At 44.6% G+C, this 142,751-nt stretch overlaps 5 protein-coding genes and 1 long non-coding RNA gene across 16 annotated transcripts in view; 3 read left to right on the top strand and 3 right to left on the bottom strand.

Annotated features, from left to right (window-relative positions):
- The window catches only part of LOC309360392, a 12,286-nt gene extending 6,827 nt beyond the window's left edge, over nt 1-5,459 (top strand). Inside the window, exons 2-3 of one of the 2 annotated variants that reach the window (XR_014164093.1) lie at nt 2,816-2,905; nt 4,832-5,459. This is a non-coding gene — a long non-coding RNA (uncharacterized lncRNA). Of the gene's footprint in view, nt 1-2,815; nt 2,906-4,738 lie in introns of both variants that reach the window. The other variant, XR_014164094.1, reaches the window with a different exon arrangement.
- A 37,090-nt stretch (nt 5,460-42,549) lies between these two features.
- GNE (glucosamine (UDP-N-acetyl)-2-epimerase/N-acetylmannosamine kinase) lies at nt 42,550-74,905 on the top strand. 5 transcript variants are annotated; one of them, XM_081894032.1, is made up of 12 exons: nt 42,550-42,723; nt 60,297-60,505; nt 62,307-62,758; nt 64,196-64,348; nt 64,594-64,806; nt 65,114-65,201; nt 66,822-67,032; nt 69,330-69,459; nt 70,213-70,434; nt 71,576-71,758; nt 72,894-73,010; nt 73,776-74,905. In XM_081894032.1, the coding sequence occupies exons 1-12, from the start codon at nt 42,670-42,672 to the stop codon at nt 74,009-74,011; spliced, it is 2,268 nt and encodes a 755-aa protein (XP_081750158.1). In that variant the 5' UTR covers nt 42,550-42,669; the 3' UTR covers nt 74,012-74,905. The 5 variants fall into 5 exon arrangements, with proteins under 5 accessions (XP_081750158.1, XP_081750159.1, XP_081750161.1 ...); XM_081894033.1 differs by lacking the exon at nt 42,550-42,723 and adding an exon at nt 53,760-53,933; XM_081894035.1 differs by lacking the exon at nt 42,550-42,723 and adding an exon at nt 54,948-55,267.
- A 5,032-nt stretch (nt 74,906-79,937) lies between these two features.
- CLTA (clathrin light chain A) lies at nt 79,938-106,428 on the bottom strand. 4 transcript variants are annotated; one of them, XM_081894833.1, is made up of 7 exons: nt 106,050-106,428; nt 91,452-91,489; nt 89,575-89,692; nt 88,119-88,230; nt 84,116-84,169; nt 81,576-81,611; nt 79,938-80,424 (listed from the first exon to the last, which is right to left on the bottom strand). In XM_081894833.1, exons 1-7 carry the CDS (start codon nt 106,252-106,254, stop codon nt 80,253-80,255), a joined length of 735 nt encoding a protein of 244 aa, XP_081750959.1. In that variant the 5' UTR covers nt 106,255-106,428; the 3' UTR covers nt 79,938-80,252. The 4 variants fall into 4 exon arrangements, 3 of the variants coding, with proteins under 3 accessions (XP_081750959.1, XP_081750960.1, XP_081750961.1); XM_081894834.1 differs by lacking the exon at nt 84,116-84,169 and having other exon boundaries at nt 106,050-106,427; XR_014163947.1 differs by lacking the exons at nt 79,938-80,424; nt 81,576-81,611; nt 84,116-84,169 and adding exons at nt 87,088-87,538; nt 87,757-87,948 and having other exon boundaries at nt 87,988-88,230; nt 106,050-106,425.
- A 1,837-nt stretch (nt 106,429-108,265) lies between these two features.
- NANS (N-acetylneuraminate synthase) lies at nt 108,266-131,733 on the top strand. Of its 3 annotated transcripts, none has more exons than XM_081894624.1 (7): nt 108,266-108,299; nt 121,066-121,169; nt 124,066-124,281; nt 126,188-126,287; nt 127,969-128,123; nt 128,390-128,656; nt 129,994-131,733. In XM_081894624.1, exons 1-7 carry the CDS (start codon nt 108,281-108,283, stop codon nt 130,201-130,203), a joined length of 1,071 nt encoding a protein of 356 aa, XP_081750750.1. In that variant the 5' UTR covers nt 108,266-108,280; the 3' UTR covers nt 130,204-131,733. The 3 variants fall into 3 exon arrangements, with proteins under 3 accessions (XP_081750750.1, XP_081750751.1, XP_081750749.1); XM_081894625.1 differs by lacking the exon at nt 108,266-108,299 and adding an exon at nt 118,066-118,126; XM_081894623.1 differs by lacking the exons at nt 108,266-108,299; nt 121,066-121,169 and adding an exon at nt 122,142-122,335.
- On the bottom strand, nt 116,041-117,964 carry CCIN (calicin). The gene has a single exon (XM_081894284.1). It carries the CDS (start codon nt 117,880-117,882, stop codon nt 116,110-116,112), a length of 1,773 nt encoding a protein of 590 aa, XP_081750410.1. The 5' UTR covers nt 117,883-117,964; the 3' UTR covers nt 116,041-116,109.
- Nucleotides 131,734-132,694: 961 nt separating the features above from the next.
- TRIM14 (tripartite motif containing 14) overlaps nt 132,695-142,751 on the bottom strand; it is a 10,239-nt gene continuing 182 nt past the window's right edge. The window contains exons 1-6 of the mRNA XM_081894355.1: nt 142,527-142,751; nt 139,103-139,198; nt 137,095-137,328; nt 135,780-135,942; nt 134,942-135,034; nt 132,695-133,824 (exon numbers count right to left, since the gene is read on the bottom strand). The exon at nt 142,527-142,751 is cut by the window's right edge and continues 182 nt beyond it. Of these exons, the coding sequence (XP_081750481.1) occupies nt 133,289-133,824; nt 134,942-135,034; nt 135,780-135,942; nt 137,095-137,328; nt 139,103-139,198; nt 142,527-142,751 (1,347 nt within the window). The 3' untranslated portion in view covers nt 132,695-133,288. The remainder of the gene's footprint in view (nt 133,825-134,941; nt 135,035-135,779; nt 135,943-137,094; nt 137,329-139,102; nt 139,199-142,526) is intronic.

Genomic DNA, 142,751 nt, shown 5'->3' with positions numbered 1-142,751 from the left:
GTGGGTGGAAGTCTCGAGATTCAGAGTAATCTCTGTATAAAGGTAAAGGGACCCCTGACCATTAGGTCCAGTTATGGCCGACTCTGGGGTTGCGGCACTCATCTCGCTTTATTGGCCGAGGGAGCCGGCGTACAGCTTCCCGGTCATGTGGCCAGCATGACTAAGCCCTTTATGGCAAACCAGAGCAGTGCACAGAAATGCCATTTACCTTCCCGTCGGAGCAGTACCTATTTATCTACTTGCACTTTGACGTGCTTTCGAACTGCTAGGTTGGCAGGAGCAGGGACTGAGAAACGGGAGCTCACCCCGTCGTGGGGATTTGAACCGCCAACCTTCTGATCGGCAAGCCCTAGGCTCTGTGGTTTAACCCACAGTGCCGCCCGTGTCCCACTAATCTCTGTATAGGGATATGTCTTTGGAATGTTATAAATTCATATTTGTAAAACCAAATTGTAATGGTTATAGGGATTGCTCGTGCGTAAGTTGCCACCACTCCTGGCCAGGTTACCTGGTTGAACCCTTTCTGTCTGGACAGCCCTTCACTTCGTGGCTGTCTCAGTCACTGGCAGAATCCGTCAGTGGGCGTTTCTTGAGCTTCTTCCAGCAAAGAAGTTCTTTGACGCCAAGTCTCCTCCTACTCTCCCTGCGCAGAATTCTTCTGCGCAGGGAGGGTGTGGGCAGCGGAGCACCCATGCTCTCTCCTCTGGTCTCCGGTGAAGAGTCCTGGAGCCTCCTCTCTGATTCCCCCATCTGCCCCCCTTCTCCACTGGTGTTACGCTGATTTCCTTCCCCAGCAGATGGGCTGCCTCTCTCCCTACTGGGACCCTCTCCGGCATCCCTCTGGAGCCTTCCCTCTGCCTCTGGCTCCGATGGCAGTTCCCTGACACAAATAAATATGATTTTTTAAAAGAAGATCTGCCTGCCTTCTGGGGTAACACTACCAGCCCCACTCCAAGACCAGCCCTGTTCTGTGTTCCTGGCACACGCTACACCCCAGAACTGCCACTGCAGGGTAAAACTGCTCACCTTCCCACAATTCCTTTTCAGCCACACACAAACACACACCCAGGAAAGGAAGCGATTTCAACAGGAAGTTTGATAATAAAGGCTGTGGCGGTTTTAGGCAGCAATTTAAAGTGCATTACTGTGACAAGGGAGATTCAGTCATTATCCTGCTACTCTTTAAATATCTGTTTGTAAGGCTATTGTTTTATGGCTGGAAATAGATGTTTTATTTGTCCCCCCTCTGTCCCAAATGGGTGTTCAACGCCTTTCCGGTTCCAACTGATCAAGACGGCAAACGTGAAAACCGCAAAATGCTCTTGTTGCTGTTGAAGATATGAAAGGATGACACAGCTGACAAAGGACAGCTGAGCCAACGGGAGCAAGGAGAGGGATTTCTGTGTCAAGGCTAGCAGGCTAGAGACAGGGCTGCCTCCCATTTCAAACAAGCGGAAGGGGAGCTGTCACCAGAAAGAAAGGCAGACTGATGCAAAGCCAAGCCAGCACTGAGCAGGTGGACGTCTGCGTGCCGACAAGCAGGGCAAGAGATCTGGTAGCCGCTTAGTCCTCCTGGTTCAAGAAGCAAGACTTGGATTGAGAAATTAGCCCAAACACTGGGGCTTTATAAAATAAACCTCGTTGCCTTACCCGCTCTGTGTAAATCTCTTTTTTTAAAAAAATAAATTTTTATTAAGATTTTTTTTTAAAAAAAAAGGTTACAGAGAAAAAGAAAAAACAAATGAAGAAAAAATATAAGTAAAAAACAGACAATACAATAAAAAACAATACATAAAAGAAAACAGTACATAAAAACCCTTTACTTACTTTCATTCACTTACTTCCTTGACCTCCTCACACCTCCCATTTTTGTATTCTAGTTCAGTTAAATATTTCAGCAAATCCTTTCCAGCTTTATTTTTATATTAATCATAAACTTAATATACTGTAATTTAATTTCTCTTCTTTCATCTATTCATCTTAATCCTTTATATCTTTTCTGCTAAAACCACATAGTTTATTCCAACATCTTTCTAACATTCCTTAATTTTACAATATTTCTGTAAATAAACTTTAAATTTCTTCCACTCTTCTTCCACCGACTCTTCTCCTTGGTCTCGGATTCTGCCAGTCATCTCAGCCAGTTCCATGTAGTCCATCACCTTCATCTGCGTGTAAATCATTAATGTTGCCAATGGAAGTTCTCTCCCGGATCCGGCCTCTCATGTAGAAAACAAATTCTCATCACAAAACAATAAAATTTAAAGCTTTACTTGCACAAACATGGTTTAAAGGTAAAGGTAAAGGGACCCCTGACCATTAGGTCCAGTCATGGCTGACTTTGGGGTTGCGGCGCTCATCTCGCTTTATTGGCCGAGGGAGCCGGCGTACAGCTTCCCGGTCATGTGGTCAGCATGACTAAGCCACTTATGGCGAACCAGAGCAGCGCACAGAAACGGCGTTTACCTTCCCGCTAGAGCGGTACCTATTTATCTACATGCACTTTGATGTGCTTTCAAACTGCTAGGTTGGCAGGAGCAGGGACCGAGCAACGGAAGCTCACCTCGTCACGGGGATTCAAACCGCCGACCTTCTGACCAGCAAGTCCTAGACTCTGTGGTTTAACCCACAGCGCCACCCCCATACCTAAACTTGGTTTAAACATTACAAAAACAATAAACGATGCCTCGTCTCAGCTGCACCTTTCTATTCTTACATCTACTGATCCCAGTAAAAGGCTCAAGAACGTATCTTTGTCCAAAACCATTTTTTTCAGCTTAAAAATCAAAAGATCTCTGTCTCCCTCTTCTTCCAGCTTGCTGCATGTTGGTGAATGCCTAGGGAGATCTCTGCGTGCTTGCAAAACAAACTTGTGGCTCAGAGCAGTGTGGGCTACTTCATTAACGTAAGTAAACTCTCTGAAAGCCTGAGATTCAGTTGCAAAAACTTAGCTTACCCCACCTTTGCTGTGGAAAAATACTCGCATTGGTACATTTGTTCAAATACCCCATATCACTCACCTGTCCCGATTTGAGCGGCACATCACTGATTCACAGAAGCCGCCTTCTTCTGTTTGAATTCTGGGATGTTCCAGTTCCACCACCTCACCTTCGCTGCATCCTCCTGGGTGGCCGGGATGGCATTCGCCATGGCCACCCCCGCACAGCTGGAAGTGGGCGCAGCATATCTGGAGGTAGACACACCGCTTCTGCCAGCGAAGAGGAATAGGCCTTGAGAAGGCTATGAGGAGAACTACTGCTGAAACCAACCACCACCGAGGCAGCAGAGGACAGACAGACAGCAAAGGTTGTCAGGAGCTCGTCCTACACTCGAGTAGGACCCTGGCAAAGACACATGCCCGACTGGCATGTTCCCTCCCTCATGGTCAATTGTTTGGGAGCTTCAAAAGCTTTCTTATGCCCGAACATCACAGCGACTGATGACAACAGACATCGGCACACTTAGGGATCCGCAGAGTCTTCGCAGCTTGCGTGACAGACCTCAGCAACTCAGCACTTTGGCTAATCTACTTTATTTACATATCAACACACACAGAGCACTGCAACATGGCTCCCTCTTTTTCTAGCATCAGACAGCAAAGAGAAAAAAGAACAAAGGACAATAGTCCCACTTCACGGAACACAGTAACACAAATATCCTGTCTCCGTCACTTCCCACACTGTGGAGTCAAAACATATACCATCATGTGATAGACAACAATCCCATGACTGCAATCACGGAGCAGGAATTCTAACAAAGGTAAGGCAGGGGCAGCAGAGGTGGAGCTAGCCTCTCCAGCACCCAGAGCGGTGCACATGCTGTGCACCTGGAGGCAGGACCCATAGGGGGTGGAGCCGCCCATAGGGGGTGTGGCGAGCCGCCCATGGCAGGCTGCTTCCTGGGTGGGGGAGCCACGCCGCTTTGCCAGCAGCCTTCCTCCATTCCCTCTTCCTTTTGACTGCTCTGGGGAGGCTTCCCTCCCCAGGAAGCAGCCCAGGAGTGGGGGGCAACGGCGTGCTGCCTGCCCGTGACTCCCAAGCCTCCCCCAAGCTGTCAAAACGAAGGAGGAGGGGGGGAGACCTCCGGCAAGGCAGCGCAGCTCCACTCCTTTCCCTGACAGCTTGGGGTAGGCTTGGAAGTCACAGGCGTGTGGTGTGCCAAATGTCACCCCCCTCAGTGATGGCACCCAGGGCACACCGCTCCCACCGCCCCCTTCCTCCGCCCCTGAGTGGCAGGCAAGGTTGGCTGTGGCTTGAAAATTGGACAGGCGGGGGCAAGAAAGAGCACAGCTTTGAGCGGGTGGGAGAAAGAGCAAGGAATTTGTGCAGGTGGGGGGTCTAGAAAGAGCCTGTGCTCCCTGATTGGCTGGGATGGGCTATGTGACTAATCCAGGAAGGAGAAAGGGGTGCAATTCTTGAGGGGTTGTGCTGGTGCAGGAGTTGCAGCCAATAAGAGAAACAACAGAGGAGCAGGTGAAAAGGTGATTTAGTTTCACAATGAAGAATTTTGACAATATTCAAATTGTCAAATTCAATATTCAAATATTGAGGTTCTATATTTGGCCTGAAAAGCAAAACTAGAAAATATTCGGTGCAGTCCTAAAACTTCCTATAGCCTAGCAGAATACCAGGGGGTTGGTATTCATAAGAGGTACCACTTTCTAGCCAAGCATTGCAACACATATTAATTTTTTCCATGGTAATTCAAGTTAATTCAGTGTGTTTCTTTCTCCCTCTAGTGGCTAGGTTGTGCAAAAGTACTCAGAAGCCCCACAACCCTTGAGACTCCCTAGGCTTTTAACTTGAAACAATGTTCTTTGATGCCATTTCAGTTCCGTCTTCACCAAGCAGTGGGGCACTCAAGACAGGAGTCTTTTCCTTTAGGGAAGAAAGCAGGATTTGCCTACAAACAGGGAAGGGAGGAATTTACAAGTAAATACAATCAGCAGGGATGGTGCGATAATTGATCTTAACAAACAAAAAATTGTAGGGTGTGTGAAGAAATATTTATTTTGCCTTTCCTGAGTTTCCTACTAATCCATTTCATTGAGTGACCACAACTTCTGGTGCTATTAATGGGAGGAGGAGAAAAACCCTTCTTGGTCCACCGTGAATCCAATTGAAAGGCCAGTTGAATGGTTTTCCTGAGAGTTTGTGAGGGAGGTTTATCTGCACATGCCTGGAGACTGAAGAACGCATTCAGCTTCTCTGGTGCGAATACAGAGAAAGTTTTTCTAAAGAAGTAAAAAGTGAGAAAGAGTTCAGGAAGAAGCAGGAAGCACAGGCACTCTCAATGCGTCATCCAAGCTATCACGTAAACATCACCCAATCTGAATCAAGGTAAAGTGATATAGCCTGGAGTTGGGATGCCAGTGAATTGAAAACCTTGTAGCAGGGAATTCCACAGGCTAATTTCAACAAGCCTTCTTTTCCCCACTTGATATATGTCTTGGAACTGGATTGTAAGTATGTGCTGTTGTTTTAAACTTTTAAAGGCTGATTGCCAAAGAATGGATACTTTTGAATTCTGGTGCTGGAGGAGACTCTTGAGAGTCCCAAGGACTGCAAAAAGATCAAACCTCTCCATTCTGAGGGAAATCGGCCCTGAGTGCTCACTGGAAGGACAGATCCTGAAGCTGAGGCTCCAATACTTTGGCCACTTCATGAGAAGAGAAGACTCCCTGGAAAAGACCCTGATGCTGGGAAAGATGGAGGGCACAAGGAGAAGGGGACGACAGAGGACGAGATGGTGGGACAGTGTTCTCGAAGGCACCAGCATGAGTTTGACCAAACTGCGGGAGGCAGTGGAAGACAGGAGTGCCTGGCGTGCTCTGGTCCAGGGGGTCACGAAGAGGCGGACACGACTAAACGACTCAACAACAACAACAACATTTGTTTTTACCTTTTACATTTATATTCAAATCATAATCATACATGAAGAGGATTCATTGAATTCTTGGACTTCCCTCTGCCCCTCTACTGGTTCCATAAACATTCTTTTTTTTCAACTGCATCTTATAAAATTCTCCATTTTCCTAAAAATCCCTGTTTTCCCATAGTTCTTGTTACAAGTGTTGTTACAGTCCATTTTTAGTTGCTTACAGTGTTCTCCCAGATAAATTATAATTTTTTCCCTTTGCTTAGTAAAATTTCTATCTTCTTGATTCCTGATCTTCTTGGCATATGAAACTTTTTGAACTGTGACCAAGAGGAAAGTATTCTTATATGCAACAGCTGCTGCCAGAATACTTATAGCAAAAAAATTGGAAGGGAGAGAAAATCACAACTATTTGAGAGTGGCAGGTTAAATTTTGTGAATATATAGTTTTGGCTAGACTTACGGTGGCGATAAGAGGACAAACAGATCAAAAATGAATTGAAGAATGGGATTGTGTAAAGGAGTATATGAAAAAACATTGCTCTGGGACAAATATATCGATATGTAATGAATAAAGTTTACAGGGTAGAAATATTGAGGAAATAGATGGAAATGGAATAAAAACAATGTAATATTAATAACACAACGAATAAAAGAAGATTAAGGGAAAGAGGTCAAACATGGGTGGAGGGAAGTCTGTGTTTTTATGTATTTTTTGTGTGTTCTTTCTATTACGTTTTATTTTTTCTTTTGTGTAATTTGTTATTTTTCTTTTTTTGCTTGTGATATTGTTTGGTTTTTGTTACTGCAGTTCAATAAAGTATTTGTCAGGGAACGGCCATCAGCTCAGAGGCAAGAGGGGGATGGGCAGGTGGGTTACAGGGAGCCTCCAAAGATTGTGAGAAGCAGCACTTCCTCCACGGAGGAAGAAGAAGAGAAGAGTTTGGATTTGATATCCCGCCTTTCACCCCCCTTCAGGAGTCTCAAAGTGGCTAACATTCTCCTTTCCCTTCCTCCCCCACAACAAACACTCTGTGAGGTGAGTGGGGCTGAGAGACTTCAGAGAAGGGTGACTAGCCCAAGGTCACCCAGCAGCTGCATGGGGAGGAGCGGAGACACGAACCCGGTTCCCCAGATTACGAGACTACCGCTCTTAACCACTACACCACACTGGCAAGGGAAGCCCCATCTCTAGTGGGAAAGAACTGCAGGGCTCGGAGAATGCAAGAAAGAGCCAGGACACCGTGCCTGAGCAAAGCAGGGGAGAGGCAGGTCCCCCTTTACCCACGCCCTCTCTGCGCAGTAGGTTTACGCGCAGAGAGGGGAGGCGTCGGATGGGGGCCAAGAGACTACTCTGCTGGTGAATGTTTAAGGACCGCCCACTCTCAGATTCTGCTAGTGACTAAGCAAGACATGGAGTTCTGGACTGTAAATGTTTTTGCACCGTGTGCTGTTCCCGAGGGTTAACCGTGCGGCGAGGTCCGAGTCCAGTCCGAGGTTGAGGGTGCGGTGTGGAGGCTGTTCGTCAAAGCTGAAGCTGGGTCCAAGGCAGGGAGTCGGGTGAGGTCAGGAACTCCGGCAGAAGAGCAGGACAGGGTGCAGGCAGGAACAGGCTACCAACAATGTTGCTCCCACAACCTGGGACTGGGGCTGGCTGGCTTTTATCTGCCCCAAGGCATAGGGCGGCCCCGGTCCACAGGTGACTCGCCTCTCCTGGCCTGGAGGCGAGCACTCCTCCTTTGGGAACTTAGTTCCCTCCGCCTCTCTGCCCTGAGCCTCTGCAGCTCAGGAGAGGCTGGAGGGTTACCGGACCCACAGGCAACCTCAGCTTCCCCTGACGGGGCTGAGAGTGGAGCACCTGCAGGCAATGGGTCCTCCATCAGCTCAGGAGCCAGAGCAGACTCAGTTGGTGCCTGCACCTGAGGATCCAGCACAGTTGAGGACCCTTCTGGCTCAGGCCACAGCCCCGGCTCAGCTGGTTCTGGAGGCAGGGACTCCTGTGCAGGCTGGGATTCCTCAGGTTCAGCCTCCGAGTCTGAATCCCAGGCCATCACACCCCGATAATAAAGCCTTTGAAATCTGACACTGTGCTGATGGGGGAAGCTAAAGGAGAAAGAGCTGTGAAATGTATCAGGACAGAATATATGAACACCTCCTTTGTGTGTGACTACAGATCAGGGGCGGTGCAATGTTCGATTTGGCCTCGTCTTCCCAAGTAGGAATCTGCCTGGCATACTTTACCCTATGTTCTCATTTTCTTTTTATTTGAACTTTGGGACAGACAACATGTGTGGTGCAGGGGAAAGCAGGTTGCAACCGTTTAAAGGTTTACTTCTTTCTGAGAATACAATTAGACCTGCAAATCTAGCCCAGTCTACTCAGAGTGTCGGGAAAGAAGAGCTACCGCCAAGTTCTAATGGAGTGGAGTTCATCGTTACCGCTGCTGTTTTATATATAAAAGCACAATGGAGTGTGATGGTTGTCATAGCAAATTTCCATCATGCCAGGCACTTGCAAATCCTTGAGAAAATGGGTTGGAGGGAAAACTAAATAGTCTGAAAGGACGGGGGGGGGGGAGAAGCCATTTAAATAGCTTTCTCGAGTGGCATACATAGGTCTGGGTGGAACAAATTCATCACAGCAGCTTAAATAGCTACCTAGACCATCAATTGCCATCTCCAAACAAGAAAAGGCCCTCATTGTTATCCATCCATGAGATTTCCATCTCTGCAGAGCTGCTGCAAAAAAGAAACACACCAAAAAAAACCCCAATATGCCTTCATTGCAGAGCCTATTTCAGAATAATAACATTGGTAAACATTAGACACTTTCAGAAAACGGAAGGATAACAAAGTGTATTCTACAGCAAAGTGCTGGAATTTATTTGACCTGGGACAGAGAGACTAAAGAAAGTGGTCATTATCTCTCAAGAGAATATAGAAGCAGGAGTTTAAGAGCCCGCACGGGAGGAGTGTGGAAACTAGTCTTCTAGATGTTGTTCAGCTCCGACTCCCATCAACTCCCTCCAACTCCTAGGCACCATTGCTACTAGTCAGGTTATGTATATAAAATAAATTTTGATGATATGCAAAGTAGCAGAGTAGCTTACAGCTGGGAAGCTAAATAACTCCTCTAGGTGATTGATAGCTTCTTTGTAAAGACTATACATTGTCCAGACTCTTTATATTCAAAATAACTTTACAGTGGTACCTTGGGTTAAGAACTTAATTTGTTCTGGGGGTCCGTTCTTAACCTGAAATTGTTCTTAACCTGAGGTTCCACTTTAGCTAATGGGCCTCCTGCTGCTGCCGTGCGATTTCTGTTCTCATCCTGAAGCAAAGTTCTTAACCCGAGTCTCTATTTCTGGGTTAGTGGAGTCTGTAACCTGAAGCGTATGTAACCTGAAGCGTATGTAACCCGAGGTACCACTGTATAGAAAAAGTGCAGAGCGGTGCTGGGTGAAAAATAAATCTACTTGAGAATCGTAGCTCCCCCACCGTTTAAAAAACAACAACAAATCAAGTTTCCAGGCTTCAGCGTGAAGGTACGGTATTCTTGAGAGCGTGTGTGCACACCTTGTCTGGTGAGCTCTCAGAAGCCAAAGGCTGCAGAAGATGGATGGTGGCTAAGGGAGTTTTGTCCCATCCACTTCCTGATCACTAGAGGCAGAATATGCAGACCAAGAGCCTCATTTGTTTAACTTGAATAACTTATACACACCGCTGAATTCTGCTTTCCGTGGGGCTGAAACTGTTACGATATGGATGCAATGCTGCTGCAAAGTCCTAGCTTGAAAAGTAAACATGATGGGAATGTTGGGACTGCCCGTGGGAAACAGAGGGACAGTCAATTCACAGTGTGAAGCACCAGAATTAGCTCAGAGTGTAATATGAGCTCTTCCGTTTGTTCCTGTCCAGGAAGTACAGGAAGTGTTTGTCACTACACTGCTGGAGTTTGAAGAGAGCAGTCATGTTTTTTGTAATGCTGCAAAGACAGAAATAAGAGCATGTAAATACGTTTCTGTCTATCTCTTTCCCCTGCCAGGGGGCAGGAAAGAGGCGGTGTGTTCGTCTCATGTTTGAGAAGAATCGCCGATCGAGACCTAGCCTGCGCTTGCTGGGGAATGCAGCCAGGGAGGTCAACCGGGAATCAAGCCGGGTGCCTGGGATTGTTGCCAGTTTCTCCTGATATGGGCTTGAATTCCCGACAGAATCTGGGTTACTTTGGCAGATAATGTTGGGTTTTATTTTATTGAAGGGGAAAGTGTCATGAGCCCTGTGGAGACTTCTTGGCAGGGCTGGTCCAAGCAGGCAGGGTTGGGGGAGGAATGGGAAGAAAGTATAGAGCCTGTTGCTAAGGAGGGGCCAAGCAGTTGACAATGTTGCTCATTGGGGAGAGGCCAAGTGCTTAAGAGAGGAATGAATGACTTCTACTAATCCCTGTGTGAGTGCAATCGATTATCAGGAGTCCTCACATAAACTGACTATATTACAGTTACCAGAAGAATACAAATAGTCTCTTTAACCATAAAAATCTTCACATTTTATCACTTACAAATAATACTGTCAGGGCTGCCTCTAGGTCCCAGCTCACAGAGGACCAACGCTAGTCAGTAATAACATACAAAAGTCTTTATTGAAGATTAGTCTCCATTTCCAAACCGCAGCGTGCAGCTCTACGTCTAGAACTTAGACCGGCGAAGCTCCATCTGAGTCTCCGCCCCCTAGACACCAATTTAAGACTCTAGCCTTACTCCACCTCTTCCGTTGTTCTTTCCTCCTCTGGGTCCTTCTGCCCCCTGGGGTTTCATCCTTCCTGGACTCTTCTGACGCTGACCCCCCTGATTCTTGCCCCTCCTTCCAGCGGGCTTTAGGACCTGGTTCCCTATCCGGGCTACCTGCTGTGCCGCTCGCCTGTACATTTGAACTTGGCGCGTGCGCCCAGCCGGCAACCTTCCTCTCGACCATTCCCCCGCTCTCCGATGGAGGCGTGGTCAATCCTGACTCATCTCCTCTCGCTGGTGGTGGGAACACTGGTCCCGATGCCTGGGACTCCTCCCCCCCACTGCGCTCTGGTGGGGAAGCTGGTCCTGATTTCCAACTGCTGCTCTGGGAGTCCCCGCTGGCCCCTTCCTTCTGGGGTCTCCCCCTTGGCACCCCCCTTGCCCTGGCCATCGGCGCTCCCTTCTGTGAGTCTTCCGATTCGCTGGAGAGACTCAAGGAATCCCTCGGACCACTGTCACCCCCTACACTCCCCTCAGATTCCTCACCCTCGCTCTCCATTTCCTCCCCCTCCTGTGCCTCTGCTCCTGAGCCCCTGACAAATACTATTTTAAAATACACTATCTTCTACTTCTAACCCTACAGCCTAAATCCACTTCCAAAGCTATTCTAAGATTTTAATATTAAAATGTTTTTTCAAATATCCCTTAAACTTCTTCCAATCTTCTTCCACCATCTCTTCTCTCTGGTCTCGGAGTCTTCCGGTCAGTTCGGCAAGTTCCATATAGTCCATCATCTTCATCTGCCATTCTTCTATAGTTGGTAAAAGTAAGTGTGATTTTTAAAAAATGGTTAGAAACTATGATATATGTAAACTGCTAAAGATGAGGTAAAATGAAAATCAGATAGGTGGGGACTTGGGGAAGCCTACCTAACAATATTTAGAAAAAATAAGGTTAAGACAAGAATTTGTTTGTATTGTTTGTTTTCCTGTTTGTGTTGTTTACAGTGGTACCTCGGGATGTGAACGGGATCCGTTCCGAAGCCCCATTCGCATCCCGAAGCGAACGTAACCCGTGTCTGCGCATCTGCACATGCACGTATCACGTTTCGGCACTTCTGCACATGCGCATGATGTCATTTTGATGGTCTGCGCATGCGCGCACGAAGAAACCCGGAAGTAACGCGCTCCGTTACTTCTGGGTCGCCGCAGAGCGCAACCTAAATTTGCCTAACCCGAAGCGTATTCATCCTGAGGTATGACTGTATTTGTGTTATAAAATGAATTAAAAAAATGGAAAAAAGAAGAAGAAGAATACAAATATTCTCAGATGCTACAAAAAAAGAAGGTATCTGAAGAAGTGTGCATGCACACAAAAGCTCATACCAAGAACTAACTTAGTTGGTCTTTAAGGTGCTACTGGAAGGAATTTTTTTGTTTTGACTATGGCAGACCAACACGGCTACCTGTTACAAAAAAAGAGACTTGGATGAGAGTGAAACCCCAGCTGATGATACCTGCCTTGATTCTCTCTCTCTGTGTGTGTGTGTGTGTGTGTGTGTGTGTGTGTGTGTGATTGCCTGTCGAAGCAGAATTCAAAAAGACCCTGACAACAGTGGTCCCTGGAGGACCAAAGTTGTCTGTGGCCACAAAGCTGCCCCCATGACTTGAGGCACATCTTTAATAATGACACGCCATCTGCCCTGTCGCGGCTCCCATGATAAAGGTGCTGTCTGTCTGATGCTATCATTAATGAAGATGACATAAGGGACCAAAAGAGGTTCGATACGTGGGTCTGGCTGGTGACGCCTTGGGGCCTGTCATTTCTAATTCATCTTGTACGTGTTGGTCTCTATTACTAAAGGGGATTGAGGGGAGAACACAAGATGTCATTTCTTGAAGGAGACAAATTTGTAAGAGAGGGTCTCGTCAATGCAAGGAGCACACAGAGTAAAGAGAATGGATGTCTTCTGGCTAAAGGTGTCAGGCTACAAGCACATGGGGAAATAAACTACAGTGAACATCGGCAGAACAGCGCAACCTAAATGGAATCAAGAGACAATCCCAAGGAACACAAAATTGGGCTGTCTGTGTTCGTATAGTAAAAGCTATGGTTTTCCCTGTAGCAATGTATGGAAGTGAGAGCTGGACCATCAAGAAGGCTGATCGCCGAAGAATGGATGCTTTTGAATTCTGGTGCTGGAGGAGACTCTTGAGAGTCCCATGGACTGCAAGAAGATCAACCCTATCCATTCTGAAGGAAATCAGCCCTGAGTGCTCTCTAGAAGGGCAGATCCTGAAGCTGAGGCTCCAATACTTTGGCCATCTCATGAGAAGAGAAGACTCCCTGGAAAAGACCCTGATGTTTGGAAAGATGGAGGGCACAAGGAGAAGGGGACGACAGAGGACGAGATGGTTGGACAGTGTTCTCGAAGCTACCAGCATGAGTTTGACCAAACTGCGGGAGACGGTGGAGGACAGGTGTGCCTGGTGTGCTGTGGTCCATGGGGTCACGAAGAGTAAAACACGACTAAACCACTAAACAACAACAAACTGAAACACTTCTATGATGTGTCTAGATCCAGCCAAAGTTTGATGCTGCACACCAGGGGTGGCAGGGCAAGCCCCCAGCACCAGATCCTGGAAATGGCTTGCTAGCGAAGGGGAAAGCAGCAAAGCAGCATCACAGAGCCTAGAGCCTAGGACCAGGCCCCCAAAGTGATGGGTCTATGCTTTGGCTAGACCCCCCAGTGAACAGAGATGAGGTGTCTCTTTTCAAAAGTTAACTCAGGGCTCGGTCGGGGCTCTTTTCCTCCCTAACATGTGACATAGCTCTAATTAAAGAGAGTAAATTACTCTTAGGGATGATTGCCACCCCAGCCTACGCTGCGGAAGGTTCTTCATTGCTTTATAAATAACGAAGTGTGCTTTTGTCGCAAATAGCATAGTACAAAATTCATGCTTTATTAACTCATTTGCTATAACTGTTGCGCAGAAAACCCAAATTAGGAGCTCGGCGGAGGCTGCAGTGTATTTGCACGCATTTAAATCTCTTTTAGAGCAGCAATGGCATTAGGTATATATAAATTGGCCAAGCCAAAATTCTTTTTTTAAATAACATTTTATTAACTTTCCAAAAATATAAACAACAACAATACAAAAACAAAACAAAACAAATTGACTTCCCTCTTGTCCCTTCTTTGGTTCTATTATTTATCAACATACCGCATGCCAATTATTAAATTTAGAACCTATCTAAATTACACTGGTACCTCGGGTTAAGAACTTAATTCTTTCTGGAGGTCCGTTCTTAACCTGAGGTACCACTTTAGCTAATGGGGCCTGTTCTCATCCTGAAGCAAAGTTCTTAACCCGAGGTACTATTTCTGGGTTAGCGGAGTCTGTAACCTGAAGAGTCTGTAACCTGAAGCGTCTGTAACCTGAGGTACCAGAGCTTCTTTTCAGACTTCTGAGCTAGCCTTACCAGAAAGTTATCTAAAGAAGTCAACTTCTGGGGGCAGAATCTTATGGGGTCCCTCTCTGCAACCTCCCTCACCTGCCATTTGAAGTGGAATAGTCCAAACTGTATCGCGTGATTATTCTGAATGCATAGATTAGCTCTCCGATTGAAAGACCCAGATTCCAGGGTGGGACAGGATGTGTTTAAACTGGGCATTTGTGATTATTTGTGCTTATGATGCTGTTGGCAGTCACTTTGTCAGTACTATTTGTGCCTGCTAAAGTTTTGGGGTGTGGATACTGCTTCATGTCAAATCAGTGCATCTTCTGTAACTTCCAGCTGAACTCCTGTAACTTTTTCTACCACAAATGTTCTGGTTTATTTTTGTCCTGCTTTCATTGTGCTCTGGTCCCTCTGGACAGTAATAATATGGTAGCATTGGGGAAGCATCCCAGAACAGCTGATAAAGCAGAACTAATTCCACTACACAGGCACTGTTATGTCAAGAACATGCTGCAGAATACAGCTTCCATTATACACCAGCCTAGAGGGCCTTCTCAGTAGTGGCACCTGCCCTGTGCAATGCCCTCCCACCAGATGTCAAAGAAATAAACAACTATCTGACGTTTAGAAGACATCTGAAGGCAGCCCTGTTTAGGGAAGCTTTTAATATTTGATGAATTATTGTATTTTAATATTTTGCTGGAAGCCAAATATTTGGCTGGGGAAACCCCAGGGTATAAATTATTATTATATTATTATTATTATTATTATTATTATTATTATTATTATTATTATTATTAGGACCAGGAGATGGCGTAGCCTCTTGCATAGATTCTGTTCTACATTCCAGTAGAATGGGAATCCTTGTGAGCAAAATGGGTGTTAGCGAAGGCTGGGATAGTGTTTTTATTTTGTCAGAGACGAATGTGTCACTTTGCATGTTCTGAACTGATCCCTGGTGCAAAAAGCAATAATATGGTTCTATTATGATGTTATGAAAAAGGATCTATCTTTTCTGAGGCCAGCTCTGCACTACAGACTAAGGGACCAACTACATCTTGCGTGGAAGAATGATTCTTTCCCCCACACTCCCCAGGCATTCTTTTATTAAAATGTTGATGCTGGCGGGCTCCCAACTTGTGTGTTAACCTTTCCTCCCTATGCCACTTTCCCCATCAAAACAGTTGCATTGTGTGTGCACGTAATATAGGCACCTAGAATGACCATTCATTCTTTCTCCCCAGAGACCAATCTTAACTGCTAGCATTGCTAGGGATCTCTCAGCAGAATGATCAGTGCCCTCACCAGCCGACAATTCCTAGAATTCCTTGGGGGAAGCCACAACAAAAAAGCTTGCTTAAATTATTTTTACCCTGCCTCTCCTGCATGCAGGGTGGCTGGCCTAGCAGTAAAATACAAGGAGAAGGAAATGCAGCTAAAAATGAAACAATTCATCACCCTAAAGCCACAATAAAAATAATTAAACACCGGTGTGTGTTGTTATGAAGCCATTGCAGGTTGTTAGGATATAATTTTATATACCCTGTGTTTTTCTATAGCCTGGTACATGATGATAGGGTGAAGGCTGTAATTCAGCGGTAGGAGAGTATTTGCTTTGCAAAGTCCAAGGTTCAAATCCCCGGCATTTGCAACTGTGCCTGGGAAAGAGGTCTGTTGGGAAAATCCTGGTGAGTCATTGCCAGAGACCAGGCTTCCTCAACCTGGCTCCCTCCAGATGTTTTGAGCTTCTTCTTCCATCAGCCCTAGCCAACAGAGCCAATGACCAGGAGTGATGGAACTATAGTCTACAACATCTGGAACTACCAAGTTGGAGATGGCTGGTATAGTCCGTCAGGACAACGCCAGATGGACCAGTGTTCTGGCTTGGTGTAAGGCAACTTCCAACATCCAATAGCAACAAGTTATTGGGCGACAAGTTCCAGGAGGTTACTGGCTACAGCGAGGCATCCTGGGAGGTACCATGTGATCACATCCACCTATATGGGTGGATGGCATGGGCAGAAAGGCAATTTGTGCTGTCTGACGGCTTATCCACATTCCTCTTCTCCTACTGCTTTCCCACAGGGAAAATGGCTCTTTAGTATGCAATTCAGGTTTCCTCTGGATTGATGTTTGCTCTGCTTTAGCGCTAAAGAGAGGATTTTCCATTGGAAAGGAGCAGGCCAAAGGGGAACCAGACCCTCCAAGTGTCCCTATTTTCCAGGGACAGTCCCCAAATTTACAGAAGCCGTCTTGGTTTCTGATTTGATCCTGGAATGTCCTGCTTTTCCTGAGGACGTCCCTATTTTCATCGGAGGAATGTTGAAGGATACAGAGTCATGTGACCCTCCAAGCCAAGGAAATAAGTAACTATACAACCTATACAAGGAGACATCTGAAGGCAGCCATGCATAGGGAGGTTTCTCAGTGCTTAGTGTTTCATTATGCTTTTATATATGTTGGAAGCCACCTAGATGGCTGGGGCAACCAGTCAGATGGGCGGGGTATGAAGAAGAAGAAGAAGAAGAAGAAGAAGAAGAAGAAGAAGAAGAAGAAGAAGAAGAAGAAGAAGAGGTGGTCCCTATTTTCATCGGAGAAATGTTAGAGGGCATGAAACCACTCAGATCCATACATGAAAGTGTGGGTCAAGTGGAAAAATGCTTGGACCTGTGCTCTCTAGGTACAAGACAAGCAGAAATGTGAAGAAGCACTGAATTTGGTCAGTCCTCTATTTAAGAGCAATCCAAGGACAGTCCTCTATTTCCAGGGCTGTCATATATATATATATATATATATTTGCTTTCGTAGATTTTCACGGGTACAGGAATGCAGGTTTTGGTGTCCTCGGGTGTCTTCCCGTGTAAAAGTTGGGGTGTCTAGGCGACGTTTCGACGAGGTCTCACTCGTCATCTTCAGGCTGGTGCTTTCGGCTTCTTGTTACTGGTTCAGGCTGGTGCTTTCGGCTTCTTGTTACTGGTTCTTGTTCCAGTAACAAGAAGCCGAAAGCACCAGCCTGAAGATGACGAGTGAGACCTCGTCGAAACGTCGCCTAGACACCCCAACTTTTACACGGGAAGACACCCGAGGACACCAAAACCTGCATATATATATATATATATATATATATATATATATATATATGTATGTATATGTATATATATATGGAATGCAGGGCCCTTGAAGTTGCCCACCAACAGTTGTCACCAGGACAGCAGATTTAGACAGAAATGCAATGCATTCATCCTCCTCAATCATACGAATTATTTCTACATTTGTATCTCTACATATAAATTATTGTAAGCAGATATTATGCAAGTCAATGTCCTCTTTTGTAAGAGTGATACATTTCATCCTTTTTGGTGGTGCATAAGTGATCACCCTAGAATTTGGTCAAACATGTAAATCAGGCTAGAATATGTTGCTTGGCTATGTTTCTGGCTACCAGAAACCGCTTTTTAAGGCTTTGGAGCACTAGATTTTTGTGGGAGCTGGATGGTGCTACTTTGCAGCTATTACTGCTGATTTCTGTACTTGCTTTCTTCCTGCCTGCTCACCCTGTACATTCTCTCTCTCTCTCTCTCTCTCTCTCTCTCTCTCTCTCTCTCTCTCTCTCTCTCTCTCTCTCCATCCAGTGCACAAACAAATAAACGTGTATTAAGAGTACCACATCAACTCCATCATTCTCCCTACTCCATTAGAAATGGATTTTTTAATGCTGGCTCTGAAACTTCCTAATGTACAGAGCAGCAGAAGACCTGAAACAATCTGTTTCTGGGCCAGGTTTAAATTAGCCCTTGAGATTAATACAGCCAGAGACTCCTTATGCAGAATAATTGGGTCTTCGGCAGCATATCAAGTGAAACATCTTGCAAATTATCCTAATCACCACTTGGTGTCAGCACCGCTCTTCAAAAGTAGTAATGATTGTATTGATCCGAGTGAAAATATGAGAGAAACTGGAGGTAGTGGGCTGGAAGGATTTTGTCTGCCTACAACAGGAATGGCAACAGGAATGACTCCCAGTTCCCAGAATCTCTGGCCATTGACCAAGATACCTGGTCCTGGTGAGAGTTGAGGTCCAGTGCATGCCTGGGCAGGCCAGGTCATCCTCTTATATACCTGCTGGGATTGGCAAGGCATCTCACCCTCACCTGAATCTCATAGCTCTACTGTAGCTGCCTCTGATTAGTTATAATTTTTCCCAGTAGTGATGTATGGAAGTGAGAGCTGGACCATAAAGAAGGCTGATCGCCAAAGAATTGATGCTTTTGAATTATGGTGCTGGAGGAGACTCTTGAGAGTCCCATTGACTGCAAGAAGATCAAACCTATCCATTCTGAAGGAAATCAGCCCTGGGTGCTCACTGGAAGGACAGGTCCTGAAGCTGGGGCTCCAAAACTTTGGCCACCTCATGAGAAGAGAAGACACCCTGGAAAAGACACTGATGCTGGGAAAGATGGAGGGCACAAGGAGAAGGGGACGACAGAGGACGAGATGGTTGGACAGTGTTCTCAAAGCTACCTGGATGAGTTTGACCAAACTGTGGGAGGCAGTGGAAGACAGGAGTGCCTGGCGTGCTCTAGTCCATGGGGTCACGAAGAGTCGGAAATGACTAAACGACTAAACAACAACAACAACTCTTGGGGAAAATAATTAGCATCACATGTCATGTGCATGGAAGATGCTGAACCAATTAACCAACTAGAAGGATTACTGTTAATAGCACCAGTTTTCCTATACAGTGGTACCTCAGGCTACAGACGCTTCAAGTTACAGACGCTTCAGGTTACAGGCTCCACTAACCCAGAAATAGTACCTCGGGTTAAGAACTTTGCTTCAGGATGAGAACAGTGGCAGCGTGACAGCAGCAGGAGGCCCCATTAGCTAAAGTGGTACCTCAGGTTAAGAACAGTCTCAGGTTAAGAACAGACCTCCAGAACTAATTAAGTTCTTAACCTGAGGTACCACTGTAACTTGATATTGCTGTATAGTTTTGATGAACTGCAAAAGCATTTTTAGTTTGCTTTCTGTTGCCACCCTGGAACTTTTCTTTATTAGTGCCACTTTGTTTTGTACAATTCCTTGCAAATGAAGGAAAACAACTTTTCTGCTTGTATATGTTGATAATATAATTTTGGTTACTGAGGACAAACTAGATTGTACAGAAACAAGGTTGGGTACAGGCCTGGCCAGGACATAGGCATTCTGACTGTGACAAAGGTGACCTGTGGGCTGGCTTGCTTGCTTGCTGCTTGCTTGCTTGCTTGCTTGCTTGCTTGCTTGCTTAACAGCTGTTGTGAACTTCAAGGTCCCTGCTTTCCCTTCTTATGGTCTTTGTACTGGACCTGGAGACTCCAATAGAGAGCATTCCATGTCAAGAAGGAGGGCAAGTGGGCACCCTATCAAATGGCAGGGCAGGAGTTACACAGAGCAGGGCCTTTTCACGGGTGGTGCCCATTGTATGCCCCGCTCTTCCCAGACCTGCTCTCTTTTGGCCTGCATTTTGGAGCTTTATAATTTAGGAAGACTTTGGAAGAACTGGCTGACAAGTCTTATCAGTTGCTGATATCTGGATGCCGGAATATGAGAGGCACAGTAGTAACAAAGCCCATCGCTCTTTCACTCTTAATCACATGTCTCAACGATGGGTAGCATTTGGGAAAGGCCCAATTAAAGGCATTACCTGGTGGAATGAAAAGGCAATTAAAAAAATTATCATCCATCACTCCAAAATAGTGCATGGAATGTGGTTTGCAGTGGGCTCTCCTGGTAAATGGGGAAAGAAGAAAAGCAATGAAAGATGTATCGAAGGAATTAAACACACTCTTCGCGGCACCTTTTTTTGCCTGTGTTTTCCACACGCCCGCTGCTCGTTTCTCAACACAGTCAACCTTCCTCAACCTGGTGTCTTCTAGAGGTTGTCAAAGTAGAGCCCTTCCTCTTTGTTTCAGGACTAGACTCTTTTCAGACACCCACTGTTTCTATTTCAGTTCACATGCTAGGATGCGGCTTGGCACAGATTCTTACGGACCTAAGTAAATAAACACTCTCTTTGTACCTGCCACAGAATAAATGTTAAACTACTTGTGTGCTCTCGCTCTCTCAAATACACACACACACACTTTTTGAAAGGTCATTGGCAAAAGATGTCTCCTTGGCCCGGCATGATATAAGATAAGATAACAGCTTTATTGATTTTTATTATTGACGTCAGCAGCGCTTTCAAGTCCTCCCGGTTCCCAGCCAAGCCTAAAGGTGCAGCTATTCATGTATAACGTTTTGAAAGCTGGCTGTGGCCTTCCTCACACATTATGTTTTGTGGCAGCCAGGGTGGGAGGGAAATGGCTTTAGCAGCACCATTTGTGACATTGTTATTATCATTATTATTAGGATTAATTTGTGCAGAACTTAAAATTTTCTAAGCGCTTCATGGTGAATTAAGAACAAATGACAAATCCCTGCCCAAAGGCTTGCAATCCAAACAGAACCAGATGCAATACAGAGTGGAGGAGGGGGACTGGAGGAAAGGCATGCTGTGTATATTAAAAAGCACCATCCCAAGCTGTTTCCATGCTGCTCCCTCCTGGAATGCTCTAGAATGCCATGAGAAATAAACAAATGAATTAAGTTATTAAATGACCCTGTGGGTGTACCCCCCCCGCCATGAAGGATGCTGCCTACTGTACCTCTGTATGAGTCAGACATGTCAACTTATGGGGCTGAGGCCTCTACAGTCCTCCTATGTCTGCTGGGGAAGGGCTGAGTCCCCCCCCCCAATCTTGGGGGGTGAGAGGAGGCCTGGCAGGGTGTTGCCCAATGTCACAGCGTCGGGAGATGCAACGTTGCCTGGCAGAAAGTTGCCCAGTGTCAGGCTTATGGAATTCTCTCCCACCCCTGATGGCACCAATAAGTAGGGAGGAAACAAGAAAGTTCTGACTTATGATTTATTCAGTCATCACAGTGAAAGACGAAGAAATACAGTCATTCCCCAATGGTGGCGTTGCTCGCACTGAGCTCCTCCCCTTTCCCTTCTAGCAACAACACCTGCTTCTACGGCATCCGTCCGTGAACAACTGTGATGGCCTGGGAATACGATTCAGAGGCTGAACCTGAGGAATCCCAACCTGCACAGGAGTCCCCGCCTCCAGAACCAGCTGAGCCGGGGCTGGGGCTTGAGCCTGAAGGTCCTCACCTGTGCTGGATCCTCAGGTGCAGGCACCAGCTGAGTCTGCTCTGGCTCCAGAGGTGATGGAGGACCCATTGCCTGCAGGTGCTCCACTCTCAGCCCTGTCAGGGGAAGGTGAGGTTGCCTCTGGGTCCGGTAACCCTCCAGCCTCTCCTGAGCTGCAGAGGCTCAGGGCAGAGAGGCGGAGGGAACTAAGTTCCTGCAGGAGGAGTGCTTGCCTCCAGGCCAGGAGAGGTGAGTCACATGTGGACTGGGGCCACCCTATGCCTCAGAGGAGATAAAGGCCAGTCAGCCCAGTCTCAGGTTGCGGGAGCAACATTGTTGGTTACCTGTTCCTGCCACCACCCTGTCCTGCTCTACCAGAGTTCCTGACCACACCCGACTCCCTGCTTTGGACTCGGGCCAGATACGGACCACGCCGCACAGTAACCCACCCACCCCCTGGGACCAGCACAACAACTGTCTCTGTGCCCTTTGGGAGAAGGGGGGTCGGTTATGCTGTCCAGTGATGTGTCAGCAAGCTGCTCTGCCTTTCCTCCTCCGTCTCCTAACACTGCATAACTCTGCTCTTCACCTTTCTCTGAGCTGTTATCTTCCTCAGAGCCCTGCTTTAATTCAAGACTGCCTTCCTTCTCTCTGGAAGCTACAGGAGAAGGGGGAAGAGACCTCCACTGTTCCTCCTCCTCTTCAGTCCAGTCTGTGCTGCCCTGGGAGATGTCACACGGACCAGCGTGGCCTGGCGTGCAAATGATGCATCTGGAAGAGGCCTGCTCAGCCTCTCCTGATGCGACTGTCTTCACACACACAACACACGTGACATCATGCACACGCAACATGCATGATTGGGTGCAACTCGGCACCTGTAGTACAAATTGCTGCTCTGTCCTCGTCCCCTTCTACTTGGCTTCTTCCACATCACTCCACGGGGTGTGACTAAATCTTTCAGTTACTAAATCCGCTATTAGCCCGTTGTTTACAATCCAGATCTGGAGTTTCCACATCATCATCGGCAGGGATTTGAATCACACTCCCCAGGTGACATTCTGTCACTTGCAGTTGCTCCAGTCTTTGGCACGCTATACAGCACACTTGCACACACTGTCATTGTTGAGTCAAACTCTCACACGGGGGCTGAATGGCAGTCTTCCAGCAAGGCGGTTCATTCATAAATGTACCCACCAGTGCCAAAATAGACAGGCAGTGCCACACTGTTGAAGGTCAAAGGCCCAGATCAATGTTATTCTTATAAGATATGCTTTTTCGTTCAAAATCTAAGATTTTTGTAAAGCAGGGCAAACTTGTCTCCTTCCGCAGGCTGACGTACAATAACCTTTTCAGAAAGCTGCACAGCTCTTCTGTTTCGTCAGTGGAAGAAGCATGATCCCTTCAGTTCGCTGACCTTTGAATGTTATGCTCTTTTCCTGGAAAGTGGGGGAAAATCAGCTAATTAAGAGCTTCCACCCCCCAGACTAGAGCTGCCACCTTCAGCAGAGGTGTCTCTGGTTGGGTGGAAGAACCACATACCCATCATCAACATCGTTGCTGCTAGATGTAGAGTTGCCATATGTCCTCTTTTTCCAGGACACGTCCTCTTTTTCATTAGTATGTAAAATGAGTCGTCATAGCTAGTTAAAAGTTTTTTGTTGTTGTTTAGTCGTTTAGTCGTGTCCGACTCTTCATGACCCCCCGGACCAGAGCGCACCAGGCACTCCTGTCTTCCACTGCCTCCCGCAGTTTGGTCAAACTCATGCTGGTAGCTTCGAGAACATTATCCAACCATCTCGTCCTCTGTCGTCCCCTTCTCCTTGTGTCCTTCAATCTTTCCCAACATCAGGGTCTTTTCCAGGGAGTCTTCTCTTCTCATGAAGTGGCCAAAGTATTGGAGCCTCAGCTTCAGGATCTGTCCTTCCAGAGAGCACTCAGGGCCGATTTCCCTCAGAATGGAGAGGTTTGATCTTCTTGCGGTCCATGGGACTCTCAAGAGTCTCCTCCAGCACCAGAATTCAAAAGTATCCATTCTTCGGCAATCAGCCTTCTTTATAGTCCAGCTCTCACTTCCATACATCACTACTGGGAAAACCATAGCTTTTACTATACGGACCTTTGTTGGCAAGATGATGTCTCTACTTTTTAAGATGCTGTCTAGGTTTGTCATTGCTTTTCTTCCAAGAAGCAGGCGTCTTTTAATTTCGTGGCTGCTGTCACCATCTGCAGTGATCAAAAAGTTAAAAGTAGAAGTTGACAAATGTGTCCTCTTTTTTTACTCTTCAAAATATGGCAGCCCTGCTAGATGTGATTGGAGAGGGGCAACGGAGTGGTGATGGCGGGGGCTACTAAGAGGACAGCTGCCAGTCTGGTGCTCCCATAGGTGCAACTCTCTAGGCTTGGTCTCACCACCACTGTGTGATAGCCCACCAGGAGAGCAGCAATGGTGCTGAGGTCAGGAAATTGCATCCATCTCACCAGACACGCTACTGCTGGTTTTGTACTGGTCTTGGTGAAGTGTAGGTGGGTTCCCACGAGGCAAGACACAGTGATAATAGCAAGAACCTTTATTGAACTAGCAGAACTGGACAACAGGGGCAAAGCAACTGCTTATATACATTGCTGAAGGCCTGGACCACTCCCACTCCCAACGTGATTGGCTGTCTAAACTTCCAAGCTGTGAATCATGACTCAGAATTTAAGGGCCAATGGCAGAGGCCCAAATCCTGAAAAGTTCTGTGACTGGATATCATGTATCGAATCAGCACACAGAGGCTCAGAATCCTCTGGGTTAGCGGAGTCTGTAACCTGAAGTGTATGTAACCCAAGGTACTACTGTACCAAAGGCCTATCAAGTCCAGCATCCTGTTCTCACAGTAGCCAAACAAACACACACACAAACACACACACATTCTCCTTGCGAAGAATCCTAGAAGCCTCTTAGACCAGCCTCCACTGCTGCCTAGCACCCTTAGCAAACTACAGTTCCCAGGATTCTTTTTTGGGGGGTGTGCTTTAAATATATGGTGTGTACTACCTTATACCAGATGCAGGTAAAGCCAGTCAGGCAAACTATCAAGAAATCTTCAGAAAATACTCTTTTAATAAAATAGGTTAGCATCGCCATCTCAACCAATTCAACTTTTTCTATAGCGCCTTGATTCCATCCCCACATGTAAGTCTTCTCTTCCTCTGGCAACAAGGAGCAGACATTTCTCTCAGTGACAGGGGGGTGGAGGGAGCTTATTGGCCGAGGGAGCCGGCATACAGCTTCCAGGTCATGTGGCCAGCATGACTAAGCTGCTTCTGACGAACCAGAGCAGCACACAGACACGCCGTTTACCTTCCCCGCCGGTGCGGTACCTATTTATTACTTGCACTGGCGTGCTTTCGAAGTGCTAGGTTGGCAGGAGCAGGGACCGAGCAACAGGAGCTCACCCCGTCGCGGGGATTCGAACTGCCGACCTTCTGATCAGCAAGTCCTAGGCTCTGTGGTTTAACCACAGCTGTCTAAAAGCCACCCTGAGTCTAACGAGAGAACAAGCAGGCAGGGTTCTGCAAGAAAGGCAAGAATGAGGGCTGCTTGATGGATTTGTTTCCATCTTTGTGCTTCATAACTCCCCAACCAGGGAGGCTGGCCAGCCTTGCAGATAAATCCACAGCAGTTACAGACATCCATTGTTACTTGCCCGCCTGCCTCTGTTAGTCATCTGTAGCCAAGAAGGAAAGAAACGTCAGCAATGACTAGTTGCCTGGGAATCACTCTTCCTTGTCACAGACAGGTGAGAGAAGCAAGTTAAAAACCTGAATTAAGCCTGTCCACCATAAATAGATATCTGTCCATGTTCTTGGTCTATGGTGCATTCATATTCACGGCAAGCCGCCAAAATGAAAAGTATCGTTTATCTTTTGGGCAAATATTGACACGGAAATGTTGACCTTAAAATGCCAGCAGGTGAATAAGTTATCTACATATATTCAACTGCTGTTTGCACTGTGCACACAAGGAATAGACTCCAGCATGTGTTTTCAGACATAGGACAGTCTCCTCGCAGGATCCTCCTCTCCCCAAGTATCATAACTTTTTAGAGTCTGTGCAAGATAATTTTCTCAGCTACCAAATACTCCATCTTGATCCAAGGACTAATTTGAAGGAGAGTGATGATGGCAGGGGACAAACCTTATTGCCTGCATTCACAAGTTCTGGAGCAAACTTTAGAGCCCAGGAACTTATAGACCACTGTCTCACCGATGTTGGGGTTTGGGGCGCAGTCCTTCAATGGCTGCGCTCATTCCTCTCTGGTTGGGGACAGAGGGTGGCGCTGGGGGGGGGGGAGTTGTAGATTTAGAGGCTGAAGTCTAGGGCATCTAAATCTAGGGGGCCTCACCAGCCTGCCCGCTCCCCAGTGCCGCAGTCTCCCCTCTCCCAAAATTGCAAACCCAATATTTCATGTGAGGGCAGGATAACTTGGGCCTCTAAGTCTAGAGGGCCTCACCAGCCTGCCCTCTCCCCAGTGCCGCAGCCTCCCCTCTCCCAAAATTGTAAACCCAATAATTCATGTAAGGGCAGGGCAACTCAAGCCCAGCAACTATTAGACTCAGGGCTAGCCAGTGGGGCCCAATTTGAAGCAGTGGGGCGTAACTTGATTATTATTTTTTGTAGGGCCCCAGTTCACAGCCAAAGTCTGCAAAATATTATAGATATAAATAAAATCCATCTAGATTGCCCTGGTGCAGGAGCCTCTTTAGGAGTGGCCCGCAGGGCCCAATTTGGCCCAATTGCTCCAATTGCCTTAAGGTCAGCCCTGATGACTCTGTGCAGGAGTTTGACAAGCCCTGCACCTTCTAGATCCCTGGTGTCACCATTCAGAGTACAGACTCAAGGACTTGTTATGGAAATAAAGGGAGGGCACTTATGGGAAATCAGTTTTGTCACCTCTTCCTTCCCAAACCCCGAGACAATGAGCCCAGCCACCTTTTATTCACAGTCGCATAAACACTACACTATAGCATAGCCATAAACGTGTACGTTCAACCACTGAAATACACACCCAAAATGTAGCGATGGAGATTTATGTTACTGCTTTATGAATGAACACAGTGTTTTATGAATGGACTCTGTATTTTGTGAATTACCTGAGAGCCACCAATAGGGAGCTCTAGAATCTGACAGCTAACCAGAGGCAGCTGCAGGAGAGCTATGAGATTTAGGTGAGGGTCAGATGCCTTGTCAATCCCAGCAGGTATATAAGAGGATGATCCAGCCTGTCTCACTCAATTTTGTTTATAACACTCTTCCATTTTCTTCTAGTTGTGAGGGTGCGGGGAGGGGCCACAAGTGGAGTAGGTATAAATATATTTGGACACAACAAGTATACCTGGTGTTATGTTCCTTTTCATAAGTTGTGACCTTAAAAGTTGTCAAACAACTCCCACTCCCAACGTGATTGGCTGTCTAAACTTCCAAGCTGCGAATCATGACTCAGAATTTAAGGGCCAATGGCAGAGGCCCAAATCCTGAAATGTTCTGTGATTGGATATCATGTATCCAATCAGAACACAGGAGCTCAGAATCCTTAGTCCAGACTCCTCAAGCTCAGGCAAACACAGCCCACTGAATACATAACACTTATGGACCTTGACCTCCCAGTTTTCTCCCTCTTTCCCCTCTGACCACTCATTGTTGTCCCACCACCACTCCCCAGGCTCTGCAACGTCTTCCCTTGGTGGTTCTCCAGTTGGTTCCTCCCATCATTTCTCTGTGTCCAACCAGCCCATGACACCTGGCATCTCGCACTGCTGTGGAGATTTGGTGTATATGCAGCCTGACACAGAGCCTTGCCCAATGGCAGCTAGAAGGTCCACAGCCTATTGTTTGAAGACCAAGACTGAGGAGTCTCCAACGCCCAATGGGCCCAGCTAGCACAGGGCTCAGGGTGATGGAAACTGTAATCCAACACCTGCAGGGCCACAGGTTCAAATCTCCATTCCAAAGGAGCCCTGCTTTATAACTGCAAAGCCCTGGAAGTGTTGTTCAAGATTCAAGTTGCTGTTCTGCCTTGGTACAATTTCTTCTGCAGGTGTCGGAGCTATTTAAAGACAGTCAGTGGAGCGTGAGAGTGAACTATTTTCCCCCGTGAAACACAGCTGAACAGTTTGCATCTGAAACAGAACATAAATCAAACTCCCTGGCATTTGCCTTTTTTGTGCAACTACCATTTCCTTTTCTTTACCTTCCTTCCCACCTGCAAGAGGCAAACATGCCTAATCCATACCTGACTGGCTTCTCACAAAGCAAACATTGTGGTGCTTTGTTTAAGGGAAGTTATGATCCAGCACAAGGAAAAGATGGGGGGGTGTCAAGGATACAAATCCGGAATTATGGTTCCCCTGGACTGCTCTGCCCTACTGTAGTGATGTAATAAAACACACACACAGGTCTCAACAGGGAAGAAAATGCCACGCTGCCGTAAACTTTAATGCGGCAAATATTGTAATCTAGTGCTGTGCAGCACACCATTTAAAGCCCCTAAAGCCTATTGGGAACTGTAGTTTGTTAAAGGTGCTAGGAATTGCCCTGCTGCAGGGGGGGCAAACTACAATTCCCAGGATAATTTGGGGGAAGCTTTTTCTGCCACTGTTTCCACTTTGTAACAATTTGTTCCTCTCTCTTCAGCAGCTTCAACACCATATTCTCTCCCTCTACGCCAAGTAATTCCAGCCACTCGGGTATCAAATAATGAACGGAATGGGACCACTAGGTCAGGTCTTCCGTCCTCATTCTGAAACCTGGCCATGGGGCCAGTCAGGTTTTGCTGCCTGATGACATCACAAAGGCATTGTGAAGTTGCCTGCTCTCAGTCTGAATTTATGAACAACGCTTTCAAACCTTGCTTACCACCCCACCCTATGAGAAGCTACCAAGAAGGACACTGACAAACTGGAACGTGTCCAGAGGAGGGCAACCAAAATGGTCAAAGGCCTGGAAACGATGCCTTATGAGGAACGGCTAAGGGAGCTGGTTATGTTTAGCCTGGAGAAGAGGAGGTTAAGGGGTGATATGATAGCCATGTTCAAATATATAAAAGGATGTCACATAGAGGAGGGAGAAAGGTTGTTTTCTGCTGCTCCAGAGAAGCGGACACGGAGCAATGGATCCAAACTACAAGAAAGAAGATTCCCCCTAAACATTAGGAAGAACTTCCTGACAGTAAGAGCTGTTCGACAGTGGAATTTGCTGCCAAGGAGTGTGGTGGAGTCTCCTTCTTTGGAGGTCTTTAAGCAGAGGCTTGACAACCATATGTCAGGAGTGCTCTGATGGTGTTTCCTGCTTGCCAGGGGGTTGGACTCGATGGCCCTTGTGGTCTCTTCCAATTCTATGATTCTATGATTCTATGAAATGGAGGATGTTGTGTACTGAGTTGAATAGGATTCAGAATGCAGCAGTCTGATTGGTCCTAGAACAATAGGATGCAGAATGCAGCAGTCTGATTGGTCCACAGGAGCCACCCAATCCAGCTCCAGGTGGAAGTGAATCTGCAACCTGATTGGCCTACAGGAGAATCCCGGAATTAGCCAATCACGCGGGGCCCATTGTGTAAATAATGTATATAAAGCAGACATTCTAAGGGAACTTCCATTCCTCCTCACCACTATGTGCTGAATAAAGAGCATGAAATCCACTCTCGACTCCGAGTATATTTCAGAGGAGGTGCCTTTTGTTGCAGGGAATGAAAGTGTTTCTGAAGAGCTCTCCCTGCATTTTGACTCAGCCCTAACCAGTGCTATTTTTCTAGAAAAAGAGGCACCAGAACTCTCCGTGTACGCTCACCTGAGAGGTGCTAGAACTGAGTTCTTGTGATTTCCAGCTGGGGGAAAAGCCCTTGCCCGAACTACTGCTCTGTCTTTATTGAGCTCCTGCTACATGGGAATTTATGGAAGAAAAGAGAGGAGGATACAGGAGTAGGGTGTGTCTCTCCCCCCCCCCCCGCCATTTCTTATAAACTACAGTATTTTTCGCTCTATAAGACGCACCAGACCGCAAGACGCACCTAGTTTTTGGAGGAGGAAAACAGGGGAAAAAATATTCTGGATCTCAGAAGCCAGAACAGCAAGAGGGATCGCTGCACAGTGAAAGCAGCAATCCCTCTTGCTGTTCTGGCTTCTGGGATAGCTGCGCAGCCTGCATTCACCCCATAAGACGCACACACATTTCCCCTTACTTTTTAGGAGGGAAAAAGTGAGTCTTATAGAGCAAAAAATACGGTACTTTTGAGGTCGTGCTCTGACTTAATCTTGTCCACATGATAAGTTCTCATCTATTCAGCAAAGAATCTTCAAAGTCCCAGAACTTTCATCAAGGCTTATCATATTTTGATATTTAAAAAGCTGGTAACAGGGTGGGACTTGGCAGTTGGAACCTGTGACTCAAGGGCAGAGCGGAGTGGTTTTTGACAAGTCCGGAGACAGACACCAGTCCCAGAGCAATCAACCCACCCAGAGTTTACATCCTTAAACAAAATTGGCTGGGGAAATCAGAACAGACTTGCTCCTTTGCTGTCCTGGTAACCAGATGAAAATATTATTTTAAAAAATAATAATTTTAAAAAGATGGGGCTGGTTGGGTTATTTTATTTTCATTTGTCTTGTTTTGTTTTCCTGGCCAATTAAGCACTTTCTTCTGCATTTTATTTGCTGAGTGGTACTGAGATTTCCTGAGGCTGCTGTTCTGTCCCGTAAAGGAAAAACAGCCTGCATTTGTGTCCTGATTAGGGTTGTTATGGAAACAATAACTCTATATTTAATTAAACAATGGATGGGAGAGAAGAGAAGGCACAAAGGAGAAGCAAAGAAAGAACAGAGGAGCACACTTTGCATTCGTCTGTCTCTTGGGTCCTTTTGTCCTGCATTTATCTCCCCTTCCGGAACTATTCAGAACAAAGATGGATACACAGTAAGGTTTCTAGATGTCAGCTCACTCTGCTAACATCCACTGCTCTAACTTTGCCAACACTCTTTGTGTTATGTACTGAGTTGAATAGGATCCAAAATGCAGCAGTCTGATTGGTCCTAGAACAATAGGATCCAAAATGCAGCAGTATGATTGGGCTGCAGGAGCCACCCAATCCGGCTCCAGATGGAAGTGAATCAACAACCTGATTGGCCTACAGGAGAATTCCGGAATTAGCCAATCACGTGGGGCCCATTGTGTAAATAATGTATATAAAGCATATACTTTGGGGAAACTTCCATTCCTCCTCACCACTATGAGCTGAATAAAGAGCATGAAATCCACTCTCGACTCTGAGTATATTTCACTTTGTATTCCAAAAGGTGGGGAAGGAGTCTGTGAAATGGCCGCGCCAGAGGTTGCAGGGGCTCTTGAAAGGACCTAATGGCTGAAACGCCACGCCATCATCTTGGCAACGCTCTGGGCCACAAACCCGGAGGGAGCTCAGATAGCTCACCAACTAGTGTGCAGATTTGGAATTTTGAGAAAGTGCTATGGGCACCAGTCAAAAAATGGCTGCCATGGGGGTGTGGCATAACACAAAATGGCTGCCACATCTAAGAGACCAGGAAAAGGGGTGCACTTAGTGGTGATCTTGCCCGGGTATTGAACATGGGCATAGCCAGCAATGATGTAATGATGATGCTCAACGAACTGTATGCTGGGATAAGATAGAAACTTTTAAAACTCTTTGTCACCCCATCCCCAGGGTTCAATTCCTCTTTGAACCTGTTGCGCAATAAACAAATCAAGTAAATAAATAAAAATACCTTGGGTTAAGAACTTAATTCGTTCCAGAGGTCTGTTTTTAACCTGAAACTGTTCTTAACCTGAAGCACCACTTTAGCTAATGTACAGTTTCCAGGTCATGTGGCCAGCATGACTAAGCTGCTTCTGGTGAACCAGAGCGGCGCACGGAAACGCCGTTTACCTTCCCGCCAGAGTGGTACCTATTTATCTACTTGCACTTTGACGTGCTTTCAAACTGCTAGGTTGGCAGGAGCAGGGACCGAGCAACGGGAGCTCACCCCATTGTGGGGATTCGAACCGCCGACCTTCTGATCGGCAAGCCCTAGGCTCTGTGGTATAACCCACAGTGCCACCCGCGTCCCACGGCTCAGGTTGTATATAAGTGTAAATAAACCATATACAGTTGTACCTTGGAAGTCAAACAGCTTAGTTCCCAAACATTTTGGCTTCAGAACGTCGCAAACCCAGAAGTGACTGTTCCGGTTTGCGAACTATTTTTAGAAGCCGAATGTCTGACGGGGCTGCAGCGGCTTCCGATTGACTGCAGATCAGAAGCTGCACTTTGATTTCCAAACGTTTTGGAAGTCAAATAGACTTCTGGAATGGACTCGGTTCGACTTCCAAGATATGGCTGTATCCTGAAGGCACCACGGTCTCCAACGTGCCTCATTCCTACAGTTGCTTCTTTTATTGGAAGAGCAAAGAGGTTGTAGTCAGGACTGGAAAAACAGCCTTAAGCTTTTGCCATCCTGCCTTTGCCCACTGAAAAGCACCCTCCCCGGACTGCTTTTCACCTTCCTGGGGAAAAGAAACTGCTTAAGGGAATGGCTTTGAGTGGATGAGCCACAGGAGAGGATAGGGTTAAACACTTTCTCCCAACTTTCAAGGCTGTGTCTCTTTTAAAAAGAAAGAAAAGCAGGAAAATGAAACAGAGAATTCTGTCATGCCCAGTTTGGCCGTGATGGAAAGACCTTGTGATTCTTTTTGAAAGCTGATCACATGCTGCTTAGCCATGGGAGTTGCTTTCTTCTTTGGTCTCAGCTGCTAAGGACTCAGTCGAAACCTCCCTCACTCCTACTTCTTCTTATCAGAGCTTCACCTGTTTCCCCCAGAGAGGCTTGCCGGCTCAAAGACATCCTTCTGAAAACACTTTTACAGAAACAAAATGAAGTATGATTCTCCATCAGCATAATCAAGAACCTTTGGAGTGATTGATTAATTTATGCATTAAATTTAAATTAATGTGCATATCGTGCAGAATGATCGTATTTGCAGGCTTTTGCTCACAGATCTGACTATCCTGCATGGCTTGGTCACTTTGGGGCTAGATATGTTGTCATAAGCTAGATGCAGGACTGTCCCCTCATGGTAGCTTTGAAAGTTTTGTCTGGTGCAGACACTGGAATCCATCTTCCACCATGGGAAATAATAGTGCCTTATCTTACAGGGCTGTTGTGACAATTGTAAGGATAATGTATATGAAGCATCTTTAAAAAAACCCCCAGACATATAGATAAATTATTATTATTCATTTATCGTATCTCCAAAATCTTAAGAGAGGTACTTTTTTGGGGTTACTCAAGTGTGAAATTACCACTAACCAAAAATACATGCATGCAAACTACTACTCATGATAAATAGGAAAGATTGCAGTCAACATGTTCTTTTTCGATTCCTATTGCAGTGACACACCAGAACCAAAATAGGCTTCACAATAAAGTGTGCCTGTTGCTCTCAGTCTCACTGATCTAAAGTTGCCCTCACTGATTAATTGACTGACACTCCATCCATCAAAGAAGGTCTATGCGCCAAAGCAAGCTTCCTCACCTATAGCCTATGATGAGTACTGGTGTGACATTTTAAACATTGAATGGTTGCTCTACCAACTGAAGCTGAAGTCAGAAGCCACAAGGTGACACAGAACATCTTTTTGCTCCCAGCCATTCCACAAGGCTCTTGCCTTTATCTTGACATCTGGGCAAACCTGCATTTACTTTCTCCATTACTGTGCCTGCCTGCGTGCCAGGAATTCCAACCAAAGGTAACTATAGTCATCATAAAAATCATTAGGGTTGTGAACTTTTCCCGAACTCCATTGTGTTAGGCAATTCCAAGCCTACAACACGTTCAGATGTTGCCTAAATGAGTTTCAAATTAGGCAAGCAGATTTTATCAGCCTTCTCCTTGGCTCTGGGTGTTTCGTGTGCAGGATTAAGGTAAAGGTACCCCTGCCCGTACGGGCCAGTCTTGCCAGACTCTGGGGTTGTGCGCCCATCTCACTCAAGAGGCCAGGGGCCAGCGCTGTCCGAAGACACTTCCGGGTCACGTGGCCAGCGTGACATCGCTGCTCTGGCGAGCCAGAGCTGCACACGGAAATGCCGTTTACCTTCCCGCTAGAAAGCGGTCCCTATTCATCTACTTGCACCCGAGGGTGCTTTCAAACTGCTAGGTTGGCAGGCGCTGGGACCGAACAACGGGAGCGCACCCCGCCGCAGGGATTCGAACCGCCGACCTTTCGATCGGCAAGCCCTAGGCACTGAGGCTTTAACCCACAGCGCCACCCGCGTCCCCGTGTGCAGGATTAGTGCCTCTTAAATAAATGATTGCACAACGGGGAATACACGTATGCACAAATCACCGGCTACAAAGAAGCCTTATGTAAAGTTCCCCCGAGATGAAAGAACATCTCTGTATGAATGAATTTGGAGTTTCGCTCATCACAAATGACTGCAGGTTATAATAATAATGTAAGCTTTTCCTCAGCCCACGTAAGGAAACTTATAAGGATTTTCAAACTTGGTCACACTGAGAGAGCAGAAATGGAACTGGCGGGGTGGAAAACTACAGCCTTTCCAGCCCAAGTGAATGGAAGCTAAATGCCGCTCAGTCCTAAAGAAAGTTGTTGTTGACTAGAAGGAGACACCAGCGAATCAGTAAATCATACAGCGGCGTAGAGGGCAGCCTCCACTATCTGTGGATGCTTGGGATGCACAGAATCCTTTCATTATTTAATTTATTTCCCATAGTAAATCAGCTGTTCTTTTTCAAAACATACAAATTAGGAGTTACCACCCGACGGGGCCAGCCCTAGGATGAGGCAAAATGAGGCAGCTGCCTCAGATGGCAGGTGCTGAGGTGCAGAGAGGGGACAGAGCTGTAAGTGCCACGTGGCCTGTTCTGTACCCTACTGCCCTCGACTGCAATAAGATTCAACTACCAGTTAAATTGGCTTCTGTATGTGCTGCAGGAGAGGGCGCCATCTTGTCCTTCGCACCAGGCAGCAAAATGTATTGAGCTTGCCCTGCCAGTTGAGATTCTACATAATTGGAGCTTGCTAGGTCAGGCCAATGGCCAGTCTAGTCTAGCATAGCATCCTGCTCTTATACTGGTCAACCAGACGCTGATGGGAAGCCCTCAAGTGGGACTGAGCCCAACAACACTCTTCCCTCCTGCAGTTTCTACAACCGGCATCCTGAAGTCCTCAGAAATTTCTCTCCTGAGAAATCTCTATGTGGGACAAGAAGCTACAGTTAGAACTGGATATGGAACAACCGATTGGTTCAAATTTGGGAAAGGAGTACGACAAGGCTGTATATTGTCCCCCTGCTTATTTAACTTATATGCAGAATCATGCGAAAGGCTGGGCTGGATGAATCCCAAGCCAGAATTAAGATTGCCAGAAGAAATATCAACAACCTCAGATACACAGATGACACAACCTTGATGGCAGAAAGTGAGGAGGAATTTATTGAGGGTGAAAGAGGAGAGCGCAAAATATGGTCTGAAGCTCAACATCAAAAAAACCAAGATCATGGCCACTGGGCCCATCACCTCTTGGCAAATAGAAGGGGGGAAAATGGAGGCAGTGAGAGATTTTACTTTCTTGGGCTCCATCAGTGGCGTAGCGTGGGGGGTGCAGGGGGGCCGACCGCACCGGGTGCAACATCTGGGGGTTAGGGTTAGGGGGCGCAAATCCACGGGTTAGGGGGTGCAAATTACTTGCCTTGCCCCAGGTGCTGACAACCCACGCTACGCCACTGGGCTCCATGGGTTGCTGACCCCTGCTTTACTCCGTAGCTTTTTCTTCTCCTGAAGATATCCTGCAAGGCAGTGGAGGTTTGGATCAGAGTTTTCCTTCTCCTAGGTGGGCTACCTTCCCAGGTTGATGAGCCCCATCTGCTCCTCACTTCCCTCTACAGCACATGCAGGAACCACCTTCTTGACTGTTGAACCCGCTTTCGATCTCATCCACTCAGCCCTCCAGTACCTGTCTTGCATGCAGGGGAAGCCCCTAACTCACCCAGGGTTTGAGACCCATTGGCTATCCTCACCTGGTTTAGCTGGCTAGTCGAAGCCGTTTCCTGGGAGTGTGGTTGCTGTCGGATGCTGACAGGTTCTAGGAGACACAGGTAAGAGCTGAGTGTGGGGTGGGGACTTAAAGTGGACATACTACCCCAGAAGGAGCGCAGCATGTCCCCCACCAGAGGTACTACCACTCACCTAACACCCCGTACACCCCAAGGAAGGTGGAAAACACAAAGATCAAGTGGCCTGGTTCAGTTTGTGGACAGGTCTCCTTATTCCATAAAGACAGAGGAGACGTGCATAAGTCAAATAAAGTGGTACATCTCAAAATTCCACCATCTCACATTGCCTGATGTGTCGAGCATCTCTCCAAGCAACAGAGAGCCAACCAAGCAGAATGAATGTCCTGCAGCGACACTCCCTTCCACGGAGTCCTGTCTGCTCCCCTCAGCAGATTTCAGGCTTTGAGGAGTTAAAATGGGTGGACACAGTCAAGGGGAGAGGACTGGCAGCTGGCAATGCCGGCTAAACAAGGAGGAAGGAATGCAAGTAGAACCGCAAACAAGAAAAACGAGTGGTCCAAGTTCCCTTCAAGGAAGTGCTCCCATATGACGCGCTTTCTGACCCTGTTGTAAAAATACTTGCTTTGTCCATCTTGCCCCAGAGCAAATAGATCTATATCACAGGAAGCTCACATTCCATTTTCTGCCTTACCCAGAGTCTCAATAGCCTTGTGCAAACATCTTCCTTTTCTAGCCACAGGAGTGTCACACTAGAGCAGAGTGCTACTATGAACAGGCCAGGATACGTGCAAATTTAAAAGTTCAACTTTTTTGAAGCACAGCCGTTTTCTTTGACGTCTCTTGTGTGGGTCTGATCCACCTTCACATATGAACTAAAGGCCTTAACTCATGCTGGAAGACTGTGTGTGTGTGTGTGTGTGTGTGTGTGTGTGTGTGTGAGAGAGAGAGAGAGAGAGAGAGAGAGAGAGAGAGAGAATATACTTACCCTTCTATTTTCTTCACAAGTGTTGTAGCATTACTGTGACTCAGTGACAGCACCATAAAACAATTTCGGGGAGGGGGGTGGTACTGTCAGGGGCAAAGCATATTTCCAGGTGGGTGATAAAGAAAAAGAGCAGGTGGCGCTGTGGGTTAAACCACAGAGACTAGGACTTGTCGATCAGAAGGTCGGCAGACAAAGGACATAAATAAGGGACGCGGGTAGTGCTGTGGTCTAAACCACAGAGCCTAGGGCTTGCCGATCAGAAGGTTGGCAATTGGAATCCCCGTGACGGGGTGAGCTCCTGTTGCTCGGTCCCTGCTCCTGCCAACCTAGCAGTTCAAAAGCATGTCAAAGTGCAAGTAGATAAATAGGTACCGCTCCAGCGGGAAGGTAAACAGCTTTTCCGTGCGCTGCTCTGGTTCTCCAGAAGCAGCTTAGTCATGCTGGCCACATGACCCGGAAGTTGTACGCCAGCTTCCTCAGCCAATAAAGTGAGATGAGTCGGTCACGACTAGACCTAATGGTCAGGGGTCCCTTTACCTTTATGTTAATGACAGGAGTTCAGCAGGTGGCGGGCAGATGGCGGGGCTGTCATATAGAAGAGAGCAGTGGCGTAGCGTGGGGGGTGCAGGGGGGCCGGCCGCACCGGGCGCAACATCTGGGGGTTAGGGTTAGGGGGCGCAAATCCACAGGTTAGGGGGCGCAAATCCATGGGTTAGGGGGTGCAAATTACTTGCCTTGCCCCAGGTGCTGACAACCTACGCTACGCCACTGGAAGAGAGCAAAGACTTGTTCTGCGCTGCCCCAAAATGCAGTGAGAAGGGAAAAAATTGGCTTCTAGCATTCTGGCAAAATCAACTGTAAGGAATACTGTGCCTGAGTATTCTGTGCCAATTTACGATCAGCCAAAGTTAGCAAGATCCCCACAGTCAGCTGGATAAGCTGCAGTAATTTCCCCTAATGTGTTGGTTGTATGATCAAAGGATTTCCTCCCATGAATTTTCTATACAAGATGGAAGGCTCTCAAAAGGATCTGATTTAACACTTCGATGGAATGGATGAGCCATTGCTAAAAGTAGAAGGTAATCACGTAAGTTCATTTCCATTTGACAAAATATCTCCCCAAAGAAGTGATTTTCCCAAAGAAGAGGAAAGTTGATACCAATTTATTGGGATTGTTGCTAAGCAGAACATATCAACAAAACACAAAATAAAGACTGATGTGTGTAAGGGATAACACACCAGCTCAGATGAAAGCCTGAAGCCAGATTGGATTGAGCTATAACCAGTGTATCAAGACATATAGGAATGACATATATTTCCCACTGCATCAGGCCTGTAGACTCTCTAGGAATGAGCCAAGAAACAGTGGCGTAGCGTGGGGGGTGCAGGGGGGGCCGGCCGCACCGGGCGCAACATCTGGGGGTTAGGGTTAGGGGGCGCAAATCCACGGGTTAGGGGGCGCAAAGCCATGGGTTAGGGGGCGCAAATTACTTGCCTTGCCCCGGGTGCTGACAACCCACGCTACGCCACTGCCAATACAGTAAATGCAAATTTAGAATGGTTCATTGGCTAGAATGAACTAAACAAGTATCTTTGCCTCCAGGAACACATAATGTACCAAAATTTGTTCAGGTTGTTTACAACCTATCAGGAGGGCATGTACTTGTGAATGCATATTTCTGCATGAATGAATACTACAAGACTAGTATATTTCCCAGCATGCTTCTCTTGTATGGGCACCACCATTGCCGTGAATACTCTGGATGCAAAGGTACCAAGATAAGTGGGGATCTGCTACTAAGAGACAGTCATAATTAAAAATGAATTTTGCATAATGTCACTCATTTTTCATAACCTGCAATTTTTAAAAAGTTTTGAGCATGATGTATTGTGCTTTTACTAATGATGGGGGTGGAGTAAAGAGCTGGCTTGGACAGCCTGCCCTCTCACTCACCAACTCATCTGGCTTCTGAAATTCCAGGAGGCTTTGCCCCACACAAATACTGTAAGCATTGTCTTCACAGCCATAACGACTAGGAACTTGAATTTGCTTGTTCTTTAAATGAAATATTCTTGGGGAGCCGGAGTCTGTGGCCAGTAAATTCTGCAGCTTTTCTGCCTTGTCATGAAACTACAGCTCTGATCATAGCACAGAATTGTTGTTTTTGGTGGGTAGCTCATAGCAGTTTTAGGCCGCCTCCTTCCCAGCCTAATGAGTAACCAAGGTAATAACTAGGTTGAGCTAGAACTGCCTTTGTACTACCAAGCACACAGAGGTTCATAGAAATGTGAGCAAGGTCGGAATGGGCCGGGGGGGGGGGTGGTCTGGAGTCGTGGGGGTCCTTAATTTTGAAGGGACTTTGAAACATGCATTTAAATATTTTCTGGACTACCCGGTTGACTGTAGGGAATGGGGTTGTGGGGAATGGGCTGATCTGTTAAGGGGAGATGGAGATATTCTTGGGTTGGAGTTTCCCCGAGACCTACTCCTCAATGAGAAAGGAAAGAAATTAAGAAAGAGACCAACAAAAGACAAGGCAAAGTGCTGGTATAAACAAGAAGAAGAATTGCAGAAGGGACATGGAAAAGACTTAAGAGCCTCGGACATAAGACTACCAGGTTGATGGACTAGATGGAATGGACAGTAAGGTCAGACATAACCCGAGACCAGGAAGAAGAGATGTTGGATGAAGATTGGAAGAAAGCTTTAAAATTTTATTTTGGGAATTAGGGTAAAATTTATTTTGGGAGTTAGGAAAAATGGTGGAATGAAATCATTTGGCTTTAGTAGAAATGATATTAGGAGTTATGTATAAATAAGTATTAAGTTTTAGGATTTAAGGTATTTAATCGTAAGATAAGGTTAAAATAAATTAAGGTAAATTGAATGACAGAATATTGTGAAAGATGAAAAGGATTTGCTGAGTTAATTGATAGGTTAGACTCTTAAGATAAATTATCCAATAAAAATTGAGAAAGATGGAAAGAATTTGCTGAAACAAATAATTAAACTAGAATACAAAAAGGGAGGTGTGAGGAGGTCGATGAAACAAGTAAATGAAAGACAAAGAGATGGAATATTGGATGTGTGTTTTATTTTTTATTTTTTTATTGTTATTGCTGTATTTTTCTTTCTTTTTTATTTTTTTATTTTTTCTATCTATTTTTTATATATTGTAATGTATATGTTGTTAATTTTTTTGCTGTTTTTTTTTGTTCTCTCTTTTCTGTAATCTCTAAACTCTTAATAAATATCATTTTAAAAAAAAGAAAAGAAATGTGAGCAAGGTCTCAGTTCACCAAATTCTACAGCTCTTTGTATGTTCTCAAAAGAAGGAGGCACCAACCAGAGCTGGTGGTATCCAGAGTATGTCCAGATGAAGGAGTGGAAAGTAAGCAATAATGGCAGATGAATGAATTTTCATCTAGGTCATTCTGGAATTATTGCCCGGAGCTACTACAGGAGGCAACTCATTATAGCAGTGGAAGAGCAGCTCTCTGGTGAACTCCCCATGACCTCCAAATAATAAATGACTGCAAGACAGTTTGGGAAAATATTAGTCCCCCACCCCACCCTTGCTACATTGCACCGGAGACATACAACTTCAGAAACCCTTCATCATCGCAATTACTGCAGCCTGGAGGAAGATCTAGAGGCAGTTTGAACCAATACGCTAATACATCTTTGGTGATAAGCGTGAATGTGCAAAGCGCAACTAAATAATAATGACATATTAACAGCGTGACTGGATGTATAGGAGAGAAGCCTTGTAAATCAGTGATCTAATCTTATAGCACTGAGCTGGCATGACTCCATGTAAGCTCTGATGCTTTGCCCAAATGGGGAACATAATCACAAGCAAGCATGGCAAGGTAGGGTGGTGGGGAGCTATTTTATCCAGGACCCAGTTTCTTCTAGGATCCATCACTTTCCAGGTTCCCCCAGGATTCCACCACCAAGAAGTGGCAAAGAGGACCTCTTGGGCAACTGTGCACACACCTTCATGAGAAACCCTGACAGATCAGGGCTACCTTGTCCTAGGTCAGAGGGTGTGTGTATGTTTAAGTGACACACTTCCAGGAGTGATTGTCTTTCCCCTGGGTCATTCTTTGTCTCAGTGACTCTCTGTAGCATATCACAGTGACAGTGAAAACAGGACAAGATAAAATGACAGGGAAATTTCAGTCTTTAAGCCCCAAGGGAAAGGATGGGAGATAGGTCCCAAACTAGGAAACCAGTCCTGTGAGGTAGGGTACTTATCTTGGAGAGAGTGGAGTGTTAGAAATGGGGACTTTGTCATCCCTTTCTCTATGGCTCTTACCTAGCACAGGTGGGCAGTGGTAGCCACACACCGCTCTCACTGCCTCTCCTACCAGTGTTTTGCTGCACCTTCCACTGTGGCTGAATCCAACACACGGGGATTGTGTTAGCCGCAGTTTACCTTGCAAAAAAGGCAGCTTGCACATGGATGCATTTGCACACGAAGAGCACGTATGCAGCATTCTTCCCCAATCTGTGCCGGCTGGGGCTAAGTTGAAGTCCAAAACACCTAAGGAGCATCAAATTGGGAAACGTTGACCTAGAGTAAAACCTTTATCTACAGGTGAACTCTAGAGAAAGGGTCACCAATGTGGTGTCTGTGGGGAAAATGTCAGTGTGTTTGTGTGTGTGTGTGTGTGTGTGTGTGTAAAAGAGAGAGGAACTGGGTTCACAAAAGAGAGACAATGCACACAAAGATACAAGTTGGAGCCAATAAAACAGACCCTCTTGGAACTAAGTATTTTTTCATGAGTTTCTCTCTCCTTGCCTGACCACCATCAAATCACAGATTACATCTATCTGTCTGTACTGTATTAACCAAACAGTTAAAACCACACATCTTAGTGCTTTCCAGCACTGCTATGGTACAAAGACATTGTTCCCAAGCACGGGTCTTTATTAATCCTCTCTTTTAAAATACAAACGACCATCAAATCATAGGTCAAAACATATGCTTTTTTGTGCAGTACATCAGTGTAGGCTTTACTTTGCTGACGTTTTGGGGGAATGGACGCTCCATCAAATCGTGGAAATTTAAGAGGATCTGTCTTAATTCTGCTAGATCTGACTTTTACCTAGGCCCCTTGGAAAAGGTGTATGTTTGTGTGCTGTTATTATTATTATTTGTACCTTTAGTTTTAGATCTTACTATGCATTGTGTGGAAATTGTTCAGTTTGGTCATGTACTTTTGGTGTGTTTTATTTATTGTTTATGACTTCTTTTGCAATTATGAAAATCTTCTCATGTTGTAAGCTGCCTCGAACATGATTTTAACTATGGAAAGGCGGTATACAAATAAAACATTGATGATGATGAACCTTGAATGGTAGGCCAGATTATCCTGCCACTGCCGATGGGAGGCCAGGAGACATTTGCCTAAGGCCAGCTAACGGATTTTGAAAATGGGTGAACAGGGAGAGTTTCCTAGCTCACCCCTTCATGCATGGTAAGGTAAAGGGACCCCTGACCATTAGGCCCAGTCCTGACCAACTCTGGGGCTCATCTCACTTTATTGGCTTTATTGGCTGAGGGAGCCAGTGCACAGCTTCCGGGTCATGTGGCCAGCATGACTAAGCTGCTTCTGGCGAACCAGAGCAGCGCACAGAAATGCCCTTTACCTTCCTGCCGGAGCAGTACCTATTTATCTCCTTGCACTTTGACGTGCTTTTGAACTGCTAGGTTGGCAGGAGCAGGGACCGAGCACGGGAGCTCACCCCGTTGCAGGGATTCGAACCGCCGACCTTCTGATCAGCAAGTCCTAGGCTCAGTGGTTTAACCCACAGCACCACCCGTGTGGTGGCACCCCATTATTATGGGTGTAGTGACCTTCCTAAGTGATTGAACTCTCCCAGGAAGTTCTGAGTTCCATTCTAGTTTCTGCCATGGGTTATATGTCACAGCTGCATCTCCCTTCTCCGATATGGGGCTATGGCTAATGGCAACCTTCACTACAGGGTTGTTGTAAAGCGCCTTTGCGCTTAAAAGGGGGCCTCTCTGCTTCAAGATGGAGCCTGGCAAAGGTAACAGGAAGACTCAGAAACAATTCCATTGGCTGCTTTTAGGGGAATAGGAAAACTCTTATGTTTTCATCTGGAAAAGAGGCTCAGCTGACATCCTGGTTGCTACGAAGGAAGGAGCAAGCATATGAATGAGTCAGATCTGTCTCTCTCTCTCTCTCTGAATGACTTTCGAAGGGGGCAGGGCTTCAAGTGGAGAATGGAATTCAGGTGCCCATCAGAGCATCTCCCGGGGAAAGCCAAGAGTTGCTTCGCCCGCTAGAGCAGGAGGAGGAGGACGCCCAGAAGCTGAGATCCTGTATAGGATGGGGAGCAACGTGCGCCTTCGCCGGGAGCAGCAGATCCCCCTCGGTCCCCATGTAAGCGAGATCTCGACAGAGAGCCTTTTGTTTCGGGAACTGCGGGCGGGAGGAGGGGGGAGACAGACACAGAGAGAGCGCCTTTGGAAGGCAATGGAGAAAGCGAAAGGGTTTGTTGCGACGAATGGGGGACGTGGGGGAGGCGTTTTTATGTGTATGTGGGGGGGGTCCTCTTCCATCCTCGCCTTTTGTGCCTTAAGCCACCCGCACCTTTGTAGGATAGGGACCCCGCACAGCTCAGAACAGAATCGGACCGGTGCATGCATACAAAACACACAGAGATGGGTCTCTCTCCCACCTACAATTGATGCACCGAGTCCGCTTCTGCTCTGCATTTCATCCGGGCAAGAGGGGGAGATCCGTTCTCCGGCGACGGAGAAATGTTATGACTGGCCAGCGATTGCCGTTAGCTCGTTTCCAGACAGAGGGGCAGAGACTGTCTGGAAACGTCTGAGGGACAAGCCTTCTACTCCTTTTCCACTCCCATTCTGGTCAGATACTCAATAGTAGTAAGTTATTGTTTGGGGGGAGGGTGTTCCCCAGAGTGTAAAGGGAATGCACTCTTCACATGCTCAGGCGCACTCTCATCCCCTGGGAACAGAGAGCTGAGCTGAGCTCAGAGGAACCCTGGTTTAATTTATACACCAGCCTTGCTTAGGAAGTCCGAGGTCGCTTTTAAGAGGGGCTCTGAGGAGGGTCCCAAATGCAGGCTTAGTTTCAGCAACAAGAGCCTTCCTGGTCCTGGGCCACCCCAGTCGCAACCTCTCTCACATCTTGTCAAAACTCCCCACCAAGGGCTTGTAGATGCAAGTCTTGATATACTAAAGCACTTTCTAATCTGAGTTGTGCCACGATTGCTACCCTTACTCTAAGGAGGCTCTGCTGCTATCCCTGCTGTGTTCTAGTTTGTGGGAGTGTGTATTGAGGCTGCAACTCTGAAACGGAGCCCCACAGAACCTAACAGGACTTTCTTCTGATACAGATACATATAGGGTTGCACAGCAAGAGTTTGAAATCCCTGCAGCAGTTATTTTAAAAGCAATTATCTGAGACCTAAAGCTTGCAGTGCTTTGTGTCTTCAGAAATGTGCAGCAGGAAGTTTGGGGGGAGTGCCTGTTGTTTTATTGCAAGATGTTTCCTCTGGAAGGCTTTGCGTGGGAATGAGGTACATGTTTCATGTCATCAAGTCCAGTATTCTTTCATATAAATACTCAGAAATAAGAAGTTTTTTTGGGAGAAAGCCCTGATGAAAATTGCATCGAATTAGAGCACTTAACGGGACACGGGTGGCGCTGTGGGTTAAACCACAGAGCCTAGGACTTGCCGATCAGAAGGTCGGCGGTTCGAATCCCCGCGACGGGGTGAGCTCCCATTGCTCGGTCCCTGCTCCTGCCAACCTAGCAGTTCAAAAGCACATCAAAGTGCAAGTAGATAAATAGGTACTGCTCCGGCGGGAAGGTAAACGGCGTTTCTGTGCGCTGCTCTGGTTCACATGACCTGGAAGCTGTCTTCGGACAAACGCCGGCTCCCTCGGCCAATAAAGCGAGATGAGCGCCACAACCCCAGAGTCGGTCACAACTGGACCTTATGGTCAGGGGCCCCTTTACCTTTACCTAGAGTACTTAACAGACTTTTTAAAAAAATGTGTGCATTACAGGTTCACACACTCATTGAAAGGCTGGAATAGCATCTATATGAGTACCTGTGAGATTGTGTTCAAAGAATGACAAATGTTTGTGCACAATGAGGAAAATACCTACCGTGTGTTTGAGAAGAGGGCTTGTGTACTGCAAAGAGATGTGTGTACATCCTTCGCATTGCACCCCTCTGATCTTGGGGGTATAGCTCTTCCATCAAGTATTAAGCAACCAAGTAAAGCACAGCATGAATAGTACAGGAGCTTGATTTAAATTGTACAAGTTAAACTGAAGTAACTGTTGCTGTAAACACAGGGTAGTCTTCAACCATGTGGCACTCCAACCCCTGTGATCTCTGCTCTGGAGAATTGGAGGAATTCCCAGAGCAGATTTAGGAGGCACACAAGGAAAGGAAAGCACAGAAAAGTCCCATTGCAACCCATAACGTCCCGGGTGTCTTGCTTTGGATATCAAACTGTTGAGAAAAATTAGCCAACATAGCTGAGATTATGAATTTATAGAGGATTGATATGGGAAGTGATTAAACGTGCTCATCATGGGGCAAAGTGACCTATTGACTTCTATATATGCATATATAGTAATTGCTACATGGATTCTTGCATCTTAATAGTACACACAACATAAAAAGAAGCCTCACTTATGTTCTGGATCAGGGTTGCTAAGCTGGACAGAAAGAAAGCTTCTTTTGTGGTGGGAACCCACAATTTGCAACCACGAAAACTGGATTTTTAAAATGTATTTGCTGATAAACTTGACCAGGTTGCCGTGAGGTGTGTAGAGGGAAGAAATGCAGCATTGATGCAAGTGGAAGACAATGCCTTAGGTTTACTTTGCAAAAATGGGAAGTGACTCGGTTTTTACAGGCGTTGCACTTCTTATACTGCAATCCTAAACTCAGCTGAACTCAGGTAGAAGTTTCTGAGTGAGATTGAACAGTATGATTCCTAGAGCCATAGGGAAGATAGGGTGCAGGGGGCGCAGCAGGTGTGTCTGCCAAAAAATAAATTAGTTCTGCCCTGCCGTCACAGCAATTTTTTTTTTTTTGCATATAAAACAGAGTTCCTTCCCCTTTAGAATCCATTGCACCCTTTTTCTTAGCTCTACAAATATTACAAGTCTTGTGCACCCTCACTGGGCAGATTCAGGCTTTTCTGTACTTCTTGCTCTACAGGTTTGCCAAAGCCACTGATTCTGTTATGGGTGACATTTACTGAAAACCCACTGAGTAAAAAAAGGTTTCTTCTTAAGTGGTTTGGGAGACCACTTGCTAGGGATGAGATTGCATGCCAGGGGTGTCCTTAAGATGAAAACCATCAATACAAAAGTAAGTTCAGGCAGTGAGTTCAATGGAACACACTTCTGAACAAGCATGCTTCAGATCACACTGCATATTTTTTTTCAAGAACATGCCACGAATTACTTTGGAAGTTAGGCTGTCTAATCTAGAAGCCCTACTCCCAAATCTCAAAAGCATAGCTTTCTGTGGCTGGGTTATTTGTGGAAGAAATGTACACTGCACAGACTTCTAGAAGCACTGTTACACAGCGTGTCCAGCACTCGTGTGTATTTAACATTCAGCTCTGAAAGGGTTTGAACCTTTTGCATGGGATCAGTATGTGCGTTCATTTAAAAATGTGTGTATACCTTTAACTCTCATGCCCCATAAAGAATTTATCACACAAGGAAGTAGGAAAATGTTGGTTTATTACACAGAAATATTAGCAGAGTATGTGGGTGCTGCTTCAAACAGGAAGCTTACAATTATGCAGGCAGAAAATAACCATACAGTGCATACACAGCTTGATTCTAAAGGGTGAAGAAGAGTCCTTAAACTAACTCCAAAGTCTGGAGAGGGTGCGCAGCAATGTGCTACAGACAATGTGCACAAAAAGAAAGGAAATAAGAGAAGGGGTGGTTATAATGTCCTTGAAGTGTAAAGGAACACAAAGTCTGGGGTCAGTGATCTGTGCCTTCTGTGAAACGTAAGCTCCCTGCTTGGGAGTGAGAGTTGCTCAGTGGGTAGAGCACGAGACTCTTAATCCCAAGGTTGCGGGTTTGAGCCCATGTTGGGCAAAAGATTCCTAAGCTGCAAGGAGTTGGGTTGATGCTTAAAATCACTGAGGAGCAAAGAGGGGATCTTACTGGAACTAGCATTGAAAATCAAGGGTTTGTTTATACTTCAAAGCTAACTATATGAAAAGGAGAGGGGGCGTCCTAAGCAAAGAGTGTTAACACCTAAGACCTTTGAACCATTGTTTATTCCTGCTGATTTACTGAGATTGAAGGAAAAAGGCCTAGTTGAAGAGGAACATTTTTTGCCCGGCACCTAAAGATATGTAACAAAGGCACAGGCGAGCATCCCTGGGGAGAGCATTCCACAAACGAGGAGTCACCACAGAAAAGGCCCCTTCTCATTTTGCTACCCTCCAAACCTCTCATGGTTAGGGTTTATCCCTCAAGCAGCTTTGTCAGGAAGAATCCAGGTTCCCCGGCCACATGTCTGGCCATCAGTAGCCAAAGTCAGAGGTAGTCAACATGGTACCCTGCAGAAATTGTGGACTAAAACTTTCATCAGCCCCAGCCAGCATGGCTAATGGTCAAGGATGACACTAGTTGTACTCCAAAACTTCTACAGTCATACCTCATGTTGTGTCCGCTTCAGGTTATGGCTTTTCAAGTTGCGTCCCGCGACAACCTGGAAGTACCAGAACAGTTACTTCCGGGTTTCGCAGCTCATGCATGCACAGAAGCGCTAAATCGTGCTGCATGCGTGTGCAGATGTGGTGCTTCTGGATGCGAACGCATCGAGCTGTGGATGTATTATCAGATGGGACGGATTATGTCCGCAACTCGAGGTACCACTGTAGAGGCACAATGACTACCCCAGACCAGGGTATCAAAACGTTGAAAGCTACCCCTGTGCTTGCTTAATCATATAAAGACCTAGGCAAAATTGATTTATTGTTGTGGTAATTTGATTCTTGGAGATTTTATTATGTATTATATAAGTTTATGCTGTGTTCTGCTCTGGGATTAATGGATAGCAGCTTTTAAATTACCTAAGCAAATAAATAAGCAGACAATAAGTAGAAACATGAACACAACCAAACCACAGCAAAGATGACTGCAGAATCACATTAACATGTACACTGAGGCCTAAAATAAGCGGATAAGCAGAAAAAGAAACATAACCAAAACCACAGCAATCATATACTGAACAGTTTTGCATTAATCAATCAATAAGACTGCATTAGCGGGACTAATACATAACTGAAAAGCAAAGCATGTAGAGTTGTCTTTGATGTAAAAGTTATATTAAATACCATAAAAACAATTCCAGTTACAAATATCTGCAGGAATAGAGATAATGTGTAGCAAAGTACTTGGAATCCTCTCCTCGAGTCTCCTACATCCTAGATTAAAGATTGCCACCTCACATTTGAGTTATATTCATTTTATTGACTTAGGGAAGAGATAAACTACTTGCTGACTTGGTGTGAGAAATTGAGCAGATTTAATGGCTAATATAATCAACTGCTGGGGTTTTGTAACATCACAATTTTAAAGTAAAGCTCTAATTGCTGGGGAAATGTCTTTCTGACTCTATATAAAAACGTTCACCTGAATTGGCTCTGATGGAATTACACTGGACAGTAGCAAAGCCGCATCTCCAAGCATGAACTACTGCCAAACCCATGCAGAGAATGTGTGTGGTAATTTCAAATGGGAAAATGATCAGAAGACATCCTGCCCCAGCTTTTGTTGCTCCTGGCTACATGATTACTATTGTATCTCAAAGGGCTACATAAGGCATTGTTTATTGTTATAGGGGGAAACAATAACATTCATAGGACTGCAACACTCCCTACGTCCCCACCCCCATGCCAATATTAAATACTTGTGATTCCAGTTTGTGGCACACCAGTTTTGCCATTTCACCCAAATCTTGCAAACTAGGGTTACAAATTATGTTGAAATTATATTTTGCAATTCTTTGTTTGAATAAAGTGGCAGAACTGTGGCTGGTTGGAAACCTGGAACAGAAATTGCTACTCTTGAGTGTGGTAGGAGGAGAGATTATGAACCTGAGCTCATTCATGCTTGTTTGTTTCTACTTAACCATAGTTTGTACAGTCGTACCTTGGAAGTCGAACAGAATCCATTCTGGAAGTCCATTCAACTTCCAAAGCGTTCGGAAACCAAAGTGCGGCTTCTGATTGGCTGCAGGAAGCTGTGAAAGCCCCACTGGATGTTTGGCTTCCAAAAATAGTTCATAAACTGGAATAGTCACTTCTGGGTTTGTGGCGTTCGGGAGCCAAAACATCCAAGTACCAAGGTGTTCAGGATCCAAGGCACAACTGCTTTAACACCTGAAAAACATTGTAGTAGCAATAATATTCCCTATGATTAGCCTTAAGCCAGAGTTTGATGCTGGCTTTGAAATATACTATAGGGACATATATTCTATCCTTCAACAAAGAAAAGGGAACAAAACCAAAAACATTTTAAAAGCTGTGCTTTTAAAAGAGCAGCATAAAAGTATTCAGCAGAAATTAGATTGAAAAGCCTGATTATTATTATTAATAATAAAAAAGATGCTGAAACTACACCAGAGTATGAATTGGGTGAGTCTCCCTGGGAAGAGCATGCATGCCACAATCAGAGTGCCACCAGAGAGAAGGTCCTTCCCATGTAGCCACTCACATTTAGCAGGAACACACAAAAAAAGGTATTCTGAGGAATATCTTGATGTAAAGGCAAGCACACTGCAAGCTGACCTTCAAAGCTTGGTTAAAGGTAATTGTGATTGTACAAGGCCACCTCTGCCGTAAAGCAAAGCATGCTGTGTGCTAGGGAATATTTTGCCATTCTGTCACAGAAGTCAGACTGTTGTTATCTTAATCTGCAGTTCCTTGAGTGAAGTGTATTTTAAGAAGCGATAATAGGAGAGGAACTGTTTCAGTTTGGCAGGGGCACTTCTTTCTATAGTTAGTTCTAGTTTGCAGAACTCTCAGGATGCAGGCCTATACATATTTATCTGAGAGATAAGGCACTTTGAGCTTCTGTAATCATGCATAGGATTGGCGCAATAAGCACATATGATGATTCATTCATTTTGTAAAAGCACCGAGTGGTGTATTCAATGCTCCTAGAGCATCCCCAAATCTTGCATATGAATAATGCTGAAACAGGAACGTTAGCTGTATCTGCCTTAAAAAACACATTTGCAAATTCATTATATTACAGAACATTTACCCACCTAATCTGAGTCTGAAGCAACATGGACAATGTACCAGAACTTTTACTGGCGTGGTGTCGAGCCTGAGGATATATTTGTCAGGAAAGTTTTGCATTTATACATACAATCAGCATTTTGGACTTTAGTCATAATTTGAAAAGACGTAAAGTTCACACAGGGCATACTGCATAATACCTCCTCCCTGTGGATCACAAATACCTCCCCCCCCCCCCCCGGATTTAAAGCAGGGACAATAGCATGGAGGAAAGGGTTAATAAGACACCCCCCCCCCCGATTCCACTCAAATTATCAAACAACCACCTCTTTCTCTTGGCTGCATCTACACCATAAAAAGCAATAGCAGATTGCCATATCAATAGCAGATCTTCTGGCAAAATGCATAACTTAACTGTCATTTGTGCAAAGTATGGTCTTTGTAGGCACCTCTGGGCACCACACTGCTAATGCCTTGCATAAATGCATAACATTTTTGTGAATGGTGACTACAAAAAATATGCCAACTCCCTATGTTTTATAGAGAAATTAGCAAGAAAAATATATATATATCAACAGAAAGGATTCATGTGAGTCTGTTGCTCCAAATGTAGCATGCAAGGTGAGTCTAACATTATTCACATGGGAAATGCTCCTCTGTAAGCTACAACTGTGTTTAACTGCTGTTTAGGTACCTGGAATTTAAATTCACTGGCTGACCTTTTGACCATGTGTAAATTGCACCATTTATCCATTTGCCCCTGTGCACTGGATTAATATTTAACAAGAACTGTTCCTTTCTAAAAACTAAAGAGATAACCAAGCTATATTAAGCACCTTATCATAGGCTCGCCCTTTCTCTTGAAATATACCTATTACATATAGACAAGAAGGAAATACACACCCTAATTTTATTATCAATATCTACAGGACAGTTCCAAAGTGTATTCTGAAATAAGGCTGTCACCACAAAGCATTATGCTTCCTGTCCCATATGGCACCAGTCCATTTTCTGGTCCCATCTTGCCAGTTCATACTCTTTCTCTTCTTGACCTTTTAGTAAACCCCTGGAGGAATTTTATTTATTTTCTCTGGAAAATGAATTCCCTACGTACGATCACTAGGAACATCTATAGTCACTGACTGCCCAACCTTATGCAAGTTCTTTCAATAGTAAATCCAACCAAGCAACAACCCTTTGCACCCTTACTAGCAGAGCTGCCTAAATACTTTTTATTTATTTCGAGCGTCTCCATCTTTCCAGCTTGCTGCCTCGTTTCTCTGTCACACCACTCTCCCTCATATCTATGTGCTAAACAGTGTTAGAACCTGAGATATGAAAGCTTAGGAGCTAAATGGCACCTTAAACCTAGGTTATGGGCGCAACAATGGAATGTCCAGGCGCGCTTTTTTATAACAAGAATACAAAGCTGAAAATGAAGGAACTGCAGCTAAAATATTATGCTCATTTCTCACATGGTCTAGTCCTTCCCATGCCCACCCACCCCCTAATATCCTTAAGAGGGTCTCTTCTCCGGTCTTCAGAGAGTAGCTGGAAGTGGGGAGGCAGAAAAAGGTCCTTTCTTTCCACCCTGTAGTTTTAATCTGAAATCTTAGGCCCAGAGCTCAGAAATTGCTCACACTAATGAAATTCCCTGTCGCAAAATGCGCAAAGAACAATGGGAGTTTCGAACACTGACACTAAACTCTGGCTTTATCTGTTTGTTGAGGGAGGGGCCCCCATTCATTTCTCATCTTGCACCAAACCCCTTGATCTTTTGTTCTCTTAATGGCCGGACTCTCAGGCAATCACAGAAAGCTAACCTGGCATAATTTGCTTTTAACACTTGCTGGATCCAGGGATTATAGGGGTCTGGCACCCACAAACTCATAACACTATGTTGGGTTTTTGTAAGTGGCATTGAGTTGCCCTGGCAAGGAAAAGTGACCAATAAATATAACAAATAATAATAATCAGGGGTGTTTTTTGAGCAGGAACTCGGAGGAAAGGAGTTCCCTTACCTTTTTTTATAAAAAAAAAAATGGGCTGGGTGGGGTGCTGGAACAAATATATACCCAACGTCTGAGCCAAAAATCTACCTATAACTGTAATCAATAAAGTTGTGGCCGTTTCTAATCCAGACCATTGTTTGCTTGAGTTTATTAACCACATTTCAGGGGTGCCAACTTGTCCAAAGAAATTGAGGGGGGCAGGCGTACGGTAAGCCCTACCCTGCATAATCGATCACATGATGGGGTGCGCACACACTACAGTATTTAAATGGCAATGCCCATCAACTTTGTGGGGTCCAGGCCGCTCCAATATTTTATGAGGGGCGCAAAGATGCCATGGGCCCTAGTTGGCTCCTAGCATAGCTGTCAACCGTCCCTTATTTGGCGGGAAACTCCCTTATCCCAGCGCCGTGTCCTGCTGCTGTCCCGGATTGATGATGTCCCTTAAATTTCCCGGGTTTCATGCTCGCCTGGCTCGGGTGGGAAGCAGTGGCTGGGGGTCCTCCGCCTCGAGAGAGAGTGTGCACAAGCTGCTGTGTCTCCGTCTCTCCCTTTTACCCCTCGGGTGCATCGTGAGGAGACGGGTGGCGGCGGGTGGGTGGGCAGGCAGCCCCTCTCTTGCGAGACTTCTGCCGCATTGCCAGGGGAAGCCGGAGGCGGGGGCGGCTGAGGAGGCGGCCTGAGGGAGGAGGAAGGGGATGGGGAGGGACGCTGAAGGGCGGCGCTTCAGCAGCCGCCGCAACCGCCTCATGCCGGGCTCGCGGGCAGCATGGGCAAGAGTCCCTCTCCCTCCCTCCCTCTCTCTTGGGGGAGGAAGGGCCGATGGAACTCCTTGCTCCAAGACGACAGCAGCCCCAACGTGCTGCTTAGCATCCCCTCCAACCAGTGCAGCATCTTAATGTAGCGATTTCCCCCTCTGCACCCCTTTCATAACTCTATTTTTAGAAATCATCTGTCCATCCATAGTTCAAATTTTTACAAGTTTTCTGTCAATCCTACCAAAGTATGTAACTCTTGACAATAGCTTTTCAACTACATAAACTTTCCCCATTTTTTATGAAAGAGGTCCTCTTCCTGGTTTCTAATTCTGCCTGTAAGCTTTGCCATCTCGACGTCGTTCATCCGTTTTGTCTGCCCCTCTTCTTGGGTGGGAGTTGTAGACCCTTAGGATCATCTAGTCCAGTGTTTTTCAACCTTTTTTGGGCAAAGGCACACTTGTTTCATGAAAAAAATCACGAGGCACACCATTAGAAAATGTTTAATATTTTTTTCTTTAATGGCAAACAAAAACGTTGTGGACCGTTCTCTGCTCAGCAGGGATCGATCCGCTGATCCCCGCTGAGCCGGCGGATAACAGCTCTGTGTGCGGAGAGGGAGATGTTAGAGCCCCGCTGCTCTCTATGGGGAATCGGACGAGAGCAGACCGCCTGTCCGCTCTCATCCGATCCCATCCGATCTGATCCCCACTCAGGACGGATGGAAAATAGGGTGGGCACAGTCCGGCGCCCGCCTCGTGGGCGAAAATTTGACATTTTTTTTTTAAAAAAAATCTTTTGAATTTTTCCCACGGCACACCAGGCAACATCTCGCGGCACACTAGTGTGCCACGGAACAGTGGTTGAAAAACACTGATCTAGTCCAACCCCCTGCAAAACACAGTCAGTGGCAGCCAAAGCAGCCTGGCTCCATCAGTGCCGGATTTCTATATAAACTAAGCCAAAATCCCTTATTTTCAAATCTGTAAATTGACAGCTATGGCTCCTAGCCACTGCCAGGGTGTGTTTGTGTGGCACTGCGACTGAACCCAAAATAAACAAAAAAGCCAACTTGGTGACTCCCCCCACATTTCTTTCCAGAAAAAAAAACCAACACTGATAATAATTAACGACATTCAACGATACTAATAACACCCCTTCGTTCCCCACCCCGCGCCTCAGGCAAGTCGAGAGGCGGCCGAGGAACCTCTTCCCGCCAATTCCATCCTCCCTCTCTCTCTCTGCAAGAAGGCGGCTGCCGCCATGAGGGAGCAGAAGCCGCCTCCGAGGCTGAGGGCGAAAGCGCCTCCTCCTCCCCGGACTGCGGCCATGCAGGTGCTGCGAGGGAGCCCGCCCGCTTAACGGTGAGCCGGGCCGCGGCCACGCAGGCGCCTGGCTCCCAGCGACGCGGCAGCCCCTCCATCCCCACAGCAACGACGCGCCCATTTTGTTTCGGCAATCGCCTCGCCGGCGGCCCTCAGGCGCTGCCCCGTTAGGCCGCGTGAGGCGGAGCCCAGGCCCGGGGCGGGGGCGCGGAGCGGAAAAGCTGAGGTAAATATTTCCCCTCACGGGTTTTCTCTTCAGGCGGAGAAGGGGTTGGCAGGCCGCGGAGGCGGGAAGGGCCTCCCTCGCCGCCAAGGAGCAGAGAGACGCGTCCTCGGCAAAACGGGCATTTGCTTTTTTTTTGAGGGGGGGGGACGACGACGCCGTGTGTGTGTCTCTTCTGTTTGGGGAGAAGGTGCCATGCCTGCCTTTCCAAAAAAAGAGAGACTTTTTTTGCAGCCCCCTCCCCAAGATGCGCCCGAAACAAGCACCCAGATAAGGGGGCAGGGGAGGGGGGAAACCCCCCACTTGTTTTCGTTTTCCGACTATATAATTTGGTTTCCGTTCTGAAGGGGACTGTGGAGAGTAGCGGGTAAATCGTGGCAGAAGGGATCGCTGCCCTCACATGCCACATGGCAATCGGAGGAGGCTCTCCATCTTCTCCTCCCCTTCCTGCTGCTTGGTGGTTTTAACATTGAGGCTGCTAAAGCCTGGCCGAAGCAGGATGTTAGTTAACAAATATAGCAGCCTTTAAAAAAAAAGAAAAGATGGTGGTGATGATAAGGAGATGCTCTGTGGTTTAGATTAGGGGTTGAGAGGAAATGGAGGGAAGTGGGTGCGATGGCATTTGGGGCCCACCGTGTGCCAGAGGCAAGATGTTATCGCTCAGAGAGGCAGCTTCGAAGACCCAGGAAAGAAGGCTGAAATCTAAAGGATCCCCTATTTTGTTTTAAATCCTAGTAAATGCTCTGAAAGGCGTTCCCACAAATGGCAAAACAAAAAAAAATTCCTTCCAGTAGCACCTTAAAGACCAACCAAGTTAGTTCTTGGTATGAGCTTTCGTGTGCATGCACACTTCTTCAGATACCAAGACAGGGATAGTGGGGTTTTTTTAAAAAAAAAAAAAAATCAGGGATATGTACCAGGAAAGTGGATCTGTTCCTGGGTAAAATAGGGACAATTCAAACATAAGTACGTATGTATTATTAAATAAATAAATAAGTATACTGCCCTATACCTGCAGGTCTCAGGGTGGTTCACAAGATAAGTATATTTTGATAATGGCTATCAATCACTATAGACAGATCGGTCCCATTTTGAGGGTGTTTGCCTTGAAAACCATAGGATAAATATTTTAATAGCATCAGTTCAGCTTCAGAATATTGCCATGCCCCCAACATCGTTTAATATTAAATTACTGCATTATTTTTAAGTGTTACAGCAGAGGTGGGGAACCTCTGGCCTGTGGGCCAGGCTTGATCTGCCAAGAGTTCCAGTTTGGTCCATGAAGCCATTGTTCAAAATCATGCCAAACTGCGAATCAACTGACATCACTCCAATAGGTGGGTGACATCAGCTGATGGGTAGGGGTTTGGGGTTCAATTCTGAATTGGCTGCATATGCCAGTTCCCTATGGATTTAACACCTATAGATATAAGTAGCAGGATTTAATGCCCACTCATCAGCTGACGGTTTAAAGTGGGATGTGTAGCCTGTCTGGGCATGCTGCTGAAATCATGGGCACTTTGCTTCTTCTCTACAGTGACCTAAGCTATGGGCTGGCAGAACATTATATTCAAGCCCGAATTCATGGTTTGTTTTTCCAAAATGAACTACCTTTAAACCATAGTTTAGTTTAATTATGGTTCACACATCTCTTTAAGCCATAGTTCAGTTTAATTATGGTTTAAAGAGATGTGTGAACCAGGCCATTATCTTACTCCCTGCAAGTGTTCTGCTTGTATGTTTATTGGTTACTAGTGATATTATTATATTGTTCTATTGAATTAGGCTATCACATAGAGGCTGCAGCATTAGGTTAGGTTAACATATGCCTAAAATAATATTAATCTCCAGTGGGTAGAATAACTGTCTATAAACATAAATCAGGTTTGCATTCTGCAAGCATAGGCCTATTTTCTGGCTGCTTTTGCAAGTGTTCTCCAAATCCAATTGTTTTTTCTCTAGTCCTAATTAATTGACCTAGCTGCATTGAATTACTTTTTTTAGCTGCAAGGGTGCTATAACCTTGAAATGTTATAGCATCTTAGATTGTTTGTGTTGAAATAAAAGTTGAGGGATGTGCATTTTGCCAGGTGTATTTCCTAACTCCATCCCCTTAGGGTGTTTTAGCTATTAGGTCCTTTATCAAACCAGTCCCCCACTCTTTTTTAAAAAAGTAATTATTAACTTGGAGAAGAATGGGTTTTTGTTTGTTTGTCTGTCTGTTTGTTTGTTTGTTTGCTTGCTTGCTTGCTTGCTTGCTTTAATCACAACTTATATGTTTATGCATATCTGGATTTGTAATCTTCTTTTCCCTTTGTATGTGGGTGACCCTATTTTGCTACATAGTATCACCCACTATTGGAAGGGAATATATTATGCAGAAAACAAATTAACTACTACGTTAAACAAGGCCGTGGATCCTTACCAGAAAGCATTCACAAAAAAACCTCCATAAATATGTGATTGAGAAATCCAAGATAAGCATCACATTGGTTGGGTAAATGTTTCAGCTTCTGCCTTCATTGGTAACACAAAACTGTTTAATTTCAAAAGGAACACTTGGAGTCAAGGTTCATCACATGCTCTGGACAGAGGGAATTCTCACGAAAGCTTACATAAAAAGAGATACATTTGTGCTAGAAATATTTAAAATAGGATTAAAAACACAGAGAACCCTTTATGTATTATCCTTCAAGTTGAAGCCTTCAGGCATTTCAGTTTTCAGTCTGTGTATCTGGGTGTTGTCTCTTGCTTCAGGTCTGTTAGAAATGACTCTTTTTGGTTGGAAGGGAAGGGAATGGATGCTCTGCCAGCCATAGGGGCAGCACATTTCTCTTCTTGTGCCCTCAACAAACTCTGAGGAGGACTTTGACACAGTAAAGAGGGCTTAGGGGCAAGGTGACCTTACCACCCAGTTGCCCCTTTGCTTTTAGAAGCATCTTGGACAAAAAGCGGGCGGGGAAGGAGGGCAGAGGTGCTGCCTTCTCACTCAGGGCAACAGTAAATAGTCGCTGCAGTGGTGCCCACCAAGTTTGCTGAGTACCAAGGAAAAGGAGACCCATGCTAAAGTGGAGAGTTCTTCTCAAGCTGGCCGCAGCACTTGGTGGCAGCTCAGGGGTGCCAAGCAGTGGCACAATTTTTGCGACCCCCCCCCCCAGTCTATGCCCTTGGCAGGGACCACCCTAGCCAACCCCTACGTATGCCCCTATGTGAACAGTAACTGACTGCAATGGGTAAGGTAAAGGGACCCCTGACCGTTAGGTCCAGTCGCGGACGACTCCGGGGTTGCGACGCTCATCTCGCTTTACTGGCCGAGGGAGCCGGCGTACACCTTCCGGGTCATGTGGCCAGCATGACTAAGCCGCTTCTGGTGAACCAGAGCAGCGCACGGAAACACTGTTTACCTTCCCGCCGGAGCGGTACCTATTTATCTACTTGCACTTTGACGTGCTTTTGAACTGCTAGGTTGGCAGGAGCAGGTACTGAGCGACGGGAGCTCATCCCGTCGCAGGGATTCGAACCGGCGACCTTCTGATCAGCAAGCCCTAGGCTCTGTGGTTTAACCCACAGCGCCACCCGTGTCCCTGACTGCAATGGGAGGTGGTAATAAATAAAAGTGGGTTTCTGTCGCTGATCCTGAAAACAGTTCATAAACTGGATAACTTATTATCATGGTTTAAAAGTATGTACCGGTAATTTGTTTCCAGCTCCCACATTGCCACAATAATGACAATGATTTCAGCTCAGAAAAGTATACCTATTTAATTTTCACATTCTGCTTGGTTAACAGGTAACTCTTCAGTTTTGTAGATCCTTTGCTACTGCAGTTCACATTCCTTTGCTGTTTTGGCATTTAAATTGGCCTAACCCTTTGACTGAACAGGTTCCCTTGCTCCTCCTATACTGTATGTTGCATGCTGTTTGTTTCAGCTGAAAAAGTATTAAGCTTCAAAAGAGGAGTAATTTATGAGTTAAACATGACTCACTAGCCAATGTTGAGGAAGGAGAGGCGGAGTAATTCTGATGCAAATATTAGTAAAAGCTAATGTTTAATCCTTCGCTGGGTGGTGTGCAAAGAGATAGAAGGTAAAATTTCCTTGTTCTAAAGCTAAAAATATAAATACAAAATTATTGAGAGAGTTGTCCAAAGTAATACTTTCTACAGTAGCATTTTGTGTTTATAGAAGGTGTTTTACTAGGTATTAAATGAAGAATAACTTTTCTCTCTCTCTTTTGTGACTCTGAGGGAAAGCAGTACTTTGGCCACCAATATAAAGTTGTATTGCAGCCCATGACTAATGATAAATTTGTTGTGAACAAACCTGCCAGCAGCTAATTTCCTGAGTTTAAACATATTTTATATGAGAAAATAATGAATACTTAGATGTGTAACTAGACTGAGCATCTTTGACTTGTTAAAACTTTAAGGAAATGTCTGTTCTAGATTTTTGTAGCATGCCATGTAGTTATTCTCAGTTTTTGAGTGGAAAAAATAACTGAATGACATGATGTCTAGCACGGCCACTTAATGCTATAAAAGTTGGTCAGTTAATGGCTCTGTGCCTACTAAAGCATGCAAATGTGGAGGGGGGTAATTGTTTTCCATTTATCCTTGCAATTGGGCAGTAAGAAATCAGAGTTCAGTCCTTTTGCTTAGGTCTAGGAATTCCTCATGGAAAGCTAGCAGCCCTATATACACATTTACCTTGGAGTAAGTCCCAGTAGTGCTTACTTCCAAGGCAAGCTAGATAAAGGTCCTGGGTAAGTCACAATAGCCTCAAAAAAATGCTTCATTTTGCAGTATGTAAGCAAGGCATGTTATGAGGTGTGTAATAAAAAACAGTACAAAACAGAGTTTTGTACTGTTATCAAGCAAGGGCAGAGCACAATTCATTTTCTGCTTCTTGGAAAGTACAGTACTTTGTATTTATGGGTGTGTTCAGTGAGACTACAGAAGGAAGTTGGTTGTGTACTGTATGGTTACCTTTCTACATAACAAAACAAATGCTAAACACGTATTTTGAAATAAGTTGGAACTGAAACTGTGAACTCTCCTTATAGCAGGAGGCCCCAGATTTAAAGAACCCTTTACAAAACAGATTAAATTGAAATTAATGAGACTTTCCTACTTAGGTCATCTCTTCCAACTCTGGATTTCTCTCTTTATAAGACATGAAAATGAAAACTTTTGTTCTGTTTTGCAAAAATTTCCATCCTTAGAATCCTGTTGGCAGCATATAGACATGTGTAAAGCAGAGCAGGGCAGTTCAGAACCTGCTGGTAGGTCTCTGGGTGGTTTGCAGTAGAGCAGCAAAGGTTTCCTGCTACTTATGGTTTAAAAAATATGACACCCCCCTCCACTCCTCAAATTAGGCTGTTGAATCACCAGAACTCCCTACTCCTAGAGGTGTGTCTAGCACCTTCATTATACAGCTTTTGTATAATGCTAAAGGTGTACCTCTTTATCCTGGCTTTTGACATTCGGGGTGTATGTTTCCAGTCCCACCTTATTTCTATAATTTTAAGTTGTTATAAACTGATTTTAATATTTTAATTGTTGTAACCTGCCGTGGGACCTTTGGATGGGGGGTGAGTGATTCGTGACAACAACAACAGAGGAACATGATGATGTTTGTATGAAAGGATCTATGTGGTACTGGTATGATTCTGGTACTGAAAACAAATTTCTGGGTGAACATATTCTCAGAGACAACATTTTCCTCAGTTCTGTGTCCTTTCTAAGACATTATTTTGTATGTGGCTCCAGATGTTGGACCTCAGGATTCTCATGACAAAGTAAACCCACATGCCTAAAGTTTTCCCACTTCTGCTATAAAGGAATGGTACAGAGTCTATTATGTAACAATGACCAATTGCTAAAAAATCTGCCTCACATATGGAACAGTTGCTTCATTTACAGAATGAAGACATTTGTGCACTCAGGAATATGTTGTGGATAAATAGATACTTCCACATAGTTATTTTTTCCTGTACAGTATATGCAGTATGCAATGCTATTGCTTATGCATACATGTATTATTAGTTATTACAGTACAGTATCTTGGGCATGTGGCCTTCTAGCTTACAACCTTTGCATAGTGCCCGTCTGGCAATCACAATTGTTTCCCACCCTTGCTCCAACGAGCTCTTAGCAGCATGCATCATCACTCCACCCCGTCCCCACTGTCACCCCAACAGCTATTTGACATAGGTTAGGTTGAGAATGGGTGACTATCCCAAAATCATCTAGTGGGTTTCATGACCGAATAGTATCTGTCACCTTGTCCAGTACTCTGTTTAATACTCTACTCTTGACTCCTAGTGTAATAATTCTTGTGCGATTGTATCTCGCTTCCTACATTTCAGGAACTATATTTCACGAACCTTTCTAAACAGAAACAAAAGCGAGTAATGGAGAAGAATGGGAACAACCGGAAACTTCGGGTTTGTGTTGCTACCTGCAACAGGGCTGATTATTCCAAATTGGCCCCAATCATGTTTGGCATTAAAGCAGAGCCACAGTTCTTTGAGCTGGATGTTGTGGTTTTGGGCTCCCATCTGATTGATGACTATGGGTAAGGTGTATAATTTTGTTTGTTCTGCTATCTTGGCAGCCCTGAATATACTTGCTATCATTACTGCATGCAATGCTGATAAATAAATCAAATAGGACAATCTCTATGAACTGATTATGTAACAATTGATTTATTGCTATTTTTGCAAACAATACCAGACACATAGTAGTAAAGCTGAGGGAAATTAATGCCAACTTTCATTCTTCTATGTCACTCATAACTGCAGTGCCTTTGTTCTGTAATAAAATGTTACCTTCTTGGAATATGGCACACAATATTTAATCAAGTTTAAAAAGAATGGTAGGCTAAGTCTTAGGGTTGAGAATGCATGGAAAGCCTTTGGGTATGTTTATTTTTCAACTGCTTTTCAGGGAATAAAAGCATAGCAGTGGACATTGCTGGGAAGCAGTTTCTGCTTTTCCTGGGGTACTTTTTGGCACTGAAAAATCTTAGAAATAGTCATTTATTTGGGTTTTTAGAGATAACTGCCCTGAACATCATTTGCAGGAGGACTAGGCCAGTTTGATGATCATAGTCCTGAGGCTTTGGATTGCGTTTGAATGTAGTATTCACAAAACACAACACAGTAATAGGTGTCTTCAAATGATGTTGCAGATATGATCCTAAAAGGAGAGATTTTGTTTTGCTGTACAGCAGAAGATGGGGGGTTGGCACTCTTAATAAAATGGTTTTTTTATTGCAAAAGACATATTCCAGTTTTCCTGATCCCTGTCCTGAACAACTTATTCTGCTAATACAGTATTGTAATTAACACCATGCTAAATCAGAGTTGCAGCTCTATCCATTTTTTTAAAGCATCGTTTTTCACTAGAAGCCTAATTACAGTGAGTAGCTTGTGATTTTATTTTATTTTTTTACATAGGTGTTCGGTCCAGACCATGAGCAATATCTAAATTGAGAAATGTGTGAGGGCTATGTAGGAAATGCACCATAATTCTAAGGAATAATGCCAGCTATTAAGAAATTGCAAGGTCTAACCTTCAAGTCCTTTCTCAGTGATAGCTTTCCATTTTGGCAGGATGCCAGTGGTCACGAAGAAGTTAGTAGTTTTGCTAACCATCCAATTCAAATTGATGTGTTTGCTTTTTTTCTTTTAAGATAAAAAATAAAGAGTGCTTTGCTGGCTTTCAAACGTTTTGGCTGGAATTAGGGATTAAATTATGGACTGAAACAATTAAGAATTCCAATATAATTGAGGCAGGAAAGTAAATCACTTTTGCAGATGGAAGGAAAATATTTTTCCTCCTCATTCTTATGACTCGTGACTTTTACCCAGTTCTCATTTTGCAGATAGGTTTGTGATTAACACTAATAATGATGCTGGAACATCACAAGTGTTTCATCTTTCCCCTTTCGTTGCGTCTCAGCAGTGTTCATTTCCTCTTACTAACAGCAAAATATAGTTTTATTTTGGCACAGTGCAGTTTCATTTTTATATTACTAGTTTTTAAATCCTATGATTATATCAGAAGTTATGTTGAACACTAGAATGCTGTTCATCTCCATGTTCATAAAGTGGAATTGGAGCAACATTCACTTTCACAAGTGACTATAATGTTGATCATCTGAATCCATTATCACTTGGGATAAACTTTTGGAACCTAGAGTATCCAATCCTCTCAGCCATAGATAAACATAGAAATTTTAATAGTTTGTAACTAGTTGCATGGGTTTAAAAAATGTTATTATTTCCTAATGTTAGTCATACATTGTCAAAGAAACACCATTTTATGAAACACCATTTTGCAATTTTAACACTTTCCCCTCTTCCTCTTCCCAGTAACACTTACCGTATGATTGAACAGGACGACTTTGACATCCACACTAGGTTACACACCATAGTGAGAGGAGAAGATGAGGCCGCCATGGTGGAGTCTGTAGGCCTTGCCTTGGTCAAGCTGCCAGATGTCCTCAATCGTCTGAAGCCTGACATAATGATAGTCCATGGAGACAGGTTTGATGCTTTAGCATTAGCAACATCTGCAGCCTTAATGAACATTCGAATTCTTCATATTGAAGGCGGAGAAGTCAGCGGTACTATAGATGACTCCATCAGACATGCCATAACCAAGCTGGCTCATTACCATGTGTGTTGCACAAGAAGTGCGGAGCAGCATTTGATATCTATGTGTGAAGACCACGACCGTATCCTCTTGGCAGGCTGCCCTTCATATGATAAGTTGTTATCTGCCAAAAACAAGGACTACATGAGCATTATCCTCATGTGGTTAGGTAGGTGTGCTGTGAATATAGGCTATCCGACCTGTGACCCTCCAAGTTGAATGCAGGCCACCAGCTTTATATGACAGCCTAATCATAGAGGTTGCAGGTACAGAGCAAAGGGGATGTTTTGTACCCCCTAATGGGGCTGCCATCATGGTTAGTGGGATGCATTTGGCTTGGTGTGTCACACATTGTGCAGTCTTTCTTTAGGTTATGTGTTGGAGATTGGTGCTGTTCTCTTACCTCTAATTAGATGAGTAAGGAAGGCTTATTCAGGAACACACAAGTATAATCATGTGAGGCTGGTTTGTGTACGGTTGGGCTGTGAACATTTGCCCTTTGTGCACCTCTGTTCCAGCCTTTCCCCAGTGTTATCCATTAGCTTAATGTTACAGATCACAAGGACATCCTTCATACATTTGGTAGGCTGCCCTGCTGCTGACAAACTGACAATGTGTTAGGTAGGCAGAGGTAGGGTTATAAGCTCAGTTGCACTCTCCTGTCTCACAGGGTTATCCTTGCATGTTCCTAAATGCCCAGAGTCTGTTCATATCTTCATAAGTAGCCATTTTGGAGTGCAAATTAGGGTCTCTTAATCTTGGGGTATATGGAGAATATTGCAGAACCCTGAGAGAATTTTGCATTAAGAACAATGAATGTAAGGCATGTACAATAAACAGTGTAGCAGCATATATTTCAGAGATTTCTGATTTGTTGTAACCATCCAGATGAACCAGTTCAATTCTTTGGGGTTTGACAATAGAAGTTCTTAAATGTAAATCTTCTCCTGCATTGTGGGTACAAACTGCTTACAGTATTAGGTTTGGGGTGGAGTTCAAAATAAATTGTACCAAGTATTGTATAATATACAGAGACTAGAATCCAATATCTCTATTTGTCTTTAAAATAAATGAAGACACTTTCCTTTTAAGGCCAAGGATTGTCACAAAGCTGAACAGATAAATGATTGTACTAAAATAATCTGGCACCATGCATAATTCATTCTTGATCAGATCTTCCCAAACCACTGGTAGAGAATCCAAGAAATACTCCAGGTAACTACAGTGGTACCTCAGGTTACATAGGCTTCAGGTTACATACGCTTCAGGTTACAGACTCCGCTAACCCAGAAATATTACCTCGGGTTAAGAACTTTGCTTCAGGATAAGAACAGAAATTGGGCTCCAGCGGCGCGGCGGCAGCAGGAGGCCCCATTAGCTAAAGTGGTGCTTCAGGTTAAGAACAGACCTCCAGAATGAATTAAGTTCTTAACCCGAGGTACCACTGTAATGACTTCAGAACAATTTATTTTTTATTTCACAGTGGAATAAGTCTTGAGTAATTTCCTGGAATGAAGTATGGGGTTTTTTGGTTCTTGTCCAACCCAATTAGTTATATTACTTTTTTAAAGCTGGGTTTTGTTTTGTTTTTGCTTTGCTTTTACAGGTGAAGATGTAAAACCAAAGGATTATATAATTGCTTTACAGCACCCTGTGACCACAGACATTAAACATTCCATAAAGATGTTTGAATTGACTTTGGATGCCTTAATCTCTTTTAACAAGAGGACGTTGGTTTTATTTCCAAATATTGATGCAGGTGAGGGAAAAGAGTTCTTATTCAAGGAATCTAAAGTTAATATTGTAGCCTGTGAAGAGAATGAAAAATATTTGCTTTTGAATGCTACCAGATGCAGCCCCTCGGGCCCATCAGCTCCCAAATGGTTGCCCAGAAGGGAATATGGCTCTCAGACTGAAAAGGTTTCCCCATTCCTGGTGTACATAGTGATGCTTCCAAAATTCAGTTACTTACCATTAAGTGATCTACTGTTATTTTCATTACAGGGAGCAAAGAAATGGTTCGGGTAATGAGGAAGAAGGGTGTTGAACACCACCCCAATTTTCGAGCAGTAAAGCATGTTCCATTTGACCAGTTCATTCAGCTGGTGGCTCACGCTGGCTGTATGATTGGAAACAGCAGCTGTGGTGTGCGAGAGGTTGGGGCATTTGGTACTCCTGTCATCAATCTTGGGACACGCCAGATAGGAAGAGAAACAGGTATTATATTCAAATAAGGCTAGCAATGTTCTTGTAGTATAAGTTTTCATGGACAGGAGCCCAGTCCATTGGAAATGTGAAGTGTTATCCTTGGTTAGTAGGCATATATGTCTGTACTGGATACATGCAGAGCTACCTTCCTGCATTTCTTTTCTTAGGTGTGCCCAGCTTTGTTACTTAGAAATGATAACTGGCAAATGGGTTTTGTGGCTGTTTTTAAATAAGGGGAAAATATATTTTCTGCAACCCATGTATCAGAAATGTATAATAAAGCAGTTCTTTTATTATGTCTTTTGACCAAATCAAGGTGAAAATGTCCTTCATGTTCGTGATGCTGACACACAGGACAAAATACTGCAAGCTCTGCACCTCCAGTTTGGGAAACAATATCCTTGGTAAGTACAGTCATCATTAAAATAGTGAAAATACTTTTGTTACGTTGCAACTTTCCCCTGCTGGTTAAGCAGCAGCAGTGCCACTGGTCAGGAAGGCGGCAGTGTGGCATCACACTGGGCTCCTCTGCCAATATGCGAAGTGCAGTTGCACCACAGATTTGTTTAAAGCTATTACAATACTGACAGTTACATTTTCGTTAATCCCCAATACGCATTTTTTTAACTTTCCCTAATACATATTAAAGTTTGTGTCACTAGCAGATAAATGTTAAGCTTTAATACAGGAAGGGCCTGTGGCTGCACCAGCATATAGCTAACAAGTGCTGGTGCCATGCTGGTTTTGCACAGGTGTTGCATTTATATTGCAGAAATACGTGTAGATATAATTATTTAGGATCAAATTCTCATCTACAACTAGCACTGGTGAAGTTTTTCCCCATGATGTTGGTGAAACACTGTTCAGCCACGTTTTATAGAGGATATCATCATTATGTAAAATAGAACTCTTTTATTTCTGTGAATTGATCTGATGCTGACAGTGTTGGTTGAGCCCCTTACACCAGAGTCTTAATGGCAACAAACTGTCTTAAAGTTGGGTATCCTACATTATTCCCCTTTCCTTTTTTGTAATAAGAAGTTTGTAGTGTGACTATATTAAACTAAATTGCAATGTTGATAGTGTGCAGCAGATAAGAGGCTGAACTCCAAATGAGGAACTCCCTGTTTTAAATCTTTTGTCTGCCATAGACAGCTTTAGGGCAGCCACATTCTCTCAGCCATAGCTCTCCCTTGTAATATAGGAATAATAATACTAACTCACTTTACAGGATTCTCAGGATTACTGAGATAATGAATATAAAGCACTTTGCACACTCAAAAGCTCTATATACATACGTTCTCATCAGACTCGCAGCTCACTTAGGTTACTAATCTATCACATGGAACTCTTCGACATAACTGTAGGAATCTTTAACGCTTTCATTCCTCTGTGGGTGTATTTCAATGCTTGATAAAAATGTGTCTGTACTGCACTCTTTCTCTAGCTGATCTTTATATCTTTACCATTTCCCATCACTTTCCTATGCGTCATTACAATCTGTCTCATATAGTCTGATTTAATGCAGAGCTACTCAGAAGTACATCCCCCAGAGTTAAGTTTGGTTTACTTCCAGTTAAGGATGGATAGAATTATAGCTTCTGGTTTTTATGTACAGTGCCAAGGTCATAAGCACAGTAGAAATAGTAAGAATAATATAAGTGCATAATTTTGCCAACTAGGCAAAAACCCAGCTAGATTCTTGAATAAGCAGTATGCAGGTTGATATATACATCTATGAAAAATGTCATTTTAGATATCCTTAAATGTAGTTTTCCAGTTGAAATAGATGAGATTTAAATTTACAACTTTTAACTAAATTCATTTAACTTTTCAAATTTATGTTTCCTATAAATTTGCAAATCAGTTATCACAAGCGCAAATTCTTCCTGAGAAAATTGTATTTTTGTCTTCTTCCCCCCTTCTTGCAATCTAGAAATCGTTGATTAGGAAATGAAGGTGTGTAGTTTTGTAACATGTCACCTACATTAATTGCTGTTATTTGATGTTATTTGATGTTATAGTTCAAAGATATATGGAGATGGGAATGCTGTTCCAAGAATCCTAAAGTTTCTTAAGTCTATTGATCTTCAAGAACCCCTTCAGAAGAAATTCTGCTTCCCTTCTGTAAAGGAAAACATCTCTCAAGATATTGACCATATCCTTGAGACCCAGAGTGCTCTGGCAGTGGATCTGGGTGGAACAAACCTCCGAGTTGCAATTGTCAGCATGAAGGTAATTATAAACAGTAAGACCGGGTGAGAACTTCCATGGGGGAGGTTGGGGTGGGATGCACAATGCAATTTTTAAGAAGATTAATGGATCACGTTTAAAAAACCATGCAGATTGTGCATGTTTATCTATGTGGTACTGTTTTTGAGGTTGGTCCAAAGGCTTCAGCTGGTGCAGAACACGGTGGATGGGTTGCTCTTTTGGTGGCAAACTACCACTAGCATATAACACCTTTCTAGTTAGATTTGTACTGGCTGCCAATCCACTACTAGGCCATGTAGAAGGTTTTGGTACTTACAGACAAGGGTCTATATAAAAGCAGCATATTTAATAGACTCCCTTATCCCTAACATACCACCAAATAGGTCACCGCATTCTGCAGGAGAGTTCCTCATCAGAAGCCTGCTCTACAGTAAGATGGAGCAGGAATTTTAGTGTTCTGCCCCTGTCCTGCCACCATCCCTGCTAAGATATGACATTTCTCAGAAATTATTGGATACATCTTTCTTTCAAAAGATTCTGTTGCATGTTTTGAAAAGCTCCTAATGTTAGTTTTGTGATGTGTTTAACTGCTTTTGTTATGTTTTGTGCATCACTTTGGGACATATGTGGAAGGCAATTAATAAATAACAATTTCACCCAACCGTAAGGCAGTTCTGTAGGGAGAGTAGCATGTTGGCACTAAATTAGCTGCATAGGAAAAGCCCTCTGAAACCCAAAGGCATGAGAATTTCCTATCTGATATATAGCCTACTTCAATAAGTTTATATTGATCCATAGTCATAAAACAAAACTTACAGCTATAGCCATACATGAATGTCCCAGCAATCCAAAAAGGGTTGTACACTTGAATTCAAACAATTCACAGAAGAAGGTGTAAGTCAAAATCCTATTGAACACTCTTGGGAATGGTATTGAACCACTTAAAAAACAGGAAGAAAGTCTGTCACATGCAGGTTACATCCTGGTTGTTGGTGAAGGCTGCATACAAACAATGCATATCTCCAGCATATCTCCAACAAGATGAACCCCTGTGCTATGCAACTGGAAGGCATTATGCGGGGTGGGTCTACCATGCTAGTCAGCTCTGCTCTAAATTGACTTAAAAATGTATTCCTGGTGAATAACTTAAAACATTTTTTTAAAAGCTTGATTTTATTTAATGAAAGGGTTGGCATCTACCTGTCTCAGGAGACAGTGAAGGAGTGCATCTTGGGGCCAGGGGGGGGGGGATCAAACCATTGGGAGGTAGCAGTGCCTTCTGTGGTTGTAAAGAACAATACAGGAGAGACATGTTTTGTTGTAGCTGGGGCAGATGAAGGTGTCTGGTTGTGCTGCTGCAGATGTACCATGGCATTTCTTTTCTCTGCGCTCCTCGTAGCGGTCCTTCCTCTTCTGGTCACTGCTACATGTGCAGGACCTGTCTGTCTGTTTCCAGCCACTGCAGCCATCTGCAACCTTACATTACTTATTTAATGTAAACTCTTATTAAAAGTCCGGGTGACAAGCACTGTTTCAGAAGGGATATTCTCCCCTTCACACTTGCAGAGGAGGGATACTTTTCTAAGATGGCACCTGCTGTGAAAAACTCACACGTCATCTAAAAACATAGCTAGTGTGCTTATTTCCCTTAAACGGTTTTTATTGCTCCATTCCTGCTGTAGAGTATGTTGACCTCACCATTTTCCTCCCATCTGGAGTGCAAACCGTCTTTGGACCAGCGATTAAGCATAGACTGAGCTTGGGCATATTGCTTGTAGGAGTAGGATATGCCAGTTGAGTACATCCCATCCCTGAATGAAAGCCCAGAGAAGTTGCATGTCCACACACAAACACTTCTGTCTCCTCACCTTACATTTGTATACCATGCATATTCTCTTGCTCTTTGACCCCTGTCACATATTTGACAGCCTGTGGAGAAGCCACTTTTAATATTTGTTGTTGTTGTTTAGTCATTTATTCGTGTCCGACTCTTCATGACCCCCTGGACCAAAGCACGCCAGGCACTCCTGTCTTCCGCTGCCTCCCGCAGTTTAGTCAAAATCATGTTCGTAGCTTCAAGAACACTGTCCAACCATCTCGTCCTCTGTCGTTCCCTTCTCCTTCTGCCCTCCATCTTTCCCAACATCAGGGTCTTTTCCAGGGAGTCTTCTCATGAGGTGGTCAAAGTACTGGAGCCTCATCTTCATGATCTGTCCTTCCATTGAGCACTCAGGGCTGATTTCCTTAAGAAACTTTTAATATAGTTGTGGTCATTTAGAAAAATATGAGAAGCTTAATGGTGTTTTCCTCTCACTTAGGGTGAAATAGTTAAGAAATATACCCAGCTGAATCCAAAAACTTACGAGGACAGAATAGCATTGATCCTTAAGATGTGTGTAGAGGCTGCCTCAGAAGCAGTAAATCTGAACTGCAGAATTCTGGGTGTGGGTAAGTTTTTAACAAACGTTTTATCTTTTTTACTTCACTAAAGGAGAACATTAAATCAAAGCGCTATACATTTCAAAGATAATTACTGTATTTATTGACTTAGAACATTTTGTTGAACAGAGTCCCCTGGGTGGGTCACACAATGCTGGATCTGCCGTACAATTTAAACTGACTTACTACAGAAAACAGTTAAAGGCAGATCTGTTCGTAATTATAAACTGCAAAATACATTACTATGTTATATTAATGCTTATATATAGTTTTGTAATTCTGCACCTTGTGCTTTTCATAACAAGTTGCTAAATTCTGCAAAAGTAATTTGCATTTGTACATACAGATTTGATCATATTCTTTTCCTTTGAGACTAAAGGGGAAAAGGCACTGATTGCAGTACTAAAGATTGGGGTGACATAGAAGACACATCCCTAATCAGCCTTTAAGTCCTTTGCAGCCTCTGGGATCCCTTTTACTTTTATGTCAATGAGATGTGTGATAGACAAGGAACAATGAAGGACAAGTCAAAATCTGAAGCCAGCTAGTGCTGTTGATGCATCTCCTTTAAAGTTTGAAGAAAATAAGTGACAGTTTGTAGTTTGCTTAGGGGGGATTACTGATGACTGCCTATTTTTATTTGAAAATCTGAAAAAACCTGACTGATTGGAGAGAAGGTGTTTCTGAATGGCAATATTTTTTCTTTTGTATATTATAAACACCGGATTTAGATGCTCTCTTTTCTGGTTCTTTGTGGCTCAGGTATTTCTACTGGTGGACGAGTAAATCCCCGAGAAGGCGTTGTTCTTCATTCCACAAAACTTATTCAGGAGTGGAATACTGTTGATCTGCGGACTCCAATATCGGATGTGCTTCACTTGCCAGTGTGGGTAGACAATGATGGTAACTGTGCAGCTTTGGCAGAGAGAAAATTTGGGCAAGGAAAAGGAGTGGAAAACTTCGTAACCCTCATCACTGGTACAGGTATCTATCTATGTGCTTTGGCCAAAATCAAACGTAGAGCTAAACCACTGAAATCCTACATTTTAAACACATTTAAAGATTGTGTTGGATCATAATTGCTGACTCAAAGCAGCAGGTTTTTTTTTATGAATTATGTGCCAGTGGTTGTAGTTTGAACCTGACTGTTCATTATGACATTTAATTTCCCTTAAGCTATAGGAAACATGTGGCCATTTTGGGTAGTAGCAGCTCAAATAGCAAGCTTCTCCTCATTGATTATGGCACTCATAGAAGAGCATGTATGAGTCAAATCAAACTTGCTAATTCTCAGATACAAGTTCAAGAAGGAATTGCTGCAAAATGGAGTGGGGGCCCTTACACAAGCGTCCCCTACGCACTGTTTAGTGCAGGGGTAGGCAACCTAAGGCCCGTGGGCCGGATGCGGCCCAATCACTCAATCTGGCCGGCGAACAGTCCGGGAATCAGCGTGTTTTTACATGAGTAGAACGTGTGCTTTTACTTAAAATGAATCTCTGGGTTATTTGGTAGACTGGCCCATGGCTGATAAAAATTGCTTATCCCTGGTTTAGTGCTATTCATTGAGGTCCTCTGACCCTTTGGATAGATTTTCCTAGAGTACAAGGAGGAGGAGATGGAAACGCCCCTTCCATACTTCCTTCTGCTCACAGTTATATCCAAGCCGTAATGTTGTTTAGCCACTTTGGGATGTTTTAACCAAGATTGATATACATTGGTACCTCAGGTTACAGACGCTTCAGGTTACGGACTCCGCTAACCCAGAAATAGTACCTCAGGTTAAGAACTTTGCTTCAGGATGAGAACAGAAATTGTGCTCCGGCGGCGTGGCAGCAGCGGGAGGCCCCATTAGCTAAAGTGGTGCTTCAGGTTAAGAACAGTTTCAGGTTAAGAACGGACCTCCGGAACAAATTAAGTACTTAACCCGAGGTACCACTGTATATAATTGAAAAATAAATAAATAGGTGTGGAAAATATATCAAAATGGAATGGAGATTTACAAATTCTAGTAGCAGAAGATGCCTGGCGTTTATTTTCTAGAATTTTGTTGTTTTCTATCTCATGAATTAGAAAGATTTTTTTTTTTTTTAAAGTGGCAACACAAATGTGTTTTCATGTCTTATAGGTATTGGCGGTGGAATCATTCATCAGAATGAATTGATCCATGGAAGTTCTTTTTGTGCTGCTGAGCTTGGGCACATTGTAGTCTCTTTAGATGGCCCCGAGTGCCTGTGTGGGAGCCATGGATGTATCGAAGCGTATGCTTCTGGAATAGCCTTGCAGAGAGAAGCTAAGAAGTTGCACGACGGTAGGTGGAGCCTATTCCTCTTTTTTTGTTAACCACATTATGTGCATATTGCAAGCAATCCAAAAGGAAAAAAGTTCATATTCAGAACGTTCATTTAAATAATTACAGTGTCAGAATACTAAATATAGTTTTGGTAGCAGCATTTTCAAGGGCAATTTTACTTTGCTGTCAGTAGCCAAGCCAGTATAACTTACTTGCAAAGCAAGTCCACATTTGAACTATGCACACATGTTGCATAGGCATTCTCAACAGAAAGCCAGGTGTTTTACAAGACTGCTCAAAGTAGCCCAGTATGACTGAATATAAGGCAATTTCCTCCGGCCATATACATTTGAATACCTTTATTTGGTGAAATGCCGCTTTTTATGTCTTCTCAGCTGCCTCATTCTCATGATGAAACTTTGGCAGTAGCTACTTTAAGACCTCATAGCAGCTTTGTTTTATTTTAAAGTTGATAAATTACTTAAATCACACCACTTTACATTGATAAAAGAATTATCAGCTCCATTGGTTCTAGTCACCAGATAGTAGCTCTTCTGTTTATAGGGAGCAGAAAAAGAGAGGGGCCGGAAATCAAAAAGCACCCTACTGATAATGAGTAGCGTAGTCTTTGAATACTGAGTGGCATAATATCTGTGTGACTGGTGGGGCAGCCACAGCAATAGCCTCCAGGCAGTGGCATAACTGCTACTTGGGAAAAGAGGGTTGAGGCAGAGGTAAGGTTGGGACTGCACCTGCAAATTCAATCTGGTGCTCCTACTGTTCCACCTGCACATGCCTGACCTCACCGTTTTGCCTCTCCTGGTAACTGCTAGTAATGCCCCTTTGTCGCTCCGCTCCACCAAACCCCACCCCACCCCTGGTCTGACTATAGTTTAAGCAGTAATACTATGTTGAATCATGCATGCACAAGCAATCCAATGGGGTATCTCTACAGAGTAGTTTCATATCATCAAAGAGCTACAACAAGGGCCTTGTACTTACTTGCTCACATCAGGATCTGTATTTCATTGCCTTCTTATGTCTGGTGAAATGTAACAAACCACTAGTTTGTTTATGGTAGTGCTTGAATTGTAACGCCTTGTTCTCTTCCCTTTTCTCCCCCCCCCCCTTTTTTTTTTTTTTGTTCAAACAGAGGATTTATTGTTAATTGGGGGTATGTCTGTAATGAAGGAAGAAGTAGTAACGGCTGCACATCTCATTCAGGCAGCCAAACTAGGAAATACAAAAGCTGACCATATTGTCAAAACAGGTAAGAATGCAAACATGGAGCAGAAACCTTTGTTAGAATCCTGGCTAGGGATTAAGATGTGGTGTGGTGAGACTGAGGAATATTTGCTCTATGAAAAACTGGTTCTGTTTGCAGGCAACGCATGGACGTTTTGCAGATAGCTGTCTGACACAACCTGAATTGAGTGAAGGCCCTTGTCACTTCAGCTGTGTCCTGTTCTTCTCTGCTTTGCTGGATGTTCTAAGCATCAGTCCAACCCACAATTTAAGAAACTATATATGCTCCAAAACAGAATAATACCTATCGGGGATTGTTGCTTTCTGGGACATTCTGGCATTTCTATTCCTGTGCTACATTGGAGTGCAGTATTATTTTGTGAATCTTGTGTTAGCTGTCTTGAGATCTTCTCTGGGATATAAGCCTTCAAAATAAATAAGTACACATTAAATAAATGAAATTTGTCACATGATACCAGAACATTTTTCAAATTAGTTTTAATGACTCTTAAGCTGCCCTAAAATAAAAGCAGGCAGTAGCTTTATTTTTGACATTTGAAGTGGTGTAAGCGAGACTTGGTGTTGCACACTCACCCCCACTATCGCCTCTAATAAACATGTTTCATGGTGTGTTAAGAACCTTGCAAAACCTGTTTGTATATGACAGTGAAGCAAAAGAACTGTAGATATAGACCAAGGGCGAGACTACTTCTGTGGAAGCATTTTTCAACTTTAAAAAGTTGCCTCTTGACCATTGCCGTATTCATCCTTCTGTTTCTTCTTTTCACAGCAGGGAAAGCTCTGGGCCTTGGAGTTGTGAACATCCTGCACACTATTAACCCCTCCCTTGTGATACTTTCTGGCATCCTTGCAAGCCATTATATCAACACTGTCAAAGATGTGATTCATCAGCAGGCCTTGTTCTCTGTGCAGAATGTCAAGGTGGTTGTCTCAGAGCTGTCGGATCCTGCCTTGCTTGGAGCTGCTAGTATGGTTCTGGACTATACAACACGCAGGATATACTAGGCAAACCATTGGAAACACATTACTGCAGTTTATAGCAGCTCTCTGAAAAGAGAAGTTTCTTACTGAAGTCAACTTTCTTTTTTTAAGTAGGCTAGTAGGGTCTTCAAATCTATATCTTACTTTTTTTAATGTGCTGTTTCATTGGGTGCTGGAAGAGCACAGGATCCTGGGAAGATTGCTCACAGGGAGACTTTCTCACAGATCTTTATGAAACTAAATAATTCCTGGGGATGTCTGAATGCCAGACATCTAAAAATAAAAATGAGAGACTTGAATTCCCTTACTACTTCCTACTCATGGATTTTCCAGCTACATGAGCCAAGACGCAGTCATCTCAGTAACCAGAAACTGGAATAGTCATTAAAGAAAGAAACCTTCTATATGAATGTTTGCAACGGTTCCTGCCTCTGCCGAGGCTAAATGAGCAGCTATAAGCTTTATGAGAGACTACAACAATCGTAATGCTAGACTATCCAGCAGTATGCAGTGATCATCCATGTATTTATTTGTTAAATTAATGTTGAAAAACCTAGTTTAGAAGAAGAGTCCAATGGTATATGATGCACTTACAAGTACAGCTTCCAAGAGCCTAGACAACATGCTAGGATGAAGAAGAAAGTGATTATCTTTGTCACATCCGCCTGTAGTGGCGTTTTATCCTCTAATGTGGAGGTTAAAGACACTTCCTGGTCTTTTGTTGCAGCTTCATGTTTAGAGGACTGTGCAGTTAACCTCAGTATTTTGTGTTACGTGCTTTCTTTGCTTATCCATGCTGGTTGCTAGACAACTGGTTGGAGAAAGAATCTTGTCTGATGTGTGTGTGTGTATCATTCAACACTTGCTTTGTCTTCATTGTCTGGATAAATTCCACACTTAATCTGACCTTCAAAGATGTCACAGCAGCCCAAGCACTAATCTATTTACGTGCCTATTTTCTATAGGTCGATTTTTGTTAGGCTACCTTACAATGCTCCCAACAATAGCCTCAGCTATATGTTGCCCCTTGAGGCTGCAAGTCTAAGCAGGCTTACTCAGAAGCAAGAACTGGTTCTTTGTACAGCACTACAGGCATGCCAATGTTTGACGAATGTTTGTAGTAACCATGGTTGAAGACGTTAATTGGAGACTGGCTGCAGACTCATCAATGCCTGCATTCCTCGAGGTGTTCGAAGATGCAGTTCTCTACGAACCAGCTGTGTGCCCCGATTTGGTTTGGTCCAAAATGTACTGCAGGGTCAGGGTCTTTTTAACGGTTTGAAAGTCTTTATTTTGAAAATGGTGATCTGTTGCTAAATACGACCCTCTGTGCTTCTTTGTCTGGCCCTTGCAACTCTCCTTGCGCCACACCCTTCACTAGCCCTGTTTTTCATGCCAAGTAGTTTTTGCTGGCTGGGATGTGTCTTTAAATTCTGATAATGCCTCTTCCCTGCCTGGAGGGAGAATAGAAAGGGGTGGGTATAGAAATTGGCCTACTGCGCAAAGGTAAATTTTACTTTCATTGCCCACTTTGGGTTCTGCCCTCAGCCCATCCCGGCAACATCACAGTTCAAGCCAAGGTTTGGAGTATTGCTGGTGAAAAGTGTGGTGTGAGGCCCAGAAAGCAGTCCTCAGGTGTTCCCCTGCCTTGGGCTGTGTCCATTTTGTAACTTAAAGAGTATTTAATTTGACAAAGTGAAGGGCTCTCCTCCTTTTCCTAATTAATCCCCCCATCAAACTGCAGGAACATTTTTAGCTTTAAAATGGCCACAATCCTTAAAACTGTATAGCTTCCTGGATTTGTGGGGCAGGTGCATATGCCTCAGTTCTCATTCTTTCAGCCTCAGACAGTTTATCCTAAAAGGTAGTGTGTGTATACTTTTACTTATTTAAAGAGTAATAGTCACCTCTCCTTCAGGTTCATGTAAGCTGCTAGTAGAGACTTGATCACACCAATTTTGTTGTCCTTCAAGTGATGCTGTTGCCCTACATTCCGTGTCTTCTGGAGGGCAGTAAGCATGCTCATTCCTCTGGCTTTTTTTAATTGTACAAGCTGATCATTTTTTCTGCGTATCTCGAAACTTGCCAAATATACAGAAACTGCTACCTTGTATGTGGTTAGCCACTGTGGGCTACCTCATATGTTTTGCTGCATGGGACCACAAAGTCCAGTATTGGATGGAACAAGGAGGAGCTCAAAATGTAGTGTAGCTCTGACTTGCTTCCAAATTATTAAGGACAGGAACACTGAAGTTTGATACTGGGAGGAGTAGTAGTGATGACCATGTAATATGTAAATGGATTGCTGTGTTGTCAGTTTACCTCTGATTTGTCTTCTGTACACACTGGTGTGACTTGCAGAATTTTCTTGACTTGACTGATAAGCAGATTTGAGAGCTTTTGGTACTCACCAGCAGAAGCAGAGTTGGCTCATGCTGCAATTTTCAGTGCATGGCGGTATGCTTCAGGGTCACACTTTAGCCAGTAAGCAAAGGAAAGAAGGGTTGCAATGGGTGGGGTGGAACAAAAATACTACGTACCCATCTTCATTGAGGTGTGAATCCTGTAACACTGGCTGCATCAAAGGTATATAGCTCAGTTTTCTGATTTATTTATTTTTAAACCATTGTCACCCCAGTTAATAGAACTGTGGTTGTTGAATGTGGGCTATGTATATGATAACTGTTGGGCTTGCAGAGGCACACACATCTCAGATGAAATGTCAGATCATCATCAGGTCACTTTATGTGTGGAGGAAAGGGAATGCCTATATTGAAAGACCCCAGAGCCAGTAACTGCTTATGCTCTTCTCTTGCTGGATAAGGATAAATTGGAGTTCTCCCTTAGACAATCTTAGAAAAATATCAAATATGTTACAGCATAGAAGGCCTGAATTACAGCCGAGTAGCAAAGACAAATGCACTCACCAACAGAGGGCAATACTGCACTTTTGTATTGTTTTAATTGCTGCTTCTATATAAGTGGTACTCCTATTTATATTCAAATACCTTCAGTAGCTTCCTATTTAAGACTGCTCTGAATTGTTATCACCCCCCATACCACAATGAAACTTGAGAATCAGTTTCCCTAAATGCTGTCCAGTTTGATGGGGGACAATATGAACTTGGGGGATTCCTTTCTCAAATCAAAATTAGTGCGAGCATGCTAGCAATGGCTTGTTGTGCACTTTTAACTATTTCATAGTCAGTGTTAGAAATTAGCCAGGCACGTTTTGCGACTGGCATGGGTTCAATAGTGACCACATGGAGATCTCTGGATGACAGGCTGGTGACTGACATCTTCACCTGGCTTGGCCCCTCCAGCTTTTTTAAGCACGCAAGCAGAAGAGCTTATTTACCGCCTTTCCATCCCACCTTTTTCTCTAGGAGTACACGGTTCACCCCATCCTCAGTTAATCCCTACAATGACCCTGTGAGGTAAGTGTAGAGGCTGTGACTTGCCCAAGGTCACTCGGTGAGCTTCAGGGTTCAAATCCCCACTCAGTCATGAGCGCCCAGGTCCAAGTCCGATACTCTAACCACTACACCACACTGGCTTCCTAGAATACTTCTGCTATGGGGCAGCTACTTAAGTACCTAAATATGGAGAAAGGAAAATGTCAGAGAAGGATCTGAAATCTTGTCCTTGAAGCTTGAATTTGCTTTATACTGGATTGTTTTATTTGGTGCTTTAATGTTTTTTTCTTTAAAATATAAAGCGTTATAGAAATGAAATTCAGAATAATAATCCACACTGTTGCAGGGTGGGGATGACACCTAGACATACCGTTGTGGCTGTAACAGCCACATAATTATTCTTTCCAGGAAACCGTGAAGGGATACCACATTGAGTAGGCTTTGGGATGAGGGGGAACTCGGATGGAATGAATTTATGAGCTGCTTGAAACTGCTGCTTTTATTAACTATATTGAGATAATTATTTTTGAATTTGTGTTTGGGGTCTGTAAATGTCTTTTAGTATGTTATAAACTACCCTAATGCCTCTGGCAAAGGGCAGTAGATCTCTTAATAAGCTGAATACCAACCATGTTGCTTTTAGGGGTGAATTATGCCCCTTCCTGTTAAAAAATACATTTGTTGTTTGACTCCTTATGAAGTAATCACCTTTGTCTGATGCAATGGCGTGCATAAATGGTTATACTAGAGAAAGATGCTTAAGTGATGAGTGCAGAACATGAAATCAGTAGAGAATTACTGTATCAGATTTCATTGCCGTTTTGTATTGCAATTTTTTTTTGTAACCACAAAGACTTGAGGATGTGAACATTGTCCTCATTATAGAAGCCTAGTTTGCCTCTTAAAATTAATTTTGTACCATTTTACTCTTTGGCCTACCAATTACATTGAAAGACAAGGTTTATGTCGGTTATATGTTATGTTGAACACTGAAGGTTTAAATAAAAATGAAAGCTATTAAGTATGTCCCAAGTTTCTGGAATTATTTCATTTTCAATGAACACATCACTCATGCAGTCTAAAGAAACCACACACATCAACCTATTACTAAATTCCTAAAATTGAAGGAATGAAGCTGTATAGAACACTGGTATTCAACTTGTGAGTCGGGAGTTGCCAACAGGAATGGACACAGCTGGCAAATCTGAACTCCTAGCCACAGAGAATACTTGGGCCCCTAGTGTTAGCTGAGCAAGATGCCCAACATGGCCGCAGCCTATTCATTCATAGGCCTAGCTCAGATGCAGGGAACCTCTGGCCTTCCGCATTTTGCTGAACTGCAGCTCCCATCATCCCTGGTCATCTAGAATCCTAGGATTGTAGAGAAGATACCATAAGGGTCATCTTGTCCAACCCCCTGCGATGCAGGAAAATCTCTCATGCTCTACTGACAGAATTATGCAACATCTGCCATTCATGCTAGGGATGGTCCAAGTTGGAAGTTCAGCATCTTCTGGGGAGCAATGTTTCCCCACACCTGGCCTACTTCTTAGCCATGTGCAGAACACAAATACTAAACCACACTCAGGAGGTTCTCCCACTAAAGCTTGTTAGTGTTAGTATTAATGTGGAAGTCTGTTCAATGAGAGTTGCAAAGGGGGGGGGGACCCAGCTTTTCTGGTTAAGGTGGAACAAGGGGGTGGATGACATTTTCCCTAGGAGACTGGTTGTTTAATAGGATGCTTGAGTTGGTCCTGCTTCTGGAGTCCAACAAAGGAATTAAAACAATCCACGTTGCCCTCAAAAGAATAGCAGTTACACCTTTTGGAGGTGGCTTTTAGGCAGGAAGCTAAACTATTGCCACATGCTAAGAACAGCATTGCCAAGTTCCAGCCATTTGTTTCTTTGACAGCAGATATAATTTCACCAGCTACATACAGGTTTTTCCTGTTGTATCACTCAATAATGACTTCTGCCACTGAAGGAATTTTCCCTGCTGCCATCTGGAAAAAAATTATAGTACCCTCAGGTTCTGGATTTGGAAATCCTTTTCGCACCAAAGACATTCCCTGTCCCCCAAACCTACCTACAGGTTCCATTTGTTGGACCCAGTTTCTGTTAACTACTTCCAGTTTTTCTACCATTCCTCTAAACACACACCAGCCAAGAGCAGCAGCAGTTCAGAAAGAGAAACCACAGCTCTACATTAAGCTAGCCGTTAGAGGGGGGGGGGGAATGTATGAAACAACCCCCAAGTCATCTGCCTTAATACCTGGTGCTACAGCTTATTCCACTGAAGGCACAGCTGTAGGGGGCAAAGCCTCTTGAAAAACAACAACACAGTGGAAGAGGCCGTGCATTAGATGATAACTGTAAAAAGAGATCTCCATTTGCTTTGCCTTTTATAGGACCATTAAGAACGTGATTGCTTCAAAACACATTCTTTAAAATTAGCACCCATACAGGCCCGAGCCTAGCTACTGTGCAAGCTTTAACAAGAAAGTTGCCTTGACTTATTAAATCCCACACAAGAGTGCCGCTTAAACAGATCTTTAATTTTCAGTACAGCTGAAAGTGAAGTCTCTGCGCCAGAGAGCCCAAAGACTACAGTTCTTGACGTCTCTTCCCAGTAATGTACAACCAGGAGGACACGGATAAGGGGGAGGAGGAAAAAAAAAACATGCAATCACAAAACAATGATCAAACTCTAAGTACGTCATGAGGTTTGGTCCCAAACGAAAAAAAAACCCAAAAAACATTGAAACATAATTAATCCAATTACTGCAAACACAGCTTCTCTGAGTAAAGTTAAAGATATTGCATTTGTAGTGTGGCGTGCGCTTTCCCCTTCAGCGAACCAGCGGAGCTTGCTTGAGTGAAATCAGCACAGAGCGCATGCGGGACACATCCTTTGCCTGCTTACTTGACTTGGGGTTAAAGTCACAGAGCCGAGCCACACGTTCCCACTCAGTGCCTGGGGAAGATTCGTCAACATCGTTCACAAAGGCTTCTTCAGCTGCCCTAGAAGCAATGCAGTGCAATGTTTGATTTCATCCGTGGACATTTCCTGCCCCCAGGAGCCCCTTGCTTCCTGGAAACCCATCCCTCGCCCCTACACACAATGGGCTTCAAGGCAACTGTAGCACCTTGAGGTCTTCCCCCACATCCTCCTCCCCAAAAAGTCCTGACAAGGGAGATGGGGTAGTGAGTCGGGCCCACAGGACTGGAGAAAAAGTAAAATGTTGGAATACAGGTGTTTAATTTAAGCGAACAGTATAAACCCAGCCTTGAACTACAAGGTACCTTCATGGTGCTGTTAAAGGGTACACCAGCTGTGTATAGCGAGGGAGACTGGGACTGCCACAAAATCAAGGTGTGCAGTTTATGTAATCGGAGCCCAAAAGGGTGGACTTTACATGCAAAGGTCCCTGTGCAAACATGTCATCATTCAATGCACAGAATTCAGATTAACTGGTAGGGTCAGGCAAGATTCCAATCTCCTTATCATCCTCAAGTTTTGGATAGGGCACAGATTCTTCTTTGCTGGGAGGGCTAACCATCCCGGTTGAGTGTGCTAGGAATTCGTACTAAAAACGGCCCTTAAAGTTTTCAAATGCCACCATTTCCAAGGCTCACAAAACCAGTGTAAGAGAGTATATGACAGCATTTCCAATGCTATGGTGAAGCAGCAAAAGAGTCACAGGCCTCATGCTTGTAAGTGCTATGGACTTGATGGTATCGGTTGGAGCAGGAGAGATCAACAAAAGGTCAGCTCAGAGGATAACTTTGCCTATTCCTCCATACACACAGTTGTGCTCAGTGGACATCTCTGTAAGAATCTATGTTATCCTTCCAACACTGGTGCACTGCTAACCGTATTGCATGAACAAAATGATTCCCACCCCCAACGGCTAGTTAAAGCAGTGATGCCCTGGATTTCACACATGGGCGGATGCCGTGAGCACCCTAATTATGGGAGAGGGAAGAGGATGACTTCATCTACTCCAACAAGCAGTATAGAAAAGAAGCAATGATGATGGATCCCATGAGGTTAAGCACAGTTCACAAGGATGATTGTATTTTACAAACACCACTGATGACGAGGGGGTCACTACAACACTGCTATTTCATGTGACAAAGACACTTAAGGGGCAGTGAAGAATTTACTTAACTGTTCTAGGCTGTAGCAAGGATGGTTTATGTTTGTGCTTAAAGGTGAAGAGAAACAAAAAGGAGAGTTTAAGTCAGATATAGAAAATGAAAATGAGCATAATGCAGATGATAAGTAAAGCTGGCCAGACATGCACTTCTTGCAGCACCGTCTACAGTCAGGAAAACATGCCACCCATGTTATCCTGCAGCAACGGCGCTGCATAATTTTCTTCCCCACTGGCTACGGGAAACAAGTCCTTCTGCATTAACAGAAAAGGGCAAACGCCACCTGTGAGTCCAGCATTTCACAAGTCCAACACTATTCTAGGTAACTGTCAAACCAAATTTCCACCGGTAGGGGGGTGGGCTTTAAATACAAGACACGAAACAGAAAAACCATCTGCCTCTTCAGGTGCTGTCATGAATCTCTCCTGGTGGACCAGACAGGCTGTGAATCAGGAAGGGTCTGGTGTATAAGGGGCCACCAGTTTGATCTGTTTTTCCAATGGGTCATTTGAGTGGGGCCATGTCAATCAAATAAAGCTTGCCCCATGAAGTTGGAGGCAGAACTTCTTCCGCCTCCTGATCTTGTCACTCGGGTGACGGCTTTCAAAAACGAAACAAGTAACAAGGGCACTGCGTTGCTCTTGATCCTTTTCTTTGCTTGGAGCAGCCTTCCCTAATTTTGGGTCCCCGGATGTTGCAGGACAGCAACTCCTGTTATCCCCAGCCACTGGCCATGCTGACTGGGAATGACAGGTTTTGTAATCCATCGACCTATCAGGACCCAAGGCTGGGGAAGGCTGGCTTAGAAGCATTGCCACTATTTGGCAAGGCAACAGCTCTGCCTCCTATGAGGATCCTGCTCCTCAGTCTTGACTAGCACTAACCAGCATAGGGACCATCACCTTCTTAGTATGCACACTGCAGGGTGGAAGACTTCCTAATTCAGAGTACCAACCAACCAAGAAACATCACATGTGCAAGCAACTCCTAGTACGGAAATGGTCATCCTGTAGATTTGAGGTTGGTATAGAGGAATATCAGCCAAATGAATCTAATATTAGAGTAAAAGAAGTCTAACTTCCAGAAATAGAAAGATACTGGTTATTTCTTCTCTATATGCAGTGCAACAAATCTGACCTATTCATGTAGTATATAGCAGTCCTACCATACTTCATGCCAACATAATTGGCATTTTAATCAATTAATTTGATAAAACACATCCAAGCCTTCTGCACTCCCTACTGTCTCCTATCCTGTGTTTTATATACTCCTTACTGCTCATCAGGCACAGCTTTTTAAAGCTATTATAGCACACATGCAGCTCTGAAGTTGGACATGCTCCTGGCACCCAACTTTATATGGCCAGATTTCTAAACTGCGCAATATGTTGCTGTTTAGCACCTAGCTGCTGGCACACAGAAATAACCAAGCACTGGTTCTTCCAATCTTCAGATTTCCAAATACCTGTCGGCTTAATTTAGTTGGGGAAAATCTCAACTGCGCTTTGTTAAGAGGCATTTCCTTTCCAACATACCTTTGACAGCTCCCTTTCAGGCAAACCCACTTCCTACAAGACTTACAGAACTGAGCAGTGTGACTTAGCAGCAAGCAATGTTCAATCCTACCATTTTATTTCAGCCACAGCATGGATGGCCAACTCCCATATAGTAACAGAAACCATGCTGTTCTCTCATCAGCTGTCAGACTAGGCAGGGGCTGGCAAAGTTTACCTAGCCCGGGCTGGTTCACTCCTGCGGAAATCGCTCTGTGGGCCGGGTTGCGTCTGTACAGACATGCTTTCTAGCGTCTGCACATGCGCAGATGTGATTTCCGGCACCGCGGAAGCAAGTCCCTGCTCCGCACTGTGCCAGTTTAGTGCAGCGTGTGGGGACTTGCTGAGCGGCGGCTCAGTTCGGGGGTGGCTCGTGGGTCGTTTAAACCACCCCCATGGGCCACTTGTGGCTCATGGGCCGCAGGTTGCTGGCCCCTGGACGGGGGAGTAAGTCTGTTTTGTGTTACAATCTACATCCTTTCATGGAACGTCAGGCTCTAATCAAATCTATGCCACGCAGAAATGAAAGCCTTCAGCATTTTATTCAAAAGCCAAATGAGAAAAAGATTAGCTGTGGGACATCTCTCCTTCCAGCTTAGGAAGCCCGTCTTCCTTCTTTCAGTTTTACTTGTAAACTTTCATTATACTCTCGATTAAAAGTTGGTAGGACAGCCAAAGGTCCCACGAACTGCTTCATGGACCAGATGTGGCTGCAAAGATGCCTGATGGTCATCGCTGAGCGTCAGTATTCCTTCCTACTTTATCACCACCACTAAACAGGCCTTTCGATCTTATGAATGAAAGCTGTACTCGCCCTGCCCCACATCCTCCCCACATCCTGGATCCTTGTGATTTGTTCTATTGCAGAACGTGCCTCTCTGCCCCGAGTTGTTTGTTCTCGAGACGCTTTGAGAACAGTAAGCCTCACAGATCAGAAGTGCTAACTGAAGCTGATGGAGAATGGTTCAAACGAACGAACAAAACAGTAGTTAGGCAACATACACATAACCAATCATGTCAGCGAAGGGTTGTTTGAAGAAAGCTTCGTCTGCCACCCTAGGTGGCAAGGTGGTCCACAGAAGAGGCAAGCAGGCAGGAGAGAAAAAGAGAAGAATAAGCAGAAGGAAAAAAACAGCTGTAGTTGTATTAGGTTTAATATATTAAAACATGCAACAAGACCTTAGAAATATTAAGAAATTCCCAGGCAGGAAAAATATTAAGAAAATGGTTTAAGCATCGTTAAAAGGATGCTCTGGTCCAGAGCAGGTACGAGACTGGTTTCCGAGACACCATAATTTTCATACTGAGAGTCGGACTCAACCACACCACCCCTCCCAGCCCAGGCCTTCCTTATGGTTCTGGATTACAGGTGCACCAATGCAAACCAAGGCACTCTGCTTGTAACTACTGAAATAGATTTGTAAACTGTGACTCACTAGGGCCCTGGGCTTGCATTAGGCATTTGTGTTAGTGATTTGGTTAAGGCCAAGAAAGGAAGAGAATTGAGCCAGAAAGCAAACGAGCGGTACAGGCAAGCATTATGTCTGCACCAGCAAACTGTCCTGTGACATCTGTGCTCTGTCATGTCCTCCCCCATTTTAAACAGTTCGCATATTTGTACAAGTTTCAAAACTGCAGCACTGCGAAACTTAGCTAAGTAAGAGACAAGTTCAGTTTTCTGTCTTAAGAGCCTAGCAATTAAAGGAAGAAATACCGTACTTTTCCATGTATAAGACCAGCGTTTTTTTTACTAAAAATGTTTAAAAGGGGGGGTAGTCTTATACATGGGGGCATGTTATACATGGAAAAATACAGAAATCCTTAATTCCGTGACCAATCCAAGGTAAGTGAATGCTATAGGACTTTTTTGGGGGGTGGGGTGATATTTTATTGATCTGTTAAGAAACAAAAAGTGGGGGGAAATAAGAAATGCAGCTACAGGACTTCTGAACTATCCTACACAGGAATTTATTAGTATTAATTTGAATTATTGGTCACAAGAAGGAAGGAGGTCTCTTCTAGATTTGAGAGTTGGTTCTTAAGATAAAAGGCAGTTAGCCGTTCATAGAAAGTCGGGGGGGGGATGAGAGGGGGGAAAGGACAGAACAAATGATCAGCTAAGTGCAATAAGCAGACAAAGACCAAGCTACCTCCCTGCTAATTTATACCATCATCATCAGATTTTGTCCTACAAAATCTCCTCCTCTAAGATACACCCACCCACAATATCTTGAGTCAATACACCGCAAAGTACACTTAAGCTCAATTAAACGAGTGGCCTGCTTACTACTTCTCAGGGAGTCCAACAATAGAGTACCGTATTTTTCGTCCTATAGGGCACACCGGCCCATAGGACGCACCTCGTTTTTTTTGGGGTGGGGGTGGGGAATGAATAAAAAAAATATATTTCCCCCCCCAGCCGCGGCTGCTGCCCCAAGCCTTGCGCACACCTGCCCGAAGCACGGGGCACACTCCGGAGGGCTCCGCGTGCTTCAGGCTGCCGCCCCAAGCCTTGTGCGCCCGGCGGGACCTCCCGCCAGGCGCGTAAGGCTTGCAGACACTTGCCCGAAGCACGGGGAGCCCTCCGGAGGGCTCTGTGTGCTTCGGGCGGCAAGCTGCAGCCCCAAGCCTCGGGCGCGCAAGGCTTGCGGACACTCGCCGGGGCTGCAGGCTGCTGCCCGCAAGCCTTGTGAGCCTGCAGGAACTCCCGCCGGGCTTGCAAGGCTTGCGGATAGCTTCCTGAAGCCTGGAGAGCGAGAGGGGTCGGTGCGCACCGATGCCTCTCGCTCTCCAGGCTTCAGCGAAAGCCTGCATTCGCCCCATAGGACGCACACACATTTCCCCTTCATTTTTGGAAGGGGGAAAGTGCGTCCTATGGGGCGAAAAATATGGTATTTATTTTGTTAGTTGATTTATAAAGGAGGCCTTCAGCAACAAACATGCAAAAAAAGGCTCTCAGGGCAAGACACACTGAATACAACTATGCATTCGTGTTCTGCTGAGGTCTCACTGGTTCTACCAATTTCCATCGGCTGAGGACACCCAGTGGATTTTGCCTGAGTCCTAGTGAATCATTGCTGCCATTATTATGCGTCCAAGCATACAGCTTGAGAAGAAAGCCCAGACAATGCCAAGTGTTTTAAATTAATACTGGCATAAAACTGGCAACTCAATCCGGCTCTACACTGGCTTCCCCAGGACTAATCACCATTAGAGTTCTAACTCCTCTTTTGAGACATGCTCAAAGATTTGGCTACACCCTGCAATTTTTTCTTTTACTCATTCTCTTTGAAAAAGACTTTTGCCCTGAAGAATCACAACTACTACAGAAATAAGCCCCTTTAATAAAAAGAGGATTACTACACAGCATGGGAGACTGTTGAGCAGCTTGTGTGGCCTAGTTTCATGATTGTGTTGAATTGCACGATAAAGCCTGTTCACCTTACTGGCATGAGAAACTGCAAGTATTCTGAATTCAGCATGTCACCTTTTCCTTTTCCAGACTTGCCATGAGCAGAGCTGGGTTTTGGGTTTTTTTAAGGACACATGGGAAAGAACCATGTAGCTCTTAGAAGGGCTGCTTAGCATGGTAATACAGTGGTACCTTGGTTCTCAAACGCCAAAAACCCAGAAGTAAGTGTTCTGGTTTTGGAACATTTTTCGGAAGCCAAATGTCCGATGCTGCTGTTGGCTATTGTTTCCGGGGTGCCTGCATCAATCAGAAGCTGTGCCTTGGTTTTCAAACATTTTGGAAGTCAAACGACGTCCAGAATGGATTAAGTTTGGCGCTTATTGTTTTTGGTATTTATTTTGCGTTTTTGTTTTTGAGGCTTTTTCAATTAATTTGTTTTTGTGACTGTGTGTGGAACCCAGTTCAGCTACTGACTGATTGATTGTGTGACTGCAGAAATGGATAAAAGGCCCTCATCCAGACAATAACTATCATCAGTGCAGGTAAGATTTTTTAAAAAACATTAATCATCTACAATACTGTCTTATTTATTTTATAGTGTAGTACATTGATTATTGCTTTCATTTTATGGATCTATGGTCGTGTTAAATAGTAAAATTCATGTTAAATTGCTGTTTTAGGGCTCGTTTTTAAAAGTCTGGAATGGATTAATCTGTTCTGCATTTCTTTCTATGGGAAAGCGTGCCTTGGTTTTGGAACGGACTTCCAGAACTGATTAAGTTTGAGAACCAAGGTACCACTGTACTTCTTTAGCCTTCCCCATTATTGTACAAGGAATATGCCATTCTTAACTTGTACGTTACAGGGTTCTGCCTATACAAATAGCAGCATGCCGTAACCAAGGTCTGATCTTCGGGAGCGGTACCCACAGGACTCTGGCACCAGTCGGGCTTATCATAAGGGATCCGGTGCAGGCACAATGGAAGCTCCCTGCAAATCACAACAAACCTAACCTTGGGAAAACAAAAAAAATTCCTTCCAGTAGCACCTTAAAGACCAACTAAGTTAGTTCTTGGTATGAGCTTTCGTGTGCATGCACACTTCTTCAGATACACATGCACATGAAAGCTCATACCAAGAACTAACTTAGCTGGTCTTTAAGGTGCTACTGGAAGGAATTTTTTTTGTTTTGACTATGGCAGACCAACACGGCTACCTATCTGTAACTAACCTTGGGAATAACCGCTTCCTTGCCATTTCTGTCCAAGGGAAGGGGATTCCCTCCACAGGCCTCACCCATCATTTAGTTTAATAACTGCACCAAAGTTAAAAATGGCAAGCAATGGAAGGGAGTGGTTGAGGAATTCACACAAGAGAGGGGAGGACATAGGGGTGGGTATTCTGGAGGCTGGCTTCCCACTTACTATTTATGGTTTCATAGAATCATAGAGTTGGAAGAGACCACAATAGAGTTGCAGGGGACCAACACCATGCTGGCACTGGGCCATACACCAGAGAATGCCATCTGGGCTGCAGCTGATCCACAGCCACCTCTCAGTCCCCTCCACAAAAAAGTTGGCAAACCCTCCTTACCTATTGTTCACTTTCGTTTTCTGTAGCTGCTCGTCTTGTCTCGCATACCATTCCTCCAACTCCTTTATCGCCTTCTCTTTCCACTCTGCTTCTTGCTTTCGAGAGTTTGCATCTTTTAAAACAGAGGCAGACGAGAATGAGCGGACATTTGCTCTCAGAGCTAAATATAGCTAAGATTCTGAACTATAAGTAGGCAAAGGCTTTGTGAGGCAGGGAGCTGCTGGAGGGCGAAGAGTCACCACACTAGCAGAAACCAGTCAGCTTGATATCCGAAATGCTCCCGGTGTTGACAGTAACAGTGTTGGATTAAAGGGCTGTTGGAGCAGGGACAGAGGGGTTCAGAGGTTTGAATCCAGAGATAAGCATTAGCTTCAGGTACACAAGCTCAACTGGTAGCACAAGTTTGACTGTTCTGTCTCCATTTCCCAAAGTCTCCATGTAATTTTGCAAATGTTCACCAGACTGACCAACACCCACAGCAGTTCTTAACCACTTAACTCTGCTCTCATTTGTTATTTCTTCGGTTGCAAGACTTGCTAGAATTTATGGGCAGACAGAAGATCTGGCCACTGGACGGTCTGGGAATCAGCGTTTTTATATGTGTCCTTTTATTTAAAATGCACCTCTGGGTTATTTGTGGGGCCTGCCTGGTGTTTTTACATGAGTAGAATGTGTGCTTTTATTTAAAATGCATCTCTGGGTTATTTGTTGGGGATAGGAATTCGTTCTTTTTTTCCTTCAAAATATAGTCCGGCCCACCACATGGTCTGAGGGACAGTGGACCGGCCCACGGCTGAAAAAGGTTGCTGACCCCTGATCTAGAGGGCTGCAGGTCACCCAGCCCAGGTTAGGAGTTCAGGATACTAAAGCTGGCATTGTCAATGCAACTCCTCCCTCATAACTGGCAGAAGGAGCTATATACAAGATAGGGATAACTATATACATTTGCATTAATTTCCAGGAGTTTGAGTTACTACAGGCAAGAAATTTGATTGCGTACTTTGTGCTTACCCAACGCTGCCCATAGAAAGCTATACATAAGGCAATAAGGAATCAGGTTTCTCTCCTGCGTTGAAGCAGGGCACTAATTCTTAAAATGCGCCATTACAGCGAAAGGAGCTACAGAAGCGAAAGGCAACAGACAGTCTCCAGGATCTTTCTCATCTAGTTCCTAGTGCAGGCCCGGTGCTGAGGCTGTTCAGACAAGGTCTCCTATGCAAATTGCAAGCAGAGGGCAACAGAACTGCAACAGAAGCGCTAATAGATTTCTCCTCTTATGTGCAAAAGCGAGGGAGGTGAATTCAAGGAGATCCCAACCAATTCTGCTATTCACACTGGGATGGGGGTCAAACCAGCCCTTAACTGTATCTCAGAACAAGGGATGGAGGCACCGTCACTGCTCTTTAGGTCTTGTCAGAAGCCAGGGGTAGAAATGTGCATGTTCCTTGGCCCTTACCAAGTACTTCTAGACGCTCCAGCTGCTCTTCTCTCCACTTGCGGATGCTCTCTGGTTCTGTCTGCAAACGATCGGCTTGCGAAATAGCTGCATAGCAGTCCGTCGGACCGTTGCTCTCCTTGAACCACACAAAAAAGATCAGTCGTGTTATGATAGCCATTGGATAAAAACGCAGTTCCTTAAAATAGTGCTACTTTTGTAGTAAAAAAAACTTTAAAAATTAGCAGGATCTAAGGGTGAAGAGATTTAGAGGACCAGTCAGGTTTGAGCAAAATGACTAGCGCAGGGAGACTGCCATAAGACATCAGCTTCAAATGAAGGGGGCGAGGGAATGTTTTAAACAAGGGCAGAAAACAGGGTTTCTGGCTGGTCTTTAAGAAAAAGAGCTACCTGCCTCAACTGCTAGTCCAGACTACCTACCTACCTACCTACCTACCTACCTATATGAAATAGTAAACCTACATTGCCTCCACTCCTAATTAACAGATTAGAAGCAACTCTTGTGTCAGCAACTATGACAATACTAGCCAGTAGCAGGTACCTGGACTGCACCCCTGCAACAATTAATGTGTAGGGAGCAGGAAGAGAAAAAAAAGTACCCAAGGAACATGTCAAACTGACATATTGATGAGTCTTTTTTCTCCCACCCATCCCACAACACTGGTTACCCATCACCTGTTTTACAGCATCAGCGATATTCAGAAGACTGTTGTTTTATAGCAGGGTTTCCAAAACTTGGGTCTTCAGCTGGTTTTGGACTACAGTTCCCATCATCCCTGATCACTGATCCTGCTACCTAGGGATGATAGCTGTAGTCCAAAAAAACAGCTGGAAACCCAAGTTTTGGAAACTGCGTTTTATAGAATGCACCAAGACAAGACAAATTATCTAACAATTCTCTCCAAAATACAAAGTGATGGAAGAAAATAAGCAGCTGATACAATAAATCCCTAGTTCATGTTGGATTTTCCCTACTATCATTAAGTTTGATGTCACTGATCTTTAACAACCCATACTAGTTAGGCTGCAGTTTCCCCAAATCCAGACTTTTAGAGGGGTACATCTGCTTTAAAAGGACAAATTCAGACAGATATATGACACCCTTGCTGCCGAAACACCAACATACTTTAATAGTTGGTGTGCCAGACGAGCGGGTGGCAAACCCAGGTTCAAATCTCCATTCAGCCATGGAGCTCACTGGGGCAAACTTGGGCCTCAATGGGTTGGTGTGAGGATATAATAGGGAGGGGGAGAACTGTATATGTCACCCATAGCTTCTTGGTGGAAAGGTGGGGTACAAATATAGCAAAAAATAAAAGTAGAAAAAGAAAAACATGCACTTGTAAACACACTGATCATGTGCCAGGCACAGCTTCCCAAAATGGGAAATGCACATTTAAAAATCCATTTTTTGTGGCAGAAGCAGGCAACTGGCACCCCATCTAAGGACTTCCTGATTAATTCCCTGCTCTACCGGTGCTTTAAGGCACCTCTGCTTCTTTCCCTTCCATGTAGACAGAGGCAAGAGATGACCTCTTCCCACGAGGACAGTAATGGAAGCCTTTAGAGCTCTTCCTATCATCCACCTCAGTTGCTCATTCTTGGGTGTGTGGGCTGTGGAGAGGCAGATGAGGACTGACAGTGCTTTTAACCCACAAAACCCTTTGCCTGGCCCTTCCACCCTTGTTCAGTTAAAGAATGGGCTTGTTGACCTTTGCCAACTCTGGCATGTAGGAGGCAAACACCATTACAGCAATCGAGCGCAAATCTGCTGACAGTCTGGATGGGAGCAAAAGCCAGAGGAATAATAAAACTCTTTATCGGGAGTGTCATCCAACAACTAGAGTTGCTTTAAAGCTCATTACACTTCCATTTACCTGGTAGACATCACCGTTCGTCACCCCGTCAATTGAATCTGCAGAAGAAGAAGAATTTATCTGCGTTAGCTTTCTTTTCTTTTTACAAGAAAGTGTTTTTACAGACAATAACCGCAGTTCAAAGAGTATGTAAGGAGGGAAAAGACTGGAGGGTTTTTACATAGCTGCGAGGACACAGGCTTCAGGCACACTCTCAACAGGGAATTGGAAGAGGATGGTGTAGACTGGAGGCAAACAGGAGGCAGAAAAAACCTGTTCCAAGGCTCATCCAGAACACACTTGGCGATCTTGGGGGAAGCTGTTACTTTCAACCTTGCCCCCAATACCCTGCCCTTGCTGCAATATAATATTGGACTCTACAAGGTTATTGTAAAAAGCATCTGACAGTTGTAGTTATGAAGCACCTGGAATGCTTTAGCACTAGCATTCAGTTTGAAGGCAGAAAAGATTCTTTGCTCAGTTCTTATAAGCTATGCAACAGGGATAGCCATCCTGGTGCCCTCTAGATCAGGCACAGGCACAATTTGCACCTGGCTTTCGACAAAGTGAAGATGCCCGGGTGCCAGGATAGCACCATCTGGGGATCATTGGATCTGGACTGTTTTGACACACTAATACCCCATCCTGTAGAATTCTATCAGTTATATTTTAAGTGCACAATAAAAATGGATTTCTGGAACCAAAATGCTTTTTTTCTGTGCTGCCTAAACAGCAGCAGCCACAATTAAGAAAAAGTAGTTGGAATGGGTCAATATATATGTGGACTGTCCCTGGATCAAGTGACTTTTCTTCTTTAAGTACTCAAAGCTCTTAAGCTGGCTCAAGGTTGTCATCTGAACTAGCCAGATGTTTAACTGAGAATCAATCGCAGTCAGTCCATGGCCCCAAAATGGCAACTAGACCTTCCATTTTGGCAACTCTACCTTTGGTTGAAGGGGCCATTTGGCACCTAGCATATATTTCTAACACTGCTCCAGATGTTGTGTACTTCTGTTCCCATCACCTCAGACCAAGCAGAATAGGGCCAACGGGAGTTGTAGCCCACAACATCTGGACAGCACCACATTTGCTGCCCCTGCTCTACAACAATCCCAATGATTAAGAGCTGGTTATGCAGGTGTTGGAATACAGCATTAATTGGGGGGGGGGTGTATTACATTTGGACCGGATTCAAACTAAATAGTTGTGCCAGCAGAAGCCAGTGGAGTGAGTCCTACTAGTGCAACAGGGCTTTCCCCTCTTCCCACGTACTCTACCCTGGTTCTCCCAGAACAGAGTAGGGGGGAATGAGGGGAGACTGTGCCATCAGACAAGCAGAAACGCATCTCGGTGTCGCTCTGAATTTCACCTCATGGAACTAGTGAACATCGGAAGAAGTGCACTCCTTTATGAACTCTCAAAAACATATGGTTCAGAAGCACAGGAATGGACAAATACTTTGCAGCATTATCTTAGCATTTATAAAAAGTGGTGAAATGCTACATAAATGGCATACATCTACTTATTTAAGGTATTTGTAATCCTCCCTTCACTCCCAAGGCAGCACTTAATCAGCATTAAAACCATATTTAAAGGTAAAGGGACCCCTGACCATTAGGTCCAGTCGTGACCAACTCTGGGGTTTATCGCTTTATTGGCCGAGGGAGCCGGCGCACAGCTTCCGGGTCATGTGGCCAGCATGACTAAGCTGCTTCTGGCGAACCAGAGCAGCACACGGAAATGCCGTTTACCTTCCCGCCAGAGCGGTACCTATTTATCTACTTGCACTTTGACGTGCTTTCGAACTGCTAGGTTGGCAGGAGCAGGGACCGAACAACGGGAGCTCACCCCGTCGCAGGGATTTGAACTACCGACCTTCTGATCGGCAAATCCTAGGCCCAGTGGTTTAACCCACAGCGCCACCCGCGTCCCTAAAACCATAATTAGCAATAAGTTAAAATAACACAAATGTAACTCAATATCATCATAAAATTCAGTACCATTTATTTTAGGTATTTGTAAATACAGGCAACCCACCATTTATGCATGTTCAATATGTGCATGACCGCATATACGTGCATCACACTGAACCCAGAAGTGACCCAAAACTGTCACAAAAAGGGAAAGAAGAACAGGGTTTTTGCAATCTTTTTCAACAGTGTTTCAAATATAGATTATTTCACTGATGCACACACTGCCTTGGAACTTAACCCCCGCATAAATGGGGGATTGCCTGAAAATATGTATTTTAGGTATTTGCACATGCTGTGACAGCAACCTCATGATGAATTCCCTCCCCATAGACTTGAAGGCAGTAAGCACATTTCTTTCATCGGGCTTAACAGTGTTTAATTAGCAATACAGAAGCTTTCATTTCTTCACTCTTTGCTTCTAAATCTATGGCCTTAGTTACTTAAATGTTGGTTTTTATTTTACACTGAGTAAATGATTTAATTACTTTGTTTTAGTACATCAAAACACTACTGTGCTTCCCGACAGATGCAACTGGACTCTCAACTCCCACCAGTTACAAACAACATAACAAACTATAAAGGATGATGAGAGCTGGAGCCAAGCAACTTCTAGAAGGCCACGGGTTTCCCATTTCAATTTTTAAAACGTATTCTTCACCACTCCTGTCTCTTAAGGCGTTGCAAGTTGTTTAGGAGGCTTGAAAAGCAATCTAGACATATCCTTCTAAGTAAAATTCACCAAGCTCAAGTCACTGCCATCTCTTCATACTGCAAAAGGGTGCACGACACTAGGAACTGATTTACTACACAGACGTAACAACACCCGACATTGTATAAATTTCAGTGCCTACATTATTTATTATTAGGAGTCTGGGTAACAATTGCTGGCCAGGTTTATAAGCTAGCACGCAGTCAGACATGGAAGAGACCCTGCCCTGCAAGTACAGTACAGTTGTACCTTGGTTCTTGAATTTAATCCGTTCTGGGAGTCCGTTTGACTCCCGAAATGGTTCGAGAACCAAGGCGCAGCTTCCGATTGGCTGCAGGAGCTTAGAAGCTATGGAAGCCATGCCGGGCATTCGGCTTCTGAAAAACGTCCAAAAACCAGAACCATCAATCCCGGTTTTTGATTGTTCGGGAGCTAAAAGGTTTAAAGGCGTTCGGCTTCAGAGGTATGAATGTATGCTGCTTTCAGTATCTTCCAAGGAAGGGATCAGCTAAGTGTAGATTTGTTTGCAAGACCTATTTCCAAAAACTAAGAACAAAGAGGAGACAGAAGCTATCAAGAAAGTGCCAGAAAGAACAAACAGCTGCTTCCCATGGTCAGTTTTTGTTTTAACAAATCCAAAACCATCTTATCTTTGGGGAAACACTATCAGAACAGGAAGGTTGAAGTCAATACAGCCCACAAAACATCCTGAGACGGCAAAGATAGCACGTATATTTCTCCTAACCTTGCTCCCTTTTCTTTTTCCTTTTTCTCATTTGGGGCATATGCAGTGCTTGCCTAAGCCATCACAGCAACATTTGCTTTCTTGAGGTGGGTTCAAACTGAGTGATGCCAACAAGACCACAGGTCTGTCCTGTGAAGATACAGACTCAAGACTGACGCCACCATCCTGGCTTTTAAGAGACCTAAATGCATTTAGCCTGAAGGTTTTAAAAAGGAATTTCCAATACAAAAGCAGGTACAATTTTCATAATTGGTAAGAGCAAAAGAAGTGACTTACAAGGAGTTCCAGGTTCAAATCTTCTTACCCCAGCAATGAATGCAAGGGATTTACACAAAGCCACTACATTTCAGTTTCACCGCGACCAATCTGCAATACGAGAACAGTGCTAATCTACTTTTTGTGCAGGTTCAAAGGTTAGCGAGATATGTGAATTGATGCAACTCTCTGCACAGCTTGACCGCCGCCTCCAGCAGAAATGGCCCCATACAATCTGGCTTGAAAAAAGCATCCTGAAATAGGAATCTCTTGCCAAGCCTTAATGTGGCAGGTTAAGAGTAAGAAAATGAATGTATGTATTTTGGGGGCCCCCACAAGAAGTGTGGCCTTTGAACTAAAATGGTTCCCCAACCCTAGTCTAGAATCCCACTTTAAAATGTTCTGATTTATTGCTCATGACTATTTCTGGTATTTTTTTAATTGAGCAAATCTTTCCGTGTTGTAAGCCATCTTGACCATGGTTTAACTATGGAAATGAATAATCTAACATGATGATGAAGTTGATACAGTTGTACCTTGGCTCCTGAACACCTCGGGAGTCAAACGGTTTGGCTCTCAAACGATTGAAAACTGAAGTGACTGTTCCGGTTTGCAAACTATTTTTGGAAGCCAAATGTCTGGCGGGGCTTCCGCGGCTTCCAATTGGCTGCAGGAGCCTCCTGTAGCCAATCAGAAGCTGTGCTTTGGTTTCCAAACGTTTTGGAAGTTGAATGGACTTCCAGAATGCATTCCGTTTGACTTCCAAGGTACGACTACTGTACGTCAAAAAAAGCTGTAAGACCAAAATGTATGCAGCCCAGTAGAGATCCTAAGCTGTGCAAGTGTTGCCAAAGTAGGAACTATTTCGCACTTGATGTCCTAAAATGCACTTCATACTACTCAGATGACAGCGATGGCTGTGTGGTGCTCAGGGAATAGCATTGGAAGGCAAAAAAGAACAAATGGTGATATTGGAAACTGCTACATTTAATTACAAGGAAATTCAAATGGAAGAGATCAGAGGAAGTCAAGTAATATGTTTATGAAGATGGATTTTAATTAACTAATTAAGTTTTAGTGTATGTAGTATTATCTGGGATGTGGGAAGTATTTTATGCTCTTTATTTTCTCTTCTTCTTTTTTTCTCTTTTCCCCTTTAATATTGTCTATTCTAATTTTTTTTAATAATGCTTTTGTATGAAATTTAATAAACATTGGGAAGAGAAAAAAGAACATGTTTAATAATAATAATAATAATAATAATAATAATAATAATAATAATAATAATTTATTATTTATACCCCGCCCATCTGGCTGGGCCTCCCCAGCCACTCTGGGCGGCTTCCATAAAAACACGTTAAAAACTTCCCTGAACAGGGCTGCCTTAAGATGTCTTCTGAATGTCAGGTAGTTGTTTATCGCTTTGACATCTGCTGGAAGGGTGTTCCACAGGGCGGGCGCCACTACCGAGAAGGCCCTCTGCCTGGTTCCCTGTAGCTTTGCTTCTCGCAATGAGGGAACCGCCAGAAGGCCCTCGGCACTGGACCTCAGCGTCCAGGCAGAATGATGGGGTGGAGACGCTCCTTCAGGTATACTGGACCGAGGCCGTTTAGGGCTTTAAAGGTCAGCACCAACACTTTGAATTGTACTCGAAAACATACTGGGAGCCAATGTAGGTCTTTCAAGACTGGTGTTATATGGTCTCGGCGGCCGCTCCCAGTCACCAGTCTAGCTGCCACATTCTGGATTAGTTGTAGTTTCCGAGTCACCTTCAAAGGTAGCCCCACGTAGAGTTCATTGCAGTAGTCCAAGCGGGAGATAACCAGAGCATGCACCACTCTGGCGAGACAGTCCGCAGGCAGATAGGGTCTCAGCCTACGTACCAGATGGAGCTGGTAAACAGCTGCCCTGGATACAGATTTGACCTGTGCCTCCATGGAGAGCTGTGAGTCCAAAATGACTCCCAGGCTGCGCACCTGGTCCTTCAGGGGCACAGTTACCCCATCCTCCACACCTGCCCGCCTCCTGTCCCCCAAAAACAGTACTTCTGTCTTGTCAGGATTCAGTCTCAATCTGTTAGCTGCCATCCATCCTCCAACCGCCTCCAGACTAGAGCTTTTGGCATTCTCATAGTGACCCTCCATTTGTGCCAGCCTACGCCAAACTGCCCAGCCACTGCTTTATGTGGATCTTGGGGCTAAAAGATTGCCAACCCTTGTGGCAAAACATCAAGAATGGGGAACATGAAAATATATGCGACATGTGGCTCTATATCAATGACCTCATCTTTCCGCTAGAACAATGTTCCGAGCAAAGTAATCCAACGCAGCAATTCAGAGGCCTGAAGAGAGGCAAACAAATGCAAACTCACTAGTCCACCTTATTAATCCACAATGTGCACAAGCCTTAAAGCTGCACGCTAAAGACAGTTTGAGTAATTTAACCAGAGTTTCTGAGAAACTGGTTTGAGGAATGGAGCAAACCAGGACTTGAAAGCAACTGCTTTGTCCTCACACTGGTAACACTCTTTCCCAGTTCATATATAATAGGATACTATGGTAAGCAAATTGAAGCCCAATTGTGTAGTATTGGCTAGAAGTTTAAGGGAGTACAAGTCTCAAAAATGCAAAAAGTCATCTTCTGCTAATAACAGATTCTGTCCTCAACTGCTAAATATGGCGTTCTCTCAAAGACACGTAAAAGGCAAAAGCAGTTTATGTTGGTCTGGCTTCAATATGACTCTAGTACACCGTGCAAAATTTATTTCCAGCTATGTTAATATAAAGACTCTTTACATCTGCTTCTTGCCTAACCAGGAATATGCATAAGGCACAGGACAGATCCGGGTAACAGCCAGGCTTTATATTTTCAAATATGGGGGCCAGACATGGTTATCCATCCCACACAGTCTACTCTCATAAATAAGTGAAGTAGGTAAAGGTAAAGGGACCCCTGACCATTAGGTCCAGTCGTGGCCGACTCTGGGGTTGTGGCGCTCATCTCGCTTTATTGGCCGAGGGAGCCGGCGTACAGCTTCCGGGTCATGACTAAGCCGCTTCTGGCGAACCACAGCAGCGCACGGAAACGCCGTTTACCTTCCCGCCGGAGCGGTACCTATTTATCTACTTGCACTTTGACGTGCTTTCAAACTGCTAGGTTGGCAGGAGCAGGGACCGAGCAATGGGAGCTCACCCCGTCACAGGGATTTGAACCGCCGACCTTCTGATCGGCAAGTCCTAGGCTCTGTGGTTTAACGCACAGCGCTACCTGCGTCCCTTAAATAAGTGAAGTACTAGTGTGCCAATAAGTATATTCTTAGAATAAAAATAAAGTTCCAAAGTGGGAATATAATGGGGGCCCACACTGGAAAGATGCGGAGCAGAGCTCTGACACTCACCTGCATTGCAATCCATTCATGTGAGAGCATGAACCTCTTCTCCACAATGCAACAAAAGTAATGTATTATGCAGCGGCTCCATGGAGACTCAATTTCCATTATCCTTTATTGCCCCTTTATTTCAGAATAACAACTGTACATGTGGATTTCCATGTAAAAGACTATATAATACATTATTTTAGGTCAGGGGTCAGCAAACTTTTCCCAGCAGAGATCCGGTCCACTGTCCCTCAGACCTCATGGGGGGGGCAGACTATATTGGGGGGGGGGGATGAATGAATTCCTATGCCCCACAAATAACCCAGAGATGCCTTTTAAATAAAAGCACACATTCTACTCATGTAAAAACATCAGGCAGGCCCCACAAATACCTCAGAGATGCATTTTAAATAAAAGGACACATTCTACTCATGTAAAAATATGCTGATTCCCAGACCGTCCACAGGCCATATTTAGAAGGCGATTGGGCCCCCGGGCCTTAGTTTGCCTACCCATGATTTAGGTGTACAGAGGAGAAGGGTGCATGTCCACCTTTCCATCTCCCAAGAACTACTGCCCAGGTAAGTATTTCAACCAGGCCTATGTGGTGATGCAGTCATACTGACAGCTACAGGAATCTGTCAATGGCTGTTCATAAAACATTTGAATATTTGCTTTTAGAAGTGCTCATCTATCTTGAATATCCAGAAATGAGAATGACAGTAGTAATACAAACTGTGTATTAAGATCGCTGGGAAATTCAGTTTTAGAAAATCCGAAGAAATGTTATTTTCTCTCCATCACCTATCACCGCAGGATATCCACATTGTTCTTTTTAGATATGAGGAATGCTGCTAAGCTACTGAGTCATCAGCTCTCTTACAGAATACTCCAGGGCATCTTTTCATAGACACCCACTCGTAAAACAGTCATTCTTACTATGTAATTTTACTCACACTGTAGTTTCAATAAAGCACCTAAGATGCCACAACTACCGCTGGGATACCGTATTTCATTCCAAATCAGAGTCAGGCTTGGCACAAGCCACACATTTCAATAGCAACAAATTGAATAAGATGGCCTGGAAGGTTACGAGTTATAAAAAGTAAATCCACCAAATCCCCAGCTGCTCTCCCTGCTTATGTGCTTAAAATTAACAAGGGTGCAAAAATGCAGTTCGTCCGCATGTAGCTAGTTAATTTCGCTCTGCATTAAGAAAGAAATTGGGCAGCCTTTGCCAACATATTTCTATTCACCAGTGTATCACAAATGAAAGTAAAAATTCACTGGTAGGGGTACACAATTTTTAGGCATCTTGGTAGCCAATCAGGTTACTACTTACCTCTCACCTCAACAAAAGAGGGGATGGATCCTGGCAAATGCCACGTATGCAATGGGAGAGGGTACTGTTAAGTGTTTTAACTAGTTTCATTGCTTCTCTTTCCCTGTTTATATCAACCTGCAGAAAGGCAATTTCTACATGCAAAAATAAGCAAAGCCTTTCAGAATTCTAAGATAAAAAGAGTTCATTAGCACCTCTTAAGCAAGTCTAGTTGGGTATCTTTCCACATAACTCTATATACTGTAACTTGAAATTTCTTCAGAAGCATGTACCACCAAGCTTAGTGGAATGCAAGTCCCACTGTGTTTGCATAAAATGGCAACTTCGTTATTAATACATGCCCTATTTCTATCCATCAATGATAGTAAGTTCATGAAAGAGCCTGTCCGGATTTAAAGTGAATCCTATTTCTGAAGGTTTGGCTCAGTACACCTGAAACAAGAATTAAGTCCAAGTCAAACTTCCTATCAGCATATTTGTCTTGTACTTGGTCACAAAAAGCAGACATTCCATGAAAATGTTTTCCCATTATAGTGCAAAAAATTGTTTTTCTATACTACCATTTCCTGTTTTTTAAGCCGTGTGTGGGTCATTTGGCCAAAGACAATAGTGCTAGTAAGCATCTTTCTCTGAAGTGCCAACAGTAAATAAACTATTGAGATCGGCACACTTAATTTCGATCCCACTTTTCCATTTTCAAAAGCAGAACCCAAGCGACCAGCGGTTTAAATTAAGAGCAAGTCAAGCCACTTTTAACACCACATCCAAATGCCTGAAGAAACCAGAATGTCTTCAGGAGACACCAGGGAAAACAATCCTGGCAAATATACTAGAGCTGGTTTCACACCCCTAGTGAAACAATGGGAAATGCCCTTTTTCATATGCTTGCCAAACATACCAGATCATACAGAAGGGCCTCCCTTTCTGATCCTAAGAGACAGGAAGGACCATATAGGATGCAGCAATTGTTTCAATATCCCAGTCATGACCCATTTAGGGTTTAAAAAACAAGAGTCAGTGCTATAACCTCCAATAAAGTAGGCTAGTAGCTATTCAAACATTTACCTTCAGGAAACTATTTCTGGGTTGATGAAACTTGTGTGCATCTGCCAAACTACACCAGCATACTACAGATGCTTCTGGGGCATGTTCTAGAGATATCCTTGGCTCACATGTGGCGCTAACTAGGTCTGTTAAGTGTTAATTGCTGCCCTGCAAAATACAGGAGCTGGGTCAGACTAAATGCCTATCTAGTCCACTGGCCATGTTGAATGGCCAACCACATACCCATGGAAGAGTGATTTAGAAAATGGTCAATGCTCTCTCGTAGTGGTACCCATTCGTCATCTTCTCCAGTGGCGCATGGGCAAGTGGTCTGCTAAATACTGATCTCACTGATGAGCCTGTCTTTTCCTGATTACAATTTGAAAACCACAGGGGCTGGAGAAGAAGAATCCATCTCTCAAACGGTCTTTTCCTTCTTACAAGGCAGCTGGCATCAGATATGGAATTCTCCAATCAACTGTTTCAACCTAATGATGCAGAGGTTTTTGTTTTTAGAAAAAGTGAAACAGCAGAGAACTGCCAATTCTTAAAAACCAGATGTTTCGCTTGGCTCCATTTCACCTTACCATTTGCTTTCCCAATTCCTAGCGCCAAATGTGCTTCAGTCCCAGAGGAAGCCAACACCTTTCTGCACTGATGGAAGATAAGTCAACCAGCTGATTTAATAACTCCAAGCATCCAGAATCTAGAAAATGCATGGCATGGCATGCAACATATCCATGCGCTTAAAACCTGGAATGCCCTCAGTTAGATATAAAGGAGAGTAGGAGGAGAAACATTTTAAGACAAGACAAAGGCTGGGGAAGTCCAATTGCTTCCAAACCAATGTCTTACTTCCCCCAAATCTGCCTGCAACATCACCTTTCTTCAGCTGCACTAGCTATACCAGAGATGAGCTCACTGGGGAGAAATATAGCTGGGTAAGGCTGCAGAGTCAGCGTTACTTACGCCCAATACTTATGTTTGGTGCTGGGCTATTGCTGTCAGTTTAACCACACTCCAAGGAACTAGTACTGGGCAGCTTATCTTTATCTTAAGACATTTTAATACTTTCATTTACTGCTGCAATGAACCTGCATCTAGGTATTCTTTTTTTAAAAAGCGCTAAGAGATGCCTAGAATACAAGAGACCTGTTTCAAGAGTACACTGAGATGATACTGGCATGGATCTAACCAGTTGGCAATGTCAGTGGTGAGAATCAGCCGTTTGCTTCATGTCTCTGAAAGATTTTCTGAAGAACTAGTCCATATCCAGCAGCCTGTCTTTTTTAAGTTTCAAAGAAAACCCAGTACTTTTAGTTTTAGAAATACAGTACTACTCAGTTAACTGGGCTCCACCACGTTACCCAAATCATTCTAGCACTCGACAAGTTCATTTATTGCTGATGATGCTGAGGCCCCTGAAGAACTAGCTCAATCCATACAGTTAAGCCTGCCTCTCAGTGAGAATAATCAGCCAAAACTGCAGATAGCAGAAGACACACCATGTTGTGGGCATGACAGCTCTCACAGGAAAGGAAAAATTGCTACTGGGCAGATCTAGGCTGAGTTATGCTTCAGAGGGAAGTGATCACGTGTTATCGTTGCTGGGAGTACAACGCAACCAATGTTCTGTGCTAGTCAAATTACATTTGACAGCTTTGCAGTTGTGTGTTAAGTCGTTTGCTGTGATCTCTTGTGTTGCTGCAAATTATTTCACCTCCAGTTTTCATAAAATCAATTTATACCACCTTTCAGAAATCAGAAGAGCCTCCAAGTCCACAAAACATACAATGATTAAAAAAGAATTTCTCCCTCAAGCACGACTTAACCCACATTTCCTATTCCCTTTTGTTTTTGCTGCTATAATTACTGTTGTTCCTTTTTTTGATCACTGCTTTGTTATTTAATTGCTTTCTGGAGTTTTGTTAATGATAATTTCTCATTATTACCGTCTTATATGCTGCTGATCTGTATGTTTTATAATTATGTCTATAATTTATATTTTGTTCTTTATTATTTTCTTCCCCAGAAGAGTCCACTGTGATGTATATAAAACAGATGAACAAAATTCCATAAAATAGCGTGCGTATTCTCTCTCTCCCTCTCTCTCATCTGGCCATTTTAATGCTGTAAAAAAAACACACCTTGAGGGTTTCTTGAAAATATGCAGGGTCTAAGTTTTAAAATAAATAAATAAAATATTGGGGCTGTGTTAACTGACTTATGTCATGTGATCAAAAAACTCAACAGGAAACCACAGAAGAGATCAAGTTATTGCTTTAATATGACTGTGAAAATTATCTATCAAAAGGGGACAAGATGGAATTGAAGAGATTTACTATAATGAAACCTGTAGAAACTGAGCGACAAAAATAAAAAAGGTCATGTTTTTAAGAACCTGGGTGGGTGGGGTTAAGCTTTGGGAGGTTACAACTGCAACTCTGAGCAACACTAGAACATCAGCAGGTGATTGGTAGAGTATGAGATTCTCCATCTCAAGGTTGTGGTTTGAGCCCCACCGGGGGCTGGACTAGATGATCCTCAGAGTACCAGAAAACTCTACAAGTCTATAATTCTACGTGACTAAGAGTTTGGCTTGAGCTTTTCCAGCTAATGGCCTGCCTCATCTCCCCCATTAGCCTGCTATACAGCCCTAAGTGAGCCCCTACTGCTTTGACGCTGCCAGCCAGATGGGCGGGGTACAAATAATAAATTATTATTATTATTATTATTATTATTATTATTATTATTATTATTATTCACAATCACCAGAATATGCCTCAGCAAAAGTACCCTCTGTTGTAAAAGGTTTACTGAGAGTATTTTGCATATTTAAGACGCACTATACTGTATAAGCCAGCATTTTGGGTGAAATTATTTAAAAGGAGTCGCCATGTTCTGAGAGCGTGTGTCTTCTGAGAAGATAAAATGAAATAAACACAGGGATGGGCATCTCCATCAAGCCCTACCTATAAGCAACCCAAAGCCTCCTGGGCTTGCCAATTGCTGGGAAGCCATAATATTGGGTGTGGATCCAAAAGAGTGATTTATTTTTTAACTGGAGGGCTTCATTTCCTAAATAAATGTGGAAAGGGAAGGTAGCTGCCCACTAATGAAAATGATGGGGGAGGAGAGTGAAAAAGATTAGAAGCACAATTCTAGCAATGTCTACTCAGAAGTAAGTCCTATTGGATTCCATGGGGCCTGCTCCCAGCTAATTGGGATCAGCATCTAAACTAAAGAGTAGCAATCAGAGAAGTGAAAATAAGAGGAGACCAGTAGCCCTGCCCCTTCGCATCACCAGCTCTCCTTGACTCTTGAATAAGCACCACTGCCGTCCACCATTTAACTGCATCAAGCACCAAATTTGGGGGCCGGGGGTTATTGTTTAAAAGGCTACTGTTGCTCCGGTTACTTTTACTAACACCAGAGGTGCAAGGAGAGTGAAGCAGCTTGGATTTTCTGCCTGAAGCAAGAGGAGCGCCTTAGGCTCTCTCTGTGTCGGGTTCACACACGAAATCGCCCAAGTGTAATAAGTAGCAGCTTGTATGTAGTGAGAATCTTAATGGTGTTTCCCTCTCACTTAGGGTGAAATAGTTAAGAAATATACCCAGCTGAATCCAAAAACTTACGAGGACAGAATAGAATTGATCCTTAAGATGTGTGTAGAGGCTGCCTCAGAAGCAGTAAATCTGAACTGCAGAATTCTGGGTATGGGTAAGTTTTTAATAAATGTTTTATCTTTTTTACTTCACTAAAGGAGAACATTAAATCAAAATGCTATACATTTCAAAGATAATTACCGTATTTTTCGCTCTATAAGATGCACCAGACCACAAGACGCATCTAGTTTTTGGAGGAGGAAAACAAGAAAAAAAATATTCTGAATCTCAGAAGCCAGAACAGCAAGAGGGATCGCTGTGCAGTGAAAGCAGCAATCCCTCTTGCTGTTCTGGCTTCTGGGATAGCTGCACAGCCTGCATTCGCTCCATAAGACGCACACACATTTCCCCTTACTTTTTAGGAGGGAAAAAGTGAGTCTTATAGAGCAAAAAATACAGGACTATATTTATTGACTTAGAACATTTTGTTGAACAGAGTCCCCTGGGTGGGTCACACAACGGTGGCTGGATCTGCTGTGCAATTTAAACTGACTTACTACAGAAAACAGTTAAAAGCAGATCATGTCGGTTCACACATGCAATCGGCCAAGTGTAATAAGTAGCAGCTTGTATGTACTGTGATTCTCGTGTTCCAGAAATGGGGCCAAAAGTGGGCTATGCAAACGGATGAGATCCAGTCACTTGACTGGTCGCATTTCCCTCCAGAGGACCTCAAGGCAGCGCATATGGTTCTGCCCATCCTCATTTCATCCCCACAGCAACCCTGCGAGGTAGACTAGGCTGAGAGGCATTGATCGGCCTCCGTCGCGAGGTCACGCCATGAGTGGGGGATTTGAACACTGGTCTCGCCTGGGTAAGACTCTCTAATCCAGGGATCAGCAAACCTTTTTAAGCAGGGGGCCGGTCCAGTGTCTCTCAGACCTTGTGGAGGGCTGGACTATATTTTGAAAAAATAATAATAAATGAATTCCTATGCCCCACAAATAACCCAGAGATGCATTTTAAATAAAAGGACACATTCTACTCATGTAAAAACATGCTGATTCCCGGACCGTCTGCGGGCCGGATTGAGAAGGCGATTGGGCCGCATCCAGCCCCCGGGCCTTAGGTTGCCTACCCCTGCTGTTAAGAATATTAGGGGGGGGCAAGGGAAGGACTAGACCATGTGAGAAATGAACACAATATTTTAGCTGCAGTCCCTTCATTTTCCACTTTGTATTCTTATAAAAAAGTGTGCCTAGACATTCCATTGTTGCGCCCATAACGTAGCTTTAAGGTGCCATTTAGCTCCTAAGCTTTCATAGATCAGTTTCGAACACTGCTTAGCATGCTCTAACCACTACACCTCACTACCTTCGCTCCCTCAATCTCTACTCCGCCCCGTCTCCGAACAAGCGCCGCATGAACGCGCTACCCCATAGTTTCCATCCCCCCTCCAATACTGCAAGAGTTCTAAGCCGTGAAGGAGTAACTATACCCGCGTCAGCCCGTTCACACGTGCCAGCCATCACGTGAACGCAGCTTTCCGCGCGCCCCCCCCCCGGCTTACCCGCGGGCAGCCCCTCCTGCATCCCCGCCGGCACCTCGCCGTTCTCCAGGATGCTGTAGCCCTCGTCGTTCTCGATGCCCGCGATCTCGTTCTCCTGCTGGGCCAGGAAGGCGGCGGCCGGGTCCTCATCGCCGCCGCCGCCGCCGCCCAGCGCTCCGTTTCCCGCCGCCGGCTGAGGGGAGCTGAAGAGATCGAACTCGGCCATGGTGGGCTCAAGAGGGAGGGAGGGGCGGGGCAGGAAGGAGCCAACGGAAGCAAACGGGAGCGAGAAACCGAAGAGCGCCCAAGGAAAGACCGTTTAACGGACTCGGCTACTACTTCCGGCCTCCGCGAACCTGCCAACTCCAGCACTGCCTCCCCGCTCCTTTTAGACGGAAAGCTCCCCGGAGCGACGGCGCCGCGCCACCAACCGGCTGAGAGGGGGACGGGAACGGGAAGCCAACCAGCGCGCCGAGGAGGCGGGCTTGGCGGGGTGCGCCGCACGTGATCTACCTCCCCCCCTCTTTCTCCGCTGAGGGGGCGGTGTGGCCTAATTGCGCGCATGCGCAGCCCGCTCGGCGCTTCGCTGAGGCTTGAGGCGGTTTCATCCCCCCCGCACTTGCTTCTCGGTCGCGCTGTGAGGAAGACGGCGCCCGAATGGTTTCGTGAGGGGCAACTGCACGTCTCTCAGTCCTAAGAAGCTCTGTAAACGGTTGGCATAAAAACACAGCAACGGTCAATGGCGGTGTTTCCCCCCCCCCCCTGAAAACTAGATAAAAATGAGACGCAATTGTAGCGGGCGGAGCAGTAAATAAGTCACTGTTCGGAAAGCTTGAGGGCAAAATGTGTATGTTCTCGCTCCCCAAGTGACAATCTGGCTATAGGAGGGCGAGCAAATCTTAAAATCCTGGCCTGGTCCTGCCTGATTTACGTATAAGCTAAACAAGCTATAGCTTAGGGGGCCCCCAAAAATGTGAAGGAAAAATAACCTGGATGTACATTTCCAAAATGTAAGATAATAAGCAAATAAAATAAAACCTATATACAGCAATAGTGTTTTGTGTGGTATAGGCTCCTATGATGTATAATGGGCCCTGCCTGCTAGCCTGCTCCCTAAAATATGAAAAACCATTTTAAGTTAGAGCTTAATAATTATTTCACTATTAATATGCTACTTCTTAATTGTATTTCACTATTCATATACTTAATTGTATTTCACTATTCATATACTTAATTGTATTTCACTATTCATATACTACTTAATTGTATTTCAGATCAACAATTACTTTGATAAAATACGTATTTTGTTAGGTATCTTAAGCCATTTGTACATATTAGGTCCATAAATTACCATGTAGCATATACTCAACACAAAAAACAGCCAGAATTTGTTGTTGACAAAGGACAGCTGGACATATAAAGGGCCCCATTACCTTCAGTAGCTTAGGGCCTCATCAAACCTAAATCTGGCCCTGCCTGGTCAGTCTGTAGAGCAGAGCTGTTACTGGCTGTGCTCTATATTAAGACACGCACAAGGTTATGTCCTTTTTTATTGTGAATTAGGGCAGTGTTCCTAGACATACTTCCTTGGGAGCCTGGCTCATTGAAACTCACAAGCTGAGTAAAACATGTTTAGGATTGAACTGGAAATGAATTGAGAGCTTAGGTGCAGCACAATCCTATACACGTCTACTCAGAAATAAGTCCCACTGAGTTCAGTGGAGCTTGCTCCCAGGTAATTGTGTATAGGGTACAGGCTTAGTTCCTAAATTTAGGATTACCCTTTGCATGGGAGTAAGACCCACTTAGCTGGTTGGGACTGACAACACTGTTTTGCTTTATATTTTATGGGTGAAACCAGTGGTGCTGCTCCTTTTTTATTTTATAAAGGTGCCGTACTTACCACCATAAGTGCCACACTTTTAACATTTAGTGGGGGGAAGTGTCGGTAGTGCTTACCCTTGAGGACCCCCAGAAAAAAGCATTGTGTGAGACCCTCCTGTTTGAGCTATGTTGAACCAGATAGCACACCGTGGCCTAGCAAGACCCTTGTTTGGAATCCAGTTATGATAATGTGGAGTGTGTGGGATGAACAGCCTCTACAGCTGTAATCTTATTTCAACAGAAGGTGGCCTAGAAAGATACAATTTCTCTATTTTTTTTGAGTGAGAAAGGCAACAACTATCAACATAATGAAATTCCCTGTTATGTGGAGATTAGGGTTTTTTAAAAAAATGGAATGAGGACCTGAGATGGTACAACAGACTACAGGTGGGCATAACACTTTTGAATATGTATCGACCTCTCTAAAAAAATCACCAAAAATATCTTGCAAACAGAAAACTATCTCAGCAAGTGGGGAAGTAGCTTAGAACCTTTCTTTCTAATGTGTTAGTTTTCTGCCTTCATTGTGACTTTTATGTGAAGGATCATATGGTATGGTCCACAGCATTTACCGTTTTATTCTGCAGGCTTTATAGATGCAGTTTAAGGGTGTGTCCACTACGATCAGTAGAGAAGCTTTGAAGCAGTATTGCAGAGCTGTCAGTGACTGTGATACACATTCATTTTATATTGTGCTACATTTATCCCTTTTTAGACTTTCCTTGAAAGGGGGGGGGGGAGCAAGCATATGTTCTGTTTCATCATCTAACTTTTATGAAGGTTGCAATAGAGCCTATGGATATATACGTGTAATGTACTATTTTGATTTTTCCAATAAATGCAGGAAGGTCACAAGTAAAGATTTACACTCCTGTACCCCCATCATACATTCAAAAAATGTGTGAGAAATGTGATGGTTTCTAGTCACACCAGTTTCATAGGTTTCACTGTGCCTCAGGTGCTTTCAGACTACAATTCCCATCAGCCTCAACATGGCCAGTGATAATAGATTATCAAATTGTAGAGCTGGAAGGGACCAAAAGGGTATTCTAGTCTAATCCCCTGCAATGCAGGATTTTATTTTATTTTTTGGCCCAATGTGGGACTCAAACCCACAACTCTGAGATTAAGAATCTCATGAATAAATTATAATGGGAATATGGTTATCTAGAGGACCATGGGTTCCTCATCCCTGCCCCATTAAATAGTGCCCATGTTGCCTAGCATATTTTCCCTTTTCATGCCTGAAGCCCTTTAGGAACTTTTACCTGGGAAGTGAGATTCTCATTAAATTGATATGCATTTAATTTTTTGAAAGTGCCATTTAAAAACAGCATTGTTTTGACATATTGAATACTCAAGTTTTAAAAAAGAATAGTGTCCTTAATAGGTCTTATGCATATATATATTTGGAAGTAAATTACGTTTAATTCTGTGGGGCTTTCTCTCAAGTATATGTGTGTTTAGGATTGCTGTCTTAGCATTTCCCCTCTCCTGCCAGTTTCCCCCCTTTCACGACCATTATTAAATGGTTACTTCTTTTAATGTAAAACTCCAGGCCTTCAATCCATTTTCTTGGGGTTGCCAGCTGTTTAACTTGCATTGCCTCTGCACTTTTTACAGTTACTTGAGATGCAGAAACAAAGCAGGTGAAGTTTTGACTGGCATGTAAACCAGAATTATGAAAGTGTGGCCTGATAGATATTTGCATAGCAGGCTGTTAAAAGCACAGGAACAAGGCCGGGGAAAAAGCCCTGTATTTATTATAAATCCTTACTGGAGCAAGATGGTCTTAAGATAGTTGCATAGAACTTTACATCAGCCAGTTCCGCTGACAAGCTTTATTGTTTCTCATTTCCCTTCCTTCTAAAGAACAACTGGTTCCACTGTCTGTTATAGTTCTCTGGAAATGTGTGTTATTGTAAGCTTGGTTGCTCAACTTCCAAAGCCTTACTGCAGTCAGAGTCATCCTAGTTCCTTGGTTGGCAACTAGTTTTGCTGGAATGGAAGATCTAGTGGGCCAGTGCCCTAGACTTCATATGCAACCCCATGGCCTGCTCAAAGTACAACTCTCTTCCCCGGACACGCTCCCATGCACCACAACCTTTTTTCGCCTTAATTGCAATTGCGGGAAGGGGCAACAGGAGACAACATATTCCTCTTTATAGACCTGGATTTGGTGTAATTTCTGCTCCTCAATTCATCTGAGTAAGGCAGAACAACCATGGAGTACACAGCTACCTCGTTTAATATGTTTGTCTCTGTGTGGATATATTTAGTATTTACTTTGTGTATTTACAAGTCACTTTTCTGTTAAGAAAACCTGCAAAGTGTCAGGAAAGCACCTAAAAACTCCCTGTGCAGAAGCACTCTATTAAAAGACAAAAGTCCAGTTAAAATGTAGCTAAAGAACAGTGGTGAGTGGCATTAATAATTAGGGATACTCTAGTAAATGAATGTCTTCACCTGTGAAAAAAAATGCAAGCAGGGAGGAAATGGGCTCTTTTGTTTGGCCTGCAAAGCTACATATCAGGGCTTTTGAGCAAGCTGATTGTCTACCTCCTTGGGGGGGGGCAGTGGCGTAGCGTGGGAGGTGCAGGGGGGGCCGGTTGCACCGGGCGCAACATCTGGGGGTTAGGGTTAGGGGGTGCAAATCCACGGGTTAGGGGGTGCAAATTACTTGCCTTGCCCCGGGTGCTGACAACCCATGCTCCGCCTCGGGGGGGGGGGGGATATATTCGAAACTGAAATAATTCTGGATACAATGTTGTTTTTCCAATTGTTAATATATTACATAGCTTTTGATTCTACAGTATCATGGCACCCACGTCCAGGTTGTACTTCAGGCAAGGATTATTTCTAGTTGCCTCTCACTGACAAGCTGCAGTGTACCCATAATCCATGACCTACTATCTGACTCGGCTCCTGACTAATCAGGGTTTTTTCTGTCTTCACCTCGCCAGATTTCTCCAAATTGCATGCAACTACCTCTCATGGGCTTCTGGGGGCTGTGTTTTTTCAGTAAAATAAGTGGTCATCCTACGAATAAACAAAGTCTTTGCTCTCCTTTTTCATTGTTTAGTGGAATACAGCTACAGCCTAAAAGCCAGACCTCATAATCCTATACCTAAATCTAAGTAAATTCAAAAGTCCTGGATTACAGCATTTAAATGTGTTTAGGATTGCAGCCAACCTTGGGTTTAGGCCCATTTAAATGATATGGAGGATTTGTACACATTCCTGCTTACTATGCATCTAGTGCGTTTTCACTGCTGGTTTGGGAAGCGGAGGGCACATGACGTTAACTACGGTCCATGTCTATCCTGTTGTTTCTTATGAAACAAAATATTTGATGAGTTTCCCCTCAAAACCAGCTTCTATCCAGATTGAGCAAAAAAAATAACTTAGCTGTGCTTTTAAGCCAGTAATGTGTACACAGCCTGTATCCAATGAACCCAATGAGCTGGTTCAAATATTAGATCGCAAACATGCTAGCAAGACTGGATTTTAACCATGTGCAGCACCTAGCATAAAGTTACCAGATTTTTTTTCCAGTGAATCCGGGGACACTATTCATCTTCAATGGATTTTGTGGGGGGACTGATTTGTAAATCCGGGGACTGTCCCCGGGAAACGGGGACGTCTGGTAACCTTAAGTCCTAGCAACAAACATGCCTTAAAGATTATTAAAGGAGCTGGGATATTGTTTAGGGGGGCTGTTTGGTGGGGGTTGTTGCTATTGTTGCTGTCAATTTTTTGGATCTTTATATTGGATCTTATGATTTATGTGGAAATGGTTCAATTTGGTCGTGTGTGTTTTGATGTTTTGCTTATGGTTTATGACTACTTTTGTTACGTTCGTAGTTATGTATTTTTTATATGTTATAAGCTACCTTGAGCATGGTTTTAACTTTGGAAAGACGGCATACAAATAAAATGATTGATTGAAGCTGTGAAGGACAGCTAGCTAGGACCTTGAATTCTTGAGCAATCTTTTTGCAGTTGCTGTACGCCAGGATTTTTGGACTTCTGGGAAACTTTAAAAATGAGACTTATCCAAATAGCATTGTACTAAAGATATGCTCAAGAATGTATGGATTGTGAGAGACCAAGAACTAAACAGGCGGTTCTGTGCAGCTCCCTCTGTGAAATGCCCTCAGCCTAAGCTAATCAAGAGGAAAAACAAGGGCAGATTAACCCTTAGCAACCTGCAGTGAAGCATGCTTCTAAGAGAGGCCTTGACTGGTGTTTCTGAGAGTTAGAAGCAGAGACAGGGCTATGGGGCTCCTGCTGATTTTGGGGGGTGGGATGGGGAAGGGATATATATTTTCCCCCATCCTTGCTTAGGAAGAAAAGCTCCTACAGGGGGATTTTGAGCAGCGGGTAAATGGCTACAGGAAGAGAAAGAGTTAAGCTATGCAGCCACACACACCCTCCCAACACACACACTTTGCTTAAGATTGCAGCCTCTGAGGCAGCTGGGTTAAAAATAAAAATGGGTTAGGGACACTGCATATATCATTTTAGCCAAGGAAGGAACACTGAAAGGCTGTGGCAACTGGTAGCAATTTGACATGGTAGGGCCGCAATTTTTAACCTAGCTGTTTTCATCACAGTAGGACTCGTACAGAACTTATTTAGGAAAGTGAGCCATTTGACATGTGCAGAGTGCTATTGTCTCCTCTCTCTAAAATAAAAGTAAAAATCAATTATTATACACACACCTACGGACAGGGAAAGAGCTTCCACGGCCAAAGTATGATTTTCAGACAAGATGGACTCCATACCTCCTATTTGGAAATTAAGCCATTGTGCATGGCAAATTCATGTATGAATTACACCTACACATCTGTTGCCAAAAACATGTTACCAAAACCCTATATACTGGCAACCATTTTGCACAGGAGTTGCATTCCTGACCCCCGCTTGTGTTGGCAAAGTCAACGGCGGAGCAAGCCAATTGGGTTCCTGGGGTGGCATGCATGCCCTGCGCCTGGGGGCGCGACCAGCCACCCACAGGGCTGGGCCAACCAGAGCAGGACGCTCCACGGGGCCTCCGAGGAGTCTGCCTATCTCCTCCCACTCAGCCACCCTACAGCTGAGAGGGAGGCAGCGGGCAGACCGCTTGGGGCAGCAAGGAGGCAGCGGGCGCCCAAGCCACGTGTCACTTCCAGGAGAGATGCGTGGCTCAGGCGCGCTGCAGGCCCCGCAGTGAGTGCCGCCCGGCATTTTGTCACCCCCCCTCAGTGGTGACACCCGGGACAGACTGCCCCCACTGGACCCCCTTCCTCCGCCCATAGGCAAAGTGTGTGTAAGCCTGTTCAGCCCCTTTTCTGCCTACTTCATGGGTTGGCACAATGTGCACATGCACGATCGTGCATCATTTGGATGTGCCTTAAATGATTATTGCCTGTACACAAATGTGAGGAAAATGTGTGTCCAGCTGCATATAGCTTTCCTTCCCCCAAAATCATTTTAACTACAGTATTCATTCTCCAAAGTGGTAATTTATCCAAAAAGAGAGAGGTTGTTTCATTCAAGCCAGGGCACAGCTGAACATATTTGCAGTGTATGGCTCAGTCCTGACAATGTGAAGTCTCTGCTCATGTGCAGAGTCATTACACCAGACTAATCATAATCAGCCTCAGATATTTTTCAAGATTTGGGATACTATCTCCCAGGTTTAGGAAAGGATGTAGAGTCAAGTCATATTCAAACAGGCACAGAGCCCAAATTTGTCATTTTAGAAATTCACTGACGAATTCACAAGACAAATTCAAATAGTGACAGCATCCCCCCACCCAATTCCTGTGCATTCAAGATATATACCCTGCTAGGGGAAGGGCTGGTTGGAAGCAGATCCACACACCTTTTCTGGAAATACTCTAGAAGTTACTCTGTAATTGCACACAGTTCAAATCTACCTTATCTGCCCTGCACTGCCCTGTCAGCTGCTTCTGCAACAGCAGCTTTTAATGAATGAATATAGAGGTTATTAAGAGTTTGTTGCAATATATATATATGGAAGCCACCCACTATTTTGCCTCCCAGAAAGATAAATGCAAAATGCAAAATATTTAAGTAAATTCATTTATTGAAAGAGACTCGCTGTTGCTTCCTTGCTCTTTCTAGCAAAGTCACAAAACAATACTGAACTCAGCAAACAAACAAACAAAATGCTCCTCAAATGAGGAAGTGTTTCCTGGTGCTTCTCTGCCTTCAGAGAAAGCATGAGCTAATGCTAGAACATAGGGCTGTTTTGGAAGCATTCCTGATACCTCCCATATCTGCCCTGGTGACTGTGATGGACAGGCCCTGTGATGGACAGATGGAATAAGAGTCTTTCTGCTAGGGCTAAATTTCCTGCAATCCAATCAGTCACATGGTTTTTCCTGCTTAGAGACACATGGGAAGCACCTCTTTGCCATAGCCATCCTTTTGGATTAGGATTGGCTGAGTGATGCAGAGAGCTGATCGGCCAGAGAATAGGAGATTGGCAGATATGTCCCTGTATGGTCAAGGAAGTATAAAATGGGGGGGAGGGGTCAGGAAAGAGTGATTTTGAAGAGGAAAAGATGCTTGACATTTTCCTAGGGAGGTTTGTGCCTTAGTAACCTCAGTGGACCAGCATCCATTGCTAAAAAGTGGGAAGCTTCTGCCTTCCCCCCTTTTAAACCTGCTATGCTGCACTTTTCATAGCAGCCAGGCACGCAAACTAAAATGTTATGTCAAATCTATGATTGCTTATAACATTTGTTTGTTTTATTGATTGATGACATTTGTGGATCACCTTTTCATCCAAGGATCTCAAGATGGTAAGCATGGTTCTCTTATCCCAGTTTTATCCTCACAACAACCCTGTGAGGTAGGTTAAGCGGAGAGACAGTGACTGGCCCAAAGTCACCCAATTAGCTTCCTCTCAGAGTGGGGATTCCAACTCTGGTGTTCCAAATCATAGTCCAACACACTAACCATTACACAAAACCCATTACAGGGCCCTCAATCAGGATTTGGAACGTGACACGTGGGTTAAACCCCTTTTCTGCACCACGGGATGAGAACTGCACATGCCCTTCTGTTTGCCCCAGGTGGGAAGACTATAATGAACAACAATAGCAGCTTTCCTTGTGTGAAGCAAAAAGTTCACAGGGGTGCAGAATGGTCCCAGTTCTGATCAGGAGCCCCTAGGGGAAGGTCATTACTATTAAACCAATTGAAGTCTGTGGCACCGATAACACCCATTTTCTTCCTTTGAGTTCCAGAGGCAATTTGTAAATGGCAAAAGAGCTGCTTGAGGAAGAGAACTGACAGAGGGCTTTTATTTTTTCCAACTGTGTCCATCCGGTAACAAAGATGGAATCTAAAGCAGGGCTTAGGCCTTCTTTAAGGTTTTGTCAGCAAACTCACATTGGAGTCACAAGATCAAAGAATCATAACGTTGCATTAGTGAGAGTAACATCTCTTCCTCTTTTAAATTCTGTGCGTTTTCTAGTTCCTCAGGAAGTGGACTGTGCTTCCTAAGGGGTAAGAAGCAGGCGAGAACAAGCAGACAGGGGCCCACCCCTGGTTAAATACAGAGCACAGGCTGCCTTAGTGCTACAGAACCATATACGCTAGTGTCATAACTAGTCATTTTTAGGCCCCTAATTCTCTGTTGTTGCTGCTGCCACCCGAAAAACCAGCAGCAAGATAGTTAAGAATAGTTGTGAACTTTAGAAGCTGTTGCTGCTGCAATTCCAAAGTCCCACTGGTCAGATGAGTGTTCCTTCCCAGAAGCTGCTGTGCTGGTCGCTGCAATCCAACATCACATTTCTTTGCTTTTCTCCCCAGCTGGTGGCAATCAGTAGCTAGAGGTCCTTAGGCTCCAGGCACAAAGCCCAAGGAGGAACTGCAATGGTGGTTCTCGGGCTGGCCTGCTGGCCTCAGAGCAAGCTGCATTCTGGCTTTCCATCTACCATTTTGAAAACATGCTTAAGTATTCCATGCTGAAAAGAAAACATGACACAATCTTACCTTTTAAACTATCAATACATGACCCATTTGTGCCCCTGTCTTGGTTGGTTCTGCCCACCCTAGTTACACTGCTGAACAAAGTACATGATAAAGAGACGAAGGGAAGAACCCAGTGTTTACCTGTGATTTACAATTCAGTCATTCTTTATTGCTAGAAATTCTGGTTTGTTTTTGTCTTCCCTTATTAATTGACTACAGTTTTTTGGAGAATCTTGCATGGCAACTTAGCTGTACAGCAAGCAGGGCAATCCAGAGCTTCTGGAGGCTGAGCCAAAACCCTCCATTCCCCTAGACTTTGATCTAACATATATGCATGCCGGTTGATGGCATACTCCTCTGGACGCGTGTCACCTGGGCAGATTAGGCCACCACACACAAACACCTTGTTATCCCCAACTGAGCACACTGCATGTGAAAGATCCAAGCTGTAGTTATTCGGCAAGAGTGGGACAAGTTTTGTGGATTTGCTCATTTTGATCTTCTGCAGGTTTATTTCCAAACTCTCTTTGTGGCTCTGTATGCTCAAGACATTCTCCTGAGGAAAGGACAGCAAGGGCTTGTGATTGAACTGAATGGGAAAGGTGATGTACTGAACCACATTCTTAGTCTGAGTGTCAAAGCAGTCCAGCACACCTACTCGGGAGAAGCGCCCATTCACTAAGCACCTTCCTGTCACAATGTAAATAGTCTTGTCTCCCTTGGTGATCAATGCAGTTGCATCCATAGGAATACTCATCTTTCCAGCAAGAATCCACTTCTCTTTCCCTTCGTCGTACTTGTAGATACTTGAAATGTACTTCCTTGGGGCCGTGCTTCCTCCTACAGAGTACACTGCCCCCCCACAAGTCACCATGGTGTGGAAGACCAAGCCTATAGGCAGATCCGGAAGTTTGATCCAGGAGTTAGTATCTATATCATACTTCCAAGCTGTTTTCAAGCCAGAGATCTGTTCTGTTGTTCCTCCAGAAACATAAATGTATCTCCCTAGTGACGTTGCACTGAGAGCAGCTGCTTTGTAAGGCATCTCTGTCAGCTTTAGCCAGATGTTCTCTCCAATGATATAAGCGAAAACCCCACTGTTGAACTTACCCTGCTCTTTTTGCCCTCCTAAAATCACCACAGAGTCCATTAAGGCCCCTTTCCTTTGTTGAAGCATCAGGCTTTGAGGATTGCCCTTTTTACGATCACTCAAAGTGCTCTCTATCCGGGACAGGGGACCAGTGTGGTCTGCAAAGAGTAACACTTCCCGGCAAGTGGACAGAAGCATACTGGTGGAGACAGCGGATAAATGAATGTAGGTAAAATACTTCTTAAAATATTTCTCCCTTTCAGCCTTTCTGTATTTCACCCACTGGAGGAGGGTTGAGAGAGTCTGGTCCTCGTTTTGTACATGAAGATGTTCATCCTTAAGGAGCCTGCTGAAGACATTAGGGGGGCAGTGCATAAAGTCCGTTATGCCAGGGCCTGCCCAGTAGTTGAAGTTGTCTCGTATACCATCATAAGCAGCATTTGCCACATCTTTCATATCATATGAGGTGGCCAGGAGCATGTAGTAGAGGCAGTTGTTCTTCTTAAGGGACCTAAGGAGGAAGTCAGAACAGTGGCTCCTTAGAGAAGGGGAACTGAAATACTTGGCTCCCTTCAGCAGGTCCTCCACGTTCTTCTCAGAAATTACAATCTTCCCAGTATAGAAGTAGTCGAGCAATTGCTCCACCAACTCAGAGCTCAGGAACTTGGCATCAATGATAATAAAGAGTTCGTCATCCGCTTTCATGTCATTGCTGGATATCAGATTCCTAATATGGGAGGACATGGCTGCTAAAACGTTGAGGTGGGCATAGAAGACTTTCTGGTCCACACTGAGGGCCACATCACAAAACTCCCGGTTCTTTCTCTGTTTGTTGAGGGCCTGCATCATAAAACTGTTGTGGTTCTTTTCTGTGAACTGCATCCTCATTTTTGGGGCCAGGCTTGTCTGGAATTAAGGAAGATGGTATAAGCGTAGAGGACTCTTTGCCCAGTTGTTGAAGACCCTACTCTGGGTACAAGGAGTGATGTCATCAAATAAAGCTGCCAGGTCACAATTATCTGTGACATGTGTTGACAAGAGTCTTTTCAAATTGTCGCTTTTGTACCGAGAGAATATCAGCCTCACTTCAGCTAAACCCGATCCAGAAAGAAAGAGGTTCCATTGATTGGAGGTGAGGTGGCTTCACCTATACTATCTAGAGTGTTTTGAAAGGTTACATGTTAGAGTCTTCCCAAGGAAATGTTAGGTTATAGTTAAATGCTGTGGTGATGTCAAATAGGAATACATTCCCACTTAATTTATTAGGTTCCACCGTGTGTGATCTAAATAACAGAGCATTCTGTTCCCCAAAGTGGAACCAAATTTGGGTATCTGTATTTTGATAATGCCTTGATAGGGCAAACATTCCCCTGATATGACTTGGTTTCAGCATGTCATACATAGGATTTAGAGAAAGGCCTTAAAATGGATAGTAAGAGTTGGCTTGTGGTAAGGTGAACCAGCAACAGGGGTGCCATGGGACTGTGAAGGGGTGTTGCTTTGCTTGTGCTTAATGGCCAGCTCACTGGTTTTTCACAAAGAGGGCCAAACAAGATTATATGTTCAATATGTGTATGCATGTATGAATTTCTTATTTAAATAGCAACCATAGGGGGGCTGATAAGAACTGTGGGTGCTTAAGGTTTAACTCACTAACTCTCTTCCCACATGCCATGATTCTGATTCCTCCATCGCCACTGCCATGGCTGCTATTTTAACAAGAAAAATTGGATACCCTGGAAGTGTCCATATGCATTTAATGTATGATCCACTTTGGGTCACTGGTGAACTAATGTTATATACAATTAACTGTACAACATACACTTGTCAAAGGCTCGAGTTTATTAGCTTTGCAACCCTGTTAATTCTCTTGGAATTCTCAGCGGCTGTTGATACTGCAAACCATACTTTAAGAATGACTTTATAGTTTGGCTTTGGGGAGTGGGTAAAAATAATAATAATAAAATCTCCTCCCCATCCTTACTTAAGTCTCTTCTCCTTATTGAAAACTAAAGTGATGCCCAGCAGTGGGGAGAAGTAAGAAAAGAAAATATCCCAACAACTATTTATACCCACCCAGCAAGCTTTACTAGCAAAAAATGTACAGCACATGATCTGTCAAGATGAGCACAGCTGTTCCCACAAGCTGAGGTGTTGCCTGGCCCTGGGAGACAATGCTAGACCCATCTCTTCAGAAACCTGGTCAGCCACTCCGGGCCACAGTTCTGCACTATCCTTATTTTTAAAAAGGTAAAGGTAAAGGACCCCTGACAGTTAAGTCCAGTCATGAACGACTCTGGGGTTGCGGCGCTCATCTCACTTTACTAGCCGAGGGAGCCAACGTTTGTCCACAGACAGTTTTTCCGGGTCATGTGGCCAGCATGACTAAGCTGCTTCTGGCGAAACCAGAGCAGCACACGGAAATGCCATTTACCTTCCTGCAGGAGCAGTACCTATTTATCTACTTGCACTCTGACATGCTTTCAAACTGCTAGGTTGGCAGGAGCTGGGGCAGAGCAATGGGAGCTCACCCCGTCACAGGGATTTGAACCACCGACCTTCCAATTTGCAAGCGCTAGGCTCAGTAGTTTAGGTCACAGTGCCACCCGAGTCCCTCACTCTCCTCATGCCTGTGCATACAAGAAGGTGCTAAGTGTCTTGTGACACCGTACCATTCAAATGTTATAAACACCATATTACCATTTCTCAGTTGTCTTTTTCTAACCTAAAAGGCCCCCAACACTTAATGATCCTAGCAGGAGAGGGGCTATAATCCTTTGGTTACATACATTATATGCAGCTGCTCTGATGCATGATTACTTGAAAATTAATACACATCATCTTAATTTGAATGGGATTGACTGCCTGTAAAGTGTGCATAGCATCACAACCTCAGCATTTTCTCTTTCTCTGAAACAACTTCTTTTTGCTTTATGCTCTAGGCAGTGCTTCAGCTTCTGGTTTCCCTGTAGGCTGAATTAAAAATGTTGTAGGAGGAAGGGTGGTTGACTCATCCTCCAGATGTTCTCAGTTTCTTGTCACAACTGTGTAATCTGCCCTTTAACAATTGGGCAATTAATAACAGTGTTTGATATTTGCATAAAAGGGACAGAGTGCAATTCTGTTTGGAATATAGGTATTATCATAGGATCACCCACAGATAGCACTAACAACTGACCAGAAAAAGAATGCTGTTGCTCCTGTGCATTTAATAGCAGCTTGATCTGTAAAAGTCAGCAAGTTAAGCTTAAGCAGCTTAGAAATAAATGTTAGCATTTGCTAACTGTAAATCAAGATGTCATTAAAAAGGTACAGGAGCAAACGTTAGTGTAAAAATAAACTTATTGTCAACCGTACTTTAGGTACAGGGATTTAGAATACTGTCTTAAACTCTATAAAAAAACCATGAACATATTATTGAAGAAAATTGGAAGAAAGATGAACAGATGCAAATGAGAAAAAGGCTCTTGTACTCTTACATCTATGAAAGAGAACATTTTGAAAGGTGTGCAACTTGATTTGCATGCATGATAAAAGCTGTGAAATTATTCAGGATAAAGGAGCTTTGCCTTTGCCTCTTTTCACCCCACTGCTAAGCCAAATCAATCTGCTTCTGTTTAACACATTCAAGTTAAGACTGCCCCTTAAAAAAAACCCCTTATGTTGCTTCTATGTTTTTCATTTCTACCACACACAAATGTGGTTGGTGAAACTTCCCATCACTTTAATGCCAGAAAGACAGGAACAGGCAACTTTTTACTGGCACTGCTTCACTGTCATTCATTATTGTGAGCTCTGCAGAACTCTGTAGGTGGTGAGACTTATAGAGTAGCTTGATTGGGACTAGAAACTGGGAGACCACGGTTCCAGTCCCACTTGACCATGAAGCTCACTGACCAGTCAGTCTCTCAGCCTAACCTGCCTCTCAGGGTTAATCACGGACAGCTTAAAATGAAGTACAATTGACTTTAGGTAAATTTACAGCCTGATAAATATATTTAGGTTTGCAGTTCTAAAGCCCCTTGTGGATATAGAAATCTTTGTGAGTTTGTGCGCCCATTCTCTTTTCAGGCCAGAGGAAATGGGTGCGGCACGTAGTGAGTTACCCAACTCCAGAAATCACAATGTGGTTGACCAAGCGGAATTATGCACTGCTGTTTTCCAGTCACTCAGAAGTAAGTCCTATGCAGTTCCAAAGAAAATAAGGCCTGCAATGCACTTACCTGGGAATAAACCCCACTGAATTCAATAGGACTTGAGTAGATGCCGTTAAGAAATTGCGCAGCCACTTCAATTCGGGTGTACATAGGCCTGAAGACAGTCAATATGCCCAGAAGCTTTTAATGTTTAATAGGTTATTGTATTTTAGTGCTTTGTTGGAAGCCGCCTAGAGTGGCTGGGGAAACCCAACCAGATGGGCGGGGTATAAATAAATTATTATTATTATTATTATTATTATTATTATTATTAGGCTTCTTCCGAGTAAGTACGCCTGGTATTGCCAAGGTGGGGCTGCAGTCGTCTGCGTGCCTGAACTGGACATTAATATGCATAAGGAGGGGTTGTCTGGGATGCTGTTTTAGCAGTAAACAGGAATTATTTCCGAGTACACCAATAAAAACTCCATGCCATGAGTCTAATCAATGAGGTATTTGGCACCTGTCAGGAAAATAGTCTTCCAAAGGGCGTTAGCCTAGTACAGCCCTCATGAGTCACGGCTAACCGAGAGCCCTCGCCCTCAAAGGGCCATTTTCGGGAATGGGCAAGCTTCCTCCTCCTTGTACCTCAGAGCCAAGGCTGTAGAGCAGCCAGCTGTTCTTCAACTACAACTCCCATCATCCCTAGCTGCGGGCTACGCTAGCTAGGAATGACGGGAGTTGTAGTCCAACGCCCCCTAGAGTCCCAACGTTGCTGCCACAGAGCAAGCCTGCCACCACCCGGCTTATGCCAGTAGCTGTGTCGGACCTCGATTGGCTGGGCTGCCTCGGATAGGATCCGTGCGATTGGACGGAGAGGTGGGGGGCGGGCGCCGACTGTCCCCGCTGTCATTGGCGGATACGTGGCGCATGCTTCCTCCCCCTCTACGCACGCGCGACGGGAGGAACCGTCTCTTTCTGTTGGGTTCGTGCCTTGAGCGCGCGCGCTTACCGTTTTTCTGCGCTCGCTCTCTCTCCCCCCCCCCCCCAACGCTCAACCAACGGTCGCCGCGATGCCGCTGCAGTTCGAACTGTGCCCGGGCCGGCCAATCGGCGGGGACCACCCCTGCTTCATTATCGCCGAGATTGGCCAGAACCATCAGGGGGACCTGGAGACCGCCAAGCGGATGATCCGAGTGGCTAAGGTGGGGAGGTGGGCGTGGCCAACGGGGGTGGCAAAGTGGTGGGTGTCGAGGCTGGGTCAGTTGGGCTGAGGGGCGAGAGGCGGGAGGGTGGGGAACGGGAGCAGAGCGGAGGCGGCCGGCGGGCTGTTCTTGGTGTTTTCTCGGGTATCATGCATGTGGGAGAGGGGAGATAACCAAACAATAATGGCTAATTAATGATACTCAGGGAAGCAACTTAGTGTCAGGTGGGGGACTGTCAGGTAAATAAAAAATGGGAGCTGTCAAGAATTTTATTATCACTTATTTTATTTATTTTACCACCCTTTAACCAAACATCTTGGGGTGCTGTACAACGTTAGGAACATAATTTACAGACATTATGATGGCAACATAAACAGGAATTGTTCGGGACTGGACCTAACGGTCAGGGGTCCCTTGACCTTTAGAGAGCATAATAATAGACAACATAATGATAAAATAGTCGTAATAACAGTCACAAACTGTGGTCCAGTGACCCGTGAGCCTCATGCAGCTGCACCACAGCACCTCAGTTAAAAAAAGACAATTAGAAATCATGCAGGATCTAGTACAGGACGTTGCAGTTGTTGCCACAGAAAGGGAAAACTTATGTGGTCCGTCAAGCCCCTCATCAATGTTCAAGAGGTCTGAGGGGGAGAAAAGTTTGGAGTGGGAAAGGGTGATGGGGAAGTTTGGCACTTAAGGTTTGTAATGGTAATGTGTAAATGATGAGAATTGGGAGATTGAAACCACAAACCAGTTATCAAGGGGCATTTGGATTTTAGCTCTTTAAAAAACCCCTCCTGAGATCGTTTTATGACATTTCCACCTTATCCTTCCTTTCAAGGGGCTCAGGGTTTCATCAGACCCAACTGACATTGTGAGCGTCAACCCTGTGAGATTTGGCTGAGAAACAAGAGCGTAAGATGAGCCTGCTGAATGAGGCCAGTGGCCCATTTTGTTCAACATCCTGTTCTCCCAGGATGTTCTGACCAGGTTCCTGTGTGAAGCTGGCAAGTAGGACCAGAGCATTTCCCCCTCCTGTGGATTCCAGCCACTGGTATTCAGAAATATTACTTCTTCCAATTGTGGAGGCGGAGTATAGAGCTATTCTTCTGTAGTGGCATCTGGGCTTAGTTCCCTTTTCAGCCATTCAACTATGTCACTGAGCTACAGCCCTTGCATATGGAGCTGAAGTTCTGTTATAATGCGTCCTGTTTGAGGATGCGCTGATGGAATGATCAGAAAAGCACAACATTGTATTCCTATGTGATTAGAATTGGGAACTGGTACCATCATTGACCTTAAATGGTTCGTTAGTCTGCAAGACCCTAATCTGAAATTGAAAGAGGAGTCTATTCGCTGACCTTTCCTTTGTTTCAATGGCTGTTTAGCTCAGTGTACATCTGACAAAGTCCACAGAGCTTATTCCACAATAAACTTATTAGCTTGCGTACACACCGTACATTAAGGCAGATTATTTTCCCCAAAAGAATCCTAGGAACTGTGTTAAGAGTGCTGGGAACTGTAAGTGTGTGAGAGGTAATCTCTGGTCCCAAAAGTCTTTAAATAGTGTGTATGTAGCCTATGTCCTTAAGGTGTCTCAGAAAGGGCTCTTCAATATTTTTAAATTTTGCATTGGCATGGTCAGTTCAAGCGGTGTGCATGCCCAGGACTGAGATGGGCATGTTCAGTGACCTTGAAGAACTATTGTAATGCTTGTGTCTTTTTAGGAATGCGGAGCAGATTGTGCCAAGTTTCAGAAAAGTGAACTAGAGCACAAATTCAATAAGCGAGCCTTGGAGAGGCCGTACACTTCCAAACACTCTTGGGGGAAAACTTATGGAGAGCACAAGCGCCACCTGGAGTTCAGCCATGATCAGTATCGAGAGTTGCAGCGATATGCAAAGGAGATAGACATTTTCTTCACAGCATCAGGCATGGATGAGGTAAGTGAGGTGTTGGTTTTGTTTTAAGAAGGAGCTGCCACATCTGAAATTACCCGCAACTTGGTGAACAACCCCATAGTACACAGGGTGCACAGGCAGCCAGAATTTCAAAACCCAACAACCCCTAAGTACGCAGGATACACAGGGAACCAGAATTTCAAAACTGTCCTTAGTCCGCCTTCAGCAGGTTAGGAAAAGAGCTAGCACCAGTATTTTTAGAGCAGTGTCTTCTATCTAGTTGCACCCTTTTCAGAATAGATGTAAAAATCACATATGTTTTCCAGTGTCTGACCATGGTCCCTGCATAAGGGTTGCCGATTCCCCCAGAGGGATCCTCTGTGGTGAATAGTGTCTTGTTCCGTGACTGTAACACTGAACGCAGAAGTCAAACCTGCTGAAATTTCCATTGCGGAATGTATGTACTGGTGGGTTTTCTGGAAATTTTGAAAACGTAAGTGCTTTGCTGATGGCATTCAGATTTAGCATCTTTACTGGACTGACTTTTTTGTGCTTCAAAAAAAAAATCATGATTACAATAAAGCAAAATAAGTAAGTGGTTGAATATTGTTCTGAAGTTGAGTTGGCATGCATTTCACAAGAAAAACTAACAAGGTGTATCATTTATTTTCCACATGTATTTCAGCTGATCTACTTTTGCACACTGGGGGGAACTTTTAAGAAAGTAGAGGAGCTGAAATATTTAATTAAGGAGAAAAATAAAGCATACTTAGTATAGTTTTAATGCTTTGTTCAAAGAAACTCAAAACATGACAATTCATGATTCACTTCCCTCGGAGGCAGTCAATCTGCTGCCCTCCAGTTGTTTATGGGCTTCAGCTTCCATTAGTCTCAGCCATCAATCATTGGTCAGGGATGAGGAGGGCCTGAGGTGCCTAAAGGGAGAGCTGTGCCAAGGCCTCTGCTGAGGTTCACATTAGGGGTGGGGTAGGTGGAGAGGGAGTCCTTTGCCTGTGTCTCTCTGCTCAAGATAAAGCAGCTGAGGTGCATAAAATGTTGAGATCAGGCACTGTGTCGCGGACCAGATAGCAAGTCTCTGAGGCCACTGGGCTTGAGGTAACCAGTTTCCATTATGCAGCACTTTGCCTTCAGAAATGCTAACAGAATACAGATATCATGGTACATCCTCATAGAACTGTAGAATTGAAAAGGACCCCGAGGATCATTTAATCCAACCCATTGCAATGCAGGAATATGCAGCTATCCCATAAGGGGATCGAACCTGCAACCTTGGTGTTATCAGCACCATGCTCTAACCAACTGAGCTAGACTGTCTGCTTGGTGGACCTATGGTGTCTGATTCAGGGTTGGTTATTTCCAGGTAGAATCAGTGGCATTGACAAATACTCTGAGGCAGAACTGCATCCTCCTTCATTGCTGATGTGTGGGGTTGAGAAGAGCCTTATTCAGCCTAAGGACATTCCCTCCTATTCAACACTCCAGGGGCCACATGTCAGTTGTAGGCAGAGCAACGGATGCAGATTTTACCTTTGCACAGTAGGCTAGTTTCTGCACATACTCGTCCCCAACCCTTCCATCCAGCCAAGCAAGAAGCATGATTAGAATTAAAGGATACATTCCAGCCACAGACAATATTACCAAAAAAAGAGTGCAACACCGAGAGTCCTGAGGGCCAGATAGAGAAGCTTGGAAAGCTGCATTTGATCCCCAGGCTATTGTTAGTCACTCTGTTCTGTATGTTTGGGTTACCATGAACTCTAGTTTTTATTTGTATTCCTTGTGTATGAGCATAGCCATGTGCTGTTCTGCTGTATGTTTCTGGGAAAGGAGGCACATTCATCCAGCTACACTGTCTTTATTTGACAGGTAGAATGTTAATGTTAGGAATCTTTGTGTTCTTTTTTTTAAAAAAAGTATTTCTTCACAGATGGCTGTAGAGTTTCTGCATGATCTGGATGTTCCATTTTTTAAAGTCGGATCAGGAGACACTAACAATTTCCCATACCTGGAAAAGACAGCCAAAAAAGGTGATTTGCTAATAACTCGCTTAATATAGCTACTGTTTCTACTCTCCTAATGGTATCACATCTAATGAGAGAATGTATGAATTTGATAGAGCACCCTGCCTTATTACAGTGGTGCCTTCGGTTGTGGACGGGATCTGTTCCAGAGGTCCGGCCGGATCCCAAGGTTTTTGCAACTGGAGAGACCGCTTCTGTGCATGCACAAGTAGCAGTAGAGCGATTCTGCACATGCGTGTGCGGCAAAAACCCGAAATATACTTCCAGGTTTGCCACTTACGTATCTCGAAATTTACGTAAGCGGAGGGATACGTCAACGGAGGTAGAACTGAACAGTAGGACCTCGGGTTAAGTACTTAATTCGTTCTGGAGGTCCGTTCTTAACCTGAAATTGTTCTTAACCTGAAGCACCACTTTAGCTAATGGGGCGTCCTGCTGCTGCTGTGCCGCCGGAGAACAATTTGTTCTCATCCTGAAACAAAGTTCTTAACCTGAGGTACTATTTCTGGGTTAGCAGAGTCTGTAACCGGAAGCGTATGTAACCTGAAATGTATGTAACCTGAGGTACCACTGTATATCCAAATTAGATACAATTGTAAATATCAGCTAGCATAAAAAATGACAATAGTTCTTTCATCTGCATCCATAATGTCTAGTAGAAATCTTCTACATTCTTCTCCCACACTCCCATCAATGATGGATGGGTAGAGGAGGACTGCCATTTTCAACTGTAGTCATGGTTTCGTCCTTACCTCCTATGAGGAAGAGAGACTTTTCAGTGGTGGCCTCACAACTCTGGAATTCATTGTCTGTCAACCTCTGGAGGATCACTGCACTCCAGTCTCTTAGAAAGACTCTGCAGATATGTTTCAGATTCCTTACATGACTTTTTATATACCTATCTGTGAAGTACAAAACTGGATTTTATGTTCTGGACTGGTTTATTAGTATATCTAGCTTTTTTAGTATTGAGGTATCTATAGTAATTGTTACTATAGATAATTAGTAATAATAGTAATAATATTACTATCTATAGTAATCTGTTGCATTTCAGGTTATTTTTTTTAATCATGTAGGTTCCTTGGAGGAGCTTTGCTAAGAAAAGCGGCCTATAAATACGGAGGGTGTACAGGCCCCAAGATTTGTTGTTTATCTGTGTTTTAAAAACATCTGACCTGTCTCTTAAGTTGCTCTGTGCTCTCTCCACTTTAAATCTGCTCTGGGTTCTGGGGTGCTTTGTATGAAACAAAACTGTGTTCCCCATTCATTAAATGGGGAATATAAAAATGGCTGCAACTTTCCCCCTTATGGCCAAAGTGGATGAAATTTACAGGCAGAATCAATGAATTCTGCCAACCCTTAGGCTTTATACCAGTTAAAGGACACATTCCAGCTAAGCAAAAAGTATTCAGGATATCAAGGAGGGCCAGTGAGGGGTGTGTTCTGGAGGTGGGTATGGCTTGGGTGGAGTCCTGAGAACGAAGTAAAGGCCCAGAGACAAATTAATTTGTGTGCGCCAGCTGCAGAAATGGCATAGGTGGGCTATGAATAAGTGGGTTGGTATCAATCCATCCAGTTTATAGGCAGATAAAAACTAATTGTCAAGTAATTGACCAGTTTGTATAATGTAGCTGTATGAGACAGAATGTTGGAGTTACAAAATGCTCTCGGTGACCTTCCCTTCTAGGTCGCCCGATGGTGATTTCGAGCGGGATGCAGTCAATGAACACAATGCAACAAGTTTACAAGCTGGTGAAAGCCATTAACCCGAACTTCTGTTTTCTCCAGTGCACCAGTGCTTACCCTCTTCAGCCTGAAGATGTCAACCTTCGGGTCATAACGGTCAGTGAGGAGGGGTGGAAGGCATGGCAATTCTCCTAAGGTGCCTTATTTTCCTTCTGAGCCAATTAATTGAACAAGATCAAGTGCAGTTGTGAATTTGCTCCAACTCTTCAGCAGACTTAAGAGTTCCTTTGATTGTGCTTAACTCTGGCCAAAGAAAGTTGCACATAAAGCACAACTAAATTTCATAGCCTTTTGTAACAGCTAATGTTGGTGGTTAACTGCCCTCTTCTTTGTATTTACCATCAACTTTTCTATCCTTCTAGGAATATCAGTCCGTCTTCCCAGATATTCCTATTGGCTACTCTGGTCATGAGACTGGGATAGCCATTTCCATTGCAGCAGTTGCTATGGGTGCAAAAGTCCTCGAGCGCCACATTACACTGGACAAAACCTGGAAAGGCAGTGATCATCAAGCATCTCTGGAGCCAAAAGAACTGGCGGAATTAGTGAGAAGCATCCGGATGGTGGAGAAAGCCATGGGGTCCCCAGTCAAGCGGCTCCTGTCCTGTGAAGTGGCTTGCAATGAAAAGGTAAATTTATTCTTGAGTGCTGCAAGACCCACTTATTCTGGATTGCTTAACCTTGGGGTACTGATGGTGGCAGCAGCATTCATACACATCCATCCTAGTAAGGTAACACAGAGATTGCTTTGTAGCGCTTGCCTGCCACTGTAAGAAATCCTTCTACAGGTGTCACCCCACTTATGCGCAATTGACTCCCGCACGACCACATATGCATGTGCTGCTGGAAAATAATTAAAGAATGGTGGGAGAGAGCTGGAGAGTCCCCGAAGCCTGAGGAGGATGTCGGTGAGGGTGGAGGAAGCCCCAAAGAAGCTGGAGGCGCAGCAGTGCTTTGTTTACGCAGCTCAGCTGCTCCACCTATCAGCTGATGCGTGGGGTAGCGCAGCAGCAGCTGCTTTCCCCATGCATCCTCCAGCCTCTTGGCGGCCCCAGAGCTTCAATTCTATTTGCAGGTATTTTTAGATCCAGTATTTTTTGGTATGGATTGAAAAGAGAGCAGCAGAGAGAACATTTAAAGGGTGTTTAATACAGGCACCTTCCTGTAACTGGAGCTGCTTAGGATTTAACCTGTGACCTTCTGTACGCAAAGCAGATGTCCTGTCACTGAGTTGGCAACGGCTGTATTAGATGCAGTGCATATATGCCTCCCTTATTCTTTTACCTCTAGTTTCCGGATCAGGGGGGGAGATAGCATAGTACAGTGATGATGATGATTTATTATTTATTCCCCGTCCATCTGGCTGGGTTTCCCCAGCCACTCTGGGCAGCTCCCAACAGAATATTAAAACACGATAAAACATCAAACATTAAAAACTTCCATAAACAGGGCTGCCTTCAGATGTCTTCTAAAAGTCAGATGGTTGTTTATTTCCTTGACATCTGATGGGAGGGCGTTCCACAGGGCAGGCGCCACTACCAAGAAGGCCCTCTGCCTGGTTACCTCTAGATTCACTTCTCACAATGAGGGAACTGCCAAAAGGCCCTCGGAGCTGGAGCTCAGTGTCCGGGCTGAACAATGGGGGTGGAGATGCTCCTTCAGGTATACTGGGCCGGGGCTGTTTAGGGCTTTAAAGGTCAGCACCAACACTTTGAATTGGGCTCAGAAACGTACTGGGAGCCAATGAAGGTCTTTCAGGACCAGTGTTATATAGTCTTGGCAGCCACTCCCAAGTACAAGACAGGCAAGCAGGAGGCACACCATGCCCTATGCCATAGATCTATGAGCCCTCTGCTGCTGAGCAGCTGTGTCCCAAACTACTGCTGCATGTACCACTTGGGGGCTGCACCTAAAGCGCAGGCTCGCCTCCCCAAGACATAACCTCCTTCTACTTATCTTTCTGTAGTTGGGAAAGTCTGTAGTGGCCAAAGTCCGGATTCCTGAAGGTACCACACTTACGCTGGATATGCTCACGGTAAAAGTGGGGGAACCCAAAGGATACCCGCCAGAAGACATCTTCGACTTGGTTGGCAAGAAGGTCAGGATAAATATTGGTGAAGATGAAACCATCGTCGAAGATGCCATTGAAAACCATGTGAAAAAAGTGAAATGCTAATTTGTGACTCTTTTTTTAATGGGACCTTGGGAAAAAGCACTGTGGTAACATACTAAAACCAGAATGTGCTGAAGTTCAAATGAAGGGTTTTGGGGAAGGGAACCGCAATGTGATTTTTTTCTTGTGGGTAGGCTAAAATGTCAATACAATTCAATGTAGTACTTCTTGAGGAATCTTTAGTTTCTCTTTATTGCTGAAAGCTTTTTGCTAAGCCATGACACAGTAACCTACCCAGAGAAACTTTTCTGAAAGGTAGTGCAGGGCTTTGGAAAAATATGTATTTGTGTGGGCAGGATCAGCGCCAACAAATGAATGCTTCTAAATTTCTGTGAATGCCTCTTCAGCAAGACATGTGTTCCAGGACTTTTGTAGTGTTTTCAGAATTCAGAACGAGACGTTGCTATGCGACTTGCAGTACCTCCAAGATATATACTGTACAAGAATCTCCTCTGTGCCCTTGATCTTAAGTTTTCTCCTCCCATCACAAAGAATGGCAGAGGGAAAACTGAATGTATACAAGCTGTACATGGTTGCTGCGTGTGTAAACTTCTCAAAACAAATCTTTGGGGCCTAGGTGTGCTGTGTGCCTTCAATTTTAGCTATTCAAATTTTGGGAGAATTAAGGCAGTGTAGAAGTTCTAGGATATAATTTGGGACAGCAGTGATAAAGGAAACAATTCATCTGACAGGAGAGCCTATAAGATAGCATAGCAGGAGAAATCATGTGTCCAATAAGGGGCTGCCACTCAGATTCATGAGCATTTAGTAGACTTTAACATTTCAACCTTTCTCCACACCATAAAGGCTAGTAACATGGAGCTCTGTGAGAGAAAACTTAACGGTTTTATTTATTTGGAAGTTAAATTCCCACTGCACTTGGGTGGGTGCACTACTGAGCAAGCATGCTTAAGGTTGGAGTGTCAGACTTTCAAGGTTTTCCAGATCATGACTATTCAAGATTCATTGTAATGAATCTAGAAATGTTTCTGTTAGGCAATGGGGCTTGCACACTTCTGCCTCAGCTTGATAATAAATTATTGTTATTATTGATAAGAAGGAATGTGTTTCACTTAAAATAAAGGCTGGAGGTTGTTTTTTTTACTTGAGCTCAATTTGCTTTAAGCATAATCCCCAGGCATAGGTTGTGGTATTGGGATTGCACCAGCTCACTTGCATCGCTCCTGCTTCCTTCTGCACTGGGCATCACATTTGCATGGATTGTTTGCACATAAGGCCTGATTTATGTAGACTGCACTGTCACAAAATCCAGGAAGCTGGATGGCATGACTTGGCCCTATGCTGTTCTGCAAAAGTTCTGTCCCAGGCTGTGGGTGTCACAGGAGCTTGGAAGGCAGGGGTAAGAGAGTCAGCACAATCCTGATCCCTCACTCTGTTCTGATCAAATGTCTGCACAGGACTTGTCTGAATCATGATTTTGCTGTTAATGATTGAGTTAAACAATGACAAAATAATGACTGGTGGGTTTTTAAATTTTTATTTTAAATGGACAATAAAACTTGGGCAAAGTTACTACTTCTCTGCCAGTTTGTTTTTATGGGGAAATCTTGGGGGTTTTTATGTTGCAGAAAGGATGAACTGACCAATGGCTCCTGTGGTCTTTTGACTTCTAAAAGTCATGCTGGGAGAGTGTCAGTTGTTAAAAATGTGCCATCACTGTACCCTGAAATGATGGGTTTTAATTCACAGTCAACAGGGCCATGGAGAACACATAGCTAGGCAAGGACTGTGGCCGGAATAGTATACAAAGCGAGCAGGGGCAGGAATTTTTGAACCACCACCAGAACTTCAAAATAAGGCAGTTCTCTCCCTGTGGGTTTGTGCCTAGCTCTCACCCTGGCAAAGCTCCCAGCTGGAAGGGCAGGAAGAAGAAAAAGGGGTGTGTTGGGGGAGGGTAATAAAGGAAGCAGCAGCTTTGCGCTGGAGGCAGCAAACTCCTGTTGCTGCAAAAGGCCTCTGAACAACTAAAAACCTGCAAATGAATAAAGCTCTATTTATGAATACATGGCCATGGTTGCAACAAATAAAGGCAGACTCCTAAAAGACAATATCATATTTCAACCATTTCGATATGGCATCTAGTTATTAATAATGCCACTTCCCATAAAACATCCTGAAGCAATTTGATAAACTTTTATAAGAACGCTTTCAAGCCAGAGACAGATGCAAACTGCGATAAAAATCTCCACTTTCTAAAAGGCTTGTTAAAAATGGAAGATCTTCAAAAGGCACCAAATTAGTTTTCTATATAAGGCATAAGATACTCTTTTTGATAGCCTGGTTCCAAGCAGCCTAGGGATTTAAATTCCACTAACTGGACCTTAACCATAGCCTGATAACAAATTGGCAGCCAGCACCAATTCTCTTTGCTACTACAAATATTTACAGCCGAGTAGTGAAAGCTTAGATACTCCTCTGCCTCTCTCTTGGCTCTCTGGAATGAGATTCCACATCATTAAGAAGCAGGCTGCAATTCACCAGTTCAAAGATACTTTATTGTCTGCTAAGCAGGCTTGCTTTGCAAATTATTCCAAGGCAAGATGCATCGTCGTCATAAGTTTTCCAAGGCACACAGGATGACTTTACCATTATAGAAAAAGCAGCAATGCTTGCCATTTATTTGGACAGGAGCCTCCTTGCAACCAGGATTAGACCCCAGAAAGTCAGTGCAAATTGGAATATATACCTAGAGGCACAAAGCCTTCCCCAGAGAATTTAATACACAGATGGGGTTAAGAGACAGTCTTCAGTAATCACGCCATTATCGTCTGAAAACTTTACAAGGCAAATATTGTTTCAGCATTTTTTTAATTGGCCAAGCGCTTTAGATCCTCTGCATTGCTCTCCCTTACCTCACAGTTCATGGTAACTTTGTGAGGTAAGGGAGAAACTTCTACTGAAAGTGCAAAAATGGCATATAGACAGCTATTTCCTGGAGTGATATGTCGCCATTAGGAAATGATTCAGTATCGTAAAGTGTCTTTTTCTATTAAAAACCTGAAGTACATATCACAATATACATGGAAGAGAAGCATTGGTCTTCCCCATATCCTTGTGCCATCAGCCTTTAAGTTATCTTGCACATTGTTATGGTCCCTTCCCACAACCTCAGCGCTGGATAAACCGGCTCCGTGAACTTGCAGCGGAACGTGTGCAGATGTGCCATCCCATCTGTCACGTTATAGAAAGACAGGATCCCAGCTTCATAATCCAGAAAAACCCCAACTCGTTCAGGATCATCCTCTGGCTGAATAGGGACTCTCTCCCCGTTCTGGAACGCCCAGTATTCAAAGTCAAACCGTTTGATGCACCAGGACACACGGTTGCATCCCAAGCGGCAAAGTTCAGAGTCTCCTTTCCTTTTGATGGATGAGTAGGCCGCCCCAATCCACCACCCTTGCCCGGCCTGCAGCACATCCACCTCCCAGTAATGGCTTCCGGCAAAGAAAGAATCTCTGCTCAAGGCTTGCCAGACAGTGTCGAATCTCTCTGGGTTTGAGCAGTAAAGTCTTCTCCTCCAGCTGTAGCTTATTGAAAGACGGTCCTCTGATAAAATTAACCTGGGGTGCACGCTATTGATCTCTAGCGTGGGGGATCTTGCATCTGTGGGGGGGGGGACATAGGCAACACATTGCAGAGAAACATCTTCGGCAGCAACAAAAGTTGAGGAAGGAAATAGCCACAACACAAGCTGTTAAAACCAGCAGCCTCGCAAGTGGTGCCTCGCAAGACGAAAAGAATCCGTTCTGCGAGTCTCTTCGTCTAGCGCTTTTTTTTTTTATGGCTTAGCGGATTAATGCTATTAGCGGCTTTTAGCAGCTTAGCGCTATTAGCGGCTTTTAGCGGCTTAGCGGATAAGCGGCTTAGAAAAAGGGGGGGAAAGGGAAAAAAACCCGCAGGAACTCGCAAGACATTTTCGTCTTGCGAAGCATGCGAAGCACCTCCAAAACGGAAAACTCTTTCGTCTAGCGAGTTTTCCGTCTTGCGAGGCATTCGTCTTGCGGGGCACCACAGAGAATGCCCTCTCCCAGGTCACCATAAATAATTCCTCTCCTGACCTTAACACCTGAGAGGGTCTATAGGGATGGAGATGGTCTTTCAGGGGCCTAAGTCATTTAAGGTGTAAGTATCAGCTGGCAGCCAAAGCATCTGTTTTTAATACAGCTTCTATGAGATCTAAAGGCAACTCCAGTCGGTAACCTGGCCTCTGTATTTTGGAACGGTCAAAGTTTCCCAGTCACCTTCAAGGACAGCTCTATATAGAATACATTGTAATAATCTAATCTGGAAGCTACCAGATCACTGCATATAGTGGCCAAGTCACCTCTGCCCAAAAGGGGCTGGAAAATGGCACTTGTGGTCACTGAGGCCACCTGAGCCCCCAGTTAGACAAAGATAAAACCAGGAGCAACTCTAAGCTTTGGAGCTGCTCCTTCCAGGGGTGTGCAACCCTGTCCATTTATCCCTGTGAAACTGCTTGGTCAGGGAAGGTCCAGCTCCCCCGGGCTGAGCAAGCAGGCAACTGCTGCTCTAAAATCTAAATTTAAAAACTAAGAACTTGCCTCTGTCCCTCTCCAAAGAAAAGATGATTTCAAATGCTGAGCATTCAAATACCAAACTTCCAAGACACCGTTTGCTGAGCAGTCAAACATGGGGGTTTCTAACCATGGCTGGCCAGATAGGGAAACCCACAACCACCACCCGCACAGGAAATACGTACGTTTCAAGAAGAGCGCGCGATTGGCAAAAGAGTTTGTTTTCAACAACAGACCGGGGTCCTTCTTCAAGGTGCTGTTAAGGCTGCTGAAGACATCTGAGCAAACAAAAAGTCAAAACAAAGATGCTATTTAGGCAACGAGCTGGTGTAAGGGGCTGGACCTTCCCAAGAACAGGAGGACAGTATAGATTTAGAACAGTGGTTTGCAGAAGGGCATAGTTCAGAGGCTGCTGGGGGCAGAAGCTGGGAAATACTGGAAGAGGAACAACAGGAAGAAGCAGCAGCACCAGGGGAAAGACAGCTGATAGACTCAGTGTCCTTGGAAAGCATTCCTGGACCCCCCCCCCCAGGACCAGGCGGGCATTGAAAGTAGGAGAACAGAGAGCTCAGAGGCAAGTAGCTCAGATTAGCTGTCACTGGAGTAATGTAGAATACGGGAGATGAAAGCAGGTGGGACTTTACTTGGAGCAATGCCATTAATTAGGGAAGATTGCATTCCTTCGTTACTCTCTGTGAATTATTGAGTAAATTGCTTGGTAAGAACTTTTATCGTTTCTCTTATTCTTGGCTGCCACCATGGGAGGGAACTGATTCCCCGAAACCTGACAGCCAGTTCATCTGACACACTAATCCAAACCAAGAGAAACGTTTTTCTCCATCTCTTGCAATACTAGAACTCGTGGATGTTCAAGGAAGCAGAATTTGGGGAGGTTCCGAAGAGACAAAAAGACATGCTTCTTCACACAGCACATGGTTAAACTATGGAATCTTCTCCCACATGGCTATTGGTGGGATACGGCTATCAGTGATATCTATGCTCTGCCTCCACGCATTCATGTACCTTCCTTGAGCCGAGCCTTGAGTGGTTTCTGCAGGATGGACTGGACGAACTCAAGAAAGCGCAAGAAGTGGTTTGTGACGTGTTCAAACGACATGGGCAACGGAGCCAGCTGCTCTGCGGGGATCAACTGCTTCACTATTTCATTTTCTGCTGCACAATAGCCCTGCAGAGGAAGACGTGAATTCTTAAATGCCTGCCTTCTGATCCCTAGCCTCCATGGGGCAGTGTGTGGTGCTCCTTGGGCACAATCCGTGTGGGAGCTGCATGATGCCTCAGGGTTCTGTGAGGCAGGAGAGGCTGGCATCAGTCTGGCGTCAAAAGGACAAACTTGTATTTCTTTATCTCAGAAGCTTGAGGACTAGTGACCTAGCCAATTAATGAACAAGTATAACAATAAACACACTAGACAAAGGCCTCACCCATACCACCCTTTAATGTTGACAGTAAGCTAAAGTGCTTAAGGTAAAAAACCCGTGGATGGTTAATTCTAGTCAAATTTGACTATGGGGTGCAGCACTCATCTAGCTTTCAGGCCATGTTTGTCTACAGATAGCTTTCCAGGTCATGTGGCCAGCATGACTAAATTGCTTCTGGCGCAATGGAACACTATGATGGAAGCCAGAGAACGTCGTTTACCTTCCCGCTGCAGTGGTACCTATTTATCTACTTGTACTGGCGTGCTTTCAAACTGCTAGGTTGGCAGGAGCTGGGACAGAGCAACAGGAGATCACCCCATTGCACAGACTCAAACTGCTGACCTTCCGATCGGCAAGCCCAAGAGGCTCGGTGGTTTAGACCACAGCGCCACTTACGCCTATGTAACTGCCCTTGTGAGTAGGCTTTGTCCTGGAGAACTGCCACAATTTCTCGCTGCTGTGGCAGAGACCAGATCACACAAGCAGGATGTGGAAATCGACCAGCATGAAATTCCAGTTCCCATTCAAGGTTGCGTTCCTGATAGCAGTGAGGAGTGTGTGAACCTAAGACCCACACTGCAAGACCAGTGGGTGCATAAGATCCATGCCAGGGCATTGTGTGAATCAACCCTATAATTGTAAATCAATTTTTAAAAAACGTCAAGGCAGAGAAATGTGCTGCACCGATTCTTTCTTTGTCAAAGTTTTGATTGTAGGCTTGGAGGGGCGGGGACCTGCCTGTTTTGCCTCCATTACTTTACAAAGCAGCAGGCATGCTGAAGGAACTACATCGTAGCAACAGTAGGAATCACACCATGGAGAAAATGGTGGATTTTTCATGATAGGGCAACCGCAATAGGGCCTTTCCACATTTTCAACAAGGAAGAGCATCTTCGTACCTTGAGCAAAAGAAGGGGGTCAGGTTGAAGTTGCATGTGCCTGATCCTGTCTGCGAAGCCATCTATGAACCGGATCTGGCCCTCACAAGCCTCTGCCTGTTCTTCATACGCCATCAAGGTATGCTGGGCCTTCTCGTCAATGTATCTCTTGGTCAAAGTTTCCTCCTCGGCAAACAGGAGCCGGAGCTCAGCAAACTTCCCGGCCAGCCAGGTTTTGCTCTCGAACATGTGTGTCTGCAGGTGAAACAAAACCTCAGCACCAAACCAAGAAAGCTGCCAAACACAAAGGTTCCAGGGGCCTAGCATGGAAAAGAGAAAGCACTTACAAGCCTTTGTGGAAAGGTTACATTCAGACAACCAAGCTGCCAAGGCCTTAATGGGGCGTTGTAATAATTCAGCAAGATTTGGAGGTCAACAGGTTCCCCACACCTTTGGTGCAGCCCACAAAGTTCTCCTCTCATATTTTATTCTGATCTTAAGCATGCAACCATTTTCTTTTTAGTAGAAAAACAACTGGAAAATGTGCAGAATTTACACCTCTCTCTTTTCGTTGTACAGTGGTACCTCGGGTTACAGACGCTTCAGGTTACAGACTCCACTAACCCAGAAATAGTAGAGAGCAAGCAACCTGTGAAGGTGTGATTCTGAGCGGATAAAACGCCAGAGGGGAATGCACAAGAGGTAAAGTAAAAGTAAAGGAGCCCTGGATGGTAAATTCCAGTCAAAGGCGACTATGGGGTTGTGGCACTCATTTGGCTTTCAGGTCAAGGGAGCAGGTGTTTATCCACAGACAGATTTCCGGGTCACGTGGCCAGCATGACCAAACTGCTTCTGGTGCAACGGGACACTGTGATGGAAACCAGAGTGCACGGAAACACTGTTTACCTTCCTGCCACAGCGGTACCTATTTATCTACTTGCACTGGTGTGCTTTCGAACTGCTAGGTTGGCAAGAGCTGGGACAGAGCAACAGGAGCTTGCCCTGTCAAGAGGATTCAAGCTGCCAACCTTCTGATCCGCAAGCCCAAGAAGCTCAGGGGTTTAGACCACAGCGCCACCCGCGTCCCTGAAATGCACATGAACACTCCTGCAGGCACACCACTGTGTTTGCAGCCTCTACGACTGCAAACGTAGGGGGAAAACAAATATCCTCCCAAAGCAGCACCCATGTGCAGTTCAGCCTTGAATCCAGAAGGTTGCTTTACTAATGCTAATAATGAGCCTGGCATAAGAAGTGGCAGCCAGCCAATTCAAACATTGTGGGTGGGGAGGCTTCTGTGGTTCTGTTGACCTGCAGCTTTTCTGCCCTTTGGTCCACAGGCCAAGGAGTGGCCCAGCTCGGGTTGGATCGGTTGCTTAAGCAGCCTGCTTTGCATGCAGCAGAATTCATTTTAGTTAGCAAGAAAAATGAGCCTGGGTGTCGTTATGAATTTGGTGAGGATGAATGCACCCTCCTTGCGATATATCATGCCTAACTTCCTTTTCCCTACTTCACCCCATCACCTGCAATCTCTTGTCGAGATCCAGCACAGTCACAAGATCACTAGCAGTTCACTGACACCTGGGCCACAGCCACCTGTCATAGCTGCCCCATGGGGTGGGAAAGGGAAGGTAATGAGGCTGCATGGTGCAGTCGTACCTTGGTTTTCAAACAGCTTAGTTCTCAAACGTCTTGGCTCCTGAACGCCACAAACCCGGAAGTGACTGTTACGGTTTGAGAACTATTTTTGGAAGCTGAACGTCTGATGGGGCTTCCGGAGCTTCCGACTGGCTGCAGGAGCTTCCTGCAGCCAATCAGAAGCCACGCTTTGGATTCCGAATGTTTTGGAAGTCGAACGGACTTCTGGAACCGATTCCGTTTGATTCCTAAGATAAGACTGTACTTCATATGTAAACTTGGAAGCACCATATTCATTGACATCGTTGTGATCCCGTCCAATTTGGCCCCCCAAGGACACTATGCAAATAAATAGTACCATCATTATGGAGATTAGCACATCTTGATTTACCTTAAGCTCATTAGTAGCTTCTTCTATATGTTTTATGTTGTCAACTTCCTGCTTCTTCTTCAGGCTCAACTGCTTCAAGTAGGACCTCATGATTTCCTGTTTTACCCAGTGTAAAAAGGACACATCACTGATGGTGACCACTTCAGACCTTCAGTTGCAACTTCTAATCTGTTCAACAAGTAGATTCTTCAACTAAAGATTCAGCTTTGCAAGCAAGTCCACAAAATATATAAGCTCACCAGAGTGTTTCTGCTAGCATATATACCAGTCACCCATGATATTCACTGCACATTTTTCTTCCAGTTAACGTGAATTAATTCTCTTCCATGGGGAGGGGGGACGGGACCAATTTTAATTAGCAAGGCTGAAAGTTAATTTTGAAGCTACTTTGGAGCTGGTGTGTTCTTCAGTTCCAGGATGATCTTAGAGGGATTCATTCCCACTTTGCATATTCAGTTCTGGTACAAAGTGCCCCCCGTTCTTTTTCCCTGTACAGTAAAGATACTGAAACAGCAAAAAGAATTGTGTCCCCATTTCCAGGGAGCCATGTGGGGATGGGGAAGAGGGCTTGGCAATTTAACAGTCACACATGCGCCACTCACAGCTGACAGCACCACACACTGTACTTTGCCATGTAAACCTGGACATTTTTGGAACCATATCAAAAAGCAAAATGTCATGTTTGGGGGAACATGCCTTGCTTTAAGTTCCACATTTACGGAATGGGAATAATACTAGACCAACCTCTTAGGGTTGTCAACAGCACAAAGACAATAAACTGCATTACATAATCTGAAGAATAAAGGTAAAGGTAAAGGGACCCCTGACCATTAGGTCCAGTCGCGACTGACTCTGGGGTTGTGACGCTCATCTCGCCTTATTGGCCGAGGGAGCTGGCGTACAGCTTCCGGGTCTTGTGGCCAGCATGACTAAGCCGCTTCTGGCGAACCAGAGCAGCACACGGAAAAGCCGTTTACCTTCCCACCAGAGTGGTACCTATTTATCTACTTGCACTTTGACGTGCTTTCGAACTGCTAGGTTGGCAGGAGCTGGGACTGAGCAGCGGGAGCTCACCCTGTCATGGGGATTCGAACCGCCGACCTTCTGATCGGCAAGTCCTAGGCTCTGTGGTTTAACCCAGAGTGCCACCCGCGTCCCACATCTGAAGAATACTGTAATTAGATAAAAAATAATTGGCTATGAATGAGCATGTAGGGGGAAGAGATCAAAATGCCAGCTTTATTAGACCTAACAAAAACACGGTGCCAACTTTCTGGTTAGTTCTTCCCCTGCCTACTGTCTCTGCTTTTCCCCTAACCTCTGCATTGGAAAGGAAAAGAGAGCAGAAGTGAATTCTGATTAGTGCTAGAGAAAGATTTGGCTGTGTCTGCTATGTTCTGCATTTCCCAAAGTAGATTCTTCTGTAATTTTTTTGCCCCAACACGCCTCTTTGTAATCCGAGATGCTCTAGCACAAGGCACCGTTCTATCCCAATTACACGGCAGAGATGTGGCACTTACCATTTTGTGGTATAAGAGTGAGAGAGAAAATAAGGACTCAGACCCAGAATTCTCAGGCACATGATAGCACACAAAAATTAGCAGGCAAAGGAGGGGAAAGGCTGCCAGGAGGAGGTGATATTAACCAAAACCATGTAGTTTTAACTGATTTTAATATTATAATTTTACACTATTGTAATCTGCTCTGGGACCTATGGTGAAGGGAAGATAAGAAATCTAATAAGTATTAACCAATAACAATAGTTGCAAGTGGGATGACTGCTTATTGAAGCTTGCCAACAGACCAGAAAGAAAACTGTATGGCTTGCTCCTTTGCCTTTAACAGCAGCTTGCTCTAGTGAAGGGAATATATTCTCAACAGGGATATAAATGACAGCACACATCATCTGGCGATCAAACTGCTGCTAAAGGCTTCGATAGTCTGGTAGAGAAGTTGGGAACCCTCACACCCACTTTTTTGCAGAACTGGTTGAGAACATACTACACATTTTGAGACATTGTGAAACAAGCCGTTAACCCTAATGCAGGAAATAAACTGTATCAGAAGAGCTACCTAAAGTTTAGAGGAACTGTGGTAATAAATTGGGGTGCACTGGGTGTTAGGGTTGTGCTTCTTCTGGGGTCGTTTGTCCACCATCCTGCGTGCAACGGCGGCTACACCCTGGGATCAGCTTCGGCTGGCTGGCTAAACCAGTTGAGGTTAGCCGATGGGGCTCAAACCTTCGGTGAATTAGGGTCTTTCCCTGCATGCAGAAACGGGCTCTGGTGGATTGAAAAGGAAAACTCTGAACCTAAAGCTCCACTGCCCTGCAGGATATCTTTGGGAAAAGAAACAGCTAAGGAGTAAACTTTACAAATCTGGAGTCTCTAAGGCGGTTGGATGACTCATTGTAGGCCTCCTTCCGACAATTCCTGCAGCCAAGCTGGTGCCAAATGTACTGCTCTGCTTTCCTTTGGACCCCATCAGCGAGGCCGAGAGAGGGGTCTGGTCATCTGGGTAGCGCAGGACCTCTATCCACACTGCCCAGACTTGTGCCCCAGAGAGGTCATTTCAGTGCTGCTAACCCAGGGGTTTGACTTCACCCGGGTAGGTGTCTCTCAAGGCAGACAGATGCCAACAACCATTTTAATAAATCCGATATAGATAGCTAGGTTAGTCTGTTACAGCAAGCATCAAATACAGTCATACCTCGGGTTGAAGTTGCTTCAGGTTGAGCGTTTTCAGGTTGCACTCTGCGGCGACCCAGAAGTAACAGGACGCGTTACTTCCGGGTTTCACCGCTCGCGCATGCGCAGATGCTCAAAATGACATCACACACATGCGCAGAAGCGGCAAATCACGACCTGCGCAGACGCGGGTTGCGTTCGCTTCAGGATGTGAACAGGGCTCTGGAACGGATCCCGTTCATATCCAGAGGTACCACTGTATAATCTTTTGGCACCTTTAAAGAGGATTAAGAGATTTATTACGGCATCCGTTTTAGTGGACTTGAGACCCCATGCCCACCAGTGGCGTAGCGTGGGGGGTGCAGCGGGGGCTGGCCACACCGGGCGCAACATCTGGGGGTTAGGGTAAGGGGGCGCAAATCCACGGGTTAGGGGGCGCAAATTACTTGCCTTGCCCCGGGTGCTGACAACCCACGCTACGCCACTGATGCCCACTTAAGCTATAATAAATCCAGACGTCTTTAAAAATGTCAGGACACTTCCTCTCCGCAACTCTTGTAATCGTTTAGCCATGGAAAATCTTACGGGCGGATGGGTGTGGCTCTCCAGATGTCGACGGACCATCATCCCTGGTCTAAGGGCTGGAGCTGATGGGAGTCGGAGTGCGATCACGTCTGAAAGGACACAAATCCCCACCCCCCCAAAAAGAACACGGAAGAACTTTTGTGCCCGCGTACCCGCTTGCTCTCCGCCGCCTGGGCGATGAGGTTCACTCGGTGTCCGCGGTGGAGGCCCAGAGCCGGGCAGAGCGCGCACACGCACTGCGCGCACTCTTCGCAAAACAGCTCCAGAGGGCGCCCGCGGTGCTCGGCGCACCAGCGCTCCCGCTCCCGCAAGGCGCGCAACTCCGCGGCCGCCTCGCCGGCTGCGCACACGCGGTGGCCTCGGAAAGCCGCGCCGGG

Source organism: Podarcis melisellensis (assembly GCF_964234715.1).
Source record: "Podarcis melisellensis genome assembly, chromosome: 17".
Classification (NCBI taxonomy): Eukaryota; Metazoa; Chordata; class Lepidosauria; order Squamata; family Lacertidae; genus Podarcis; species Podarcis melisellensis.
Note: the sequence above shows the minus strand (reverse complement) of the source record. Positions and strands in the feature narration are given on the sequence as shown.

Coding starts and splice junctions, on each gene's coding strand:
- GNE (XM_081894032.1), top strand. CDS start 42,670: ATGGGGAGCAACGTGCGCCTTCGCCGGGAGCAGCAGATCCCCCTCGGT. Junction 42,724..60,296: donor AGATCCCCCTCGGTCCCCAT/GTAAGCGAGATC, acceptor CCTACATTTCAG/GAACTATATTTCACGAACCT. Junction 71,759..72,893: donor AGCTAAGAAGTTGCACGACG/GTAGGTGGAGCC, acceptor TTGTTCAAACAG/AGGATTTATTGTTAATTGGG.
- CLTA (XM_081894833.1), bottom strand. CDS start 106,254: ATGGCCGAGTTCGATCTCTTCAGCTCCCCTCAGCCGGCGGCGGGAAAC. Junction 88,231..89,574: donor GGAGCGTCTAGAAGTACTTG/GTAAGGGCCAAG, acceptor CTGTTTTAAAAG/ATGCAAACTCTCGAAAGCAA. Junction 80,425..81,575: donor CCTTGCTACAGCCTAGAACA/GTTAAGTAAATT, acceptor CATTGCTTCTAG/GGCAGCTGAAGAAGCCTTTG.
- CCIN (XM_081894284.1), bottom strand. CDS start 117,882: ATGAGGATGCAGTTCACAGAAAAGAACCACAACAGTTTTATGATGCAG.
- NANS (XM_081894623.1), top strand. CDS start 122,204: ATGCCGCTGCAGTTCGAACTGTGCCCGGGCCGGCCAATCGGCGGGGAC. Junction 122,336..124,065: donor GGATGATCCGAGTGGCTAAG/GTGGGGAGGTGG, acceptor GTGTCTTTTTAG/GAATGCGGAGCAGATTGTGC. Junction 124,282..126,187: donor CAGCATCAGGCATGGATGAG/GTAAGTGAGGTG, acceptor ATTTCTTCACAG/ATGGCTGTAGAGTTTCTGCA.